This window comes from Schistocerca gregaria, chromosome 2 (assembly GCF_023897955.1).
Source record: "Schistocerca gregaria isolate iqSchGreg1 chromosome 2, iqSchGreg1.2, whole genome shotgun sequence".
In the NCBI taxonomy this organism is placed as follows: domain Eukaryota; kingdom Metazoa; phylum Arthropoda; class Insecta; order Orthoptera; family Acrididae; genus Schistocerca; species Schistocerca gregaria.
In genome coordinates, this window is record NC_064921.1 from 163,128,367 (window position 1) to 163,272,545 (window position 144,179).

Below are 144,179 nucleotides of genomic sequence, written 5' to 3' on the forward strand. Positions count from 1 at the left end.
ATATATATATATATATATATATATATATATATATATATATATATTAAAAACAAAGATTCCAAGACTTACCAAGCGGGAAAGCGCCGGCAGACAGGCACATGAACAAAACACACAAACACACACACAGAATTACGAGCTTTCGCAACTGGCAGTTGCTTCGTCAGGAAGGAAGGAAGGAAGGAGAGGGAAAAATGAAAGGATGTGGGTTTTAAGGGAGAGGGTAAGGAGTCATTCCAATCCCGGGAGCGGAAAGACTTCCCTTAGGGGAAAAAAAGGACAGGTGTACACTCGCGCGCCAGCGCACACACACACACACACACACACACACACACACACACACACACACACACACACACACACATCCATCTGCACATACACAGACACAAGCTTTCCCTATGTATTTGTGCTCAACCAGTTTGCCTTTAAATATGTCTGCTTGTGTCTGTGTATGTGCAGATGGATATATGTGTGTGTGTGTGTGTGTGTGTGTGTGTGTGTGTGTGTGTGTGTGTGTGTGTGTGTGTGTGTGTGCGCGAGTGTACACCTATCCTTTTTTTCCCCTAAGGGAAGTCTTTCCGCTCCCGGGATTGGAATTCCTTACCCTCTCCCTTAAAACCCACATCCTTTCATTTTTCCCTCTCCTTCCTTCCTTCCTTCCTGACGAAGCAACTGCCAGTTGCGAAAGCTCGTAATTCTGTGTGTGTGTTTGTGTGTTTTGTTCATGTGCCTGTCTGCCGGCGCTTTCCCGCTTGGTAAGTCTTGGAATCTTTGTTTTTAATATATTTTTCCCATGTGGAAGATTCTTTCTGTTTTATTTACATCATATATATATATATATATATATATATATATATATATATATATATATATATATATATATAAACTGAGTAGTCCATGCGCAATACAGGCAACATCAAGGAGAGTGTGAGCTCAGGAGCAGCCTGGTTCTGTGGTTAGCGTGAGCAGCTGCGGAACGAGTGAAAAGTTTAATTTTTTATTTTCAGACAATTATCAAAGTTCAGGCACTCACACATAATCAACTTTGCTCTCCAATATTCCAGGACAGGTTCAGATTTGCTTAGACATATGCAGGATTTGACAGTCTCCACACAGAAAAATTTGAAAACGTTAAAAACATATGTTTTGACAGAGCACAGGGAAAACTGTTCGACTGTGAAACTGTTGCATTCATTTGTTGCAGTTTATGTGACAAACTCTTATGTTTTCATCACTTTTTTGGGAGTGATTATCACATCCACAAGAAAACCTAAATCGGGCAAGTAAGACGAATCTTTTTACCCATTCAACAAGTGTACAAATTAGGTGGGTTGACAACATATTCCTGTCATGTGATGCACATGCCTTCACCAGTGTCGTATAGAATATATCAGACATGTTTTCCTGTGGAGGAATCGGTTGACCTATGACCTTGCGATCAAATGTTTTCGGTTCCCATTGGAGAGGCACGTCCTTTCGTCTACTGATTGCACGGTTTTGCGGTGCAGTCGCAAAACACAGACACTAAACTTATTACAGTGAACAGAGATGTCAATGAACGAACAGACAGATCATAGCTTTGCGAAAATAAAGAAAGTAAACTTTTCACTCGAGGGAAGACTTGAATCAAGGACCTCTCGTTCCGCAGCTGCTCATGCTAACAACAGGACCACAGCGCTCCTGAGCTCGTACTATCCTTGATGTTGCATATCTTGCACATGGACTACTCAGTTTGTATATTTCACTTTTTTTTTCATAGCTCCACACAACTTCTTCCTGTTATCTCGGTTGATCTGTGTTCAGTTTTTCAAGGCCTATCCACTGTGCCAACTTATAACTAAATCTGAGGGGGGTGCGATGGGGAGGTTCCCTTGTCAGCTTCTAATGCGACATTACTCCCTCCTTAAGAGTACAGCATCTCGGTGTTACATCCTCCTAGTCCGGGAATGTGTCATCAGTCGTACATACTCCAACTCCTAAGACTGATGCTCGCTCTGGTGGTGATCTTCTTAGAACTTCTTTTGCAGCTATGCTCCTTACCAGGATGGGATTTTCACTCTGCATTGGAGTGTGAGCTGATATGAAACTTCCTGGCAGATTAAAACTGTGTGCCAGACCAAGACTCTAACTCAGGATCTTTGCCTTTCGTGGGCAAGTGCTCTACCACTGGCAGAAGTAAAGCTGTGAGGACGGGGCGTGAGTGGTGCTTGGGTAGCTCAGTTGGTAGAGCACTTGCCCGTGAAAGGCAAAGGTCCCGAGTTTGAGTCCCAGCACAGCACACAGTTTTAATCTGCCAGGAAGTTTCACTATGCTCTTTGTCACCTTTCCACTTATTGCTGGTCCTGGAAGCTTCAAATTTACCCTATGTGGCAGGATCCTTGTAGGGCTTCATTCAAAGGAAATCAACCGTACCTCTAATCTTTCATCATCTTGCGTCGTGGTCGAAATCTTCAACTTAATAAGTAACATCAGACAACTGTCGAGCTAACTGCCAAGCTTCCTCAGTTCTGGTTAACACCTGGCCAATGTAATTATTGTCCACGTCATCAGGATGTAATGGAAACAGTGTCCATCGTCATAGTCACCTCATGTCCATGCACCAGGAAAAATGGCGTAAATCCTGTGGTGTCTTGTTTGGCGGTGTTGTAGACAAACATCACGAAAGGTAGCACCTCATTCCAGTTGCTCTGCTCAACACTGACGAACATTGACAGCATGTCGGCCAAGGTCTTGTTAAGGCATTCAGTAAGCCCATTGGTTTGTGGATGGTAGGCAGTCGTCATGTGATGTATAACATTGCACTGATGGATTATCACTGTCACAAGATTCAATTGAAAAACTTTCCCTCGATCCGCTTTTTAATACAATGTCTTCCACAATGCATTTAGCTACCTCGGGTGCTTCGACTGTTTTCACGGCTTTTGTAATGGCATAGCATGTCTGATAATCAGTGCAAACAATAATCCATCTATTGCCACCAGCAGATGTTGGAAATCATCCAAGGAGGTCAATCCCAACAAGTTGGAAAGACGTTTCAGCTGGTGGAATTGGTATGAGTCGGCCAGGTGGTTTCTGAGGAACTACATTTCTCCTCTGGCACACTCTACAGTGTGACACACAGTGACGGACACTCCTAAATAAAACTGGCCAGAAAAATCTCTTGCAGATTCTATCATAGGTCTTAATAGATCCTAAATGTTTGGTGTCAGGTTTGTCATGGAACTTCTGTAGAACATCTAAGTGCATGTGTTTAGGAATCACTGGTAGCCACCTCTTTCCAAATGGATCAAAGTTTTTCTTGCAAAGTAATTCATTAACTACGTTAAAATGTCCTTTCACATCCTCTGACCAATTTAAGGCAAGCATAATTTGAGATATCTTGGCGTCCTTCTGCTCAGCAGAGAGATCCTAGAGGGCAGCGAGAGTCACTATCTTCATCAAAGTCTTGATGGTCTTGAACAGGTTTTCTTGAGAGACAGTTGGCACCTTGGTGTTTTCTTTCCATTTTGTACACTATGGAAATGTCATACCCTTGAAGACGTAGTGCCCACCTGGCGAGTCATCCTGTTGGATCCTTAAGACCTGTCAGCCAACAAAGTGAATGATGGTCTGTAACAACTGTGAATGGCCTTCCATAGAGATACTGTCAAAATTTGTACATGGCCCAGATCACAGCAAGACATTCTCTTTCTGTAGTTGAGTAGCTTCTCTCGGCTTTTGTAAGTGTCCTAGAAGCATAGGCTATAATCTTCCCTTTTCCATACGAAATTTGCACCAGAACAGCACTGATCCCATACCCACTGGCATCTGTAGGTGCTCTTTCATCATACAGACCAAGTACAGGGTCAGTCATCAAAACTTTTCGCAGCACATCAAAAGAATCTTGTTGATCACCATCCCAGATAAATTTAGCATCAGCTTTGAACAACTCTTGAAGTGGCCCGGCTTTGACACAAAAGTCTTTGATAAAACGATGGTAATAAGAACATAGTCCAAGGAAGATTCTCACATCTCTAATACTTTTAGGAACAGGAAAGTTCATTATAGATTTCACCTTTTCCGGGTCTGGCAGCACACCTTCATTTGACACAAGGTGTCCAAGTATTTTGATTTCTTTTGCTCCAAAGATACACTTTCTTGGATTAAGTTTAAGTCCGCCTTGTTGGAGACACTTAAGAATGGCCCTCAGTCTTTTTATATGGTCATCAAATGTCTATGAGAACACTATAATGTCATCTAAATAACAGACACACATTGTCCACTTCAGGTGATGTAGAAGAGTACTCATCATACATTCAAAAGTTGCTGGTGCATTACAAAAACCAAATGGCATTACCTTAAACTCATACAGGTCCTCAGGGGTGGTAAATGCAGTTTTCTCACGATCAGCTTCATTTACTTTGATTTTCCAGTATCCCAAGTACATGTCCATGGTTGAAAAAAACTGAGCCCCCTTCAGACAATCTAGTGTATCGTCAGTTCGTGGAAAAGGGTAAATGTCCTTTTCAGTTATCTTACTAAGTTTCCTGTAATCAACACAAAAGCGTCAACTGCCATCCTGACAAGCACCACTGGTGACGACCATGAGCTCTATGAAGGCTCAATGATGTCAGTCTTCATCATTTTCTCTACCTCTTCATGAATTATTCAAGGTTCCGTTGCTGACACACGGTATGCTCTGTGGCTTATTGGTTGATGGTCTCCAGGGCTAATCCAGTGCTTCACTGCCAATTTGTCTAATTTACTTTTCACCTGTGGATTGAAGCATTCAGAGAACTCTTGAAAAATGGCAAGTAGCTTCTTCTGTTGTTCTTTAGTGAGATCTGGCGATAATCAAGCTAGAATATCTTGTCTCATAGTGGTTGAGCTAATTTCGCCCACAGACTCGGCATGGGAGATTTATATGACACTCAGCTGTTCTTCAATTAATGGCTCAGCATTTGACACGCCCATGCATCTTGGAAGGATCTGCGGTTCTCGGCGACAGTTAACTATCCACAATTCACCGAATCCATTCTTAAACGAGACGAGAGAGGCTGGGATGACCAAGTTATACTTCAATGATATGCTTCTCTTACATTCCACTACAAGATCCATGAGTTGATGCATGGCATGACATGTGACAGTTACCTTTCTAGTGGTGACTGCATGAATGATCACTTCATCCAGCACACAGTCTCCATACACTTGGTTGCGCATCTTCCTGTCAACAGCATCTCATCTTGTCTAGGATAATTTTCGAGCGACCACAATCTATAATTGCCTGAGAAGCTTTCAAAAAGTTCCATCCGAGAATGACGTCACGACTAACTCTTGTAAGGCAATGAATTGTAATGGCTGTGAAAAGCCACTTATACCCACACAAATGGTACATCTTCCTGTAGGTTTTACATTTCCCATTAGCCACCTTCAACACAGATGCTTTGTTGTCGACGAATACTGTTTTCTGCAACTGGCAATGGTACTTCTCCGAAATGACTGAATATGATGCTCAGGAGTCCACAAGAGCTTGTACTGGTTGGCCATTCACGAGGATATCAACGTAGTTTCCTATCATTTTTGTAGTGATTGACAGCAGAGGATTTTTCTCATCGGCAGCCTCACCTCCAAGGAAGGTTTTCCAGGTTGCGGTGACTAGGTGTTTGGCTGGAGCTTCTAAATGGTGATGGGGACCTTGATTGGAGTGTTGGGGAGCGTCCTCTCCAGCAACTAGCTTGGTGACCTATGTCGTCCTGCATCCACAGCATCCTGTTCATCTTCGTCGTCCTGGAGTTGGCTACGATTGGTCTGCTGTCTTCTGGCGCGAGCATCATAAAATATCCGCCGCCTTTCTCAACAATAGCACACCACATGTCCTGGTCGTCCACAGTGGAAACATACTGGTTGGTTATCCTGGGTCCTCCAGATGTCAGTCTTCCTTGGTGCCCAAACAGGTTCCTCATGCAGCATTGTAGGAATGTAACTGCTCCTGGGTCTCGACTTTTTCACCATTTTAATGGGAAATGAAGGACAAGAGATTGGGTTCAATGTCTATTCCACTTCCTCCCTTATGACCTCTTGAAGCGTTCCAGTTTTTTTGCTTGATGTGCAATCCAAGCACCTTCTGAACTTCCTCTCTCACTATTTGTTGAAGAACACTTGTGAAATCAGTTGCTTTCTCCACCACAGACATTGATACGATGTTTGAAAGCTGTTCAAACTTTGTGCGTGTAATTCTTTTTTCATGCATTGTCTCAATATACCGGCACCATTCTACGAAGTTGTCTGCTGTCGAAAACTCCTTCAGGAGTAGGGCTTGATACATGTCCTCAGCAACACCCTTCATGAGATATGCAACCTTATCTTCCTGCTTCATTCTAGGATCCACTATTTACACAGCTCCAAGATGTCTTGAATATAGGATGCTGTGGTTTCTCCTGGACACTGTGTCCTGCGCTCCAATTTATCTTCTTATCTTCAGCCTTGCACTTCTGTCGTCGTGTGTCGCCGAAATACTTGCAGTACCCTCCAAGTAGAAAAATATGTTAGCCAAATACACGGTATCATCCCATTTATTAAATTTGGCTATACGCTCGTATACCTTCAGCCACTTGTTTGGATCTTGGCCATCGTCACCAGAGAACCTGGAAGGACGTCTCATGTGGTGGCAGATAGTTGCTGTCATCACGTCGTCTTCTTCTGTCTCCGGTAGATTGTGATCTGTTGAATATGCCTCGAACTCGGGTTTCTTGCCACGTAAATGGCAGCTCTGTCAGAGTTGTCGATAATGTGCACTATCACAAGTTCCAATACTTGGCGCCTCTACCGAAATAATGTCCCGTAGAAGAAGGTGTAATTAGATGAATGACGAGCACTAACTCCACTTAACAAAGGTTTATTCAGCACTTGCACATACAAGATCACTGAGCGAGCTGCCTACGGCCAGAACACATACAGTATATATACAGCTACAGAACATTCCAGTACAATGATTCTTGACATTTGTGGATACTTCTAGAATGTACTCGAACCAAATATAGAAATTAAAATTGTACAGTCTAAGTGAGTTTTGAACTCACGGCTCTCCATGTAACAGTTTAGTATCATAACCACTACACCACAGTGCTACTCAGCTGCTTCTGTGACAATATTATACAACAACGGAAGTCAAGAACATTGGATGGTGATTTTGCAGATCACTTCTGCTACCATTCTTGTAGGTATGGGTGTGACCTGTGATTTCTTCCAACTATTGGCTATGGCTTTTTTGTTTGAAGGATCTATGGTAATTACGGCCAAAAGAGGGGCTAACTCAGTCACAAATTCAGTACAGAATCTGATATGTATTTGATTGGGCCCTGGAGCTTTATACAGTTTTAGCAATTTCTTTTATTTCTCAATGCCATTGAGATAATTTCTATATCAGTCATGTTTACAGCGTTACAAGAATGGATCATCCTAAGCAAAGAAACATTTGAAAACAGATTTCATCATTTGTTTTGAATTTTTGAGAGATTTGTTTGATAAGATTATGTTATGGTAGCACTAGACAGTCAGACATATTTCATTCACCATCTCTCCATCTATAGAGGAGCAGGAGGAGGAGGACAATAGTGTTTAACGTCACATTGACAATATGGTCATTAGCGATGGAACACAAGTTTGGATTAGGGAAGGACAGGGAAGGAAATCAGCCTTGCCCTTTTGGAGGAACCATACTGGCATTTGCCCAAAGCAATTTAGGGAAATCATGGAAAACCTAAATCAGGATGGCCAGACACATGTTTGAACTATCATCCTTCCAAAAGTGAATCCAGTGTTTTAATGACTGTGCCCCCTCACTCGGTCCCACCTTTAGCCCCGTACCTTGTTTTGCACCTATTATGCAGTAGTCTCTTGTTTCTTTACAGTGACTGAATACCATGGAGGGTCCCTCCCATCATAAGCTGTTCTACTAGGTACAGGTCTATTATCTGCATGGTTAAATATTCTTTTAAGTGTGAGCCACAGATCTTCTACATGCTCCCCTCCAGAGTTAAGCGTTTTGAGTTTCTTACTGAAATACAACACTATGGCTGCTTTAACTAGTTTGCAAAAACCATAAATCAATCTGTTTGTTTCAGTTGCCCTTTGCACTTTAGTAACCACTGTTGCTGTAACTGCTTCACAGTCATTGATATCAGCTTCAATGTGGACACCCTTGAACAGCTAAGGCCATTAGATCCAGTATTTTCCATCATGCATTGGCTTTCAAACTATTTGTTCAAGATAGTTCTCATAGAAGGCATTTAGTAGTCTTGGAGGATGTCTTGTCAGACCCACCACTTACAAAACTGTAATTTCTCAAATGACTGCTGAATGATTTAAGTCGCCTCTGATGATGACAGTCTGATTGAGAAACTTACATTTTCTCTCAAGTTAACGGTTAGATCTGGTCTGGTGGTTGACAAAAGTATCTAATTATAAGTTTTTGCCCACCTTTGATACTATGTCTTGCCAAACAATCTCACACGCAGCTTCAATTTCTATCTTGGTGGATTTGACTTCCCTGTCTAGTGTGACAAATAGAACACCAAGACTAAGATTAGTGGCAAATAATGGACTGAACAAGAATGGAAACAGACAACTTGGGAAAACAAGAATAAGCTTCAAATTTCAGACCAGACACTAATTTGGAATAATTTTTTCAAAGGAATATTAAAATGCGCAATAGGGAATAGTTAAAACTGAAGAAATTGGAAAAAAATGTATGAAATTGAGGAGATGGGACCTGTATACATTGAAACAACTAGAGGTTGTTGAGAGCTTCAGAGGGAGCATCAGGCAACAGTTGACTAGAACAGGAAAAAGGAATAGAGTAGAAGATGAATTGATACTTTAAAAGATGAAATAGTGATGGCATCAGAGGATCAAATAGATAAAAAGCCACGGCCTAGTAGGAATCCTTGGATAACATAAAAATGCAATAAATGAAGCAGGCAGAAGGGAATACAAATGTCCAAAAAAATGAGACTGACAGGAAGTGCAAAACTGGTAAGCAGGAATACCTAGAGGACAAATGTGAGGATTTAGAAGCATATTTCACTAGGGGAAAGATAAATACCATCTACAAGAAAATTAAAAAGACCTTTGGGGAAAAGAGAAGCAGCTGTATATCAAGAGCTCAGATGGTAAACCAGTCCTAAGCAAAGATGGGGAGGCTGAAAGGTGGAAAGAGAACATGGAGAATCTATACCAGTGAGATGAGCTTGAAAACAATATTATTGAAAGGGAAGTGGACGTAGATGGGATGGGAGATACGATACTGCGACAAGAATTTGACAAAGCTCTGAAAGATTTAAGTTGAAACAAGGGCCTGAAAGTAGACGACATTCTGTCAGAACAATTGATAGCCTTGGGAGAGCCAGCCATCTTCCATCTGGTGTGCAAGATGTATGAGACATGTGAAATACCCTCAGACTTCAAGAAGAATGTGGTAATTCCAATTCTAAAGAAAGCAGTAGCTGTCAGGTGTGAAAATTACCATACTGTCACTGTAATAAGTTATGGCTGCAAGGTACTAACACGAATTCTTTACAGAAGGATGGAAAAACTGCTAGTAGCAGGCCTTGGAGATGATCAGTTTGGATTCCAGAGAAATGTAGGAACATACGAGGCAATACTGAATCCTACAACTTAATCCTAGGAGATATGTTAAAGAAAGGCAAACCTGCATTTACAGCATTTGTAGATTTACACAAATATTTTGACAATGTTGAATGGAATACTCTCCTTGAAATTCTTAAGGTAGTATGGGTAAAATACAGGGAGCGATAGGCTATTTACAACTTGTACAGAAACGAAGCAGCAGTAATAAGAGTCGAAGGATATGAAAGGGAAGCAGTGGTTGAGAAGGGAGTGGGACAGGGTTGTAGCCTATCACCGATGCTATTCAATCTGTACATTGAACAAGCAGTAAAGGAAACAAAAAAATGTGGAGTAGGAATTAAACTTCAGGGAGAAGAAATAAGAACTTTGAGGTTTCCTGATGACATTGCAATTCTATCACAGACAGCAAACTGCTTGGAAGAGGAGTTGAACGGAATGACAGTGTTTTGAAAGGAAGATATAAGATGAACATCAACAAAAGCAAAGCAAGGATAATGGAATGTAGTCGAATTAAACTAGGTGATGCTAAGGGAATCGGATAAGGAACTGAGATATTTAAGGTAGTAGATGAGTTTGCTATTCAGGCAGCAAAATAACTGATAATAGTCAAAGTAAAGAGGGTATAAAATGTAAACTGGCAATGGCAAGAAAAGCATCTCTGAAGAAGAGAAATCTGTTAACATCAAATATAGATTTAAGTGTCAGGATGTCTTTTCTGAAGGTATTTGTCTGGGGTGTAGCCATGTATGGAAGTGAAACATGGACAATAAACAGTTTAGATAAAAACAGAATACAAGCTTTCAAAATGTAGTGTTACAGAAGAATGCTAAAGATTAGATGGGTCAATCACACAAGTAATGAGGAAGTACGGAATAGAATTGGGGAGACAAGAAATTTGTGGCACAACCTGACCAAAAGAAGCAATCAACTGATAGGACACATTCTGAGACATCAAGGGATCACCAGTCTATTATTTGAAGGAAATGTGTGTGTGTGTGTGTGTGTGTGTGTGTGTGTGAGTGTGGAGGGGGGGGTAAAAAGCATAGAGGGAGACCAAGAGATGAATACAGTATGCAGATTCAGAAGATGTAGGTTGCAGTAATTATTTGTAGATGAAGATGGTCACACAGGATAGAGTAGCAAGGAGAGCTGCATCAAACCAATCTTCAGACTGAAGACCACAACAACAAGGAATAGTAATCATAACAAATGCTACACAAAAATAGAATAAGCACGAGCAGAAAAGATGGAACATAGACAACAAGGAAGCTGATGTCAGACAAATGACATGTGTAAGCAGAGTCAGTAGTATACCGTTCTAGATTAAGACAGACATCTGATTAGGAAGTATCAGCCAAAGTCGCACGTGCATGAAAACTAACTGACTGCAAGAAAGAACTACAACAGATGCAAGATAAAAGTTTCAAGCAAATGGAATGTAGCAACAATGGATAACAAGGCAACAAATAAATAAGAAAATAATATGGAGTCTACGCTAAAATTATAGAAATTTTAGGATAAAAACAATTTATAAAAAATGGTGATGTTCTAAAGCACTCACTTTGATGAAAACTAGAAATAAATTCAAAATGAGTATATATTCTTAACTATGTTAAAAATGTTGTAAAATAGTGAACTAAGTGTATACTTCTTTTGTACCTTCTGAATTTCATCTTTTCTCCCAATAAACTACCTCTGTCTCTCAAATGATATTGACTGATTCATTCTGTCACAGACTTCTTCCTGATAACTATTTCTTCATGATCAGTCATTACCCTCTGAAGCATAAACAAGTCCATGACCACGTCCATCTTCATGTAATCAGTGCCTCAGTAAAGATATTTCTTCATATCATCAAACATATATTTACACAAAACACACTGTAGTCACATTAATAAGACCACCTGCCAACAACCTGAATAACCACCTTTTGCGAACTGCTGTGAGACATACAGGAAGCGTGTCAATGAGGTTCTGGAAGTTATTGACAGGGATGTGGAGCCATGCCATCGTGCAGATAGGTGCATACTTGTGTTGATCCATTGGACCTTCCAGAATGACACGATCACCCAGGGAATGCCCTCCGACTTGGCCCCTTCTGATAATTGGTTAAGGTGTTTGTTTTTAGATGTTTTATGCTGTACATGATAATGGCCATCTGTTTGCTGGAGCATAAAACATGATTCGTATATGTCCACTTGCAATACTGGCATGCAAATTCCAGCTTTCGTCACCGATGAACATCAGTCAGCATTGGTGTATGAACCAGGCACCTGCTATTGAGGCTCATATGCTGCAACATTCACTGAATGATTGTTGGCATATGCTGCTGGTAGCCCCTTGGTTCAGCTGGACAGTAAGATGCTCAATAGTTGCATGTCTATTCACTCATATGCCTCAACACAACCATTGTTCACCCATATTAATGGCCCAAGGTGCACCACAGTTACCTTAGCACTGGTTTTGGATAGCATCATTTTTCCATGCACAGTATACTTTAACCACAGTGGCAAATGAACAGTTTACAAGCTTAACCACTTCGAAAATGCTTCCACCCTCAGCCTGAAAACCAATGATCATGCCCTTTTTGACATCCTATAAATCACCCTATTTCTGCATTACAACAATGACTGCACTGTTTTCCTGTGTCCCAACATGCTTTATGCACCCTCCACTGCAAATGCTGCCACATGGAATCTGTGAGTGATTATTGCACACTGACATCAAACACAGGCAGTGGTCACAATGATGTGACTGAACCATGTATATGGTATGACATAAGATACAGTTACTCATTGATGTTGAAGGGAAAGATAAATGCTATCTTACCTATTTTTATATTTTATCACTTTTGGATCATTAGGCAATAGAAACTTACACACTCCAGTCACCCAGTGCAACCTCGGATATAATCACAGCTATGTCTTAAACATTGTACACACAACTCTCAACAATTTTACTTAAAATTTGGACTATTTATTTTTCACGGTATTTGTTTATTTGTTTTAAGTGTTTGGCATCTTCAAATCCCTTTATTATATGATTTAACATACCTCATTCAAATTTCTGTATGCAGGGTATGACTATTACTAGACATTTGCTGATTGAGCCCAACATATATCTACATAGTTACTGATAACTGGCTAAATCTAAATCTAGCCGGAAGGTGTGTCTTAAAGGACATTAGATGAACAAAGAAAGTTTGTGATTTACTCCTTTATCTTTCTCGTGCATTTGATGCTGTACACCAAAGCAACATAATGCCATAACTTAGTAACTATGGCATTGCGGTAAAGGTAGAAATATTATAAAATCATACTTGGAAAACAGAGTACAATGCATGAAGGTAAATTATAATAATGGTAATACTGACAAAAAAGATTCTTTCAGAGAACTAAACATCCTAACTGTTCCTGCACTGAACAGTCATGCATGTAAAAATAAATTATGCTTGTTTGTTAGAGAGAGACAGGGGTAAGCAAAATAATGTAAACCCCTGTAATTACTTGGGTAAGGTTTATTAATAAGGGATTGGACCCCCATTTGCCCATAATACAGCCGTGATTCTTCTTGGAGTATTGGTGTATGATTATTGTATAGTCTCCAGTGTAATGTTGTGCCACTCTTCGGTCAGAACCTCTTCTAATTCCTGTAGTGACGAGGGAGGCAGAAATCTGCTCTGGAGTCTACGCTCCAATACCGTCCACAAGGGTTCAATAATGTTCACGTTCATGGCCCATGCAGGGCAGGGAAGACGCTGCAGTTCAGTTACATGGTCCTCATACCATGATTGTAGGCCTGGCTGTGTGAGTGGGTGCAATATCGTCCTGAAATATGGCATCATTGTTGTGGAACATCAGAATCATGGTTTGTACCTTATCACCTGAAATCTTCATATAATAGTTGGCTGTAACATGGCCTGTGAGAGTAATGATGGGACCAGCAGAATACTATGATATGGCTGCCCACACCATCACACTTCCACCTCCATGCTTAACCATCAGTAATGTTTCAGATTTCGAGGTAGAATGGGATAGGAATGATGACAGAAATAGGATCACATTTGAGGAAGTGGAGAAAATGGTCAATAGATTGCAGTGCAATAAAGCAGCTGGGGTGGATGAAATTAAGCCGGAACTCATCAAATACAGTGGAATGTCAGGTCTTAAATGGCTACACAGGATAATTGAAATGGCCTGGGAGTCGGGACAGGTTCCATCAGACTGGACAAAAGCAGTAATCACACCAATCTTTAAACATGGAAACAGAAAAGATTGTAACAACTACAGAGATATCTCTTTAATCAGCGTTTTGGGTAAAATCTTCTCAGGTATTGTTGAAAGGAAAGTGCGAGTATTAGTTGAGGACCAATTGGATGAAAATCAGTGTGGGTTTAGGCCTCTTAGAGGTTGTCAGGACCAGATCTTTAGCTTACGGCAAATAATGGAGAAGTGTTATGAGTGGAACAGGGAATTGTATCTATGCTTTATAGATCTAGAAAAGGCATATGACCGGGTTCCTAGGAGGAAGTTATTGTCTGTTCTACGAGATTATGGAATAGGAGGCAAACTTTTGCAAGCAATTAAAGGTCTTTACATGGATAGGCAGGCAGCAGTTAGAGTTGACAGTAAATTGAGTTCATGGTTCAGAGTAGTTTCAGAGGTAAGACAAGGCTGCAACCTGTCGCCACTGTTGTTCATACTATTTATGGATCATATGTTGGAAACAATAGACTGGCTGGGTAAGATTAAAATATGTGAACACAAAATAAGCAGTCTTGCATATGCGGGTGATTTAGTTGTGATGGCAGAATCGATTGAAAGTTTGCAAAGTAATATTTCAGAGCTAGATCAGAAATGTAAGGAGTATGGTATGAAGATTAGCATCTCCAAAACTAAAGTAATGTCAGTGGGAAAGAAATATAAATGGATTGAGTGCCAAATAGGAGGAACAAAGTTAAAACAGGTGGACGGTTTCAAGTACTTAGGATGCATATTCTCACAGGATGACAACACAGTGAAAGAACTGGAAGCGAGGTGTAGCAAAGCTAATGCAGTGAGCACTCATCTATGATCTACTCTCTTCTGCAAGAAGGAAGTCAGTACCAAGACTAAGTTATCTGTGCACCGTTCAATCTTTCGACCAATTTTGTTGTATGGGAGCGAAAGCTGGGTGGGTTCAGGTTACCTTATCAACAAGGTTGAGGTTACGGATATGAAAGTAGCTAGGATGATTGCAGGTACTAGTAGATGGAAACAATGGCAGGGGAGTGTCCACAATGAAGAAATCAAAGAAAAACTGGGAATGAACTCTATAGATGTAGCAGTCAGGGCGAACAGGCTTAGATGGTGGGGTCATGATACACGCATGGAAGAAGCAAGGTTACCCAAGAGACTCATGGGTTCAGCAGTAGAGGGTAGGAGGAGTCGGGGCAGACCAAGGAGAAGGTACCTGGATTCGGTTAAGAATGATTTTGAAGTAATAGGTTTAACATCAGAAGAGGCACCAATGTTAGCACTGAATAGGGGATTGTGGAGGAATTTTATAAGGTGGCTATGCTCCAGACTAAACGCTGAAAGGCATAATCAGTCTTAAATGATGATGATGACATGAAATTTCATCATTTTTTCACTTGCTGTTGGCTGCATTTGTTGCTATAGGTACATTTTTCTTCACAAGTAAGAGAGATTATTTGATGAATTTTGCACAGCATACAAACCATACTTACAGGTGTATGCAACTCTAGAATTTTCCAAATCTATCAAAAACTGTGGTAAAAATTGAGATACTTAACTACAAAATTTGATTTTTTTCTAAACATTAAGTTTAAAACTTAACAGATCATTCAGTTTTTCATAAATTAAATAGATTCCACAGTTTCAGACACCTATAAGTATGGTTTGTATGCTTCATCGAACAGTCTCTCTTACTTACAAAGAAAAGTGTACGTATAGCAACAAATGCAGCCAATAGTAAGTGAAAAAATGATGAAATTTCACATGTAAAAAAAAATTATTTGTTATGTTTTTGAACTTCCGCTGCTATGAGTGTGAATCCTGAATCCTTCCTAGTCATGCTGACACAGTTTTATGAATTTACGTGTAAAAGTATAAACAGTGGAAATTAAAATGTCCTGTGGTGCCTCTCCTGCTCCGAGTTGGCCCGTTTGACGTCCTACCCCCATTTAAATGGGGAAAAAATTAGATAAATCCCACACAAACAGCAATGAGAAACCTGTAAATCACTCTTTGAAAAATTGAACATAATGCCTCTCCCTAATCAATACATAGTTGAACTGCTCTGTTTTGTTAAATGAAAACATCAGTGGAGTGTATAGGAACCTGGACAGTTACCACCATGTTGTTGTTGTTGTGGTCTTCAGTCCTCAGACTGGCCTGATGCAGCCCTCCACACTACTCTATCTTGTGCAAGCCTCTTCATCTCCCAGTACTTACTGCAACCTACATCCTTCTCAATCTGCTTAGTGTATTCATCTCTTGGTCTACGATTTTTACACTCCACGCTGCCCTCCAATGCTAAATTTGTGATCCCTTGATGCCTCAAAACATGTCCCACCATACGGTCCCTTCTTTTTGTCAAGTTGTGCCACAAACTCCTCTTCTTCCCAATTCTATTCAATACCTTCTCATTAGTTATGTGATCTACCCATCTAATCTTCAGCATTCTTCTGTAGCACCACATTTTGAAAGCTTCTATTCTCTTCTTGTCCAAACTATTTATCGTCCATGTTTCACTTCCATACATGGCTACACTCCATACAAATACTTTTAGAAACGACTTCCTGACATTCAAATCTATACTCGATGTTAACAAATTTCTCTTCTTCAGAAACGCTTTCCTTGCCATTGCCAGTCTACGTTTTATATCCTCTCTACTTCGACCATCATCAGTTATTTTACTTCCTAAATAGCAAAACTCCTTTACTACTTTAAGTGTCTCATTTCCTAATCTAATTCCCTCAGCATCACCCGATTTAATTGGACTACATTCCATTATCCTCGTTTTGCTTTTGTTGATGTTCATCTTATATCCTCCTTTCAAGACACTGTCCATTCCGTTCAACTGCTCTTTTAAGTCCTTTGCTGTCTCTGACAGAATTACAATGTCATCAGCGAACCTCAAAGTTTTTATTTCTTCTCCATGAATTTTAATACCTACTCCAAATTTTTCTTTTGTTTCCTTTACTGCTTGCTCAATATACAGATTGAAAAACATCGGGGAGAGGCTACAACCCTGTCTCACTCCCTTCCCAACCACTGCTTCCCTTTTATGCCCCTTGACTCTTATAACTGCCATCTGGTTTCTGTACAAATTGTAAATAGCCTTACACTCCCTGTATTTTACCCCTGCCATCTTTAGAATTTTAAAGAGAGTATTCCAGTCAACATTGTCAAAAGCTTTCTCTAAGTCTACAAATGCTAGAAACGTAGGTTTGCCTTTCCTTAATCTTTCTTCTAAGATAAGTCGTAAGGTTAGTATTGCCTCACGTGTTCCAACATTTCTGCGGAGTCCAAACTGATCTTCCCCAAGGTCCGCTTCTACCAGTTTTTCCATTTGTCTGTAAAGAATTCACATTAGTATTTTGCAGCTGTGACTTATTAAACTGTTAGTTCGTCACCACCATGACACCAGGTAATAAATAAATATATTAACATTAGTACCCCATTCAACTAAACTGTATAATAATAGTGTTAAGTTATGGGAATCAAACTGTACATTCATCTCCCTAAAGTAGTAGAAAATATTTAAAAAAAAACAACAAAAAAATTCTTAAAAAAATAATTTAAGAATACTTTTAACACAGCATTGCTTCTACAGTATACAAGAGTTCCTTGAATATGCTCTCTTGTAAATTATATTAAATGTATTTTGAAAAATCCTTCAAAACTAAACTGTTTTATCAGAAATAATTCCTATTGCCCTTTGATGAACTTTAGCTGTGAGATTATGACCAGCAATAATATTTGGACTTACTCTTACATTATTATTTATACTTCAATGTTATGTTACTACATGAAACAATGTTGTGTGTACACGCTACGTGATCTTAAATATCCGGACACCCCTAAAAACATACTTTTTTCATATTAGGTGTACTGCGCTGCCAGATACTCCACAACAGCAACCTCAGTAGTCATTAGACATCATGAGAGAGCAGGATGGGTCAATCTGTGGAACTAACGGACTTCAAACTTGGTCAGGTGATTGAGTGTCACTTGCGTCATATGTCTGTACACAAGATTTCCACACTCCTAAACATCCCTAGGTCCACTGTTTCTGATGTGATAATGAAGTGGAAATGTGAAGGGACACATACAGCACTAAAGTGTCCAAGCTGGCCTCATCTGTTGACTGGCAGAACACCGACAGTTGAAGAGGATCGTAATGAGTAATTGGCAGACATTTATCCAAACTGCATCAGGATCCACTGCAAGTATTATGACATTAGGCGGGAGGTGAGAAAACTTGGATTTCATGATTGAGCGGCTGCTCATAAGCCACACATCACACTGGTAAATGGCAAATGGTGCCTCGCTTGGTGTAAGGAGCGTAAACATTGGACAATTGAACAGTGGAAAAACGTTGTGTGGAGTGACGAATCACAGTACACAATGTGGCGATCCTATGGCAGGGTGTGGGCAGGGCAAATGCCTGGTGACCATCATCTGCCATCTTGTGTAGTGCCAACAGTAAAATTCAGAGGTGGTGGTGTCATGATGGGCCGAGTTTTTCATGGAGTGGGCTTGCACCCTTTGTTGTTTTGCATGGCACTATCACAGTGCAGGCCTACATTTATGTTTTAAGCCCCTTCTTGCTTCCCAATGTTGAAGAGCAATTCCGGGATGGCAACTGCATTTTTAACACAACTGAGCACCTGTTCATAATGCATGGCCTATGGTGGAGTGGTTACATAACAATAACATCCCTGTAATGGACTGGCCTGCGCAGAGTCCTGCCTTGAATCCTATAGTCCGTCCTCCTATGAGATCCCTAAATTCCCAACAAACTTCCGTGCACAAATAGAATCAATCCACAACAGTCCACTCATCTAGCCATGTTTCATGGATGATAAAAGGGACATTTGAATGCTACAAATTATCACTGCCACATGTAACCACAGGACTGTGTAGTTGCACATTTGCAAGACACAAGCTGTGACCAGAGATATGGCACCTGCAGTACTCCTCAACGACACTGAAGTTTTGTAAAAATGCAACAGTCAACTCCATATCAGCCATCTGTCATCACGATTTGGCTTGTAAACTTCACAATAGCATCCATTTCAAACAAACAAGCCAGGTCAACTACCTTGGACACTGTTCTCCACACAAGGCAGACTGAACTAATTTGGAAAGATACTTACACCACGCTACATAGGCTCAACTACACATGGCCGGGTCAGAGATTTTCTCCACCTGGGGACTGGGTGTTTATGTTGTCCTCATCATTTCATCATCATTTAGGTAAATGGCGAGACTGGACTGTGGAAAGACTAGGAGTTTGTACAGGTGCTGATATCTGCATTATTGAGTGCTCCACAAACCAATCACCACCATCATCTGCCCTCTACTAAAACTGCATAAACTACCACTGCAGATGACCTATACAAATCAAACAAACTTTCACATTCAAAACACGAGCCTAACATCACCCTCACATGACCCTGACCCATTAAATCAAACTAACTTTCACATTCAAAGCACAAGCCTATCATCATCCTCACGTGACCCTTATGTAAGATCTCAAAACAAATGTGCAGCACTCAAAGCCTCGAGTGACCCAAGTTAATGATGACCAGTTATTCGATGAGTAAACCTGATAATGTCTCCGCTGAGTAATGTTACCATAGTTAGATGATGTTATTTCTGACTACAAGGATACTAAAAGTTTCTGTGCATACAAGCTACAACAGGAGATGCCTTGTTCAGAAAGTAAATTTCATTATCCACACCCAATATGGGTGAGAGAGAGAAATAAGGGTTTAGGGTTAGTAGCTGGCAGCTTAGAAGGAGATAGTTTCCTGGCTCAGAAAGTGTGAGGGAGAGGTGGTAGGTGCAAAGGCTAAATATGTGATGCATGAGTGTTGGAGCTGGTAGAGAGCAGTGAATGATGAAGGTCACATAGAGAGGTGAATTAGGAGGGATGACAGGATCAGGAAAGGGAAAGCCATATGGTGCAGAGTGCGGGAACTGTTTGTTAATGGAGATTGACACCAAGATGGCTCCAGGAGTGGGGGATTTGTTGCAACAATAACTCCTATCTGCATAGTTCAGGTAATGATGAAGAGTTGGCTGACATTTAAGAGTTTTACGGAAGCATCAGTGTGGAAGAAGTGTAATACTGAAATACTGATGAATGATGAGACCCACTGGAGCTCACTTGAAGATGCGCGGATGAAATGGGAGACACACATGTTGAATGGACAAACGTAGGTAGAAGGAAAGTAATTAGTAATTGTGAAGAAGCCTTGGGTAACAGAAGTAACGATCAAAGAAAAATGAAAGCACAGAAATGGTCAGGTAAAGAAAGGAACACAACAATAAAATCACTTCTAGACATTTGGGAGATCAAAGGTGAAATGGCTAGGGAAAAAAAGTCAGGCCTGACTCAGCATACAGAAAAGTAAAAACAGTTTTCAATGAAAGAAAGAGTAAGGGTGGTAACAGTAACAATCCAATAGGAATTTCACTGTTAAGTGCAGAGAAGACAGCAGATTAGGGGACGTAGTACACTGAAGGCCTCTACGATAGGGAGGTCTCGTCTGATGACTCGACAGAAGAAGAAATCGGAGGCAATGTGGGAGACGTGGGGGATCCAGACTCAGAATTTAAAAAAGCTCTAGAAGACTTGCAATCAAATAAGGTAGAGGGGCTAGATAACATTCCATCGGAATTTCTAAATTCACTGAGGGAAGGGACAACCAAATGGCTATTGAAGTTTGTGTGGAGAATATATGGGACTGGCGATGTACCATCAGACTTTTGGCAAAATATCATCCACACAATCCAGAGGTAGCAAGGGTAGTTAAGTGCAAGAGCTATCACACAATCAGTTTATCAGCTCATGCAACCAAGATGCTGACAAGAATAACATACAGAATGGAAAAAATGGATAGTCTGTTAGCTGACAATCAGTTTGGCTTTAGGAAAGGTAAAAAAAACCAGAGAGGCAGTCCTGACATTGCGCTTGATAATGGAAGCAAAATTGAAGAAAAATCAGGACACGTTCACAGGACTCGTCAACCTAGAAAAAATATTTTGACAATGTAAAATGGTGTAAGATGTTTGAAACTCTGAGAAAAATAGGTGTACACTATGCAGAAAGATTGGATTAAAAAGGGTGCAAAACAGGGATGCAGTCTTTTTCCCCTACCATTCAATCTATACATCGAAGAACCAAGGACAGGAGTAAAAAAAAGCTCAAGAGTAAGATTAAAATTCAGGGTGAAAGGATACCAATGACAAGATCCTCTGATGAGATTACTATTCTCAGTGAAGGTGAAGAAGAATTACAAGATATGTTGAAGGGTTGATCAGTTGATTTTGGGGAGGGGACCAATCATCTTTTGAATGGAATGAACAGTCTAATGAGTATAAAATATGGACAGACAGTAAGCTAGAAAAAGTAATGAGAAGTAGCAGAAATGAGAACAGAGGAAAACTTATCAAAACTGGGGATCACAAACCAAAGGAATTCTGCTACCTTGAAGGCAAAGTAATATATGTATTAACAGAGCAAAGATGACATAAAAAGTGGACTAACAATGGCAAAGAAGAAATGTCGGAATGTACATTTGGAACACAGCATTGTGATAGTGAATTGTGGACAACGGGAAAACCAGAATAAAATAGCTCTGAAGCGTTTGAAATGTGGTGGTACAGAAGGATGCTGAAAATTAGGTGGACTGATATTAAACCAGGTGGTTCTCTGCAGAATTGGTGATCATAAGGAAAACAATGACAAGAAGGGACACGATGACAGGACACTCAGTGAATAACCTCCAAGATACTAGATGGTGCTGTAGAGGGTAAAAACTGAAGGGGAAGATCGATGCTGGAATACATCCAACAAATAACTAAGGATGTATGGTGCAAGTACTACTCTGAGATTAATAGGTTGAGATAGCACGGGAATTTGCAGCAGGTCACATCAAACCAAACTGATGAAGGAAAACAGACAATCAGTCCGAAGTCCATCAGAATGAATGGCCACTGCCAAGAACACAATAAACCACCTGTTGGCACAACATACAGTAGGATACAACATGCAGCTGGGTACAACATGTCAAATTCAATGGCTGCTTCATATCCCAGGTCATCTGCATCCTTACCTCCAACATCAGCTGTTCTTAAGTATGCAGATGGGAGTCATTCTTGTAACACACCCTCCAACCCCAAAACCATCCTCACAACAATCTCTGTTAACCAGCTGTTGCCACAACCTCCACCAGCTTCCTCTTCCCGTTTATTATCCCTCTCCATTCACCTCTTCACATCACCTTCATTGTGCACTGCTCACCACTTGCTCCCTCACCTATGTAACACATTGTAACACATATATCACACACGCAACTGCCACCGCTCCCTCCCACGTTCCTCACTGTGTGTGTGTGTGTGTGTGTGTGTGTGTGTGTACTGGTACGAGTTCTCTGTTATTCTTATAGTGTTCTCAGTAATTGTTTTGTGTGCAATAAGAGTCAGAGACAGGGGGGTGGGAGGGGGGCAGTCCTTAGGGATAGCATAAAAGAAATTCCTTGACTTCTGATTACTTTGCAATGAAATTACAAATAATTGTGGGAACAACAACATCTCTTTTACGAAGTCTTCTCTTAAATGAAAAGTTTCAAGAGTTATTCATTATTATTAAATGGGAAAGACCCACCGAATGCCACAATGAACAGATCGGCCACGTATTCATGGGACATTATTGCTAAAAGAGGAAATGGCAGTGTGAATTTCAACAAGCAATAAGATACAATTACCATACTTTTTACAGCAAGGATTACAAATTTCAACTCATCATTTAAAAATCTTCTGATAATAATGCTGAAATTAAGTTACCATGCTATAATGATGTTGGTTCAAATAAGAAGATGATAAACTGGTACAGTCAGGAACTATATCAAATAGTGACGATATAATCCAATTAATATTTTTGAGAAATCAGGGCAAAAAGGTGAACAGAGTTGCTTCTCTTGTTCATAATACTTACGAGCTTTTTCCGCGATAAATATTGACATAAATTGTATACGATTTGCACCATTGAAGAGATGATGTATGAAGATCTTTGCTCTTTCTTTTACATATGAAGTAGCCTATGGCTTAACATTTTTCTGAATGTACATGCTGTGGGGAAATAGTAAGAAAATATAATGTGAAATATGGAAGTTGGAATATAACTACAAAAACAAGAATAATAATAGGCTTGAATCAGGTGCTCGGTGACTCACAATGAGGCAGTTGATGCAGGACTTAACATTTTCCTTCTTCACCTCCTGAATAAATCAGTTTATTAGAATGTTTCTGACTACACAGACACAACAAAAATATTGAAACTAGGCCTACAACATCTGATATAGGGCTAAGATTTTGTAAGAGAAAAAACAGAATAAAATGGGTCTCTCTTACAAAGCACGTCATCTGCAGTCTAAAAGTTTATAACAGACAGAGAAATCTTCTTGGAACTGTTTTCTCAATCTTTGTTATCTGCATTGATACTTACAATATTCCAATTCAGTAAATGCAAATATTATTGCTCCACAATTTATGACAAACCAACACTGATTAATATGTCTACGCTTTTACACAATTTGTAGCATTGTATGCTGGATGGAGCATTAACATTTGTACAAAGAAACAATTTCAGTAATTAAAAAACTCGCAGCCATTGTAACATGCACATATTTTTATCTTTGAGGTTGAACAGAAACCAGCAACAACATTCAAACACAAATCCATACCACTGGAAAAAAAGGTTGGGACAAAACTGCAGTTCATGCTAGCAAGAAAATATAGCATATTATCTTCTTCACATTTCTTTATTTTTATAAATGTATATTGTAAACTGACATTTTATGCAAAAATGACCGTATAAAATGAATGTTATGTCATTTTAATTTATTGTTTCCAAAACACTTCAGCAACATTTAACCCTGCAATGTGGCAGTTAAGTAGACTATCTGCATAAAAACTGTGCAGCTGTAACAAAATATAGGAACATTACTTGCAGATATTCTGCAGCTCCAATGTGTAATGTTTTCTCACAGTACTAAAAATTTAATACTTCATTACCGTACATAACTCTGCAACTTGTCAATTCAGTAAGCTTCTTCAAAATATCTCCACAAATAAAGCTTATAACACATATAAACAATACATACAACTTATTTTGCAATATCCTGCGGCTCCTTCAATTTATAATGAGTTCTTTTCTGTGCTGGTCGTTGAAGCGGATGCGCAAGAAGCTTAGCCATATGGTCATGCAATTTCGTTGCATTTCTGAGGACATCATACACATAGGAGAGTTCCTGCTCATCTAATCCATCTAAAACACTAAATGCTTCTTCACATTTATTGTCCTCTGAAGGCTGTTCATGTATATACAGAATATCCAATGTAAAATACGGAGATGATGTAAGGACATTAAAAGACTCTCGTCCTTGTCTAAATTCTGGGACGCAGAATGACCGGCTATATAACAAAATTACTCTCACCGAGTATGGTGGGCAAAGTTCTGGATTATTGGCATGAGGTGCAGGAAGTTTTACATTTCGTTTTATAACGTCGAACAATGACGTAAGATTGAAAGTTTCATTTTGTGTGGTTTCACTCAAACCCTCCAGTATGGATATGATTTCCTTTGGATTACTACAAAAATCACTTAGCCACACCGCTTCATCAGTCTTTAACACAACTAACGCAAACTCGTGTTCAAGGCTTATGATGTTTTTACTATACAAAAATATTTCGGTCACCCTCTTGACCATATACAAGGGGGAAAACTTCGATCCTTGTCCTAGTTTAAACGGAGTATAGTCAGGATCTTCCGCTAAATCAACACACAACACTATTTTTTCTGGGCAGCTGACAGCTGGAAATTTTAATATCTCGCAGTCATCACCTGTTACACAGTTATTTACATCATCAACACACCGTCCGAGTTGGTTCATTTCGTTGCACGGTGGACCGGGGGAAGAATCGTCACTTGAAGAACCGCGAGAAGTCGATGTGTTATTAACTAAGGAAACACTAGAGTTCTCACTTCCACATGCGTGATCTCCATCCATTGTCACAAAATTTTACTTATCTACTTCCCTCGTTTTTCTAAGTCAAAACCACACGGCACACAAATTCATACAACCAACTCATTTTCATTCAAAGATTACAATCGACTTGCAGTGATCACCGATTTGAAATCAGTAGTTTAACATTACATGTTAGGTCCAAGCGGCAATAATATGTTTATCTCCGCACATAACGATATTTTTCTGTGCACATCCTATTTTTGAGTTCCCATCACAACTAATAAATTAATGGAAAAAAATTATATCTCGAGCTTGGAGTATGAGATCTTTGGAAGTAGCTGCAGTGAGGGATGTAGCTACTGTGCATGCAAAGATCATAAGATGCCAGAATCCAGATGTATGTTAGATGTTACTGTTGAGTGATGAACGGTGTGTTGTTTACAAATCTTAGTGTTTTGTATACAGAAGTGAACATATACGAAGACAAAAATAGAAATGCTAGAACTACTACAATATGGAAGCAGCGATGATGACGATGCGGGAACAAAGACGGCGAATGACGACGCAAACATTCACTTGAAACCTCTGGCTCCAGGGACATCCATTATGAGTTTACAGAACAAAATGCAAATTTGCGCTGCTCCCGATGTTGTTCCCATGGTGTGTATCTAATAAAAACTACTATTCTAAACTGATTTATGGAATATCTGCCAAGAAAAGTCGTTTTTGAAAAGAATGTAGTTCATTTACGTGCACGACATTACTAATTTAGGTTCTTCCTTGATTTACCTTGCTACTTACAGTAAATACTGGCTTTATTCCTTAATTCGTAATGCCATTTCTGCCCTCAATCCCAGCTAACAGCTTTTAATTTGTCGCGAACGACCTCTGTCTTGTTTGGAAATAAGTTTATTTGATAGGTCTTTCCTTTTACAACTTGTAAAATAAGTTTCTTATCGAAGTATTGTTGATTATGTTTGTGGCAGTTCATGGAACGAGTCATCTATTGATTTTAGTGTGTCGACTTTAGGAGCCAATTTCACTGATAGTGAAGTCTGGCTAAGTGGCTGTACATACAGTGTGTCCCACAAGACTATACTTTGAAGCAAATCTCATCTGTTGCAAGCTCTTTGCTAGCCATATTTTGGGAGGAGGTAGTATAGACGAAAACAAAACAAAAAAAATTCTGGTACATATGGGTTCTAAACTGCATATCTTAAACAGTTACGAGCACTTGTTCAGTAGAAGAATTATTTTTGCGTTAGCGAAAATGAAGTAGTGCTCATAGCTCTAAGGGCATTTTAGAGTCCATATTTACTAGACGTGTTTGCTCAAATGATTGTTCTTTTCATATCCCTGAATATTAAGCATTCCTCCTGGGACATCCTGTATAGTCTAAAAGTCGTCACTGAAGATGTGATACATACTGGTGTTCATTGAAAATGCAACAGGATTGTGTGTGTGTGTGTGTGAAGATTTCCATACTTTTCCACATACCATCTCGACATTATGTTAATTTTTATAATTTTATTCTTAAATCATTGACACATTGAAATTTCACTACCTTAGCACAAGTATTTAGCTTAGGTTGTTGTTGATTTTTTCCAGTAAGCAACTAATATTCCCAAGAGAAGGAAGAATTATGTGTCAGATAACTTCAGCAAATGTTCTCTTTGTATAACGAGATGATACCAAAGATTACAGTTGAGCACTGTGAGACAAACCTCCCAGATTGCCTCAGAAATACCAGAGAAGTGCCAGGTGTGATTAGGAGCTAACTCCAATGGAATGTCGTCCCCGCATTCTTCTGCAACTCCGAGGTACATACACTGTGATTAGATTCTAATGCTAATCGGATGGCATCTCTGTTTTTATTTTTTTATGAAGCTCCACAAGCATGACAAGTGTTATTCATAGCTAACACTAATAAAATGGCCTTCTTGCATTCATCACAAATTCCAATGAAGGTTCAGACCAATGCTGGTCCTATTGTCATTAAGCGAAAGTTACACTAGTTTTGTACAAGTGGAGCATGGAATGTAAGATTCCTTAGTCTTAATGCAAAAGGTAAATGGGTAGGTTGAAGTGAGACGTAGTATGAATTAGTGTATCAGACTAATGGGGAGAACAGGACTGCTGGTCAATTCAGTAGTGGATTATGAACACAAAACCAATGCAGTAGTGGGCTGAATAACGAATAAGAAAATAATAATGTGTCTAAGGTACTATCAACAACAACATAGTGAATACGTTATTATAAAAAAGATATACATGAAGGCCACACCGATCACGTTTAGCACAAAATGTTTATATGTCAACTAAATCTGCACATTATGGAAAGATTGTATAATGAGGTAAAGGTAATTGTTCAGGATAATGAAAAGTTTATTGTGATGGGTGACTGGAATTCAATAGTAGGAAAAGGAAGAGAAGGAAAAATAGTAGGAGAGCCTGGAGGGGGGGAAGAAATGAAGTTGGGGGGGGGGGGGGGCACCACTCGCTAGAATTTTGCACAGGGCAGAATTTAATAATCACTAACACTTGATTTAAGAATAATGAAAGGAGGTTGTGTACACGGAAGAGACCTAGGGACACTGGAAGTTTTCCAGATTGACTGTTTAAAGTTAAGACAGAGATTTGGAACCAGATTTTGAAGTGTAAGACAGATGTGGACTTTGACCATAATTTACTGGTTGTGAACTACAGATTAAATCTGAAAAAGCTGCAACAAGATTGGAAATTAAAACGATAAGAAAGAAACAGGTTTCTGAAACAGGAGAAAGGAATACTATAGAAGAAGAATGGATGGTTTTGAGAGATGAAATAGTGAAGGCACAGAGGATCAGGCAAGCGAAGGAGAGTATAGGTGTCTAAAAATGAGACTTGCAGAAAATACTACATGGCTAGAGAACAAATTCAAGGTTGTAGAAATGTGCATTGAACAGGGGAAAAGGTAACTTACAGAGACTTTTGGAGAAAACAGAAGCAGCTGTGTGAATATCAAGTGTTCAGATCGCAAGCCAGTACTACACATAGAAGGGAAAGGTGGAAGGAATATTTAGAAGGTCTGTATAATGGAAAATATGATATAAAGAGAAGAGGCAGTAGGGGAAAGTGAGATGAGAGATATTCTGCAAGAAGAATCTGATAGAGCACTGAAAGACATAAATAGAAACAAGATTCTTGGAGTAGACGACATTCTCACGGAATTATTTAGAGTCTTGTGAGAGAGCCAGCCATGACGAAACTGTTGTGCAAAACATGTGAAACAGGGGAAACACCTCAGACTTCAAAAAGAATGTAATAATTCCAATTTCGAAGAAGGCAGGTGTCAGCAGGTGTGAATACTACTGAACCATCAGTTCAGTAATACATAGTTGCAAAATATTCACAAAATTTATCTACAGAAGAGTGTAAAAAATGCTAAAGCAACATCAGGGAAGATCAACTTGGGTTCCAGAGGAATGTAGGAAAGTGTGCGGCTATACTGTGACCCTAAATCTTATCTTATAAGGTGGGTTGAAAAAAGGCAAACATAAATTTAAAATATTTGCAAATGTAGACTGTTGACTAGACTACACTGTTAGAAATTCTGAAGATAGCAGGGGTAAAATGCAGGGAGTGAAATGTTATTTACAACTTATGCAGAAAACAGTCTTCAGTTATTAGAGTCACAGTATGTGAAAGGGAAGCTGTAGTTGAAAAGGGGGTGAGGCAGGATTGTAGCCTATCCCAGGTGTTATTCAGTTGGTGCATTGTGCGGGGAGAAATTATGAAAGGGAATTTAAGAAATAAAAGCTTTGATATTTGCTGATTGCAATGTAGTTATGTCAAAGATGGCAATTGACTTGGAATAGCACTTGAACAGAAAGAATAGTGTCTTGAAAAGAGATTATAGAGTGAATATCAACAAAAGTGAAACAAAAGGTTATGGAAAAAAGTTGAATTAAATCAGGTGATATGAGAGAATTGTATTAGAAAGTGAGACACTAAAAGTAGTAGATTGGTTTTGCTATTTAGGCAGCTAAGTACCTAATGAAGGTTGAATAGGGAGGATATAAAATGCAGACTAGCTGTAACAAGAAAAGCATTTCAGAAAAATAGGAATTTGTTAACATATAAATTGAGGTGTTGAGAAGACTTTTCTGAATGTATTTGTTTTGAGAGCAGCCTTGTACAGAAGTGAAATGTGGATGAGAAGCAGTTCAGACAAGAAGGGAATAAAAGTTTTTGAAGTGTGGTGCTGTAGAAAAATGCTGAAGGCTAGATACTGATAGATCGAATAACTGATGAAGAGGTGCCAAATCAAATTGAGGCAAAAAGAAATGTATGGCACAACTTGGCTGAAAGAAAGGCTAGATTAAAAGGGCACATCCCAAGAGGGATAAAAATTGTAGAGAGGGATCAAGGCATAACTACGGTGAGTAGGTTCAAATGGACGTATGTTGCAGTAGTTATGTAGAGGTGAAGAGGGTGGACTAGCAAGGAGAATTGCATAAAACCAGTCTTCTAACTGAATACTTTCTGTCATACATCAATTTGAGACCTGTCTCCTATAGTGTCATTCAGAGATTGGTGTTCAAACTGACAGTTTGCCTTTCATATCAAAGTACAGTGAGATGCTCTGGGTTTAAGACACTGCACTCATGTTCTGGAGGACAGCAGTTTAAATCCTTGTCTTGTCATCCATACTGCTCAGTCTTTAATGACCTTGTGGACAGCAGAACATTGAACCCTTATTTTCCTTTCTTTTTCTTCACATTCAGATATTTTCAGATGCCAGTATAAGTAAGCAGGACATAGGCTCAGATACTTCAAGTGATTGGCCTCTATGTGTAGTTTTTTTTTATATGGGCAATTTTAAGTGATTTGTGCCTGAACATAAAGTGTAAACAGCACATAAATATGTTGTCAGGAGAGGAAGGATGTAAGTGTTGTATATGAATCTGTTTTGTAAAACATTTTCGATTATTTTATTCACATGAAAAATACTCTTTTTAAAAAGTATATTAAAAACAACGTACACATACTTCTTTCTGTTGGTGTACGGTTTATACTAAATATCATACAATTTACTTTTCAACCGTGTAATAGATAGGTAACACAATAGGTTCATTAAAAAAGGAGTGGTTATCCTGTTGTTATATGGTGCCTTTTCCCCTGAGTAGCTTAAATTCCACCTGGAATCTTTCTTTTTTTGTCATCCATTTGTAAGTTTTTGTGGCAGTTAGACACAGATCAGCATTCATGAATGTGTTTTAATGAATAATTTAATTATCATAAAAATGTTTTGGGTATGGTACCATATAATGTTGTAAAATAACTGTAACAGAATAAAAACCTATGTTTTGGCTGTAGCTACAGTGGCATTCCTTTGGGTCTACTGGTGTCCTATGTTGTCAAGAGTCATCTTGTGTTATATCATAACCTCTCTAATGGGCTTGACATTAAATCAATTTTTTTAAACCAGTGATATAATTAATTCGCTAATGGAAGGAGTGGGATACGTTTTATTGCATCTTATGGTTGGAGAAGTGGGTATCTGCTTTAGACTATTACATCATTCAATATGAGCCTTGCTTGGAAATTTTCAGCAAACGGGGAGGAAATCGCTGTAATCCTCATGTGAGACATTTGATTATGCTTCATGATTCAGTGTCTTGACCATTTTCATTTTTAATTTAGAAGACAGTTTAGGATCAAAGATAGCCAACGCAAGAGAAAAGGAAACAGATACTATAAAGAAGTTTTCAGTGTTTTTAAATCCACTTGAGAGGTAACGTATTACGTTTGACAACTTAACATTTGTAAAATTTTGTAAGAATACTGAAGTCTAAATATGGTGCTTTGTTTTCAGGAGGTTTGTTATACACAGTAATAAGAACTAAACAGATACCACAAGTTGCATTTACTTGTCTTAGCAATAAATGAAATTTATCGTGGAATAAAATCAGCAATAAGTAGACTTGCAAAACGGATACTGCTGGAGCACAAAAACATACCACGAGGTTGGTGCTTTTGCATGGGAGATCACATTCAATGAAAACTTAAATAGAATCCTTTGTAGGTTGCTGTTGTCGCAAAGTATCTCAAACAAAATTGAGAATTCAAGACATATTGAGTTGATCCAAGTGTTCATTGAATTTTCCATGCTAAATTCTGATTTGGGATTTATAGGATGGATTCTAAGCCAGATGTTTTGAAACTTTTTCAAGACTAATGTAGTATGTGAAAGTGATTATTCAGATGGTCAGGCTGTCATGCCTGTTCCCCATCCAGTCATTTTATGTTTAAACACTGGTTGTGGAGGTCAGGGTCCAGTTGACAAGATAGCGGCGGCTGTATCGGACATTTTTGTGCTAAAAACATGACAGCAGGACATGTTATTCAGTACATTGCCAGAGATGAATAGGTGGTGAGATCCTGCTTCTGTAGTCTTGTGTCACCTGAACGTTATGAGGAATGTTTCACTAGCACCATACCAGTAGCAATGAGATTGCAGCCAAACCCAGAGGGATGGGTGGGTAGTGCTGATGGTATCTTAAGCTGTCCTGTGACAGGATTCAGCTTGTGTTGTTTTGGTGTCCTCCCTTGTTAGCACCACTTCTTGGGGCTGTATGATGTTGCAGTCTGTGACTGCAGTGTTGGGGGAAGCAGTGAGCTGATGTAGTATGGGTGACGCTAAGTGCCAGACCTCAGCATACAAGCAGCAATTGTCGAATAGACAACTGCTGCCAAGCATATGGATTGAAAGCTGATGGGAGGACTGGTCGCATCACAGCTGAATGGATGGTTGCCGAACTGCTCAGTGTCCTGTTGCCTGACAAAACTGGTATAAGTAGTGTCTTCCAGCTACTGTCCCATTCAAAAAACAGCAACTTAACTGGACATGCTGAATATATATCAACACATTGTCATAGTCATTGGTAAAAAGACAGGTGTAATACTGTTTTACATGATAGCCTATCTTGAGCAAGTCCTCTCAAACCTATACAGCTAATGCATTGTAGATCTATTTGAGGTTCCTTACTAGTCTCAGTCCTTTCTTTGATTACCTCTACAATTTTTACCTGCCACACTTCCCTCTTATTACCAAGTGAACAGTTCTCGGATGCCTCAGAGTGTGTCTTGTCAAGTATCTCTTCATTAGTTACTCTCTCTACCCATTTACTTCCCAGAATTCTTCTGTAACAGCGCATTCCAAAAGCTTCATTTCTCTTCATATTGTTATTGACAGTGACATTACAAGAAATTTAAGTAAATAAAATTAACTAAATTCATTTAGTCAAAATAAATTAAGCACTACTCGTGTCAGCATAAAGTAAATAATTTACAAACAGATGCAGTATTGTTGCTGATGTGGGTAACATTAATGTCATTACTTATCATAACTGGAGGAATAAGGGCCAGTGGTGCAAATACAGCTGTTCTGTTACAGCACAGTTTGTCAACTTGATGAAGGCTTCTTCCAATACTAGATGTAAAGAAGTTTTCAGTTTACGTCATAGTGCCATGCTCATCTGGAAGTGCTGCAGTAAATAAGTCTCCACCTGTGAATGTATATGTAAGAATATAATCAGTTTTCTTAGAGTAGCTTTTTGGGATACATGGAAAATCAAACAGTGTACGAATAATGCTGAAAGGAATGTTTCATCCGTACTTGGAGGAACATTGTGACAATGTAGGCTTTCATGGCCGATATTGTTGTCACTTGAAACTTCCAGGCTGATACGCTGTGGTCGACGTATAATACTCTCCCCTGACATTTCGTCTCCGACTGCGGAAGACATCCTCCGAGGTAAAACGCCGAGCTGCAAAGAGAACTCGAGGAAGTGCAGATTATATAGGCAGTGCAGAGGGCGCCACTGTCCATCATGTGGCTTGGCTATGAGACTATCTCTGTAATAGCAACATTCTCGAATGAAAGTAATCGATCGTCACGCTTCTGGTGCAGTGCTGACATCCAAGTTTTATTCAGTTTAACACCTTTCTCTTTCCTTTCAAATCTTTATGGTGTTTATCAATCTCGATAGTCGTTCTATACATGCACACATAATAATGCGAGGTTTTACATATGATGCTCGTCTCACTGAATTTTATTTCATGATTACCTTCCTGGTAAACTTGTCCTGCTATGGTTGATTTATCCGTGTGACCCAGGCGGCAATTCCTCTTGTGTTCAACAAGACTTCTTTTTGTGATACTGATATAAACCTGTCCACAACTACGAGGAATTTTATATACCCCGGGTGTAGCCAAAGGATGTCTTGCATCTTTTGCCAGTCTTAAATATTCTTTTATTTTCCTTGTGGGTCTGAAAATAGTTTCCACCCCATACTTGTTTAACGCTTCCCAGTGCTGTCTGTGACCTTACTAATCAATGGAAGAAAAACCTTGCTAAGGGCGGCTGTTGCTCGTCATTGCTCGTGATTCTCTGCCTAGAGGACAGTACTCAATCTATCTTCTTGCTAGAATAGCCATTCTTCACGAAAGTCGAGCATAGATGTTCCATCTCATCTTTTAAATAAAGTTTGTACGCCCTGTCTACCAAGGTTTTTATTACATCTTCTATTTTGTCTACGGTGTGGTTAGACACTTTATGCAGATAATAATCAGTATGTGTGGCCTTTCTATACACATTATGGCCCAATGTTCCACCCTGTCATTTAATCACAGACAGATCCAGAAAATTCAGTTGCCCATTACTCTCTGTCTCCATAGTAAACTGAATTTTCAGATTAATGCTGTTTAGATGTGTCAGGGAGGCATACAACTCCTCTGCTCCATGTGTCCATACTACAAATGTGTCATCGACATAATGATACCATCTGGCTGGTATCTTATTGGTAGTCTGCAGTGTATGTTGTTCAAAAGTCTCCATAAACAAGTTAGCCACAGCAGGACAAAGAGGACTATCCATAGCAACTTCATCAATCTGTTCATAAAAGTCACTATTGTACTGAATGTAAATTCTGGTGAGGCAGTGTCCGAATAATGCCACAATAACGGTAGGAAAAATATCCACTCTGCATGAGATAGCTTTGTGTACTGGTATCACGGTAAATAACGATACAGTATGAAAACTAACGAGGATATCATATGGGCCCATGCTCATTTCCTTTAACATGTTAATGAAATGAGCTGAATTTTTAATATGACTCTCAGTCATTGACAAGTTGAGGAAAACGAGTGTTGGCCCGGATGATATCCTCGTTAGTTTTGATATAGTATCATTATTTGCCATGTTTCTGGTAAACGAAGCTATCTTATGCATATTGGACATTTTTCATACCGATATTGTGGCATTATTCATGCAATCTAATATTAATGTGCCCATCATTACTTTTCTGGAGCTCACAAATATCAATCTAAAGAACTTAAAATTAATTAATACATAAAATTATCACATTCTGGAGACTAGAATCTGCCTCATCTGAATGAAGCACGCAGGTCAGGGGAAAAAATGTTTCAGTAATAAACTAAGTGAAACAGGGTCATAACTTGGGAAACAGCGTAGATGACTGGCAGCCTTACTTGTCAAATATTTTTGAGCTATAATAGCATAAGTCCCCCACATAGCTGCTTGTTTTGACATCCGTGAGCAGCTGCCTGTACCATCCACAGGTGGTTTCTGAAGGCCATTCCTACAAACAAAAGACTTTAACATTAATTATTGAATAAAATGTTGGCAAATATAAAATATTGAAAGAGAAATTTGTGTGTGCAAATGTGTAGATTCTGAATGTGACATTACTGTATACATCGAAAAGTCACAGTACATATAAAAAAAAATAGTTAGGTCACTTCTCCCTCAAAATGTCTCACATTTTACCTGAAATTAAAAGTACACAAACTGACACAGAAAATGCAATGTTTCAATTTCTTTAATTTTATTTTAAACTCCAGTTATTTTTATGATAAAATATTGCGGCATGGTCCCCTCTGGGTGTCTAGCAATGAATAAATAAATAAATAAAAAGACAGTTGTATAAACAACTTAAGCTAGAGAGGCAGAAGTGACATAAATAGATTCACACTTCAAGCACATTTTGAGGACGTTCTTCAAGGTAATGCACATCTGTTCTGATTTTAGACACTTCTCTTCACAAACTTTTCTTTGCATCTTCAAAATGGTGTATTACCTCCTCTTGCACCAGTCATGGTATCCATCCTCCCAGGCATTCTCTTTATTAATGTTGCAGTTTCCATTTGAGAAATCATCTCCCATTATTTCAAGAGGACCACCCATAGGTCCAGTAGGGTCTCTGAGTAGTGCTGAGTCCCAGCTGGTCCCATACGGGCTCAATAAGATTCAAATCGGGGCTCTTGAGCAGGCCAAGCCATAGTGGGAGAATGTCTACTTCATCCAAGAACTCTTGCATTAGTGTAAAACTATCACCAATAAATGAAGCAAAAGACAAAACATTCTCCACGAAGGATTTCCTCCACATACTAATATGTCGCAAGGTTCCCGTGCTCCACAAAGAACAAGTATGTCCTTATAGTGATATTGATTCTTGCACCCACCATCAGACAACTACCCTGAAATGCTGACCTAGATGAGAATATGCATCTGGGAATAACTACCCCCAGCCCTTCTCCAGACCCTCTCTGTCAGGTGATGGTAAGCCAAATCAAGACTCATCAGTGAACAACACTTGCTCATATTGTTGTAATCTCCAATCATGATATTTCCTTGCTAAAAATAGTTGAACTGTGTGATGCACTCTAGTGAGTTCTGGTTGTATAGCAGGCCTTCTGGATGGGAGATTGGCTTCTTCCAGTCTTCTTCAGACAAGTGTCTCACTAACATTGACCCCTCAAACTCGGTGGAGTCGATTTTGTGCTCCAATGGTGATGGTGTGATGGTTGTGAAGAACTTGGAAGTTATAAGAAGTGCTCATTTCTTGGCAGTGTTTGCTCACCTGGAACCTGCTCCCCATTTTCTTGCATTGCCTCCTGTCTAGTTTCTCTGTACCTTCTTATAGTTCTGAAAATAGTGGAAGATGCAGTTCTCAACCTTCTGACACATAATTCTGTGACCACCTTCCACCAAAGCAGTGGCTTTTCCAGTATCTTCATTGCTTAATGACATGTTTGTTTGAGAAAGCTGATTACACTAATCACAGAGAAAGCCTAGAAACATGTGTTATTGAAAGGGCAACAATACTTGTATGAAAAAAAAAAAAAACATTTAAGGTTAGTACAGTAAACAATCAATGCTGTATTGTTTGGGTGCAAAACAATGCCAGTAACATACACTATCTAAAAATACATGACAAAGTGCTACACTTTAATTAAATAGATAATTACATATCATTTATTGCATGTTACAGTTTTCATGTTGGTAATTATTAGCATAAGAAGCAAGTGGTATTTCCACAATTATTGGAAAGATGTCAAGCTTTCATGTTTTTCTTTTCATTGTTGTTTTGGTGGCTGTCAATCTGAAGACTAATTTGATGCAGATCTCCATGCTGATCTATCACATGCAAGTGTCTTCATGCCTGCAGAACTACTGAAACCTACAGACATTTGAACATGCTTGTTGAAATCAATCCTTGGTGTCCCCCTACAATTTTCACCCCCCACCTTTTCCTCCATTACCACATTGGCAATTCCTTGAGGCTTCAGGAAGTGTCTTATCAATCAATCAATCAATCCTTTCTTTTAGTCAAGTTGTACCATAATTGTATCTTTCCAATTCAATTCAGTACTGCTTCATTAGTTATATAATCTGCCTATCTATTCTTCAGTGTTGTTTTGTAACATCACATTTCAAACACATTTATTCTCTTCATGTCTGTACTGTCTATGATACATATTTCACTCCAGTACAAGGCTATACTCCTGACAAATACTTTCTGAAATGATTTCCTTGCACTTAGATTTATATTTGAAGTTAACAAACTACTACTTTTCAAAAATACTTATGTTACTATTACCAGTGTGCATTTTATAGCATCTCTACTTTGGATTTTGTCAGTTATGTTGCTGTCTGAACAGCAATTGCATACTTTTTCTGTCTCAGTTCCTTATTTAATTCCCTCAGTATCTCATGATTTAATTTGATCACACTCCATTACCCTTGTTTTTCTTTTGTTGAAGTTCCTCTTACAACTTCTATTCAGGGTGCCATTCATTTCATTCATTTGATCTTCTGAGAACCTTTTTTGTCTGCCTAGTGGTCTTCTTCCATCAGGAGTAAAATCCATGGATTTCAAAGGCTGTCTGTGTTTATATATGAGTGAAATGCCCTGCTCGTACAAGCCATTGGTTCTCATCAGTCGTACAATGTTTGGTCTCTTGTAGATTTCACCCAGCTCACAATTATGCTGGATCCTCCATTTGCCAATGATCTCGTCTTGTAACAAACTGTAGATCTTTCTTAAGACTTTCAGCTTGAAAACGGGAAGGTTGTTTTAACCTTTGCTCTGGACGAACTCTCGAAGTTGTGCAGCCACATTGCCATATGTGTTGGATCAGTGTTTTGTGCAGCTGAAATTTGAAATTCCTTGAGAGGCTGTGTGCTTTAAAAAGCTGATGCAGACTGAAGTATGATTGATTATCAGCTTGGATCCCACTTGAACTTCTGCCTCACATAATGTATTTTCTGTAAAGATTTCTCTTAGGTATTTAAAGTTCTGAACTATGTTGTAGGATCAGGTTCTGACTATCAGAGACTGGAGTTGGTCTCTTGAATAGGCTTGAGTCCCATTCATCATCAGATACTCGGTCTTTCAATAATTCACTAGGAATCCAATTTTGCTTGCTGACACCTCCACACTGTCACTCACCTTCATTAGTTCTTAGATGTGAAACAACAGGGCCATGTTGTTAGAAAATGTGAGATTTGTGATTTTTTTCACCCTCTACCTCAATCCCTTCAAAATTCTTATGGAAAGCTCCTCTCATTATATTTTTGAGTGCCACATTGAACAATATCGGTGACACACAATCTCCTTGTCTCAATCTTGCGTTTACATTAAGGCTCTCCATAACTTTATTCCCAAGATTCACATTATGTTCTGAATTAGGAAGAAAAACTGCAAATAGGCTTGTGTTTTTTTTAGGTGTTCCAAATTTGGTTAGGCAATTCATCAGGTGCTCCCAGTGGATGCTATCGTATGCCTCCTTAAAATAAGTGAGGAGCACATAAAGGTCTTCGCCATATTCACACATCTTCTTGGTGAGCTGTTGTGGTGTCCATAGTCGAAAGCTTCTTCCTGAAGCCATCCTGATATTCACGAATCACTTCTACCAATGGCTGGGGCTTCTACCAATGGCTGGGTTCTAATCTGTATACAGTTGGACCTGATGTTGTAGAAGATTCAGGAGGGTGTTTTCTCTGTAGTTGTTGCAGTCCATTTTGTTTACCTTTCTTGTGTATAGGGCAGATTATTGCTGTCTTCCAATCTTGTGTGATCTCCTCCACAATTCAGATCCTCTTAACTAGTTGGTGAATTCTCTTGTGATGTCTCTTCTCTCCAACTTAAATAACTTCTGCCTCTATTCACATTTTCTCGTGGACTTTTGTTCTTCTTCAGTTTCATTATCTGATCCTTCATTTCCTTCAGTGTAGGAGCTGGATAACCAAAATTTACAATGTCAGGAGATTGAAATTTGAACAGATCTTTAGATTGATCAGAGTTGAGGAGCTCCTTGAAGTATTGTTTCCATCTCTCGGCAGTGCTGGACTCATTGGTGAGAATGGTCCAATTATTGTCCCTGATGAACTTTTGGCAGCTCTGTACCAGAGGTTAACTTGACACTATATCTTTTGCACATGTCTTCCAAAGAAATCTAGCTGAGCCTCCTCTGGTATTGCTTTGATGTACATCTCTTTGCTCCCCTCAGAGTTTCTGGGATAGTTCTAAGTAGGCCCACCTTTTCAAATTGTGCTTTGCCTTGGGCAAAATCTGTACCTGTCTCAATGCATATATCCTCATACCAAATCATCTTACCCCTGATCTGCTAACAAGATAGCATATTACTCCCTTAAGACTGTTTCTGACTCTGGCTTTGGGTTGTAGTCATAAACAGCTTTTTACAAGGAAATGGTCACTCATGTGTTCCGTACTGTCTTTACATCCATCATCCAGTTCTTTGCTTGGGTGTTAACTACAGTGTGACCTATCTGATTAATTGTTTTACCATCTAGTGACCCCTAGATTTTTGTGTGTATAAGCTTCTGTTGGAAATTTGTGCTATTGATAAGCATCCCTTTTGATGTTGTACAGGTTATGAAACTGATGCTATTGTTGTTTCAGAGTTCATACATAGTTTGTTTTCTGTTTATTGAATGGAATACATCTTCTTTTCCCACTTTAGCGTTCATATCAGCCATCAGGACCTTACAGTTGCTATTCGAAACGTCGCCCATCACTACTTCCAGTTCTGCATGGACTTGGTCCTTCGATTAGGATGTGCTTTCTCCTGTGGGTGCATGGTGGTTCCCCTAAATGACATTTTACATCCTTTTGTGTCTGTTACTAATAACTTTAATTACCTTTCCTAATTTTGCTTTAGTTTTCTTTATTAATTGTTCATTGTCGAAAGGAAATATTTCGTGTATACCAAATTCATTTTCCAGTTTATACTCTGGATGGCCCAAAGCCAAGAATTCAAGCCGCCCCCCTCCCTTCTATATCTGGAAAGGGACACAACATTTTTTCCATCTGCATGGTAAACTAAATTACAGGATGGAGTGACTTTAGATTTTGTATATGTAAATATAACCTATAAACTTACTGTGGCAAAACAATACTGGTAACATTCATCTGTTGAGAAGATAACTGCAAATCTACTAGATACAGAACTTTATCCTCAAAATTTATTGATAAAGAAGTTTGCTGCTATAGGTTAAGGCTACCAGTACCAGTGTCATCAGATTGTTGAAAGTATTGGTTAGTAAAAAGTAGGGGTAAGTAGGCCTCTATATGTTGAAAGCAGAGCACAATTGTCTTCCAGCTTTTTATAGTTGAAGTCAGGGGTAAAACTGCCTGTTTTTCTGCCAGCTGGGAGGAAAGAGTGTCTCAGAATGGAAGAACAAGATGAACTGGAAAGCATTTAAAAAATAGTTTTATAAAATAAAAGAATCTTTCCAAGTGCCTAGGACATCAGGAGTGCCAAAGTGGTACATAAAGTGAAGATAAGGAGAAAGAATAATGTCTGAACTTTAAAGAAGGCAGTGATGCAAGCTGTATAGAAACCCATCAGATCCAACATGGGTTCATCATTACACATTGCTAATTTGAATAGAGGGAAATATGTCATTCTATCTGGCTTTTAGCAAATTATTACAGAAACACTTTCCTTGTTCATTTTTGGAACACTAGCCACCCAATTTTTAAAGTTGATTTACCTGTACAATTAGACTACATTTTAAAATTTTTGTGCTAAAAAAAGTGTCACTGTGCCTTGGAACACAAAATTTTGTACAGCTGCTTATTTTTGTGGTCATGTATATATTTAGTTAAATTAGAACTAGTATCAGTTGTATGTTTGTATGAGAGACATGATTTATTTGCTTTAAATATCAGTTCAAATATCTATGTATTTTGAATATTACAATGCAGATTCTCATCATCTATATTCGTTAATAGTGCCAGAACAGAAAGGAAAAGAAATTTTTTTGCTGTGTGAGGACCAAGTTTAAACAGTGTTATCTGAGTATAACTTGAACTCTGCTGAATTTAATGCCCAGGAATAACGCTTGCACACTATGATTATTTGTAAGAGTGAGAGTTAACTATAAAAAATTAAATGCCATTGTCATAATAGTATGTGTTTTATAAATGTTTATATGGGTCTGTGGTGACTAAAACATCTTTTGAACTTAAGCCAGGGGAAAAAAGCCCTCGCACACACATTACTGCCACAGTTCAGCTTGTGAAACAGTAGTAGAATCAAATCTGTCCCATACAATACAAGAACTCCTAATATTCTTGTAATTATATTTGGCTTTGCAAATAAGAATATTTTGTTGCTTTTATTTCTTTCATTTGTAACATATTAGCACCATCATACGAGAAGTAGCATACTGCCTTTTGTCATTTGTTCCAGCTCAGTAGTTAGTCTGCATGCTGTACGATGTCCATCTTCAGTTATTAATCTTTGTTTGTAACAGAGAATTAAAGAAAGTCTATGGAAACATCTGGGAAGTATTGAAAAATACAATGAAACCCACCAAGTTTGACCATTGATACTGTCAGCAAGTTAACAGTTTGTCATAACTATGGTGACTATGATATCACACAATCATGTGTGTTTTAACTATCAATGAATTGGAACCTCCAAAGGAATATAAGGGCCTTGGGTGGGGAAATACTTGGTGTTTATGGCTACAGATATACTAAACACTTGAAAATTTCAGACTACAGTGGGGAAATAGGGACTTTCATTGGGATCATAAACTATAACTGCAAAACACAAAGTGTATGAAAATCTAGATTAATGTTATGTTGTAGATCTCTGGCTACACTACAAATTAGTCTGTAATTGCAATATTCGTTTAAGAAGTAGGTTGTTTTGCTGACACATTTGTTGTTTTAGAAACTCTCAACCAAATTTTCACCTTCCAACATAATTTAGACCTTGGGCAATGCTGCACATCACTCTGCCACCAAAGCCATCATTTCAAAAAATGGTGACGTTACTGGTCAAAACTGATTGGTAATATTTGTAACACTCAACTTCTAAATGCTGTATCTGCATCTAAAAGTCAGACCAGAAGCCCTGTACTTCTTGACTCTGAGAAAATATATTTCCTATTTCCAGGGAACAAACATTCTTGATTTATAAATCACATACTTACTGATTCTGTATCAGAAACACTCGTAAGGGACAAACATAAAAACTCCAATTATGCGGCAGTATCAGGAACGTATTTCAGTTGTTTGTGACAGTGTCATTGGTTGAATTGACTCCTGCATAGCAGCAAGCTGAGTACTAATATTGGTGGCATTTTGCGAAGTTTTGAAATCCATTTATCGATTTTACTTTTTTTCAGGGCACTGTTGACACCTTAAGGCATATTGACTCTACAACGAAAGAAGTATTGCATAATCCAAAATATGAAGAACTATTTGCCCCAGAAGTTGGACCGGAGAATCCATTCCAAACAAGACAACAGAAAGCTCATAAAAACATGCTGTCTGGATTTGTTGAACAAGCATACATTAGTGATTTCCAGTTTGAAAATCAGCGCCGAACCTTCAACAGCTATGGTAAACACGAATACATTTAACTCTCTGTAAAACTTATAAATGACAGGAAGAGGTGGCGCAGTGGTTAGCACACTGGACTCGCCTTCGGGAGGACGACGGTTCAATCCCATCTCCGGCCATCCTGATTTAGGTTTTCCGTGATTTCCCTAAACCGCTTCAGGCAAATGCTGGGATGGTTCCTTTGAAAGGGCATGGCCGATTTCCTTCCCCATCCTTCCCTCACCCAAGCCTGCGCTCCGTCTCCAATGACCTCGTTGTCGATGTGACGTTAAACACTAAGATCATCCTCCTCCTCCTCCTTTTGCTTCTCAATTCTTCCTGTTCCAGTCAAGGATTTCTGTTTCTTACATTTGTGTGTGTTTTTGCCCCTTCGCAGAGGAAGGAGATTAGATTATAAAAACTTCAAATTCCTTAAATTTGATGTGTCACTTCTGCTACAGTGTATTTTATCTTTGTAGTTCTCTCTCTCTCTCTCTCTCTCTCTCTCTCTCTCTCTCTCTCTCTCTCTCTCTCTCTCTCTCTCTCTCTCTCTCCTTCCCTACCCTCCCCCCCCCCCCCCCACTCTTGCCCCTTGCCCCTTATACTCCCTCCCTCCCTCCCTCTCCCTTACTCAACAGGAAGCTAATGAATAAATTGCTCATAAAGTAAATTGGGACATGAAACCCAACAGTGGAATGTAGAAAACTAAAAGTCAAATGCCAGAGTTACTTAATAATTGCAATAATTCAAGAAAGCTGTCATGAACCGGAAGGTTGGTTTGAACACTACAGCACTTTACTAGGCATGATCCTATTGGAGGTGGTATGCCATTGCCTTCCTCTGTCCATTGAGCTGACTTACACAGCCACTTATAGGGGGACCCACAGTTGAACAGGAATTCTGAACCACAGTGAATTCTTTTCACTTTAATAAACACATTGCCAGAAGTTAATGAAGTGGTACATGGGAGATAAAAATCCTATGACCCAAAGAAACAGCCTGAAAAAATAGTTGCAGCAAAAGTCAAATTTCTGCTGTAAAAATGATTAACAATTTGATTCCTTTTTGATGTGCGCTCCTACCTGGTGGTTAATACACTCCTGGAAATTGAAATAAGAACACCGTGAATTCATTGTCCCAGGAAGGGGAAACTTTATTGACACATTCCTGGGGAGAGATACATCACATGATCACACTGACAGAACCACAGGCACATAGACACAGGCAACAGAGCATGCACAATGTCGGTACTAGTACAGTGTATATCCACCTTTCGCAGCAATGCAGACTGCTATTCTCCCATGGAGACGATCGTAGAGATGCTGGATGTAGTCCTGTGGAACGGCTTGCCATGCCATTTCCACCTGCCGCCTCAGTTGGACCAGCGTTCGTGCTGGACGTGCAGACCACGTGAGACGACGCTTCATACAGTCCCAAACATGCTCAATGGGGGACAGATCCGGAGATCTTGCTGGCCAGGGTAGTTGACTTACACCTTCTAGAGCACGTTGGGTGGCACATGATACATGCGGACGTGCATTGTCCTGTTGGAACAGCAAGTTCCCTTGCCGGTCTAGGAATGGTAGAACGATGGGTTCGATGACGGTTGGATGTACCGTGCACTATTCAGTGTCCCCTCGACGATCACCAGAGGTGTACGGCCAGTGTAGGAGATAGCTCCCCACACCATGATGCCGGGTGTTGGCCCTGTGTGCCTCGGTCGTATGCAGTCCTGATTGTGGCGCTCACCTGCACGGCGCCAAACACGCATACGACCATCATTGGCACCAAGGCAGAAGCGACTCTCATCGCTGAAGACGACACGTTTCCATTCGTCCCTCCATTCACGCCTGTCGCGACAGGGCTGCGCAATGTTGGGGCGTGAGCGGAAGACGGCCTAACGGTGTGCGGGACCGTAGCCCAGCTTCATGGAGACGGTTGCGAATGGTCCTCGCCGATACCCCAGGAGCAACAGTGTCCCTAATTTGCTGGGAAGTGGCGGTGCGGTCCCCTACGGCACTGCGTAGGATCCTACGGTCTTGGCGTGCATCCGTGCGTCGCTGCGGTCCGGTCCCAGGTCGACGGGCACGTGTACCTTCCGCCGACCACTAGCGACAACATCAATGTACTGTGGAGACCTCACGCCCCACGTGTTGAGCAATTCGGCGGTACGTCCACCCGGCCTCCCGCATGCCCACTATACGCCCTCGCTCAAAGTCCGTCAAGTGCACATACGGTTCACGTCCACGCTGTCGTGGCATGCTACCAGTGTTAAAGACTGCGATGGAGCTCCGTATGCCACGGCAAACTGGCTGACACTGACGGCGGCGGTGCACCAATGCTGCGCAGCTAGCGCCATTCGACGGCCAACACCGCGGTTCCTGGTGTGTCCGCTGTGCCGTGCGTGTGATCATTGCTTGTACAGCCCTCTCGCAGTGTCCGGAGCAAGTATGGTGGGTCTGACACACCGGTGTCAATGTGTTCTTTTTTCCATTTCCAGGAGTGTATAAACGGAATGCTGGATTTGTTCCATTAACAGAACCATTGCTAGTTCCCTACCCTAATCTTGTACAGTTGGGCTAACGTTGTGTCCAAAAATCTCAATTTATGAGAATGCATTGGATTATGCATATTTAAATCTTTAAATTTTATTGCATTTCATTTTTGTCATGCTTTGCCTGTTGCACTGAGAATTCATATTGGTCATTCTCTTTGTATTTTGTTCTTATATGTTTTCTTCACTGTACTTTTTTCAAGATTCTTAGAACCTATGTTCCGTGCTTTTGATTTATGTTGTCTCCTCATGCCGTGCAACAATTTTTTCACACTTACTACAGTCTCCCTATACCCATTCTTCACAAATTTCCTTCTCCTTATTGTTCCTTTATGCTGTTGGTAGTTTTTAAAATTTTCATTTTGGTACTCAGCCGAATTTCACAGATGTTACCTTATTTATTGACTGAGCAAAATGGTGCAGTGTTTAAAGCATTTGATTTGTTATTGGGAAAATAAGGTTCAAATTCTTGTCAAACCATTGAGATTTAGATTTGGCTTGGTTTTTCTGGATTGATCAAGGTGAATGGCAGAGTGATTGCTTTCAAAAGATCCTGGATAATTCATTTAGGATCATTAGTTCTATTGGAGTTTGTCTCCATTGCAAATGATGTTATCATCAACAGAAGTTAAACCCCTAATTTTTCTTCTTATTGAATTTCAGCATATTAAAAGGGATAAATGCTAATGTATGTATCTTTGGATTATAGTTCTGTACAGCAGTAACTCTGTTCCAGTTATTGTCACAACTATTTGTATACAATAAGTATGCTTGTATTATCTAACACATTTTCCTAAATTAAAAGAGCTTGCAACCATCTGTCTATCTCTTAAGTGGTCCTTGTTAATTTTTTATTAATTTGGTTGCTCAGTTATTGAGTAAGCTGAGATGGTTGAATATCTGCTTTAACAGCCACCAATTGAAAATAAACATTCTGCGCATTGTAATATTCAGAACATATAAAATTAATTAAAGCCCACCAGTATTGCATTTGCTCATAATCAACCAAGTAGTATCATTCACAAATTTGTCATATTTACTCACATATTAAACCGATGAAAGTTCTCAGTAATGCAATCCACACAGTTCATAACATTTGAATAAAGAGTTTGTTGTTTATTATGACATAGATGAGTTGTATTCAGAAATTCTCAGAATTTTTAGATGCACAAAAAAAGATTGCGTTATGGAACACTTCAGAGTATAGTGTGTTGAGATAACATGGATACTGCACATTATATTAATATCAAATGGAATCAAGAGGACTCACATTTGGATGAAATTATGTTTGGTCAGATTGTTGACAGACTAGAAGCGAACCGCAGTCATTGCAATTTGGAGTCGGAGTAAATTGTCAGCAGTGCTACAGAGAAGGTTTCAGGGGTAAAGAAACATTCAGTGGCAGTGTGGACAAGGTGGACAAATTGCTACAATCCAATACCGCAAACCAAAGACATATGACCAGCACAAGACCAAACTGGCTAGGTTCATTGCAGCAAGCTTTGGATTACTCAGCTACTGTTACAGAACGTATTTTTGACCTCGAGTGGTAACTTTGTATGTTCAACTACATACTGCAACCATTCTGCTCACACTAAGGTGCCTTCTTGCTTGGCATACACGTGTGTTATGCATACATCTACATCTACATCCGTACTCCGCAAGCCACCTGACGGTGTGTGGCGGAGGGTACCCTGAGTACCTCTATCGGTTCTCCCTTCTATTCCAGTCTCGTATTGTACGTGGAAAGAAGGATTGTCGGTATGCTTCTGTGTGGGCTCTAATCTCTCTGATTTTATCCTCATGGTCTCTTCGCGAGATATACATAGGAGGGAGCAATATACTGCTTGACTCTTCGGTGAAGGTATGTTCTCGAAACTTTAACAAAAGCCCGTACCGAGCTACTGAGCATCTCTCCTGCAGAGTCTTCCACTGGAGTTTATCTATCATCTCCATAACGCTTTCGCAATTACTAAATGATCCTGTAACGAAGCGCGCTGCTCTCCGTTGGGTCTTCTCTATCTCTTCTATCAACCCTACCTGGTGCGGATCCCACACTGCTGAGCAGTATTCAAGCATTGGGCGAACAAGCGTACTGTAACCTACTTCCTTTGTTGTCAGATTGCATTTCCTTAGGATTCTTCCAATGAATCTCGGTCTGGCATCTGCTTTACCGACGATCAACTTTATCTAATCATTCCATTTTAAATCACTCCTAATGCCATGAGAGTAACTAGTGTTGGGAAACAGTTGGAATGTGAATTTTAAATGTCAAATACAGGTAACTTTAATTGCACAGTGTGTCTATATCACAGAGATTATATAAAATTTCTCTAAACAATGGAAAATCCAGGATGCAATAAAGACAGTAGTTCAAAAAGGACACATTACTACTCACTTTATAGAAGAGATGTTGTGTTGTAGGCAGGCGTAACAAAAAACTGCTATACATTTGAGCTGTCCACCATAAAGCCTTAGCCTTCTTCTAAAGTAGGAAAATGACAACAACAATAACAGCAGCAGCAACAACAAAATGGTTCAAATGGCTCTGAGCACTATGCGACTTAAATTCTCAGGTCATCAGTCGCCTAGAACTTAGAACTAATTAAACCTAACTAACCTAAAGACATCACACACATCCATACCCGAGGCAGGATTCGAACCTGCAACCGTTAAGGTCGCTCGGCTCCAGACTGTAGCGCCTAGAACCGCACGGCCACTCTGGCCGGCCCAGCAGCAACAACAAAAACAACACACAAAACACACACACACACACACACACACACACACAACCACTATCTCTGGTTAGTGAGACTAGACTGAGAGCAACTGCACCTGATGGGAGAGCCAGTCCTTGGGTTGTGGGGTTAAGGACGAGGCTGGGGTGGGGAGGGGAGGGATAGCATGGTAGATGTGGAGGATAGTGTGGTGCTGCTTGTGGGAGCATGCAGGATGTGGTGGGAACAGAGTAGGGCTGCTAAGAGTAGTCAGGTGGTTTGAGAGGGGGGAGGTGGGGGGAGCAGAAAAGGAGAGAAATATGGGGTAGGGAGGGGTGGTAGGGGGAGAGTAGCGGGTGTATTGGTTAGAACAGAAGGCTGTGATGTGCTTGAGTGGGAGTAGGGAAGGGGACAGGTGGGTGAAGGACAAGAACATATATGATATATTACAGGGAACATTTCCACCTGTGCAATTTAGAAAAGCTGTTGTGGGTAGGAAGGGTCCAGGTAGAGCAGGCTGTGAAACAGTCATTGAAGTGAAGCATGTTGTGGTGGGCAGCATGTTCAGCAACTGTGTGGTCCAACTGTCTTTTGGCCACACTTTGTTGGTGGCCATCATGCAAACAGACATCTTATTGGTTGCAGCTTAATTTTTAGATCACATAACTGCTTTCACGAGTAGCCTTGCCTTTGATGGGATAGGCGACGCCCATGACTGGACTGGAGTAGGTGGTGGTAGAAGGATGTATGGGACTGTTCTTGCATCTAGGCCTATTGCAGGGATATAAACCGTGAAGCAAGGTGATGCGAGTAGGGATGCACAAGGATACTGTGCAAGTTTGGTGGATGGCCGAATACACTGTGGGAGGGATGGGAAAGATAGAGGGCAGGATGTTCGTCACTTCAGATCACAAGAAGTAGTTGGAGAATATGATCAGTTGCTCCAGTCCTGGGTAGTACTGAGTCACTAGGGGAGTACCCATTTGTGGCTAAACAGTGACAAATTGAGAGGTAGTAGGTTGACTGGAGAGACAAGGCACAAGAGATCTGTTTCTATACAAGGTTGGGAGGATAATTTTGGTGTGTGAAGGCCTCGATATATTTGGAGAAGGACTGCTTGTCACTGTAGATGTGACAACCATTAGTGGCTAGGCTGTATGGAAGGAATTTCGTTGTGTGGAGTTGGTGGCAGCTGTCGAAGTGGAGGTGTTGCCAGTGGTTGGTAGCTGTGATATGGATGGAGGTACTGATGTAACCATCTTTGAGGTGGAGGTCAACATCCAGGAAGTTGGGTTGATTCCCCAAATACCTAAACACAGAAGCTAAGCTAATATCAAGAGACAGAATCAATTCACCAACTAAAAACTGATCCTGACCTTATATTACTACCTGCTGACAAAGGCTCTACCACTGTGGTTTTGAACCACAGGTATTTCTGGTGGAAGGACTCCACCAGCTGTAAGATTTGTTCACCTACTAATGCCTCAGTGACTTCATTCCAGAAATCCAAAAGAATGTCCAGTATCTCCTCAAATCCTTAGGCCCATCTCAGAACCTTTCCCGTGAGTCTGTCTCTCTTCTGACCCGTACCACTCCCTGCACTCCTATCTCCTACATGATCTTCTTCCTTTATCACATGGCACTCTGCTTGCCCATCACTGTTAATGTCATCTTCCTCTGCACTAACTTCCCCAATGCCCATGGCCTTTTGGTTATTGAACACTACCTTTCCCATTGACTGACTGGCTTCAAACCTGTAACTGTGGTACAAAAATAGGCACCTGCATGGCCCCATCCCATACCAAACTATTCATGCAAGACCTGTTCCATAAATCCTCCTGCTATCAAGTTGTGCTATATGTCTTCTGGTCATCAAACTTTTCACTGTTTAAACATAGATATCCACTGAGTGATAAAGTTACTCTTAATGGTGACCTTTGTGCTCTGCAGTAGAAGTAAGTTATGCACTGGAAATGATTCCACTCGCTCCTCTTTATTTTTAATGTCATATCTAACAACAGTGTAAACGTAACAACAGAGTGTGCATGTCATTGTGTAATGAGTTTTAAAACCAGATTTGTCCATCCATATCTAGAAATCCTGTGCTCAAGGCAGAATCTTTGGAAAAGGACACAGCTGATTTCCATTCCTGATCCGAGTTTGTTCTCATACCTAAATGACCTTATATCAAGGGAGTGTTAAACAATATTATTCCTTCCATCCTATAGGGTAGGTGGGGTCTAAAACAAATAACTTGTATATAAAACTTGCTGTATAGATAGTCCCACATTGACACAACTCTACTACTAAATAATGTGCATTGATTAGACTTAAATGTTCTGCCATGTGTAATTTTGTGATCATTTTGGTAGGTCCGTCTGCGATAACTCATTAGTGATGAATGTTTTCCTGCTCAAATATTTGAATAAACTTATTAGAATAGCAAAAATGTCCAATAAAGAATTCATACAAGTCTGATGTCAGCACTAACTACATGAATAATGTTTGTTCTTCAATGCCTTGAGTTTGTATAACAGATGTCAAAACTATTATGATGGTCATCAGTCTCGTAACTGCAAGTTTTGAATGACTGCTTTGACGGGAGCTGTTTAATCACAGGTTTAGAACACACGAACAGTGTACATAAGACCAGGTACATAACGTGGATTTAGCATTATTGTACAAAGAAAAAACAAAAAGATGTGCAAAACTGTGTTACTGGAAAACATTGGATTCCCCCCTCCCTTTTCTGGAAGTGTATGATACATTTACATTCATTGACTTAGTGGAATATTACAGGAAATTGAGCCTTAACCAAGTTAGTTTTCTTTTAAGTATGGCATGAACTGCAGTGTGAATAAAAATAAAACATTAAAATGAAACCATTAATGTGCCTTTGATCTATTACTTATTATTTTTGTGTAGGCTATGCATTGGATCCTACTGTTGATGGAGTTACTGGAAATGGAAATCAGATTGTTGGTGCCACTGAAGCAGCCAAAGAATCCGATGGTAAGACAGTCTTTGAAACCACCAAGGAACGCCCACTTGACAGAAGGAAAAGAAACAAGAATGACAACCCTTCTGACATTGAAGGATTTCTTGGGCCATGGGGAGGATATACTGATGAGCAGAGGGTAATGAGACCTAATGAGGTATGTAATTTAATATATCTCCACATCCACTCAATGCCACTAGAGTTTGGAATATAATAAATAATCTGATCGTGCTGGATGTAGTAATTATCTTTGGTGACCTTGCCTGGAACATGCAACAACAGGCATACGAGGTGTTGTAGTGGATACACAGAAACCAACAGTGAAAACATCAGATATGTTTGTCCTTCATTCTAGAACCGTATCCTTTGTTTGCAAATAATATTGTAAAACTTGTGAAGAGTGCCTGAAATGTCTCTCTTTGACTGTGGAAAATTGCAAATTTAAATACCTCAGTATTGTATTTCAGTATGAATTTACAAAGCCTGAAAGTACGTGTGTCAATGATTAGTTAGCACAGATGCAATAGTTTACATACCAGTTTACAAGTATGTATAATGTTATCACTCTTCCGGGACAGATGCTGTAACTAATTTGATATGATAAACTATTTTACGTTATTTCCAGCTTTAAGCAAATTCATTTATAATTAATGGGTTATTAAAAAAGTCATCACTTTTTAAACTGATGTTTTAATATCTGAGTTCATTACACATTGATAGTTCTGTTTATGCTTGGGTGTCCAGTCACATTAAATTTCTCAAGAGAAACCACTTTTCAGCACAGATGTTTTTTCTTTTTAATTTTAAACAAATACTTTATATTACAAAATCACGATTTTACACAAAAGGTGTATGTTACTTTATCAAAAATGATGTATCTACATTCATGATGCACATGATTTGAGATCATGCACCCATACAGTTGACAGGCCCACTTATAGAGGCCACCTGAATCGGTGGCCTGGCGCGGTTTGATGAGCCGCCAAGGAAACTATTATTTAAGCGATCAAAGATGAATGCTCAGCCTATTCTGTAACCTGTATCACTGCTGTCCATTCAATGTGTTCAGTGCTATGCGCAACCTGTACTTCAATTATCTTATGTTGGCTCTATGAAGTACTATGTTTCCTAAATCGTGTTTGTTCTTTCTGTAACAAACTTGGCGATGAGTGAGGCTACATTTGCGTGCCTGCTAGTGTCAGTGCTAAGTTACCCGACAGACCTCTTGATGGAAGAAATACTCCAACGTATCGTTGCCCAGCTGCAGGCTTTTACAGAACAACTGCAGGCTCTCACCACTACTCTCAGTCAGGTGACATCTACGTGTTTGCGGTTGTTAACTCTTCCATCAGTGCAGCCGTCAACCTTTCCGGCATATGAATGAATTGGCTGAAGATTGGGACTCCTATGAGACATGGTTACACCAACATTTTCAGGGCTTTCTTTCTTTCTTTCCTGGATTTCACCACGAATGTATCAGTTGGTGGGCCAATTTGCACCTCTACAAGAATCAGCCAACTTGTCATTTGATGAAGTGCTCAAGCTTATCTCACCCTATAACTGTGACAGAACACTTGTCGTTGTGAAGCATATTGAATTTTACCATTTCCAGGAATGCCCAAACTAACCTTATAAAGCCTGGGCTGCAGAACTTCAGGAGATGAGCCATCATTTTAAATTTGTCACTAGTATCCATCACATTGATCACATGGAGTGTGATGTTATTATTTGTCTGGCACTGGGTAGGGAAGTCCGTGAAAAAGCATTTCGGTGTGAGAATCCTATGCCTATGCATGTGCTCAATATAGCACAGTCCTTAGAAGTGTTACAAGGCACAGGCATTCAGATTGCTGCGTGGGGGGAGATACTGGAAATTGCTCAGTCAACCCCTGTTAGGCACGCTGCAAGTGTTCAGGATGATGGGGAAGTTTCGCCTCTGCGGTGACTTCAGTGTCGCGATTAATGCACATCCTTGAAAGATGCCTACCCTTTGCCATGCATTGACAAGTTGCTCCCAAAATTATCAGGCAGCCACTACAATTACCTCGATGATATCGTTGTTTTGTGGTCTGTGGGTCTCAAGTGCAATCATGGCAAATCTCAGTTTTTCAAGTGTCACTTGAGTACGTTGGTTTTGATGTTGTGTCACCATGTTGATGCAATTGCGGTTTTGCCACAGCTGACTTGCAGTAAGAAACTGCAAGTATTTCTAGGTAAAGCTGTGTGCTACTGTTTTTATAGGATGCATCCATTGCTGCTCAGTCCCTGCGTATGCTTTTTGAAACACCCCCGATTAAAATTCCTTCATTGGGTTTTGCGTAATTTATCGAAGTCACCAAACAGTTAATCATTGTGATTATATGACCATGTGCTTAATGGATGAAAGGCTATCGATTTTCCTGCTGTGGTTTTGGGGATATTTCAACCGAATGCCGCTATTCTAAGACTGAATAGTGGAATGATTTGAAAGTTTGTCTATTATTAAGGACCATGAAGGTTGCAATGTACAAACTGTATTGTATTTTCTATAATAACACACAAATCCTGAGGCAGTTGTTACCTTCACCTTACACATTTAATTATGGTTATGTCTTTTATTAGTTGTTGATTTTAGGAACTTCGTCACACGCAATGATGATGGTTAACATTCACAACAATCCTCACTGCAATCCATGGCTGTTGCTGGCCGACGCGGTTGACGCGAAACACGTAATTCAGCACTTGTCACTTTTGGTTTCATATCACTCGCGAATCGGTATCAATGAGGGTCCACCCCACGACGATCAGGGGGACACGCTCACTCGTCATACTCCAGTTAATTTACTCGACCACCATTCTTGCCCGTTTCTCCAACACTACTTGGCACTCGTCACTCTCCCATACTACGACGCACTCGACAATAGGTCTCACTGACTCCTGCAGCACTTGACAGTCGACCCCTGTCTACTATCGACCTGGGCGTTTGATACTAGCATCTGTGTGGGATCACGGATCCCTTACATTTTTCATAAAAGTGTGCCTTTTTTCTGGCCCCTAGCTTGGAGCCGAGTGTTCGCTTTGCTTAAATATAAGCTACAATCTGCCCCTTGTCTGGCCACTTTTTGGCCTAGGTCAGCATCTTGTGTTTGCTACAGATGCGTCTCAGCACTATTTTGGCTCTCAAATATGCAAATTGGTCTGAACGACCCATTGCTTACATTTCTAAGACTTGAACTCCCACTCAGCAGCAGTATTCTCAGATTGAAAAGGGGCTTTAGCAGTTGTGTTGAGTTCCATTTAATCGTGGATCACAAGCTGTTGGTTGCTATTTTCAACCCTTCAGCTTCCTTGTCAGACAAGGCAGTACATCGTATGCAGAGGTGGACACTCTTCCTCTCGCGATACCATTATCAAATCCATTATCGGCCGACAGCCAGCGCAGCACACCAACGCCAATGCCTTATCTTGGATTCTTATTGGGTTGGACCTGGTGATCGATGAGGATGAATTGCTTTGTTCATATTTAGATAGTGAGAATTAGACTGCAGTCAATGGTTTTTCCCATCACTAGTGCAATGGTTGTATCGGTTGTCACCGTGGATCCTGTACTTACTCAGTTCATGTCTTTTGTGCAGCACAGGTAGCCGTAAAATTACATGGGCTGTGCCTCAGATCCCTTGCATAATTACTTCTCCCTCCAGCACTGCCTTTCTGTGTTTGACAGGGTTCTTTTGTTAGCTCCCCAGGTTGTGATTCTTGCTTCCTTATGCCGTAATGTACTGTGACTTCTGCATGTTTGTACTTGGGAGACCTCCTGCACCTATTCTTCTGGCTATCAGCATGTGTGTTGGCTGAACATAGATGGGGATTTTACATGGCTTATTGCCACTCACACTCACTGTTATCAGCAGCAGGTGCCCGCACAGGTGTCTTTTCCCCAGGCTGATGCCGCAGTGCCCATGTGAGCGTTTACATGTCGATTTCGCTGGGCTCGTCGTAAATCAGTATTGGATCACTGTAGTGGGCACTTATTCCAAGTTTCCATATTTGGCACGTTGTCTGCCCACGTCCATGACTGCCACTATTTCTGATTTTTGCAATTTAGGGGACTTCCATGACCCGTGGTTACCAGTTTGTTTCTTGAGAATTTTCATCTTTTTGACAGGCACTTCCACAGCTGGAGGAGGAACAATATGGCTTCAGAAGTAACAGATCAACTATAGATCTAATTTTTAGCTCCCACATGTTGATGGAAAAGTATTGGGAGACAGGCAAGAACCTGGTCATTGTATTCCTGGATATAGAAAAAGCCTGTGATAGTGTTATAAGAGATAAGATCAGGGAATGCCTGAGGAGAAAGAATGTGCCTGAAGGACTATTAAGAAAAATTCAGATGTTGTACAAAGACTGTACTAGCTGCGTACAAATTGGGGCAGGAGATCATTTTGGTTTGAGACCAAGAGTGGAGTTCAGCAAGGAAGTGTACTGTCCCCACTACTATTCATCACTGTTATGGATACTATAATGAAGAATGTGAGGGAGAAGACAGGTGAACTGAATCCATTTTCCTTTGCTGATGACATCATGATATGGGGTGAAACTGAAGAGGAAGTACAAATCACACTCGATGAATGGAAATCTCCGTTCCAGAAATATAACCTCAACATCAGCAAGACCAAGACAATGGTGATGGCAGTCATCAGAGATGGACAACCAGCAAGTGTAAAACTAGGAGACCACCACATAGAGTTTGTGGACAGTTATCCTTACCTTGGAATTGTAAGCTCCAGTGATAATTTGCTTAGAAATGAAATCACCAGCAGAGTGAAAAAAGGATCTGAATTCTACCAACAAGTAAGATCACTTTTATGGGATGACTTGATTCCAAAACTGGCCAAACTGATGATGTTTAATAGCTATTTTATACCAATATTGACCTATGGTATTGAAACATGTACCCTCACAAAAAGAGAATCATCAAGGCTGCAAGCATCAGAGAGGAAATTTCTTAGATCCACCATCCAAAAGACCAAAATGGACAAGTTAAGGAATGAGGAGGTGAGGAAAGAAGTCAGAATGAAGACGTCCCTATAAGATCGAATTGACGCATCTAGAATTCGATGGTACAGGCATGTGATGAGAATGGAGCCAACTAGAACCGCCAAAATAAATTTGGAAAGACAGGCAGATGGAAAAAGACCTCAAGGGAGACATCGAACCGGATGGATGGACTTCATTAAGGCTGATCGAGTGACCAGAGGATGGACAGTGGATGATGTTCTTTGTGAACAGGTGTATTTGGACAGGACAAAATGAGAGAGGCTCGTTACGAGTACCTGGGAAACTGAAGCTGTTAAATGGTGATGGTGATGATGATGATGATGATTGACAGGCTAGTGGAGTTTGCCATCTCATAGCTTCCCTGTTTCATCCTCAATCTAATAGTGAGACCGAATACATGGTTTGGACATTTAAAACTCAGATCCGGAAGAATGGACCCAGCAGGTCCCCTGAAGCTGCTTTAGAACTTTTTCTGAGTTCACACCATTTCAATTCAGTGGGTGACAAGAGCCCGGCAGAGCTGCTGCATGGACGCCAATCACGACCCTCCATCACCTAATGCTGCATCTACTGACACTGCGACAGTTCTTGCTCGATGTGCCCACCTGGCTTGTAGTTTCAGCCACAGGCTGAACTGGGTTCTAGCCGCTGGGGCTGGCGTCTGCACATTGTCCACTCTCCTGATTGGCAGGCGTCCTGTCATTTCAATCAGCTGCGGCAGCACATGGCAGGGTGTGTTCCGGTGGGCTCACTGCCTCCCCCATCCCTGCCTCTGCCGATGCCTGTTCCTGTGTCGCAGATGGTCCGATTCGCAATGCAGGGGAAGGGGGGGGGGGGCACTGCCTGGTAGATCACTGACTGGCATCCCTGCCTCCATCCCCATTCGTCGACTGCCATCGCCAGTGCACCTGGTGCTGCAGCTGCTGCCGCCTCCCTTGCTGGGTCTTGTGGGGCCTTCATCTCTGATGCCCCCACTGTTGTTTCCAGAGCCGACTGCTAACTTCAGTGAGGGTGTTGTTATAGAGACACTTTCCCTGGTCCTGCCCTAAGGCCTCTGATGAGAGGGGGACAGTGTGCCAAACTGCCTCCTCATCACTTTCCTCTCTACTCGCTTATGCAGCAGCTGCCGTCATCAGGTGATGAAATAGGTCTCAGTGCCATCATTGGTGTTTTCTGTGACTAGTAATATCAGTGCCTTGTGAAATATGTGTTCGTTATCTCACTTACCTTTATCTCTTTCTTGGCACCATGAATTTTTTTGGTACTGTGTGTTTTTTTCTATACCAAGTTTTTTTTCTATGCCCAGTGTTTTTATGTATGTATGTGGTTTTCCCATCCCCTAGGAGGGAGGAGTGATGTAACTTCACTCATGATGTGTATGATTTGAGATCACATGTCCATACAGTTCGCAGACTCAATTATATAGGCCATCTGGGTTGGCCCTTTGTCACGCTCTAGTGAGCTGCCAAAGAAACAGTATTATTTAAGCAATCGCAAATGAGTGCTCATCCTATTCTGTAACATGTATTACTGTTGTCCGTTCACTGAGTTCAGTGCTATGAGTAACCTGTACTTCATTGTGTCGTACATTGGCTCTACAAAGTACTATATTCCGTAAATTGGGTTTGTTCTTGCTGTAACCAAACTACCAGTTTGACAGACTAACCAGATCTCAGCAGCAATGAAATTCTGAATTCTGACAAGTATGTATATTGCAAAGATATGTTGAACACTGCTGGTGGAGGCGTGTTTATATATCCATAATCCGTTCATCATAATAAACCTGATGTAAACAAACACAAACACGATGAAGCCATAGCACACGAACACTGGTGTTGTTACATTCTTGGAAGTAGGTCCTACTTATGTAATAGATATATTATTACTAAGTTATGTTAAATGAAGTTTTAAGACATTCAAATGTATTAACAGCCATCCACGTTTTTCTTAATCACACTTTAGCTACGAAGTTTTATTTCAAAAATCGTGTACAGTCACAGCCTCTGCAGCATTGTACTGTCATTGTCACACTGTTAATGCGCAGTATGAAAATGGCTGAGGCTGCTTTCTGTTCCGTAGTAAAACGCGCGTGGGACACAGTTAAAAAGTGCTGAGAAATAGGTTGCTGTTAATGTTTTCGTAAATTTATGGAGATAATCGGCTTTGAGGTTTTCCCAGTTTTGTATATACTGCAGTTGATAAACTAATCCACATTTAACGTGTAGCAATCCAAAGGTCTCCTAAGTGCTTTGTCTGCCTTTTCATTTAGCAACTGATTATTATTCTGCCAGTTATTAATACTTGTGAAATAATGGAACGATAGCACGCTATTGAGAGATACTTCAATATGAAATGGAAGTAAATAAGCTGTGTTGTATGTCTAATATTGATAACAGAAGATTATTGTTTTGACGTGCAACTTCTGAATGCAGCAGCCAGTCATGGAGGAGGACCGCAATTTAGACAGTCTTTCTCATGATACCCATACTGAATAAACCATTTGTCACCGGTACCTTACACCACATTACGTCATCTTGCCACTGCTACCTTCTCAGCTGTTCTAAGAAGAGCCGCTTGTAGCCGAATATGATGCTTATAAATCCAGAAATATGCATTTTCATTTTATCCTTTATCATATAATGCTGATACTAATTCTTTAATGAACGAAAAGCAGATTTTCCCCCAGTGTTTTCTGTGTGTTAACAATAGTGTCGTGGATAAATTGCATTATCTTACAAATTAAAACTATTTGCTGGACAGGATTCTGAACATAGTTTTAAATAATGGAACATCCAACATGGAAAATGACAATATTATTTCAAGAAGGGACGTCAAACAGATGTGCAGAACTATAGACCTATATCTCTAACGTCGATCAGTTGTAGAATTTTGGAACACGTATTATGTTCGAGTATAATGTCTTTTCTGGAGACTAGAAATCTACTCTGTAGGAATCAGCATGGGTTTCGAAAAAGACGGTCGTGTGAAACCCAGCTCTCGCTATTCGTCCACGAGACTCAGAGGGCCTTAGACACGGGTTCACAGGTAGATGCCATGTTTCTTGACTTCCGCAAGGCGTTTGACACAGTTCCCCACAGTCGTTTAATGAACAAAGTAAGAGCATACGGACTATCAGATCAATTGTGTGATTGGGTTGAGGAGTTCCTAGATAACAGAACGCAGCATGTCATTCTCAATGGAGAGAAGTCTTCCGAAGTAAGAGTGATTTCAGGTCTGCCGCAGGGGAGTGTCATAGGACCGTTGCTATTCACAATATACATAAATGACCTGGTGGATGACAAAGGAAGTTCACTGAGGCTTTTTGCAGATGATGCTGTGGTGTATCGAGTGGTTGCAACAATGGAAAATTGTACTGAAATGCAGGAGGATCTGCAGCGAATTGACGCATGGTGCACGGAATGGCAATTGAATCTCAATGTAGACAAGTGTAATGTGATGCGAGTACATAGAAAGATAGGTCCCTTATCATTTAGCTACAAAATAGCAGGTCAGCAACTGGAAGTAGTTAATTCCATAAATTATCTGGGACTACTCATTAGGAGTGATTTAAAATGGAATGATCATATAAAGTTGATCGTCGGTAAAGCAGATGCCAGACTGAGATTCATTGGAAGAATCTTAAGGAAATGCAATCCGACAACAAAGGAAGTAGGTTACAGTACGCTTGTTCGCCCAATGCTTGAATACTGCTCAGCAGTGTGGGATCCGCACCAGGTAGGGTTGATAGAAGAGATAGAGAAGATCCAACGGAGAGCAGCGCGCTTCGTTACAGGATCATTTAGTAATTGCGAAAGCGTTATGGAGATGATAGATAAACTCCAGTGGAAGACTCTGCAGGAGAGACGCTCAGTAGCTCGGTACGGGCTTTTGTTAAAGTTTCGAGAACATACCTTCACCGAAGAGTCAAGCAGTATATTGCTCCCTCCTATGTATATCTCGCGAAGAGACCATGAGGATAAAATCAGAGAGATTAGAGCCCACACAGAAGCATACCGACAATCCTTCTTTCCACGTACAATACGAGACTGGAATAGAAGGGAGAACCGATAGAGGTACTCAGGGTACCCTCCGCCACACACCGTCAGGTGGCTTGCGGAGTATGGATGTAGATGTAGATGTAGATATGGAAAGGATAGATTGCTACTCGCCATATAGTGGAAACTTTAAATCACAGACAGGCACAATGAAAAGACTGCTAAAGAAGTAAGCTTTCAGCCAAGAAGCTTTCTTCTGAATTAGGCCACCCCTCCCCCCCCCCCCCCCCCCCCCCCACACACACACACATTTTCATCTAATTCTTTTGGGGGGGGGGGGGGGACACAGGAAAAGGAAGGAGTTGAAAGCGGGGACTGGCAAAAGGGGGTGACAAGGAGATAGAGGACCATAGAACAAGCACCCTTGAAAACTGCCCGAATTGATATGCAGTATAATAAACTAAGACAACTAAGAGTCAATTAGTAATTAATGACAAAAGTTGCTCAGGATCCGCAGGAAGGGACAGCAAGGTACAATGAGAGAGAAATCACATCTTAACAAGGGAAAGTGAGGAAGGGGGCGGGGGGGGGGGGGGGGTGAGTGACATGTAAGGAAATGCTTGAAAACTGAAAGAAGACGAAACTGTAGAATAGCCTGACATTATACATTCTGTATCTTGTTATATGTAGTCAGTAATTTTTGTAACAGTTTATTGGATAAATTGTAATTTTAACTTCCTGTTTTGTGGGATGATTTGAAAATGTGTTCAAGTAACCGAAAACTAGTCAGCAATTAAATAAAAGTGAATTTTGCAACTTGGGCTATTTCTATATCAAACTATGTAATGCATGTCGACTGATGTAGAATATGGTCACAAAAAAGAATCTTCAATTAAATATATGTAAAAAGAAAAAGTGTTTCACAAGCCAAGCAAAGGCAAAAAAAGGTGCAACAGATAGTTGTGAAATTATTAGCTTTCAAAAGTTTAGGTCAAAATAGAAATAGGTATTGGAGAAAATAAGTTTCATTAGAAATAGTAGTAACAATCATGAGATAGAGTACCTAACATCTCAGATCGGGTCTGACACACCTCAAATGACAACCACAACCGTTGAGGATGGCCAAAACCGGCGCCGACGGCAGTCGGAACATCCGCGACTGGAGGGGTCCGTTGAAGCCGAGTCTGGCGGGCGCGGACCACAGATGGAACACTCGACTCGGCGCGGACCGATTAGGGAACGCCCAGCTCCTCCCAGGCATAAATACTGGACTCGATCGACCCAAGGACCAGTCTCAGGTAGCACCTGAAGAAGACAGCGAGGCACACTGTTGAAATATCACGCGAGAACGACGCGAACATCCGGCTGAATTCCCGAATATCCAAGATGTCAACAGATCGCCGGGAAAGCATGAAGAATTACATCAGAAGACTCTACGGGGAGGAGATATACCGTAACATCAAGAAGCTGGACAAGCTTCGACAAAGGAAAGGGAGGATGCTGTGTTCTCTCAGTTTCCTGCTGAGATGCCGAGAGGGCGAAGTAGTTCCAGTTTTCGCCAGGATCAAGCATCACATTAACTCGAGAGCGGCAAACAGGATCAAACACCAAGCTAGTCTCGCTCTGGTTAGAGAGAGAGTGCACGACCTACGCCACCGATTGGATGTGACATCTAGGGAACTGCTGTATCTTCACCTAACTATAGCAGCTTCCTTAACCACTCAAGACTGGGACCAGGTTGATGGTGCCTCCTGGTCTCTAGCAGAGTGCACCAGCAAGAAGTCAATGGCACGCCAGCTAGCCAAGTTTGAGCGCCTCAACAACAAGGTGCAACAGACTGTGGACACACGCACAGTGGTCAATCTAACTGACAAGAAGCTCGATGAGACCACCTTAAAAGTACTTAGCAAGAGCCTCAATTTCGCAGTGACCCCTAGAAACGTTCCTGTCACAGCCTTTGTCAGTGCAGTTGAGCAAGTGGCCATCACGCTTCCTTCTAGTGTGGCCGAAGAGAAACCTGCAGGGCGCTCACCAAGACCAAGCCACCCAAATCCAACATTTCAGGTGATGAAAGGGTGGCACTGAGGCGACTCCGGGAGGATGACAGCATTGTGGTGTTGCCTGCAGACAAGGGGAACTCCACAGTCATCTTACAAAAAACAGAATATGACAGAAAGGTGCAACAACTTCTGGAGGATCCTGCATACAGGTCAATAGCCAGCGACCCTACAGAGAAAGTGGACAAAAAGACCAGGGCTCTGTTGAAGGAGACAGGCCTGCCTGAACAAGTCATCAAGAAGCTGCGTCCCAAACCGCCAACACCCCCTAGACTTTATGGACTCCCCAAGATTCACAAGGATGGGCTTCCACTGCGACCTATTGTCAGCAATATTGGTGCAGCAACTTACCCTACTGCGAAATACCTGAAGAAGATGTTGACACCACATGTGGGTAAATGTGCACATCACATCCGGAAACCAGAGGATTTCCTACATCGACTGGGCCAGCAACACATCACAGACACAGACATCATGGTTAGTTTCGATGTGGTGTCTCTCTTTACACGTGTACCACTGAAGGAGTCACTTAAGCTTATTGGAGAGAAGTTCGATGGTGCTCTCCTTGACCTGTTCAGGCATGTACTGACATTGACGTACTTCCTATATGGGGGTCAATTTTATGAACAAACAGAAGGGGTGGCGATGGGCAGCCCTCTATCACCAGTGGTGGCCAACCTATTTATGGAAAGGTTTGAAGAGGAAGCACTCTCTTCAGCCAGATATCAACCCAAGTGCTTTTTTAGGTATGTGGATGATACCTTTGTCATCTGGCCCCATGGTAGAAGGAAGTTAGATGAGTTCCTGCTACATCTGAACTCTTGCCATCCGAACATTAAGTTCACAATGGAAATGGAGAAGGATGGAATACTTCCATTCTTGGATGTTCTGGTGAAGAGAAAGGGAGATGGCACATTTGGACACAGTGTGTACCGCAAACCTACGCACACTGACTTATACCTTCAAGCCAGCAGTTGCCACCATCCGGCACAGAAGAATGGAGTGCTCAAAACACTGGTCCACAGAGCACAAACTCTGTCAGATCCTGATAGTCTGGCCACAGAAATAGAACACTTACAATCAGTGTTCAGCAGGAATGGGTACTCCTCTAGAGATACCCAGAAGGCACTTCAACCTGCCAACTGGCCAAAGGATCCAGAAGAAGAACCAGAAGAGGCAAAGAAGATGGCATACTTGCCATATGCCGGACCTATCTCTACCAAGATCAGCAGGATTCTCCAGAAATATGACATCGAGAGCATATTTTGCCCACCCACAAAAATTGGGGCTATGCTGGGGACTGTAAAAGATGACCTGGGGCTACGCAAGCCAGGTATTTACAACATACCATGCCAGTGTGGGATGTCATACATTGGCCAGACCACCAGAACTGTGGACATCAGGTGTAAAGAACACCAGAGACATACCAGACTCAGGCAGGCAACTAAATCAGCCATAGCAGAGCATTGTCTGGAACTTGGTCATTCAATGGATTACAATGACACCAAGATTGTGACACAGACCTCAAGATTTTGGGACAGTGTCATTAAAGAAGCAATTGAGATTAAGGTCACAGACAATCTAATCAACCGTGACTCGGGATACCAAATCAGCACTGCCTGGAATCCTACGCTTGAGCTTGTGAAAACTCAACGCAGGACACTCCAGGATTCAGCCAGAAATCTAAGTGGAGACCGAGGGAACAGCCGTGAGACAAGGTGTTGAACATTAGAGACCAGATCTGACACACCCCAGGTCATGAACTCGACTTCAGAAGACGACCAGGCCGGGCGTGGACGGCGGAGGGAACACCGGCGACCAGAGAGGGACAATGCAGCTGCGTCTGGCGGGCGCGGACCTCAGATGGAACACACGACGCGGCGCGGACCAATTAGGGAGTGCCCAGCACGTAACAGAAGTGGAAACCATAGTAACAGTCATGAGATAGAGTACCTAATATCTCAGATCGGGTCGGACACACCTCAAATGACAACCACAACCGTTGAGGACGTCCAAAACCGGCGCCGACGGCAGTCGGAACATCCGCGACTGGAGGGGTCCGTTGAAGCCAAGTCTGGCGGGCCCGGACCACAGATGGAACACTCGACTCGGCGCGGACCAATTAGGGAACGCCCAGCTCCTCCCAGGCATAAATACTGGACTCGATCGACCCAAGGACCAGTCTCAGGTAGCACCTGAAGAAGACAGCGAGGCACGCTGTTGAAATATCGTGCGAGAACGACGCGAACATCCGGCTGAATTCCCGAAAATCCAAGATGTCAACAGATCGCTGGGAAAGCATGAAGAATTACTTCATTAGAAATTAATTAAGAAAGTTACTCAGGACCTACAGGAGACGATGACAAGACAGGATGAGAGAGAAATCACATTTCTTATCATAAGAAAGTGAGAAAGGGGAAACATTAGCAACATTGTAATAACTGATGTAAGTACTACACATGTTCGTGAAAAAGATAGTAAGTAGCCATGATATATGGGTAAATGAAATGAAAATGACAGATATGTCCCAAGAGTTATGATATTAATTATGACAGTGTCTTCAAACAAATACTTAGTGGTGCTGGTAGTAAGTTGGACGGTAAACTAAGATGATTATTGCTTGAGGTTTTTTTACTTATCAGAGTGCTGCAGATATGTATTTTTGATTTTTGTGTTGTTAATGTTGGATGTGTTTTTAATGCTAATTCTAATTTTTTTCCAAATTCTTATTAAGGTAAATCTACTAAACTAGTGGAAAAAAATGAATGCTTCAGGAGGTGTAACATGAAGTGCCATATTGCATGGAACCAAGATAAAGGACAATAAGGCTATGTTCTGATTGCTATACTAGGGACACAGTTGGAACCATGCACTAATTATGAAAATTGTGATGCCTTACACACCTGTATTTGCCAATCTGAAAAACTGGTTGGTTGTTAGAGTTTTATACAGCGTTGCTAAGCATTAAGAAAGCTGCCAGTACTGCATCGACGGCCAGGGTTCACGCTATATTGCACTCACTCACATATGACCACCAAGAAGCATTTTTTAGAGAATAATCTATAAGGAAGTGCACTGCATGCTAATTTTCCTCTCATCCTTACTTCCTTGCTACTAATCTCTGGTGGCATGATGAAAGATGCAACTGGAGTGTTGAAATGGCCAAGTACTTCCTAGGTCCCCTATCTTTTTAAAAGAATATTGAACAGTTTAGAATATATACAGTACATCACCCAACCCATTGCTGTTCTCTTTCTGCGAAGTCCTGGAGATCTGTTCTTCTAGGGAAACAGTTGTCACACTCACAGTTATCGTATTTCCCACTGCTCTCTTCAGGAAGTTCTCCCCGTCCTCCTTAGTGCAGTCTGTCTTCCATGAGCGATGTTCAGCAAATACTTGTGTTTGAAGACAGATGTCATTGCCAATGTAAGTTGGTGTGAACGTCTTGCTCTGCCATTGCTTAAATGACACCACTTCATAGATACGTTTGAATTTAAAAGCTTTGTCAGTAACTTGTAATATGTGGTTTTTGCTGAGATGGAAAATGTACAGTATTGTTCACTGATTTGCTTTTTGCTTTTAAATGGGAAAACATGGGGAGGGGGGATGGGGAATTGGATGCTGTTTATGGTGATCCTTTGCAGTCAGTGACAACAATTAGATATTGCTTCAGTGGATTTCACCATGTTTTTGATGAAGATCACCCAGGACAGCCCGCAGATATGATTACTGAAAAAGTAATTGATCATGACATGATTCTTGCTGATTGTCAAAAGCAATTACACAAAGTGCATTGATGGAAACGGCAAGTGATATTTTGTGTAATGAGTTGATGATAAAATTTTGTTGGCCCAGTGACGTAAGAATGAGGTGGCAGTGATTAGGAACTTCAGTAGGAACAAGAAGCAAATATTAGAAAAGGGGTAAGACAAGGATGTGCTCTCTCTCCTCTTATATTCAATGCTTACATCCAGGAAGCTGTAGACCAAGTTCGAGAAACTACTCAGGTGGGTATCAATATTATTGGACAGAAGATAGACATGCTACATTATGCAGATGGTATTACTATGGTACCAGAGACAAAAGAAGTTCTAGAAGAAGGCCTCAGAACAATGGAAAAAATTCTATGCAATCAGTATGGAATGAGAATAAACAAGAAAAAGGCTAGAGTGATGGTATGCCGGGCAGGAGCAGAATATGAACCTCTGAGAATGAGTATTGGAAGAGAGAAGTCGGAAGTGATAGAGGAATTTACTTACCTGGGAAGCAGAATCACAAGGGATGGTAGAAGCCAGAAAGAAATTGCAAGCAGAATACAAATGGCCAAAATTGCATTTAATTGGAGGAGGAACTTACTCACCAGCAAAAACATCTGTCTGAAAATAAGGAAACGTGTCATGAAAGGTTTCGTTTAGAGTGTGGCCCTATATGGATGTGAAACTTGGACAATTGGAAGAGAAGAGAGAAGACGTCTAGAGGCCCTGTAGATGTGGTGCTATAGAAGGATGATGATGGTCAGTTGGAGAAATAAAAGTAACAAATGAAGAGGTGCTTAGAAGAGTACAGGAAACCAGATCTCTGTGGAGGCACATCCAAACAAGAAGAAACAAACTTGTAGGGCACTCATACGACATGACAACATAATTGGAACAATAGCAGAAGCAGCTATTGAGGGAAGGAATTAGAGGGGGCGACCAAGGATATCATACATGCAACAGATCATAAATGACGTTGGATGTAACACATATGTGGAAATGAAGAGGAAGGCAGACAGAAGAGAGGAATGGCGCATTGCTGCAAACCAACCTCAGGGTTGAACACTAAAAGAAGAAGAAAGAAGTGACTGCCACAGTGGGTGGTCATGGTAGATAACAAATGTGGCTTTCAAATTGGATGCTGTGTATGAAGCAATGTAAATGAGCTCCACAGGATATTTTGCTTCGAGTTTACCACCATCCATCAGACTTGGATTCTGAGAAGGCAAAGACAATCCCATTGGTTGGAAAAGTCATGACAGTGATTTTCTGGATGTGAAGTGAGTCTATAAGAATGACTTCTTAGAAAAGAAGAAAACAATCACTGGACAGTACCACAGTGAAACATTAGACTGTTTCAATGATAAGTAGAAGGAAACATGACCCCATTTGGCAAAGAAGAAAGTGCTGTTTCACAACAACACATCAGGAAATTCTTGCTACAGAACTGCTTGAGCTGCTGCAACACACCTATTGGTGCCCTGAGATTTCTTCTAATTCCCAAGAAGAAAGGGCTTGTGGGCAAGATAGTCTGCGCAGATGAGATGGTCATTATTGAGATAGAGGCATATGTTAGAGAGTTTCACAGTACCCATTTTTTAAAAGAAGTTTAATCTTTTTGGGACATTGCATATATCCCTAAAATGGAACTATGTTCAAAAATTAATAATTTGTTTTAAGAAAGTGGTATCTTGATTCCTAAAACAGATACTTATTCAACCAGTGTCATATGATAATCTCTGTATTTGATTGTAGGACTGTTTTAGAGCTATATACGGCCAAAAAGATTCTAAAATTGTTCTCCAGATATTATGTCTGTATGTGTATTTGCTGTTATAATCCATCAATTTGTCTCCAACTCATAGTGGCTTGATGAGCGATGTCTCTCTATGCACTCCTGGACATTGTTTTGGTCCTCAGTTCTTCCAGGGCCATTTCAATGCTTTCTTTGGTGTCCTCTATCCACTTGCTCCTTGGTTTTCCTCTACATCTTTGATCTGTTCTTCCACACATTACAGTTTGTACTGGTAATTCTTCTGCTGTTGTGACATGCCCAAAGTACCTTAATTGCATCTGAAGAGTTTTGATCTCCAAAGATAGTTCAGGTTTTTTCTAGGATTAGTTTAATTTTTTGGTCTGTGAATTCGTCAGGATCCTTCTTCAAAGAATCAATTTTCTTGTGATACACTTTTTTTATTGTCAGTGACTCACATCCTTACATAACTGTGGGAAACATCAAAGTTTCAACCACTTTATCTTTTGCAGTAGTAACAGTTTCCTTTCCTTTAGCAACTTGTGTAATTGTAGTGACTTTTCCAAGGTTTACACTTCTTAATTTCTCAGTGTGGAGCTGGTTGTTGTTGTTATAGGTTCTAAAAGTATATACTGGTATTGATCGAATTCCTCCGTAATTTCTCTATCACCACATTATTCTCAATTCCTGTAGTCAAAATTGTTTTCTTCAAGTTTAGCCTAAGGCCAACATTTTCACGATTATTTTATATTCTTTCCAGTATACTTTCAATGTCCACTGCACTGTGTGATATAAGGGTTGTCTAAGCCGTATCTCTTAAGTTGTTACTCAAATACCCCCCAGTTTTAATTCCAGTTTCCATATGTGTTAGACCTTCAGTTCTCAGTAGGTGCTCATCATACAAATTGAAAAGAAATGGAGATAGTATACATCCTAACTGACTCCTTTCCTTATCCTGAAAGTTTATGATGTTCTTGATGCAATTATGATCATATGTATGTACAACCTACATAATAAGTGACTAACAACACTTCATTCATGTGGGACCATTGTTTAGGGTGTTCATATTTTTATTTACGCAGATCTGTATGTTGTTAACAGTAATGTATATCTTAGATTTATACCAGTTGACAATTGATTTTATGCTTGACAGGAAGAAGCAGCTGAATTGGAAGAAATACTTGCAAAACGGCAGAAGCGAGGGAAGCAAGCAGATGAGAAGCCCCTTGAGGAGAAAACTGTGTTGCATAGTGAGTATCCAATACCCTTCCAGACACTTTTTTGTGTAATTTTTATATTATAAAAAAAGATAATGGCATTTGAAAAATGTGTGTGGCATGTGATAAATGTATGTCACAATAATGTGATGTGTCTCATTTCAGTCAAGGATCCAGTTGACTATCAGGGCAGGTCATTCCTCCATGCTCCACAGGATGTTGGTGTTAATCTTAAATCAGATTCGCCTCCTGATCGTTGCTTCTTGCCAAAGACTCACATTCACACATGGCAAGGACATACCAAAGGAATTTCTGCAATACGTTGGTTTCCAAAAACAGCTCATCTTTTACTTTCATGCAGCATGGATTGCAGGGTCAAAGTAAGTTTATTTCAAGTAAATAGTTGTAAGTTCTAAACACAATGGGATTTTTGTGAAACAGGTTGTCCAGTGAACCTTGAAATCTGGAAAATTTGGAAAAAGGCAAGAATTTTCAAAATTGGGGAAAAAACGAGAAAATCTTAAATTTTATTTAAAAACCTTGATTTTTTCTGTACCATACTCATATTGATATGTTATCAGTGATATTTCAAATAGCATTCAAATATTCAAAGGGGACTCTACATGTTACACACATGATACCTGTTGGTGATTCAATGTTTTCACAATCATTGGTAACTGTTTTGTACATGTCAAGGTGTCGCATGAGGTGGGGATCCACGGAAGGTGATTAATGCTACTGCTGAGAGTTTGGGAGAGATGGGAGAATTCATTCCTTCGAAGTCTAGAACAGCTACTGTGGTAGAAATACTGAGATAAAGCAGTGAAAAACTATTCCTGAGTCACCAAGTTTCTGAAGCTGTCAATAACCAAGTGATAGCTCCAGAACTGACATTCTTCAGTTGAACAGCACACTTGTTGGAACCATTTTTACTCGATTTTCAGACTGATGTCCCAACGGCTTCATTTCTGTATGATTTACTATATTATCTCATGAACATTTTGATGCAGCGAGTTGTGGAACTGGACATCTTAAAAAGCAAATACTCAACTTTAATAAAAATCACCTTAAAGGATGTAAAGAATCTTATTAAAGCCAGACAATTCACTCTGCATTCTGCTACAAGATGTGAACTGAAAAAAATTTAGAATGCACCTGAGGAGGAAATATTGTTGCTAAAGGAAAATATACAAACATATTATTGGGATAGTAGAGAAATGGTGAGAAAAATCACAGCTCAAATAGAATTTAACGCACATGGTTTCCTGCTGAACAAAGTAAGAGCATACGGACTATCAGATCAATTGTGTGATTGGATTGAGGAGTTCCTAGATAACAGAACGCAGCATGTCATTCTCAATGGAGAGAAGTCTTCCGAAGTAAGAGTGATTTCAGGTGTGCCGCAGGGGAGTGTCATAGGACCGTTGCTATTCACAATATACATAAATGACCTGGTGGATGACATCGGAAGTTCACTGAGGCTTTTTGCAAATGATGCTGTGGTGTATCGAGAGGTTGCAACAATGGAAAATTGTACTGAAATGCAGGAGGATCTGCAGCGAATTGACGCATGGTGCACGGAATGGCAATTGAATCTCAATGTAGACAAGTGTAATGTGATGCGAATACATAGAAAGATAGGTCCCTTATCATTTAGCTACAAAATAGCAGGTCAGCAACTGGAAGCAGTTAATTCCATAAATTATCTGGGAGTACTAATTAGGAGTGATTTAAAATGGAATGATCATATAAAGTTGATCGTCGGTAAAGCAGATGCCAGACTGAGATTCATTGGAAGAATCCTAAGGAAATGCAATCCGACAACAAAGGAAGTAGGTAATGCTTGAATACTGCTCAGCAGTGTGGCATCCGCACCAGGTAGGGTTGATAGAAGAGATAGAGAAGATCCAACGGAGAGCAGCGCGCTTCGTTACAGGATCATTTAGTAATTGCGAAAGCGTTATGGAGATGATAGATAAACTCCAGTGGAAGACTCTGCAGGAGAGACGCTCAGTAGCTCGGTACGGGCTTTTGTTAAAGTTTCGAGAACATACCTTCACCGAAGAGTCAAGCAGTATATTGCTCCCTCCTATGTATATCTCGCGAAGAGACCATGAGGATAAAATCAGAGAGATTAGAGCCCACACAGAAGCATACCGACAATCCTTCTTTCCACGTACAATACGAGACTGGAATAGAAGGGAGAACCGATAGAGGTACTCAGGGTACCCTCCGCCACACACCGTCAGGTGGCTTGTGGAGTATGGATGTAGATGTAGATGTAGATCACATTAAACCAGGAAGCAGCGCGTCTTGAAATTTTGGTATCAAACGGAAGAATGTCAGGTTTAAAGGCAGACCTTGTCAAATTTGAATTTGTGGAGATCTACAGGAAAAAGAACTGAAAATGAGATGAAACGTTACAAGAGAAGTGAAAATTGTTGTGGTAAATTCTGGATTAATATAATCAGATTATCTTCAAAACCATGCCCAAATTTCCAAAATTTTATGCAAATTATTTTAATAATCTCATGGAAATGATACTGTTGAGTGAGGCTTTCCTGTAAACCTCAAAATTGTTGTTGTTTGGGGGGGGGGGGGGGGGGGGGTTGGAGCCTTATTCCTCAAAGATACACATATGACACAGTCCAGGATGCAAATGGAGTTGACAATTTCAACATTGACAAAAGTCTTATACACTGTTTTCACAGTACACATTCTTTGTATAAAGGCGATGTAAAACATAAGGTGAAGGAAGTTGAAAAAGAAAAGGAGGAACCATTGATTATTGAACAAATGAAAGCAGGCTGAAATCAAAGAATTGGAAACAAAAGGAGCACATAAGTTAATTGATGCCTCAAAGATTTCAGCAGAGACAGAAAATTTAAAGAAATGATTTATTCATTTTTATCATGGCGAATTTGTTTGGTTTGTTTCCTTTAATCAGCAAGTTACAGTGTATATATATTTATAAAAACAGAATTTGTAATTTTTTATTGTGTGTAAATCAGAATACAGTTTTTAATATTTTAAAAATATTTTAATTTGTATCTGTTACGTATGCTGCTTAAGAAATAACATGTAATTAGTTATGCACTTTCTAATAATTGTCAATGTAAAGTGTTGAAAAAAGGATGTTTTAGTCTCAAAATTAGTAAAAAAGCGACTTGGAAAAAATTTGCCTTGAAAAACTTAGAAAAAAAACCTTGAATTTGGAAATGATCAATGGCTGGACACCCAGTGAAAGTAGTAACAGCACTTATTTTATTTTCTGTTGTATGGTTGTTACTGGTGTTTTGATTGTTTGCATTGAATATTTCATTTGCAACTACTGCAACTATTGCTTTCATGGTATTCTTCTTTGTTTTTATTTCTTCCCCTTTTTTTGAAGTGTGTTTGTTTTTAAATTTTTGCAACACCATTCTCAATCTTTTTGCATCTGGTAATCTACAGGGACCCAATAAATGCTAGAAACTCTTGTAATGTAAGTTTTGTTCACAGCTGTTATTTTTCATTTTTTTTTTCAGAATAAAATTAGTCTTAAGCTGCATTATTGAAATATTTTATTGCACTTGACTGATTGTGACAGATTAATCTGTCATCTTTGTGGGAGTCGTCGTAATTTAGTTTGTATTAAGATATGTCTTTTGCTGTCACATTAGGCACCATCATGGGTGGAATCTTAATATAACTAATATTACGCTTTATTTAATTGTATGAATATAATAGAGGGAAACATTCCACGTGGGAAAAATATATCTAAAAACAAAGATGATGTAACTTACCAAATGAAAGTGTTGGCATGTTGATAGACACACACACAAAATTCAGCTTTTGCAACCGACGGTTGCTTCATCAGGAAAGAGGGAAGGAGAGGGAAAGATGAAAGGATGTGGGTTTTAAGGGAGAGGGTAAGGAGTCATTCCAATCCCAGGAGCTGAAAGACTTACCTTTGGGGGAAAAAAGGACAGGTATACACTCTCACACACACACATATCCATCAGCACATATACGGACACAAGCAGACATTTGTAAAGGCAAAGAGTTTGGGCAGAGATGTCAGTCGAGGCTGAAGTACAGAGACAAAGATGTTGTTGAATGACAGGTGAGGTATGAGCGGCGGCAACTTGAAATTAGCGGAGGTTGAGGCCTGGTGGGTAACGGGAAGAGAGGACATAGTGAAGGGCAAGTTTCCATCTCCGGAGTTCTGACAGGTTGGTGTTATCCAGATAACGCAGACGGTGTAACAATGTGCCAAGATGTGCTGGCCGTGCACCAAGGCATGTTTAGCCACAGGGTGATCCTCATTACCAACAAACACTGTCTGCCTGTGTCCATTCATGCGAATGTACACTTTGTTACTGGTCATTCCCACATAGAAGGCTTCACAGTGTAGGCAGGTCAGTTGATAAATCACGTGGGTGCTTTCACACGTGGATCTGCCTTTGATCGTGTACACCTTCCGGGTTACAGGACTGGAGTAGGTGGTAGTGGGACGGTGCATGGGACAGGTTTTACACCGGGGGCAGTTACAAGGGTAGGAGCCAGAGGGTAGGGTGGTGGTTTTGGGATTTCATAGGGATGAACCAAGAGGTTACGAAGGTTAGGTGGACGGCGTAAAGACACTCTTGGTGGAGTGGGGAGGATTTCATGAAGGATGGATCTCATTTCAGGGCAGGATTTGAGGAAGTCGTATCCCTGCTGGAGAGCCGCATTCAGAGTCTGATCCAGTCCCGGAAAGTATCCTGTCACAAGTGGGGCACTTTTGAAGTTCTTTTGTCGGAGGTTCTGGGTATGAGCGGATGAGGAAGTGGCTCTGGTAATTTGCTTCTGTACCAGGTTGGGAGGGTAGTTGCGGGATGCAAAAGCTGTTTTCAGTTTGTTAGTGTAATGGTTCAGGGATTCTGGACTGGAGCAGATTCGTTTGCCACGAAGACCTAGGCTGTAGGGAAAGGACCGATTGATGTGGAATGGGTGGCAGCTGTCATAATGGAGGTACTGTTGCTTGTTGGTGGGTTTGATGTGGATGGATTTGTGAAGCTGGCCATTTGTATGTGTGTTTGAGTTTGTTTGTGTGTCTATCAACTTGCCAGTGCTTTCCTTTGGTAAGTTACATAATTTTTGTTTTTAGATATACTTTATTTAATTGGATAAATAAAAAATCTCCTCACCAAGTGGCGGCAGAACACACACATAAAAGACTGTTGTGATTGACAAGCTTTCGGAGCCAGTGGCTTCTCCTTCGGGCAGAAGGAGATGGAAGAAGGGTGAAGGAAAAGGACTGGAGAGGTCTAAGAAACGGGGTAGATGTTGGGAAAGTCAGCCAGAACTGCAAGTCAGGTTAGACTTATCATACGGGATGAGAAGGAAAGACTGATTGTTGGGTACTGCATCGGACAAGATTTGAAAACCTGAGAGCTTAAAGGTGGGAGACAGGGTAATATGCTAGACAGAGATTACTACTAAAACATGGTGCATGAGTTAATAAAAGTGAGAAGCTAAGTGCTAGTTTGAAGTCACTTGTTTTCCACAAGGAGTAGATTAAAGTAGTGCAGGCTTTACAAACAGTCCAGCTTTTAGCTGTGTCACTAACCCAAAGCACCAAGTTGGTGCTGAGATAACTCAGTTGGTGTCCTGTAAGAATATTTATATTACAAAGAATGATATTCATAGATTTGTAGCCTGGGTCATTTTTAGAAACTGAACATATCAAACAAAAAGAAGATAAGATGCTTTTAGTGTGCAGTCCAAATAAATTCATTTGTTTGTAGAATATCTGCATAAACCAATGGTTTCACAGTTGGTTATTTGTTAATCATTTTAACAATAGTTTTGACCCTAAAACTCTTATAATATGAAACTAAAGAATCCTTGCATTGGTATGCATTCATAGGTAAAACACAGTACATTCAATCTGCTAAAACACAGTACATTCAATCTGCATTGCAAAAGGCTTCACCACTCTTCTAAAATTAGCACGAGAGACGGGGGGGGGGGGGGGGGGGGGGGGGGGAGAGAGAGAAACAATATATGAAACAGAATTCTTTAAATGTGTCAATGTTTATTTTGACAAGAAAGGGATTTGGAAATCACATGTTGTATATATTCTTAAATGTCATAGATCTGCAACCTTTGTAGTACAGGTAATAACAAATTATGAAGCCGGCTGCGGTGGCCGTGCGGTTCTAGGTGCTCTAGTCCGGAGAGCCGCTGCTGCTACGGTCACAGGTTCAAATCCTGTCTCGGGCATGGGTGTATGTGATGTAATTAGGTTAGTTAGGTTTAAGTAGTTCTAAGTTCTAGGGGACTGATGACCACAGCAGTTGAGTCCCTCAGTGCTCAGAGCCATTTTTGAACAAATTATGAAGATAAAAAATGTAATTTTTTTCTATTTTCACTCACTGTTGGCCTACAGCATCTGGACAGCACTTCACTTAGGAACAAAGTATTCACTGTGGAGAAGTGTGTAATAAGGATAGTGTGTGGTGTTCCTTTTAAAACATCTTTTAGGCAGCTCTTTAAATAGTTTGTTATATTGGTTGCAACTTTGCAATACATTTACTTATGAAAATTGTTATCAATGACCAGTCACAGCTTGAACTGACAGTAATGTTCATAAAGATAATAGCAGAAGCAGAAATGAATTATACTGTGATTGTAAGCAATAACTTATACTATAAATAATTAAACATTTACATGTACATAATAACTAACCATACTTTTTACTTACTTTCCAGTTGTGGGAAGTTTATCATGAGAGACGATGTGTTCGAACATATTATGGTCATCGACAGGCTGTGAGAGATGTTAGCTTCAATAATGATGGAACACAGTTTCTTTCGGCAGGTAAGAAAAATTGTTCAAATTAAACATTTGTTTGTGAGTGTCAAGAGTTGAAAATAGGTAACATAGAAAACTAACCTTCATAATTAAAAAAATTAGGCATCTTATAATAATTTCTTGTCTTGTACACTAAACAGAGTAGTCTAATGTTTCTTGTCTCTCAACACTGTCAGAAATATGCCCTGCTGACTCCATAGAAACATCCTCATTCTTTATACAATGAGAGACTATATCGTTATTCACAGCCACCTCTCCTTGAGGAGAAAATGTGCAAACAAATCCATAGCATGACTGTGGAAAGCTTCTTTTGCAGTGTTCGTGAAGTCAAATAAAAACACATTGGACTATCCCTCCTTGTCTTTGAGTGCCCATTTCTGTCCTTATCCATCCCATCACACACAACAATCTCATATCAGACAGTATCCAGTTGAGATTTTTACTAGTGCCTAGATGTCAGCTGGACACTCTGACTCTCTTAGAAGGTGGTCAGTCCTATGTAAAACACTGTGCAGTGAACAGATTTAAGTCTTTAAATGACATATTTGATTTCACATGTTGCTCTGGCTTTTACACTGTTGGATTTACCAATTGTGGGGTTGGAGTAAGTAGTAGTGGGTGGGTGGATGGATGGGACAGCTTTTATAGTGTGATTGATTGCAGATGTACGTGCCTTGAGGTAAGGATAATGGTCTAGGGACTGGGAATGTCATATTATTTGAGAAGGATGTTACGAGAGTTACAAGGGCAAAGGATGGCTTCAGTAGGTAGTGTGGGAAGGAAAAGTGATAAATAATTTCATTTGAGGGCTTAAGAAAGTCTTGCCTGTTGCTAGAGTATTATGATGGATTACCCACAAGGCCTGCCCTGTTGCCTCTCTTGCCCTGTAATCCTTTATAACTTTACTGTCTAATCCCTGATTAGTCTTGTCTTCTCAAATCCTTTCTTCTCTGTTGCCAGATGGAAAATATCTGGTTCCAAGAGCTACTGTTTGTGTGTCTTATTCTTTGTGCTTTTTTGTACCCTTGCTTCGTGGTTGTATAAATATGATTGAAATGTTAAAGCACAGTGTTATAGATGGCTTCAGCATTACAGAGGAAACACTCAGCTAGAATCAGTCAACTCATACAGGTATATGATTTTTGACAATTTGTAGAGACATGAAATGGAATGATCACATAGACTCAGTCATAATTAAAGCCAGTAGTGGACTTCTGTTGATTGGTAGGATATTGGAAAAATTCAGACTGTCTACAAAGGCTATTGCTTATAAAACACTCATGCTACCCACTGTAAAATATTGTTCAAGTGTGTAGAATCTAAACAAGGACTAACAGAGAATATTGAATGTATAAAAAGACTGGCAGCACAAATGATCACAGGTTTGCTTGACCTGTGAGGGGATATTGTGAAAATGCTGAAGAATCTGAACTTGTAGATGCTCAAAGGTCTCTAAGTTTCAAGAACTTGCCTTATGAGAGGAATCTTAGGGATATGCTACAGTTCCCTGCATTACTGCTCCTGTAGGGTCTGACTAGACTAACTACAGCACGATTAAGCAATATAACTAGGTGCCCTTCTCACACTCCATACACAAATGCAGTGGGAAGAAACTCCAATATGTAATTCATTGGGAAGTACCCTCTGTCGTGCACTTCACAATGGCGTCGTGTACTTCACAATGGCTTACAGAGTTTGGCTATAAGTGTAGAAATGACTGTTCTTTGCATGTTGGCAAAATTTTGTTCTTATGCTCATTATCATATTTATCACTTTGTGACTGTAATCTGTGTGATATGTCTGTTGTGATACTATACCTATGATAGTGAAACATTGCACTTGACAGTTTGCATTACATCAAGTTAGGTTGGCTATACTGCAATAGCGATGTTGCAACAGCAGCTTATATACACATAGCAGACAATACAGTTTTCTGTTGCATCTTGTAAATGTAAGCTATTGAGCAGTAACAGAACATATAATGATTTGTTTTTGACTTGCTACCACAATGACAGCAAATAAACAACTGCAAACAATGTATATGGCCCTCTGTAAAGTTTTACCATTTATATAATCATAATGAAGCAAACACTTTCTGTAATGATGCAAAGAAATACAGAAAATAAGTATTTGATGATGACTGATGTCTTGAAAACAATGTGGTACATAGTTTACAAAATAAATAATAACAGAGACTACAAATTCTCACTCTATGTCTTATAATAATAAATAACAGATATTCGTTGCTCTTCACTTACCATTTTACAGCGACAATGGCACAATTCCATGCAGCTCCCCATTGTCACCGTTGTTGGAATCAGCGCCAAAACCATTTTCATGGTCATCACCACAAACACAAATCAAATGAATTTCCTTGCTCACAATTTTGTGCAAGAATATGCTTTGAGCCATAACAATACGCACGTTTTCTAACAGGACTTTGCGTTCGTCTAGCAGTTTGAAACAGAAATTCCTTTTCAGCACAATTTACAGTGACATTTTCCAACCTCTGAAAAGTTCACTTTCTTTTAATGACACTAGTAACGTTGCTACCATAGGACGCTCTTTCTTGGTGTAGTAAGCATAAATATTCCTGCGAGTTGCATTAATCTTGAATGAATCTAAGTCGATGACAGGCTGAGGCTGCTTTTGCTTCTTTCCATGAGTCGCTAAAAATGTATTATCTGGTGCAGATGATGTGGAATTATTACGGTTCACATCTACATTGCTCATCTTTTGCACAGGAACTGATGGCTGTCTATGAATACTTGCATATTCTTTTTCTTGCTCATAAAACTTATATGAGTGCTCTGTAGTAACTTCAGTGCCTCGCTGCCTAGTGGCTCACCTTGACACATAAAGGATTGTCACTAGGCGAATTTTTTCGAGTATCAGAATTTTCTAAACCACAGTGAAGCGAAGAACAGTCCAATTCAAGCACACTGTAGAAACAATACACAATGCACATTGTTTATGTTCACACCAAACAAAGCCTGCAATGTAGAAGCTTTGACATCATGACCAGCAGCGATTACCTCACTGGGACTGGTTCACGCCCCATGCCTAGCACTGCGTGCTTCTCATTCTTCACTTGTTAACCTGTTACGCTGCCAACTTGAAATGCATATGTCACGTGCAAAGTTTTAGCTGCCTGGGTATAAATAAATTTAATTTCTCTTGCTTGTAAGTTAGGAACTAATTCTTATGTTGAGGGTTAACGTTACAATATTCTTGTTTGTTTATTGGGGAAATTTGGGGGCTGTACATAACTTTTTATGTTCAAATGATAGTGTTAATCAAGCAGTCTTTATTATGTCATTTTTATTGTTAAACTGAGAAGGTTAGGTGTTTGAAAAATTGCATACACTAAATTACACTGTTTTATCTTCCAGCATATGATCGCTACATTAAACTGTGGGATACGGAATCAGGAAAATGTATATCTCGTTTTACGAGTCGGAAAATTCCATATTGCGCAAAGTTCAACCCAGATGATGATAAACAACATCTCTTCGTTGCTGGCACTTCTGACAAGAAGATCATTTGTGTAAGATACTTTTATTTGAGATAAGTCTCTATTAACTGTTTTAATTATTTTCATATCCTGTCCCTATAATATATGTCAAAAGAAGGACTGTAATTGTATCCTGTGTGATCTCAACTTATCTTTCACACTTTTCAGTACATGTAACTTCCTGTCACACCATAATATTTATTGGCTTTCACTGAAAAGATTTCAGGGACTTGGCGATTGCAGGGACTTGGTAGAATTACTATTTAGGGAGTTCCAAAGAGAAGCACATCATTGCCTAAATATTATTGATCCATTTAAATTTCTACGTGCTTTGTGATAAATTATGTCACATGATCATTACAAATTCATTGATTATTTTATTCACTTAGTAATTTATGGTTTTCCGTTTTATTTCAGTGGGATATTCGTTCAGGTGAAATAGTTCAAGAATATGACAGGCATCTGGGTGCTGTAAATACTATAACATTTGTCGATGAGAATCGACGATTTGTTACGACATCTGATGACAAAAGTTTGAGAGTGTGGGAGTGGTAAGTTGCCAGAAAAAAAACCATTTTATAATTATTCTAGCGGTCAAAAGTTAACAATATTTATGAAATGAGAGCCTATTTCCTGAACAGGGCATCAGATGGTTTGCAATATGAGAGAAAGCTTAATCACAGGTGGTTTAGCATACAATAATGTCCAAAACATTGCATCAGAAGACCAAGGGTACACACTTAACAAAAAGTGGCAAACCTAGAAAGTCTTTTGCACAACTCCAAAACAGTTAATAGGTGATGAGCGTGCCTATAATAAATATGGTGTGTTCTTTGTGAAATGGTGCAAGAGCATCATTGGCATTCAATTTCATTGCTGAAAATGAGTGGCACTGTGGAGGTATGGAAGTAGTGGCAGTTCTTTCTCCTGATGTTGCACAGGATTCAGAGCCAAATCAAGAAAAACCATCAGCCAGTATATTTTGTGGCTTTTCTCCCTACCAAGAAATTCATCCACTGGAGCATCTCAGTGGGACTTTCATTATGTTCAAGAACAGTAAGTGTAAATCAGGTGCACCTCGAAAATGTAATACCTCATTCGAGTACAATATTCCTCTGACAACTAATGAAGGTGTAAAGTGCCATATACTGTATGTATCCAGCATGCACTGCACCACCGCTGAAGTGGTCTCATTCTATGATGTTCCAGAGATTGTACTTGAACTAATTAATGGAAAATCTCATATAAAGATGTGAAACAATTACTAACAAAGAGATAGAGGGGCTGACCAGTACTTACCTCAGCTCAGTAAAGCCGATAGAAACACAAAAAACCAACCGAAAATTTAAGTTCGTAGCTTTCGGAATAAATGTTCCTTCATCAGGGAGGAGAGAGGGGAAAGAAAGGGAAGAAGGGAAAGTGGATTTAGTTACTCACAACCCAGGTTATGAAGCAACAGTGACAGATGTAAGTGATAGCTAACAAAAGGGACAAAACAATGAAGAATGTGGACCATATAGGTGATCTAACTAATTAATGGAAAATCTCATATAAAGATGTGAAACAATTACTAACAAAGATGATGTAAATAAAATAGAAAGAAACTTCCACATGGGAAAAATATATTAAAAACAAAGATTCCAAGACTTAACAAGCGGGAAAGCGCCAGCAGACAGGCACATGAACAAAACACACACACAGAATTACTAGCTTTCGCAACCGATGGTTGCTTCTTCAGGAAGGAGAGGGAAAGATGAAAGGATGTGGGTTTTAAGGGAGAGGGTAAGGAGTCATTCCAATCCCGGGAGCGGAAAGACTTCCCTTAGGGGAAAAAAAGGACAAGTGTACACACACACACACACACACATATCCATCCGCACATACACAGACACAAGCAGACATATTTAAAGGCCTTTAAATATGTCTGCTTGTGTCTGTGTATGTGCGGATGGATATGTGTGTGTGTGTGTGTGTGTGTGTGTGTGTGTGTGTGTGTGTGTGCGAGTGTACACCTGTCCTTTTTTTCCCCTAAGGGAAGTCTTTCCGCTCCCGGGATTGGAATGACTCCTTACCCTCTCCCTTAAAACCCACATCCTTTCGTCTTTCTCTCTCCTTCCTGAAGAAGCAACCATCGGTTGCGAAAGCTAGTAATTCTGTGTGTGTGTTTGTGTGTTTTGTTCATGTGCCTGTCTGCCGGCGCTTTCCCGCTTGGTAAGTCTTGGAATCTTTGTTTTTAATATATTACTAACAAAGAGATAGAGAGGCTGGCCAGTACTTACCTCAGCTCAGTACAGCCGATAGAAACACAAAAAACAACCGAAAATTTAAGTTCCTAGCTTTCGGGATAAATGTTTCTTCATCAGGGAGGAGAGAGGGGAAAGAAAGGGAAGAAGGGAAAGTGGATGGAGCGCATGAACGGACACAGACGAACTGTCCGCCTAGGAGATGTCCAATACCCAGTAGCGGAGCATGCCCTCCAGCATAATTCTAGGGACCTAGGAACCTGCTACACCGTATGTGCCATTTGGCTTCTCCCACCCAACACCAGTCCCTCTGAACTGCGGAGATGGGAACTTACACTCCAGCACATCCTTTCATCCCGCCATCCCCCTGGACTGAACCTGTGTTAAACAACCTCACCCCCATTTACTTTTCAGTCTTCTCCTCTTTCCCTTTCCTCTTTAGCCATTCATGCATCTTTTCATCCTACATCTTTATACTATACACCTCTTTACTTCTGTATGCATCCTCTTTGGTTTGAAGCTGGCACAGTACCTACAGTAGAATATCTTTGGCTTTCCTCTGACAACCATGCCTCCATCCTTGCTACCTTCCCTGTTTTCCTTTCCCTGTTGCTTCATAACCTGGGTTGTGAGTAACTAAATCCACTTTCCCTTCTTCCCTTTCTTTCCCCTCTCTCCTCCCTGATGAAGGAACATTTATTCCGAAAGCTAGGAACTTAAATTTTCGGTTGTTTTTTGTGTTTATATCGGCTGTACTGAGCTGACGTAAGTACTGGCCAGCCCCTCTATCTCTTTGTTAGAGATTATACTTGCTATGATGTTCATTCCACTTTAATATATGATGAGATTCGTTTTTTTAAACTGAAAAATACATTCCTCCAGTGATTCGTGTTCCAATTTTAATGTTGCTGACTCCACAGTAAATGAGCTCATCTGTGCACTGTAGTGAATGGGGTACAGTTCAACCCCTCGTCTCTTTGTTCCTAGCTCTGCTGATAAGGCCATGTTATTTGAGATAAGTCTCTATTAATTATTTTTAACTTTGCCTGCCCATCATATCCTGTACTTATAATAGTATCCTGTACAATCTTAATTTAGCTTTTACACTTTTCAATACATATATATTCTTATCACACCATTTACTGGCTTTTACTTCAAACATTGCAGGAATGTACAGTACCAGTATTCAATAAACAAAAAGTTCCAAAGAAAAGAGCATCATTGCATAAATAATGTTGATCAATTTAAATGGTTACCTTCTTCACAATAAATTTTAGAACATGGTTACAAAAAAATCATTTATGCCTTTATTCAATTAGAAAATTATGGTTTTTCATTTTATTTCAGAAGGAGTTACAAGAAGTATACAGATAAATTGATCTCTTCTCAAGTTCTTGCCAGCTCAAGAACTCTTACTTAAGTATGCGAGTGTTGTGTCTATAATAAATTCAATCTTTATTCCTGTCAAATCTAATAGGTCCACTTTTTCAGGATTTGACCAATTTTATTTTATTATTAGCTACGTCCCCTTTCTGACATCACAGTCTTTAAGATAACCTAATGAAGGAGAGTCATGCTAACTATCTACGAAGCATATAAACTATGTTCTGTGTTCCTAAACATGCTTGATGAATTCATAAAAATCCTTACCCAGGCTGCTCGGTATACCAGGCCACATTCGTTGTGTGGATTTGATCTGGGTCTGGCTCACCTTACTGCTTCTCAACCTAGTGTGCTGCATGTTACATTATACAAGCAGGTTTCTACAATGAATTCAATAAACCAGTTATATTGTGACATTGATAAATGGAATCATACATAGCCCACATTTTTTCTTTGACTGTTTTAATGACTTCCGTCAAATTAACTGAAAGCAGCTTGTAACTACCACTTGGCTCATGCTGTCCTGATTCAGGGAATTGTCAATAATGTGAATCACTAACAGTATTCAAGTGTCATTGGCTGAGAACTAAATATTTGTTTGTTTCCACATCTGTATAGAAAACAGTTGCTTCAGGAGTTTTTACCTGTACAGTATATGTAGATTTTATCCTGTAAAATAGTTTCCAAAATTACCCAGAGATTACACTTTGCTTGAAATAGAAGTCAGTCACAGTCATTATGGCTTGAACGCACAAATTCTTATTACCTTTCAGTCACATGCCTATTTGAAGAAGGAAACTTTCCATTTTCCTCCCTCCTGTGTGTGCTTAATTTTTGGACACTGGTGTTATTTTCTTATTGCTGACCAGTATTTGTTATTTGTTATCATGCTTTTAATTTTTTAATGGATATTTGAACATTATTAGGGTCTAGGAAACGCTCTTATTGATACTCGTAATAAAATCAAGTTATCTTGACATTTAGTATTAGTGCATGCATTTTAAATGAAGTAAAACAGAAAAAATATCATTGTGTGTTGCCTTATTATTGTGATGAATGAAAGTATACTATGGCAAGCATAAAACTTTTGTGCTCTGTTACAGATTAATATTGATATCAATGAACTTATTCAGAGCAGTTTGATATATGCCACACAATAGCATACGCTAAGTGCCGACTTGGTCTGTGTAATAGTTTTGTTTGTACAGCTCTTAAGGATTTAGTCTCACGTGTGCTTCATTCAAATAGATAAACAGGAATACTCGGTCATCATAAAATTATTTGTTGTCATTGATTTATCAGCTGTAGAAATCAAAAGTTGGTGAAGGTCTAGGAGGAATCAGGTCCATCTTTTTCAACATTTAACCCTTTAACTACTCTGGATGTGTTAACATGCGCACCTTTGTACCTGGCCCCGTGTGCTCTGAACGTGTTTACGCGTGCCACCAGTCCTTCTACCTACGCGAGTACCAGGTAGAAGGACTGGTGGGGTGTGTAAACATGTTCAGAGCACACAGGGACAAGTACAAAGACTTTTGTGTTAACATGTCCAGAGCAGTTAAAGGGTTAAGAAATGGATGGGTGAATTCAAATGTAGCCATAAGCCTTTTGAATGAGGTCCAAGCGAAAAATGTCCCTTTATTACAGCTATAGGTCATCACATCAAGGAAGCACACAGTATAGTACGAACAATCAGTGACTAAAGCTGCATGAAACAGCTGATGCAAGCTTGCTTGACATACAAAAGATATTTTTCTTGTTGATTGACCAAACAGGGAAACCATAACTGATGAATAGTAAGCAAGTGTTCTTAACCAAATGGATGAAAAATGTAGGAGTAGAGGCCTGGATTGGGAGGCGGGAGGGTGGTGGAGGCAGAAAGAAAGTGTACTTAGTTCTGCCACCCCCTGATTTCAACCTAATTCAACATTTGTGGTTGTAAAATGTTTGAGTCAATTGAATACATCAAAGCAACCATAGAGGGAGAATTATGTAAACCATATAGAATGAGCCTTCAAAGCAGGAATCTACTCACTAGACAAAATTAACAGACCTAAGATGCAAATACATAAAGAAAATAACATTTTTATCTAAAAAAAATTTTTTTCACTGTCAGGTCGAGACATTTTCTTCTTGCTTTAGTACTGCTTAACCCTTTTGCTGCAACAGACATGCATCCCTTACTAAGGCAGCTTTTGTTATGACTGTACAGCTTGGTAAATGCTGGAGTCTGTGCTGAGATATGGCATTCCGGTCGATATGAAACACTTATTGCCTGATTTTCAGAAAACTATTAAGTGAAAACATTTTTCCTCATATTACAATCTGATATCTTCACTCCAAAGAACCAAATTTCTTTTCAATATCCATCATATTTTCCGCACTACATTAAATTAAGTAAAATATTACATGAAATTTCAAAGAATTTGCAAAGGTGAAAATGCATTGTGTAAACTTTTTGCTTACGGATGATTTTAGCCCATACATTGCGGTAAGTGAAAAGTAGATCAGATATAGCCATTTAATGTAAAACTGAGAGCAGAAGAATATCTCATTTCCTTCATGAGTTATTGGGTTTTATATCCAAAGGGTGGTCACGTGCAACAAGCACATTCGTGTCTTTGCACATTGCGAGTCATGGGGTCATAAAGGTCATCATATATCATAAATGATTCAAGATATCGAAATGAAGTTTTTTGCAAATGGTGGTGCACAATGAGGCAGATGTGCTGTATGATAAATACTCAAAACTTTTTTATTCACCGGGATATAGAAGTAACTTGTTCACAGCAGTGAGAGATTAGCAACTCGAGATGAAGTCAGATGTCCTTAGCACTGTTGGAAAATCCAAACAGAGTGTTTATACATCTCCACAACACCAGGGAGATGGTCTAGCAGGATGTATATAAATCCCCATAGCAGTGAAAGGGTTAAAGCTTCTAAATATCTTGTATGCTTTGACAGTTAGTTTTAGAAGGGAGAAATGGGTGTAATTGTGATGAAGAAATGGATGTAATTGTGACAGTGTCTCAAAGTTCATATTATTACAGAATAGTGATGTTGCCTGTTTCTGGTGAAAATTCTATTTGTCATACATTCATTTTCAATACTTTACATAATAGTTTGTCGTTATGTGTAATAGATTGTGCACAAATAAATGAATTTAATTGTAAATTGTGTCTTTGCATTTTTTCTAGGGATATCCCAGTTGACATGAAGTATATTGCTGATCCCACAATGCATTCCATGCCTGCTGTCACACCATCACCCAACCAAAAGTGGTTGGCCTGTCAGAGTATGGACAACAAAATTGTAATATTCTCATCACTGAACCGTTTCAAGATGAACAGGAAAAAGACATTCAGTGGTCATATGGTTGCTGGTTATGCATGCACTTTGGACTTCTCTCCAGATATGAGGTATGATAGAAGATGTGAAGCTTTTTGTAATGAACAGTGTGCACTGTAAATTATAGTGAGGAAGGTCAGTTTTTGGAGAAACAGAATGGGTATGTAAGTACTAAATTAAACATTGGAAGAAGATGGAGCTGTGTAATGTAATACTGTTTATTTTTCTGAAAATGGCTAAATCAGACACAAAACAGTGACTAGTAATGAATTCTATTAAAACTGTAGATTTTCTAGCAAAATGTCATAGCTAGCACTATTTGCTATTATCGAACAGGGCAAGAAGAATTCTTAAATCTGAATGATGAATTTCTAAGTATATTATTATGTGTACTACTATTACTCTGATTGCAGTAGCAGCAGCAATAAAAACAACAACAAATACTACTACTACTGCTCTTACTACTACTACTACGAGCAGAGCGGGGCATCAAGCCGTGCCTATGTCTGACTTGGCTGGTAGCTTACATCGATGTTCTGTGCTCCTGCAAAAGCAGAGCTGTCGTAATGGTCATAGGGATTGCTGATCACTTTTGGTGTTGTGACAGTCATACTCAAACCCCATCACAGACTACAAGTGATCTCTTCAATCATTTCAAAATAACCAAAGAAAACAACAAGCAATGTACAACACAAAGCAAAGTGGGACACACAAATTGCTCTGGCTTCAGTGCAATTGTTTGCTGAGGTTGACATTGTTGTAAACATGGTAATTTAGGCCTGACCTCTACTGGTATCTTATGCAATCATAGTTCAAAGCATGCCATCCCCTACATCAAAATCTAAAACTACTATGTTAAAGTCTCCGCATAATACTACTACTACTACTACTACTACTACTACTACTACAAGTACACTATTACTACTACCATCATTGAGATATTCTAGAGTACGTAACTATTAAAAACATTAAAAACATGTTATCATTATTACATTATCTAGGTGAATTATCATTGTTATATAGCACTTGCTGTGTGTTAATAGATGGTTTACCAGTGCAAATTTCAGGCAGTGGATAATTTTCATCAGCAAGTAATACATCAAATATTTGAGTTCATATGATGTGCACTTAAATTTTTAGTGAAGTAATAATGTTTCTAAATTTTAGATGTTTTAGTGGTTGTTTATTTTTGGCTGCTTAAAATTTTTGATTGCTGTATTGGGAACATAATGACTTGATTTTTTTCTGAGATCTCTCTCTGTCTTTTTGTCTGACTCTCTCTCGTTCCTCATTAAGAATTAACTTTTATGAATATATGCTCTCCGTAAATTATTATTTATTGTGCTTAATATGGATATTACAAGTTTATTCCTTGGTATGTTGCTCTGCTCTCATCACACGCTATTCTATATGGAAATGACAAGTTTATGGAAACTGTTGTAAATAAATCATTGATACCAACCTTCCTCCATAAGTAAATGTCTGTGATGATTGCTGTTGTTACATAGCCTTTCACATGGTGCTGTGGGGACTGTTGGAACTGAAATAAGTTTTAACACATTGACAATACTTTGATGAATTTCTCACTTCAGGTTATTATGCCTGTTAAACCAGGTGCCAAGCAGATTTATCAAGTTTTTTTGTGAACCAAATTGGGATTTTTTTTTTTTAATGAAACATAGACAAAACACACATAGGCCTAAAATTCAAAATACAATCTAACAAAGCACTGTATTTCACCATATTGATCTTCCTGCTCAGTTTTCAAGCTCCTTAGTAGGACCTTCCCCTCTTCCCCATCAAGAAGTTTTTGTTGTCCTTATCATTTCATCATCATTCATGCATGTGGCAAGATTGAGCTAAGAAAAGGTTGGGAATTTGTAGGGCGCTGATAACTGCGCAGTTGAGCGCCCCACAAACCGAATATTGAGAAATAATTCTATGAATTCCTCTTCAAAGTAAAACCATTTGTGAAGATAGTCTATAGCATTATGCATATAACTGGCTGCTTATCTTTAGAATGCTTTACACGGTCATCAGTTCTGGACTTCAAGAAGACAGAGAAAGCCAGAGACCCATAAAACTGACCTTCCTTTCTTTATTTCAGAGAAGCACTAAAGTTGTTCATAAGGTCATATAAATATGTTATAAGTGCATCATTAGACTGAAATTTTACGTTTAATGATGGAAAATAACCACCAATTTTAATTATAAAGCCCAGATCTGCCAAAGATAATTCATCTTCATAAAACTCTCTGTATATTTTTGGTGTATGCTGTACGAGGGGAAGTACAATTTGATAGGTTCAGAGTTTTTCACTATTCACTCTGTGGCCAGAATGAGAGTGCGTGGGTACGTTTTAAAACCTCCTGCCATTCATTGTCCATCCAAGCAAATGGAACTTGTTATATATCTTCATAAGAGTGGCTTCTACCTCAAATTGAAGTGCATTTGCTGTTTGCTTGGTGGCGTTATTCAAGAGATGAGTTACATGTCATTGCAGACAAATTTGGATTTTCTTTGCATAGCTCAACATGTACACTTTTCTTCTTTCCAAAATCAACAGATGCATTGTCAGCAGAAAAACTGTTATATAATTCAGTGATAAAGATGCTTTGATGAGCTCACTTTTGATTCTTGCTGCGATTGATTCAGATGTTTCTGTAATAACCAATACATGAAACCGATGCAAGTAAGACAATACGACTTTATTCATAAACCTCTGAACAATAACAGAAATAAGCCTCTCATGACTCCATACATGACAAGACAAAAGAATCATACTCACATGCACTAGTAGCAGGATATGGCAGTTTCACTATCACTGCTATAAAATGAGAGAATTTTTGTACATAAACTTTCTTTGCGAGAAAACTAAAGTACTGCCAGTGAAAATGTTTTAATGTGTTCTTCGTTGGATGCATCTGGAGATACAGAATAATAAACAGCTGACAAAATCATTTCCATTTCCTTTGTGCATCCACAAGAATACTTGTCAGATATTTTTGAATCAGGGGACAATTGTGGGGACAAATTGCTGCAGCAGTCCACAGAAATATAACAATGACTGTGTTTAACTGAGTGGAACACAAAGGATGCTTCTGCAGCTATTACTGTTTTTTGCTCTACACTTCTATGAGAGGTAAAAAAAAAAGAACTTACTTCCATCTGCACTTTTGAGGCCAACTGTTGAATATAAGTTCTGCGTGTTGCAATGTTTGCATGTTTTTTTAAGGTCGTTTTTGACTCCATGAGAAACGCTGCAATATGAGGGACATACAGTTCAGTGCCCGTTATGGTCATATTTACATTTTTAAGAAACAAGTCAACTTTACTCAATCCTCTATGGAGCTTAGTTTTCAACTTTTGTCTCTTTTTTGGCAATTACACTTCTGTAGTTTCACTGTCTGATGATGAATCCTTATTTGTAAAAGTGTTTCACAAAGGAAACTGCACAACACTATTTACAAGGTAAGCTCCCATCACACTGCCCCCAGATTTAGTGGTGAGATGGCCCAGTGGATAGCCTGTCAAAAACTGAACACAGATGAAGCACAAAAACGGGAAGAAGCAAAATAGAAACAACGAATAGTCCAAGCGCAAGACGAGCAACATCTAGTGAATTGGAAGAGCCATGGCATCGTGGTTATGTGGTCATGGTAGTGGGCTGCAAAGCAAGAGACCCATGTTCAAATCTCCCTCCTGCCTCCTCCTCCTCCTCCTCCTCTCTCTCTCTCTCTCTCTCTCTCTCTCTCTCTCTCTCTCTCTCCGTCCATCCGGTCATTGATGTTTTGGTTTGCTGTGTTCAAATTTATGCCTGTGTAAAAGTGTAACGCCTGTTTGCAACAGAGAGGTACAAGAAATGGATCTGTAATGAAAGTTTATTCCGAGATTTTGTATGTTTTCACTTGTACTCGACACTGGGATTCCATGATTACAAGGCGATGAGCCTCCAGACATACATACCTCCTATTTGTTCTCCACAAGTGCCACATGTTGTGACTCTTGAGTTCTATTTTGGAAATTTTGTCTCTCTAATTCCTTTGTTGTAACATAATTCACACATGTTTATTTGTTGTTTACATTTCTGTGAAAGGTCTGTGCAGCATCTCACATGCTCTCACTATTCATCCAATTACTTGCGACAGTAATATATTATTACCATATGACTCTTATTCTACAACCAGTTTATAGGATGACAGTTGCCAAGACTACAGAAAGAGAATGGAGATGTCAATGAATGGCCGGACAGTTCATAATTTTGTGGGGCTAAAGGAGGGAGGAGGGAGGGAGGGCATGAAGTAGATTTGAACATGGATCTTTCACTTCGCAGTTCAACACTGTGACAACATAACCACGACTTTGTGGCCCCTTCCAAATTGCTTAATTGGCACATCTTGAGCTTGGACCATTCACTGTTCCTATTTTGCTTCTTTTTTCATAGTTCAGTAGACCCTATTCCAGTTTCCATGATTGATCTGTGCTCAGTTTTTGCGGGGCTGTCCACTGGGTCATCTCACCATTAAATCTCGGGTGGGTAGGGGGTGGGGTATTTCCCTTGTTAGTTTGTTCTTGCAGAGAATGACTAAGCACTGTTATGTTTAACTTCTGGCTTGCTACACAAAAACAAAGGCTGTTGAGTCAGGTTTGCTCGCTTAGCGCTCTGACCAAAACTAAAAGCAGAATTTTAAATTTCAGTAAAATTTACAAGATTACCCCTCAATTGTAAACCTATAATGATATTCGGGACAGTACTACCAAAATCGGGATATCTGACATCCCGGTACCAAGGTATTTAAAGTGTTCCACCCTGGCTATGTCCCATATCCCATCCAAAATGAGTCATTATTAGGGGCTCCCTTGGATACTCTTTATCATTTCAGCGTTTTCCATATTAACCCTCAGCCCTGTCTTACAGGCATTCTTTGCTAAGTCTTCTATCATTTCTGCCATCTCTTCTTCTGCCTCCACTATGGCTGCAGTACCATAGCTGCCTATCTCAGTAACTTGTGTTCTTTCATTTAGCTTCACCTTTTTGCCTTATTTTTTCATTTTGTGAATTACTTTCTCAAGAACCAAATTTACAGTCAGTGGTGAAATGGCCTCACACTTGTTCTGTTACTGGATTCTTTTGATAGCTCCCTGTGGTACTTCACCTCGGCTTTTGTCTCTGCAGTACACACCTTCACCAAGTTAATTGACTTCCTTGGCGTGCAAAGATCCCTCAGGATGTTGTACATACGTAATATGTGTGCCTTTCAGAAATCTACGAATGTTACCAGGGCCCTAGTTTTTTAGGTAAGAGGATCTCAGGGAAACACGAAATGGGCTTCAGTCTCAAAGGGTGCAGGTCGAATATGGGAAGAACTTAGATTTAGGAACCATCGTTATAACAGTCATAAATTGTCATAGCTGTGTTGGGAAAGTACCAGAGCTCCAAACGCTAATAGAAAGTACTGATGCTCAAATTGTCGTAGACGCTGAAAGCTGGCTAAAGCCAGAGATAAGTTCAACTGAAATTTTTGCGAAGGACATAACGGTGCTCAGAAAGGATAGGTTGGATACAGTTGGCAGTAGCATGTTTGTTGCTGTTAGAAACATCATTCGAATATGTGCTTAATGCATTCTCTGAAAATTATTTTGAGCAATTAGTTCATGAGCCCACTTGTATAGCAAATGATTGTGAAGACACATTTGACCTCTTATCAGCAAATACAGATACTGAGCTAATAATGAGCATTAAAATAATTACAGGGATTAGTGAACACAGGGTTGTCCCAAATCCTCCAAGAATGAACGAAAAATGTATATGTTCAAAAAAGCAGACAAAAATTCACTTGACACCTTCCTGAGAGACAATCTCCATTCCTCCCATATTAGCAGTGTAAGTCTAGACCAGATGTGGCTTGAATTCAAAGAAATAGTATCAACAGCAATTAAGAGATTTAGATCAAGTAAATTAACAAACAACATAGCTGATCTGCCATGGTACACAAAACAAGTTAGAACACCGATTTTTCATAGAAGCTCGAAACTTAGTGTGGATTTCAGTGTGGGATACTAATAATAACGAAACTTTGTCTCGACACCTGGTAGAAAATCCAAAGAAATTCTGGTCATATTTAAATTATGCTAGTGGCAAGGCACAATCAGTGCCTTCTCTGTGCAATAGCGATGGGAATATATAGATGACAGTGCTGCTAAAGCAGAGTTACTGAACACAGCCTTCCGAAATTCCTTCACCAAAGAAGATGAAGTAAATATTTCAGAATTTGAATCAGGAGCAGCTGCCAACATGAGTAATTTAGAAGTAGATATCCTCAGAGTAGTGAAGCTACTTAAATTACTTAACAAAAGCAAGTCATCTGGTTCAAGCTGTATACCAGTTATAAGGGCATTCAAATGAAACCCGGTCACTAGTGTAAAGCAATGGTAATGATTTTAGTTACTCAAAAATGTAGTTATACACAAGACTCATACTCAAAAATAGTCGCCAAAACTGTTGGCACATTTATCCCATTGAGACACTAGCTGGTTGATTCCATCCTTGAAGAAGCCAGGCCATAAGGTTCTGGAAAGTGGCTTGATCACCCTTGGCATTGGTGGTGGTTAACCATTCCAGGAACTCGACAAGCAGTGGGTCCTTGTCGTCAAAACAGAAGGACATCATGACCTTACCAGAACTGGTGTGCATGGCTTTTGATTTCTTCGGAGGTGGTGAAATCGCATATTTCCACTGCTTTCTTTCCGGTTCAAAATGGTGACACCATGTTTCATCACCTGTGACAATATGCGACAGAAAACTATATTCCTCCTCATGGTAATGTTGTAGGTGACTCAAAGACGGCACCATTCGAGTATTGCACTGTTCAGCAGTCGGTTGGTGGGGAACCCACTATGCACAGGTTTTTGGAAAGATCAAGTGTTAATGCATTATGGTGCAGGCGGTGCCCACGTTAATACCCAGTAACTGATGGATCTCGTCCACGGTGATTATGTGGATGTCCAAGACTAAAGCATTCAGTTCTGCAACCATGTCTGACATGATGACTGTTTCCAGGACTAGCATTGTCTTCCAGTGACTCGCGCCCCTCAAGGAATCGTTTGTGCCATTCCACAACACTTGAACGACTCAGACTGTACTCACTGTACACAGCCTTCATCCGTCAATACATTTCATGGCCTCGAACTCCCTGCACCGCCAAAAATTGAAACGCTCCTAATTGTTCCTGCTTAATCGCCTGCATGTTCGGTAGTGGACGATAACTTGTGTGACCACCTTCTCTTCGGCGTAAAACCACACTGGCGCTATGCAACATCAAACAGTGTGCAAGCGTCAGTCTCTCTACTGATAGATGGCGCCACCATACCTGCAGTTACGTGGTACCACCTTACGTGTAAGGCAAAGGTAGATGCACTGACCAGATTTCATCCTTATCTATATAAACAATTTGGAAGACAATATGAGCAGCTGTCTTAGGTTGTTTGCAGATGATGTTGTCAGTTGTTATCTAGTAAAGTCATTAGAAGATCAAAACAAATTGCAAAATGATTTAGAAAATAAATATGTATGATGTGAAAATTGACATTTGACCCTAAATAATTAAAAGTGTGAGGTCATCCAGATGAGTTCTAAAAGGAATCTGTTAAAACTTCAGTTACACGATACATCAATCAAATCTAAAGGCCATAAATTCATCTAAATGTCTAGGAATTACAATTACAAGCAACTAAAATTTAAAGGAACACTTCGAAAATGTAGTGGGGAAGTTGAATCAAAGACTATATTTTATTGGCAGAATACTTTGAAAATGCAACAGATATACTAAAGAGACTACCTACATTACGCTTGTCCATTGTCTTTTTGGAGTACTGCTGCATGTAGTGGGATCCTTACCAGAAGAAGTATACTGAGAAAGTTCAGAGAGGGGCAGTAAGTTTTGGTTTATTGAGAAATGAGCAGAGAGTGTCATGGGCATGATACGGGATTTAGGGTGGACGTCATTAAACCTGACGCGGTTCTTGTTGCGGTGGAATATTCTCGTAAAATTTCAATCACCAACTTTCTACACCTAGTGCGAAAATATTTTATTTATGCTAACCTCCATAGGGAGAAATGCTCATAATAATAAAATAAGGGAAGTCAGAGCTTGCACAGACTTTTCGAGAGTGGAATAATAGAGAATTATTGCGAAGGTGGTTCAATGAATTCTCTGCCAGACACTTATGTGTGATTTGCAGAGTATCCATGTAATATAGATGTAGACAAACTGCCTCATAGTGAACATTTGATCCATGGTTGATCTTACTGTCAGAAAACCTGTCTGGTACTCTTCAACAATATCTGCAGCAAAAGGCTTCAGCTTTTCTAGAATTATTACTGATAACACTTTATATGACATGCTTAGCAGAGAAATACATCTGTAATTACTACAGTTCCTTTTACTGTTTTCTTTTTTGTGCTGTGGGATAGTGGTAAATGACTTCCACTCTTTTTCGAATCTCCTCCTTTCTCCATACTTCACATATCTCGTTCTGAAGTGTTCCACCTCTGCGTTTAACATCTCTGTCATTATCCTGGTGCCTTATTATTCTTCAGTTTCTTGATTGCTCTATGTATGACCTGTTGAGTTACTTCAGTTTCTTCTCCTTCTATACCCTCTACAATTCTTCCGTCAGGGAATACATATTCAGCATCTTGAGCATTCAGCAAATGCTCAAGATATTTCCTCCACCTGTCCAGAAAACTTTCCTGGTCCATTAGTGTTTTTCCATCCTTATAATTAATAACTATTGCCTCATTTCTTTGACCATTACTCATCTGTTTTATCATCTGAACAGTTCTGTTTAACATTCTTATTTATTCCCTGAGGACCTTCCAACTTTTTTGAATGATTATTCACTCACATTACATGCAACCAGTGAAACATTTGGCACTTTCATCACTTGCTCTCAATGGAAATAAAAGGTTTACTGATGTTTCAAAAAATATGTTTATCACACATTCTTTTCTAAACTAGACAAAACTTTGCTGGTAGTATTGTCAACTTTAATTTCACTATGTTAGCTTGGACATTTTAATCGCTATTACTAAACATTTTTCTATTAGTTAAAAGAGTGAATTCAGATGGATATTATATCATAGCTCTTTGTGTTGTGTATGTGAAGTTAAATGCATTGTTAACAACAAGTGTAATAGTTGAATAATTAAGCTATTCTATTTATACTCAGTAGGACTGATATTCAGTAGTGCGCCATACAATTATCCTGATGTAGGTGTTCCGCAGTTTTTTCAGTTCTGAATGCTGAAATTGTTCCTTCAGCACTGTGGCTGACTCCTTTCTCTGCCCTTCTCCGTCTATAATATGAATTGTAATAGTGGAGTCGTAAGACACTGAACTTGCCGTTAAGGGGAGGAGGTTTGAATACCCATCCAAACATTCAGATTTTGATTTTTTGCGGTTTCTTAACTTGCTTAAGACAAACTTTGTGGTGGAGGAAAAGGACAAAGTTAATTCTTATCTACTCTTCCAGTTTTTCCTATATCCCGGATGACCTTCTTGATGAAACCTTACACCCTAATCAACCTTTGAATCCTCAACTTGCATGTGGTGTTAAGCTGTAACCTTTTCTGCACATTTTTGGGTATTGACATTGATATTTCATTTCCTATTTTGTGAACTTTTTCGGATATGCCCTTCACACAACTGTCTTAAGCTTATGCTTTAACTCTGCAAAGGACACAACACCATTACATATATAATAATTTCATGAGACAGTCCTGCTTTTGACAGATTTTTTGTCAGTAAAGTGCTCTGTTGTTCCAAAGCTAATTAAAGTTAAAAGAACACAGTTTATTACAGTTAAGTGATTTAAGCCAATATGTGTTAGAATAATTGTTTTTAAAGTAATTGATGCAATTTAATCATTTTGTTTCAGTTATCTCATATCTGGCGATGCTGATGGTAAATGCTATGTATGGGACTGGAAAACAACTAAACTGTACAAGAAGTGGAAGGCTCATGACAATGTTTGCATTGGTGTTCTGTGGCACCCACATGAGGCAAGCAAAGTTGTGACTGCTGGCTGGGATGGACTTATGAAGTATTGGGACTAAACTGCCTCATATTATTTGTTGAGTGCAGCGTTAAATAATGTGATTCAAGAGAGGCAAAAAAAACTCAGCATGAGATACAGTTATCCCTTTTCTTTTCCTTTTTGAAAGACTTTTGTATAAGAGTGATCTGTGTCATATCATTGACACTGTAGTTGCCCATATCTGTCAAGTTGATGTTACATCAAGAAAAAAATACAAATAAGACTTAGACATAATGGTCTTTTGAAGCATTGCTATAATGTAAAACTTGCCAGATATAACACTCAATTAAATTTTATTCTTATCTGAACAACTGATGCTGTGCTGTATATCTGATAATGTTCAAGAATTTATTTAGTATTAATATTTTTGTAAATAAATACTGAAAATCTGTACAATTCTTCTACCAACTGTGAACAGTACAATAAATGTAAATATCACTCCTATGTAAAAACCCTTGTTGTGAGACAAACTACATGTATCAAAAGCAAGATTTCGTAGAGTTGTTTCTCAGGTGGCAAGACAATAGTATTGTGTGTGACTATCAAGCCATCTTAGACGTAGTCTCCTAGAATTGTGCCAGAGCATATAAATTGCCTTTTGGAACAAGATATGTTATGGTACTGAAGGTACACGTTTCGTGCACTCTGGGTCTTGTCATTGTAGCAGGAAATAGTATCTCATATTAATGGGAAAGCAACTGAGCAAAAGGAGATATCTCACATTAATTGGAAAGAAACTGAACAAAGGGAGAACATCAAATATGACAAGCAGATGCTCTTTGCTTATTCTTGACTACATTGGCTGTTCCAAAAACTTTAAAGGGGATTTAAAAAATACTGTTAATCACTCATATTGTGATCATAGTGATTAATAGTCAGCACATGATAGTACTGACCCCTGAAAACAATATGAATAAAACACTTCCTACTGTTCTGCAAAATTATATTTATTTGGTCATGAATTGGCTTTACTTCTTAGCCATCATCAGGTTACGACTGAATATTGCTAACACAAATAAAATGACATGCGACTTATACACAAATGTAACTTATATAGAAGATACAAAAACATGATAACATGTAGTATGTTTACATAGGATCATCTGTCTGCATTTTTAACAGAATGTAAAACTTCACATTCTGTATCATATAAGTGGTTTTTCAGTTAAAAAATGATTGTTGCATGTTGGCTCTTTCCTCAATTCAGTACATTGCAATTGAATGACTTTCAAGAATTAAACTCTCAACATTACAAAAACTTGTACTTTGCAACTACAAAGAATTCATAATGATTAGCTTCTCTAAGAGAAAACACATGGTGAAGGTTTAAGTAAAGATATGATAAAAAAAAAAAAGGTGCAGGAGCAACATGGATGAGTTTGCTGAAGACATTGCATCAGGATGTCTTCTTATTTCCTGGAACCCTGCAAAGATCATCTCTGGTGCATCTACCATTAATTCACCTGGCTTCATGTCAAAGGCACTTCCATTTCATTTTCATTATGGTCATTATTATGTCTTTCACTCTAATGTGTTTCCTGGTTTATTCATTTATTTTCCTGCCATTAGTAATTTACAGAGAGCATCCCTCCTTGGTTACTGAGGCAAACCTCAGCTTTTGATTGGTTGTCACATTCAAATCTGATGTGTCAGTGCCCCAAGTCCCTTGTAGAAGTGTACATTCGACTGTAAATTTTCTTGTTCACACACACTAGCAACCTGAGTTCTGAAACCCCTATTCAGTTAAATACTAAAAGTACTCCGTGCCACTTTTATATAGTTGCAATGGTATCTGCGAGACAGATTACACCACTGGGACTTCTGTAATGTTTGTATGTATTGTACTATAGTGCTATATGCTTGTATATTGTACTATAGTGCTTATTGTGTTAATTTTTATGTTTATTTCTTAGCTGTATATTCAGTTAAAACTTCAGCTACACTTGGGTTCAAATATACCCCAGTTACACATACGCCTTCTTATTCTGCTGTGTCCAGGATCTGACAAGATATGCTGCTGCAAAAGACAAACTCATTCAATCTTCTACTCTCTTGCAAACAAATATTTTGCTGTTAAATTCTTGCTGAAAAGTGTCTACTGCTTATTATGGAAAGTGGTCATCTTTTTTTCAGACCACTGCTTCATGTTGCTTTACTTCATATATAATCTAGAATTTTCTCCCTTTCGTTGCAAGTTACAACAAAATATTTTTTAAAAATACAGATGACACTTCTGTTTTTTGTATTGTGTATAAAATATCTGTTTCAGAAGGTGAAATTGATTGGAGAGTTTATAAAATATGGAAATCTGTCTGCTATTATGGAGGGTCAAAATTGAACAGCCAGTCGCCGTAATGGAATCAGTGTGGCCCAGACCACTCAAAAATCTTGATTCGAACTATCGAAATTTACTGGAGTATCAGGACCAGTTATAAATAACTGGCTGAAATATTTTTAGTGAAAAGAGGAATTCATAAAATGTGCAGCTGCTGTATGCTAACCCCACCTTTTCAATGAGGAACTTGGATTCCCTCGCAGTACCTCAGTATGCAGCCATATCATGAGCATCAGCTCCAAAAGCCTTTGTTTTTGCCGTGTGAAAACCCTTGGATGCAGTGAACTGGGTATGAAAATGAAGAATAACATCCTCCCTCAAACAGTGCAGATATATTCATATGTAACTGGCTTTTAGTTCTGAACAAAATTTCATTGATGTAATGAAGGAATATCTGTGTGTTGAAACCTTCATATAGCTATTTTAGACACACAAAACAAACTACTGCATAAGGAGTGCCTTTGAGAGTTTTGGATTGAGTTGTTACGAGTCATGCTCTTTTACCATTAAATGGAAAACTATTTTCTTGCTATGCATCTCTAGGTGTTATTAAGAAGTTAATCAGCTACTGATTTGCGGGAAGTGCAAGAAACAATGAGTGATCTTCAACATTACACATAAGGAATATTAGTGACTTAATTGCTGTGTTCTCTTTTTACCTATATAAGATATAAGAAACACAGTGTTTGGGCTTTCCCTCCTTTGAAAATGAGACAAGTTTTCACTGTAGAAATTTCTGGTGAAGTTGGGTATTGTGTGTAATTTAAATAATGCTGAGTCCATCCCTGCATTGTGACTGATTGAGACTACTACTTAACTAATAAATGTGGTAATATAACTAACAGTGTAGGTAGAGATAACAACAAAATTATAATTTGTAACTTTTTGTATTAAATTATGTTCATCATACTGGTGCACATCAGGTATTTACAGAATACTTGTTTAAAATAACAACTCATTCTTCTTCAATCTCATTTTAAAGCTCTCATTATTCACATAAAGCACCACTGACATATTTTGAAATCTGTAACAGTACATAAATTAAACATCACTATAATTTGACCTTTAATGGAACACTACTCATCTATAAATAAATTTCCATTCAGGCACTTTGTGTGTACAATACAGAAGCCAGCCTCAGAGAACTGTAAAATTGGAAGTATGAAATTCAGTCATTTAGGAACCTGTTTTTGCAGTAATAAAATGCAGTCTTGATACATAAGCTTTTGGACACAAGTTTTTGAAGACTGCAGTATAATTAATATTGCAATCAGATCTTTGGCACAGACCAGATGCTATATGCAAGTCATTTACTTTTCAAACACATTTTCTGTACTTATTTGACGATGCCACAATAAGTACATTGCAACTGTATTTCATGCTAACAATATAATAAATACTATATCTGTGAAAGACATCTTAGTAGTAAACTTTTTTAATAATATAACATCTTTTTCCTAGGACACAGAATCTCTGCATTATTGCAGATCTCTCTGCTTAAACAACAGACTAGATAATTAATTGTTCTCACTGCAGTTTCATGGAAATGGTTAGCAACACATTTTCATAAATATTTTCTATTCTGCAGTAAATCTGCATCTGCAGTGCCATTAATCTGACTAGCTCTGTACTAATGCAGAAATAACACACACTCACTGTATATCAGTACAGAAATGACATTAAGTTTTACAGATACTGCATCCAAACCAATTGTGCTCTGATAATTAATGACAATAGATTTTTTTTAGAATGATACTAAATGGTTTACACTCAACTGCAGCAGATTCAAGTTACCAACTTTGGATAAACAAGTGCCATAACTCATGGCTGCCCTCCTTAGGTGGTTTTTGCACAAACCCATGAATATTCGTAACATACATCAAATCTATCATTGGTATACTCTATAGTACGGTACTTATATTGCAAGTGATTCTGTAGTAATGACGTCTAATGATTGATTGACAACTGGAATTTGTAACCCAAGACACACAATTTGAGAGCATATTACAAAGTTTGTAAATTATGTAGTTAAATGACTACAAATAGCTTTTTGACAGGGTAGCAGCAACTAACAGAAGTTCCAAAAACAAAGAAGAAAGTGCATGAACTTTGTGTCAGGTACAGCTTGAATTGAATGTACATGACTACTTGTAGGGCACTGATCTCTACATACGAGATATTCTCCTACAATAAATGACAGTAGTACTGTATTAAAAGTTTTGTTCTTACACTTTTAAGGTACCATGTTTTCACACACATTTATATCATGTGTGCTCATGTTCAAGTAACGCTTTGAAATGGCACATCTTGAGGTATGTACGAGATTTCTTCGAAATCAGTTTTCCTTTCACATTTGGCAAGCACGTAAAAAAATGATCACAGCCATCAGATAATGTAAATACGTAAAATTAATAACTTTCGACGGCAATTAATCGTCACGTAGAACTCTCGGAGGTGCTTGGGCGCGCACTGGCATGTGCAGTCTTCACGTGTCCCAGCATTTTGTCACTGCGCCCGAATGTTTTTGGACAGTGAGGGCACGTGTAGGGCTTTTCTCCGGAGTGGATCTTGCGGTGGCGTAGCAAATTGCTAGTATGTGAGAAACGTTTGTTGCACACAGGGCAAGCATAAGGCCGTTCGCCCGTATGCGTACGCCGGTGTTTCTTGAGGTCACCGGCGTGGTTGAAGGACTTGCTGCAGAAGTCGCAGATGAGGCCCTTCTTGTGCGTCGTGCCCTGCAGCGGACTCGAGACTGGCACCTTCTGCTCGTCTTCGACAGTGGAGCTGGGTTGCGGGGGCGGCGTCTGCGCGGCCTGGCTCAAAGGGCTGCTCGATGGAGCACTATCGCTCTCCTCCAGCGTGTCTTCCAGGGGCAGGCCTCCGTAGCGACTCAGCGTGCATTTCACGCACTTGCAGAGTCTCAGGTGTCCCACATGTTTGTTATCCGCTCTCGAACTTATGTCCAGATTTGCGGGAAACCATGGCTTGCTCTTCTCTGGCCGCTCGTCCATAACCATTGGTTCCAATAGCTTCACGTCTGCTGTATCAGCGTAATACATGCCGTCCTGAAAGGAAACAAAATTCGAAAACTACAATTAGACGCTCAATTCCTTAGTAGCAACAAAAATGCGTGTGTACACACTCATGCGTGCATATGAGCGTTTGCGTACACATTCATATATAGTGTGTTTGTAGACGAATAATTTATCTTACAGTCTGGAATGATTTTTGGTTGAATAAATAAAAAAGTTTTTGAAGACGGCCACAATTCTCACTTGTTATTTTTTTATTTACCGATTTCGCTCTTCAAATGAAGAAGAGCATAATCGGAATATTCAGTTTAACATAGGTTTAATTACTATAGTACAGACAATTCAATGTTTAGTGCTCTCAGCCAACTTTAAACTGTGTATTTTGATGATGATTTTGTTCACGTGAAGAGCGAAGCTGGTAAATAAAAAATACTAAGCGCAACTTGTTACTGTTTTCAAAAACTTAGTTTTAACAGTCGCTTCCCCTGTAGGCAATCCCTACTCTTGCAGAATAAATGCACTATAATATTTATTTTTATAGGAACACGGATCATGAAACACTGCTGACACTATCGCTAAGACGACAAAATACTGACACATTTTACGTTCATTTAACTGACTGATATGGAAATTACATCAGTAGTTGGCAAACTAGTTCGATTACGAAACATTTACGAAAATTATGAACCTTTGTGTAATCTCAAATTTTTCGCGATCATTGCAATCCCAAGGTTGCTGAAGTATTTAAAAAATAAAAACGTGCTTTCTAATGTCTGATAAGTCTATTTATATTATTTTAGGCAGCTTCGTTAAATTTTTGTCTTTCAGTTTACTTTTTTCGCGGAATTCTGAGAATTTTTGAATTACAGCAGTTAGAATGTATCGGACATCAGAATAAGGCATATTAGCTTTATAAAAGTGGTTGTCTATCTTTGAGTTTACTATTGTTTGAATCATTTGTCGCTTATTACAAAGATGTTGTTTAGTGAGATGCTCTAATACGTTCACAAATTAAGCGCAACTGGAATTACAGTACATGAGGCTTCTCGTAGCCACAGGAAATGTAACTATAGTTCAGATGCTAGAAACGAATAGCCAACAATCAGGAAACAAAACAAACGGAGATATGTGCACTAAAAAAATTATACAGAATGTTGTTAAAACTGCATGACACATTTATGATCTCAATGAACGTAATGTCAGTTGTAAGTCTCGCGGTTGACGGAAAGTGATTGGAATCATTTGTGTGGACAAAGTTATGAAAACTTACGTTAAATAAATATGAACTGAAGTAACTAAGATATATGTATTTCAAAGGATCATACTCACTTCAGGGGTGGCACATGTTGTTGGGTTGACGCTGTATTGGATCCGCTGGTTTCGGAACTGGTTTTCTGCGATAAAATGGTCTTGCATAAACTCGTAACACACTTCCAATCTTGCTACACACTTCCAGCACAATGAAGTTGGTAGATCGTCACTGGTAGAAACCTAAGTAAGAAGAGAAGAGTTGATTTTGAAAACGAACTGACAATGCCACGAGGGTGCAAACAATAAGTTAGCAATATCTCAAAAACACTACAGAAACGCGTTGCTATCTCTACAGACATTTAAGTTTCCCCATGACACCAAAAATAATTATGAAACATCACTGAGACAGCTTTCTTGCAATACGTTAAAAAACTGTCACAATTTTATGCCAGCAAAGCGCACTTCGTTACTTCATTAATACAGATATTGGTGAAGCACAAGTAGCATATCTAGCACTGATCAAGATGCGATTCCGACTAAAACAAATTATTAGCGTAGCACTGCGTTTTATTCCACTTTTAAACGAGCGCCAAATACATCGCGGTACTTTCATTTGCCGCTGTGAAGCTACAGCAGTCAGACACACGAATACTTACTGTTATACGAAGGCAGAACTGTAGTTTAAGGATCAGCTGCCGGCATCTCCCTTCCTCACTGAAGATTGATATTAAATCGTCGTGCTTGCGAGCGCACACACGGCAACAGTTCACCGTCATCCAAGCCATGCTTTCCCTCGACTGAGCCAGCGAATAGAGGCGCTCCTTGTATAGGTGGAGGGGGACCCGCTGGTACCAACATTGAAACACACAAACGCCCTAGCGCGCCTTATCTACGCTTCGTTATCGAGCGGCATATCTACGCTTGTGTAATTCAAGATTAACAGATAAGCTGTTTGAAACACTCATTGCGCAAGTTAGACGAATTATGTGCATGTAATTATTAATGTTAATGACTTTGAAATAATGTGTACAATAGAGTTAAGATGGTACGAGGGAGGCGGGGCCAGCGTCGTATTTTTCCTGCAGAACCAGCGTAAGGAATTCCCCACTCGGGAGTCCCCTGCGGTATTCCCTTATCATTTCCGACCTCTTAGGAAGCGGTAATTACCTTCTGCATTTACGATGGATGTGTGGCATCACAGCAGGTTAGTTCCGGAAAGAAAAGTACCTTTCGTTCTAGAAAGATAGATCCGGTCGTAGCGATCTATTAAACGTGAGGGACAACAGTTACCTCGTCAGAACCTAATGAAAGGAAGGGAAATACAAGAAATAATAATAATAAAAAACGAATATTTCTCGAAAATCGCTGTTGCATGCTTTCATTTGGTCTGTCTTGTGAGATTTCAGAGATTTGTTCCCCCGGTTTGTGCTTAAAATAAACGCATCCTGGAAGAAACTTTGACAGCTGTTGTAATAACTACCCCATATAAAATGAGATCTTGGCTTTGCAAGGTATGTGTTTCAAACCCTATGAAATATGCATATTTGTGCCGAGGAAATTATTTTGGCCTCGTTTTCTTGCGCCTTTATTATTTTCTGTACCAGTATGATGTGTGCAATACACTACAGGTAGTAAATCTACCCTTACTGGCGACACAAGTGAATACGTTTTCGTGTAATACGACACTATTCGCAGTGTTGGTAAGCATTGCACTCTGAATACTTGACGATATCATTTAAAGTGAGGAAATTACGAATAATTTTACAAATTTTTCCTCGATCTTGATATCAAATAGGAGTCTAACAGTGGAAGGAGGGGGGTCTCAATTTTTTCTGTCGATTATTTTGTGTTGACGGATTGTTTAAATTCCTATCCTGTACATTGTACAGTCAAGAAGAACTTTGTTGTAGCTGGTAGCAAATTTAGTGGCGGGCTTAGTTATCTTTCGTAAGTGTATAATGTATTTAGAGTATTAACAATACAGAAATTAAAAACAAACGTTGTCTGCTAATTTCATTGGGATAAATGCAGAGGACACATATAAACATTTTCGTATGCTCGAGGCAAGAACTTAATCTGCAGCTACCGTATTTTACGAGACTAGATACAGTTAAGACGTTGTACATAGAAAAATATCGGTTGCCAGCATCAATATTTTCTCAGATTTTGTATCTCACTTTTATATTTTGAAGGTAGTAAAGATGTTCATTATGGTTCAAGTTCCGGAGATTTGTTTACAAGTCCCATTGTGAACGGTTTGTACTGAATGCTTGTATTTTTGTTTACTCAATTATTGATTTGAAGTAATCCAATTTGTAAGGGTATGATATGTCACGAAACAGAGTTACTGGAGAATTATGGTACTCCTGCAGGGTTTGCTTGAAGGGAATGATGGAAATTTTTGCTCAGTTTGTTGGCAAATGATCTCATCCGTAGGAGTTTAAGATACGGTCAACCGGACTTTACTCGCAATGTAATGTGTCATTGGGAAATCACGCCGTCGCAGAAGTCATCTGCAAACGAGACGCACTTTCGCGCAGGCCGTTTAGTCACGATTCGGCGCCTGGGACTCGGCTGACATGGAGTCCCTGCAGCAGGTGAGGGCTCCCCCACTCGGACACACGAGGCGCGCCTGATTCACTCCTGACGCAGTGGAATTGCTGTGACGTCTTCTGGCCGCTGGGGATTCCTGCCCGGCGCCAGGCTCGGCTGCGCGGTAGCATGGAACACTGAACTCTCCAGGGTCGCCGCGTTACAGTGCGCATGCGCGGGACTCGCTACGCCACCTGGCGTTAGCGGGCACACACTCACACGAGGTTGCGAGCGCCACAGGTGCGGCAGTCGGTGCTCGGCACTCGGTGGAGTGTGGGCTTTCGATTCTCGAGAACCTGAGGGAATCGAATGACTGTACGAGAATGATTGTAAGCACGGCCTAAAGGCGTTTGTCCAGTAACAATTTCTACAAGCACTTGCTGAGGTGTTTACATTAGAATAAAAACTGGCGCAAGTTTACTTCTGCAGGTTAATTTGAGGAACTTGCTTGCAAGTACTTGAGTTGCGTCCCGAGATAGGCTGAAAACGGAGCAGCTGCCTCCGTTGTTGCATTTAGTATTAAAGGATAAAAACTCACCAGATTCGAGCAGGACTCGCGCTTTGAGGGTTCCGTACGAACTTAATTACGTATATAGACAGTCCATCCATTCTGCAAATCGAGAATCTCACCCATTTTTGCCTAATCGACATTTATACTGGCAAGATCTCAGTCCCACGGATTCCAAGATTTTAGATAATATTTTAATTCCAATTACATAAATGTGGCGTAAATTTATGCAACAAGCAGACGACGTTTATCATTATATTCAGCAGTTCTGCATTCAGGCTGACTGAGTCGCAATCGCAAAACTCAATCAAATGGCACGTTTCGGAATTTATGCATCATCAGATATCCGGGAGCGATTAGTGCGCCTAGATATGGTGTTTTAGGTTGTATGTGAAAAAAGATTCGCACACGTTCAAATAACTTGCTTTATATTTGACTTTTACCATTGCGATGCCTTAATGCAGTATTACTGATGGTTTTACTTTCCAGTCTGACGTCACATAACAAATGACAAAAGAATTTTTTTACGTCTAATGTAATTGCAAATTAATGGTTCTCGAATTTATTTTTTTCGTTTACTTGTACTGTGAAACCTTGCTTCTTGACATATTTCATGATTCTAAGCCAACTGTAGGCTTTGATGACTGAGTTTACGAGTGCCAAAATATGTGAACTAAATGGCCATAGCTTTTGGATTAGAAACTTACTTTTATTACACAGCCAAGGGCCTACAGACCTTGACATGTGACATAAATTTCAACTTGATGCGTTCTAAGCGTTCCTGAGAAAAAGGGGTCTTAACAGAACGGACGAACAGTCGGATAAGAAGTGACAAAAAAAAAAAAAATTCTCATGCGATATAATTAAAGATTTACAGTTTTCGGTCTTATTTCTTTGGTTGTCCAATGAAATCTTCCTTTTTGCCAAATTTCGTGGTTCTAGGCCAACGGGAAGAACTCTATAGGTTTTGATGGGTGAGTTTGCGAGTAAAACAGCTGACACAAATGACGATATCTCTTGATTGCATTAACTTAGAGGTTAAGAAGTCGAAATTTTTACACATCCAAGGTACTATAGACCTCGGTACGTGACATAAATTTCAAATTGACACGTCAACCCGTTCCAGAGAAAAGTGGTTTTTAACAGTCGGGCAGACAAATAGACAGCGAAGCGATCCTATTTTACCGATAGAGGCACGGAACCCTAAAAATCGTTGCGAAGAACAAAATTAAGAAGAAAAAATAGGTGCAGAGACATAGATATTTTACTTATCAAGAAAAACTTTTAAGTGAAATACAGAGGATTTCGCTCAGATTAAAAACTTTCTGAGAACGTCGCATGCTAGTTTCGAACATCTCTTATTACAGTACAACCAAATATTCGAAAAGGGGACACAAAAATGCGGCATCTACACTGCCAAGAGATGGCGTTTTAATTGTGGTGTGTGGTGGTGTGTTGGGGCTTATGGGCGCTCAACATCGAGGTCATCAGCGCCCGGCGTTTTAATTATTCTTCGAGTTTTCTAAAGGGTGTTTATTACTTTTGTTACAAATGTAATGCATTTATGTTTATGCTAACATTAAAAAACCAACTATAATTTGAAGACGTCTGTACTGACATTCTACTTCTCCTATGGGCAAAACAAAGTAATCTGTAAATTAATTTCGCACTTCGTTAGCTGTGGTGGCCGGTTATACATGTTTAGTGGTTCCAGGGATACATTTCTTTGTACCGTTCTCCGTTTGTAAAATGGAAACTTTCACGACTGCAAATGTCACAATTAATAAAATGTTCCTGGCTGTTATGCCGTATTTCACATTTAAACCCAAAGTTTCATCCCTATCTGCGGACGATATTTTCAAGAGCGATCGTAGCTTCTTTGAATGTCCGATTCACGCCCTGGCTAGCTACTGACTGCAGCAAAATTCCGTTTCCGCGCAATGGCGTGACGTCACATGTTTTGAATACCCGAGCACAGTTGGCCGTTGTCAGTTGCCTTTGTCGATTGCCGACGTCCGCTGAAGATATGTACCAACCTTCCACCAAGGGGATGATAGTAACAGCGGACAACGGCATAATAGCCCGGAACATTTTATTTACTGTGACTCTCCTGTTTTTCTCTGACATTTTCGTACCGCTGCTGAACACGCAAAACTTCTACAGGTTTCAGAAAGACTTCCAGTAACTGGCACGTCCGGCAAGTTCTTGCAGCAAGGTGCAAGAAACTATTTCCGCTAGCCTGTGGAAGATGCCTTTGCAAGTCGATGAAACTCGCGGAATTCGACTTGCTGGGGGTGTTTCCGCGTCAAATAATTTTCGCGGAAGTTTATTTGCTAGCTATGGGCACCATTAGGGTGGTTCTTCTTCTTCGAATTTGATTTCTTTTCTTTCTGCTACCTTCTTCTTTAGTTCCATTGAACAAAGCTCTGTACTAGGCTATTGGATTGGGAAAAAAGGAAAAAAAGATCACATAAAATTATCATTTACTTTTCATCTCAAAACCATTAAGTTATACTGAAGCAGCTGTGCTCAACATAATTATTAAATTTGTTGTATTGATTTTAATGAAATCAATCGATAACACTACTACATAAAATGTTTGTGAAGAAAAATATCGTGAGGAATCAAATATTTTTTTACTAATCCTTATTCTTTGATGTATTCTCTTTTTTATGCTTGGATATAAACTGAATGCAGCGCATGCAGCTTGCGTTTCTCGTTTTTTTTTTTTCATGTAACTTATTTTTGTAGTGTTCCTTGAGCTAGATACCTCTTTCTGCTGGATCATTTACAACTTTCGGTTTATTAATTAGATGCCGAGTGTTGACGAAATCTTCATTTTCATATTACTGCGGAGGAGCTATCTTAAAGAATTCGACACTGAAGTCAAATCATGTTAAAAATAGTTTCATCAGGAACAAATTCTTCTTCATCTTCTTCTTCACTTCAAGGAGAAGGCTTATAGCCTGTCCCGTCTTCACAAAAGCCGCCTTTTCCTTGGTCTTCGTGCGTCTCTCTTTCCTTTGGGTTGTAGTCTGTTACATGTCTGAATATTCTTTCCTCCCCAGTTCTTTCAGTATGCTTCTTCCATTTTATTATCCCATATTCTGTTCTTTCATTTAATCATTATATATGTAATTCTTTCCTTATTTCAGATTTCTTTATTTGATGTCTCCGTGTACATCCTTTTACCGTCGTTAAAAATTTCATTTCAGCTGACTGTATCCTTTTAGGATCTTTCTTATTTATTTTTCTGGTCTCACTTCCATACGTGAGCGTAGGTGTTACCACGACGTTGGAGAATTTCGTCTTTGTAACTTTCCTCGTTTTACTGGCTAATGTTCTATGCTGTGGTTCTTCCCTCGCGATTCCATTTCACAATCACATACTTGGGCAGCTTTAGAAACGTTGAAATATTCCCGAGAGATATGTTAATCAGGTGACAGTCGATTATCTTCTGATAGCTCAACACTCCCTGTCTTCTTTTAAATTGGTGGATCCTCCTCTCGTAACATCTAGTGTTCAATCCCGCATTACGTTGGGGTGTCCGGATACCTTTGATCAAATAGTGTACGTCAAGATGAAAACGTTAGCTCAAAATAGTAAGAGATGGAAGTTGGAATTCAACTAGACGGAAGAGTGACGACCTAAATCGGTTTGTAGAGCCATTAGTGTGAGCAGTCGTTTTCATGCAGCCGTCGAGGAAAACGATGGCAGATGTTTCACTCAGATCTTTCTCAACAAGCATTTCGCTGTTGGCGGTCATTACTCTCTCACGCTGGCAGCCACATCTATACACAGCTACGCCGCCATACTATCTCCGGGGCCTCTCTGTGACGTAAAACGAGTACCATTGTTTCAGAGTCTCATTCATGACGATTGACGTATCTTATTGATAACACCACTTTCCGCTTTCGCAACAAATCAAAAAGATACCCCTTTCGGTTAATTCTGGTCTAGCCTTATTAACGGTTTCCCTGAATCATTACAGGATAACTTAGATGTGATAGCCGCGTGGGATTAGCTGAGCGGTCTAAGGCCCTGCAGCCACGGACTGTGCGGTTGGTCCCGGCGGAGGTTCGAGACCTCCCTCGGGCATGGGTGTGTGTGTTTGTCCTTAGGATAATTTAGGTTAAGTGGTGTGTAAGCTTAGGGACTGATGACCTTAGCAGTTAAGTCACATGAGATTTCACAAACATTTGATTTTTTTAGATGCGGTATACAAGGTGAACATTAATAAAACCTGTAACACCCCACCCGTCACTTATCTGGTTTTGTTGTGTGTTCACCTCAGCTAATTGATCAACAGAGAGTGCAGAACTGCCGCAATATCGGATAACGCAAAGAAAAAAATAAGGCACTGTAACCGCTGATTGAACAGCGGTCACTTTTGATCACTTTTAACTAAAAAGGGATGCACATTGATGTTATATTCAGCTATTGAAAACCAGATGCAAATGTTGAACATAAAATTAAATAAGAAAGTGACTTGGGATTTCCACTACTTGATTGAAAACAGATGAAGTCGGTTAGCACAAATTTATTTTAACTCCCGACCTTGAATCATCACATTACATGACTCTCCTATCAGGCAGTGGCAATAAATTACGTTTACGTGGAGTAAAGCGCGATAAATCAAAACTAATTCCTATCGACTCACCCAGGCGTAATGCGAAGTGCGAGAAGAATTCCCCAATGCACGGCCCATGAAACCCTCGTGGAAACTTTGCCGTCGTGATCCAAGGGAGACCAAGAGATGAATACACTAAACAGATTCAGAAGGATGTAGGTTGCAGTAGGTACTGGGAGATGAAGAGGCTTGCACAGGATAGAGTAGCGTGGAGAGCTGCGTCAAACCAGTCTCTGGACTGAAGACCACAACAACAATACTTTCTTAGCTAAAAATCAGTCACGTCGGCCAGACTAGGGCTTATGAAGATAAGATGAGACTAATTACAGTGTGCACGAAGACACTCCCGTGCTCCATACACGTTTGGTACAGGAAAAAACCTTGACATGTCGTACGATGCTAAGTACCCCCTATGATGCGCTTCACAATAGTTTACAGAGTATGTATGTACAGTTATACCGAGGCGTCAAAAGTGACGGGATAGCGATATACACACATACAGATGGCGGTAGTATCGCATACACAAAGTATGAAAGAGTAGTGCATTGACGGAGCTGTCATCTGTACTTTGCTGATTCATGTGAAAAAGTTCGCGATGTGATTATTGCCGCACGACGGGAATTAACAGACTTTGAACGTGGAACGGTTGCTCAAGCCAGACGCGTGGGACATTCCATTTCGGCAATCATTAGGGAATTCAATATTCCGAGATTCACAGTTTCAAGAGTTCAAGAGTGTGCCAAAGTACAGTCATCACCTCTTACAAGGGACAACGAAGAGGCCGACGGCCTTTACCTGACGACCGCGTTTGCATAGAGTTGTCAGTGTTAACAGACAGGCAACACGGCGTGAAATAAGCGCAAAAATCAATGCGGGGCGTGCGATGAACGTATTCTCTTGGAGAGTGCGGCGAAAGTTGGCGTTAATGGACTATGGCAGCAGACGACCGACGCTACTGCCTTTGCTAACAGCACGACATCGCCTGCAACGCCTCTCCTGGGCTCGTGACCGTATCGCTTGGACGAGAGACGACTGGAAAACTGTCAGATGAGTCCTCATTTCAGTTGGTAAGAGCTGATGGAAGCGTTCGAGTGTGGCGCAGACCCACAAAGCCCTGGACCAAAGTTGTTAACAAGGCACTGCGTAAGTTGGTGGTAGCTCCATAATCTATCTACATCTACATGGATACTATGCAAATCACATTCAAGTGCCTGGCAGAGGGTTCATCGAACCACCTTCACAATTCTCTATTATTCCAATCTCGTATAGCGCGCGGGAAGAATGAACACCTACATCTTTCCGTAAGAGCTCTGATTTCCCTTATTTTATCGTGGTGATCGTTCCTCCCTAAGTCGATGTCAACAAAATATATTCACATTCGGAGGAGAAAGTTGGTGATTGGAATTTCGTGAGAAGATTTCGTCTCAACGAGAAACGTCTTTCATTTAATGATGTCCATCCTAAATCCTGTATCATTTCTGTGATACTGTCTACCACAGGTACGAGCTCTGATTTCCCTTATTTTATCGTGGTGATCTCTGGAAACATCCCCCAGGCTGTGGCTAAGCCATGTCTCCGCAATATCCTTTCTTTCAGGAGTGCTAGTTCTGCAAGGTTCGCAGGAGAGCTACTGTAAAGTTTGGGAGGTAGGAGACGAGGTACTGGCAGAAGTTAAGCTGTGAGGACGGGGCGTGAGTCGTGCTTGGGGAGCTCAGTTGGTAGTGCACTTCTTAGGCAAACGTCCCGAGTTCGAATCGCGGTCCGGCACACAGTTTTAACCTGCCAGGAAATTTCATATCAGCGCACACTCCGCTGCGGAGTGAAAATCTCATTCTAGAGTGTATGAGATACACTATCTGATCAAATGTATCCGGACGCCATCTAGTGGACATTAATATGGCGTGTGCCCACTCTCCGCCTATATGATGGCTTGACTTCTTCATGGGACACTTTCAATGAGGCATCTGACTGTCTGGCAATGGGTGGCAGACCAGTTTTCCTAAAGAACCGAAACCAGGGAAGGCAGTGGTGTTGAACGCATGTTCTAACTCTTCCCAAAGACGTTCCATCTGGTTCCGATTGGTAATCTGAGCAGGTCAGTTCAGTTCAGGAATGTTGTTATCCACAAACCAATGCTTCACGGGTGTTACTTTAGGCCAGAGTGCATTTTAATGCTAATACAAACAATCATCGCCTCCGAACTTTCTGTCTACTACACAAAGTGCTGTAACATGTGTTATTTCCTTTTCCCTCAAGCGTTTTCTTAGGCACAACATGGGGGCCACATTGTGACCACAAAAAACACTCCCCTATCGTAACACAACCTTCTCCTTACTTCACTGTTTCCAACACAGTGATGATGGTAGATAACGTTCTGCAGGCATACACCAAACCCAAGCTCTTCATCCAGAATGACACTGGGTACAGTGCACGCTTTATCACTTCGAATCAACCGTTTCCAGTCATCACCTGTCCAGCGACGTCGCTTAGCTCCGACTGTAGGAACGTGTGGCTTATGAGGAGCTGATCAACCACTGTAACCCATTCTCTTTGACTCCCGGCGCACAATTAATTGCGCAAACTGGACTGATGCTAGCGCTTTGGAACCCACAATTGATCCCTTCCACTGATTTCATGCGTGTTTTTTTTCTTTTGTTTTGTTTAGCTGCTCTCAGTCATTAAGCGAAGGCCAACGGCCATTGTGTGGGCCACGGTGAGAGGAAATGCCTGAAATTTAGTATTCTCGGCACTCTCTTGACACTGTCGATCTCAGAATATTAAATCCCCTAACGATTTCTGAAATGGAATGTCCCAAGCATCGATCTCAAACTACCATTCTGCATTAAGAGTCTGTTAATTCCCGCCGTGCAGCTGTAGTCACCTCTCAAGCCTTTTCATATGAATCACCCGAGTAGAAATGACAGCTCCATTTTTTTTTCTTTATTCTGATTTTATTCCTCTGCCTCATATGGGCAGGGGAGGGCTGTCAGTGGCACAATCCGCCGCTCTTCAGCCGAGTGACACGACAGCTAATAGAAGAAGAAAATGTTACATATAAAGGCGATAAAAAGGGGGGACATAAAACAAAGTAAGGGGAGAAAATGGAGGTAAAAATACACTGACATGGAGACGTTCATGAGGGACAATTAAAAAAGTCGACATAAAGTTAAAAAAACACAGTTGGCGATTCGTGCAATACAAAAAAGACACTGAACTCACACCCACAGGTTAAAAGTTGGCCACAGTATTAAAAACACTCCGGAACAACACACTTTAAACCCACTTGGAGCACACACGATGAAGAATAAAACCGCCAGGTGGAACATGCCGAGGGAGAGGATGGAAAGGGAGGGGAGAGAAAGGTGCAGCAGCGGGGGGGGGGGGGGGAGGAAAAGAGTAGGGGCAGCAGCAGGTGCACCAAGAGGCAGGAGACAGGTGGGGCAGGAGATGGAGAGGGAAGTCAAGGCAGGAGGAAGTGCAGAAACACAGATGGGGAGCACAAGAGAGGGAGGGGGAGTATGAGGGGAAACCTGGAGAAGGGAGGAGAGGGAGCTCTGAGGAGGAGGCAGGAGGAAGGTGGGGTTAGAGCTGGTAGGAAGGGCAGATGATGTCAGGGCGAAGCTCATCATCTGGGAGGGGTAGATGTTGGAAGTTATGTTGGGAAAGGTGGCGGAGGGTATGGAGATGGGGAGAGGGTGGGACACTACGGTAAAGGCTGGGGGTGTAGAAGAAGGGAGACTCTAGGGGGTGAGGGGGATTGAGGTGGCGGAAAATATACAGGGTGTTACAAAAGGAAACATTCCTCACACGCAAAGAAAGAAAATATGTTATGTAGACATGTGTCCGGAAACGCTTACTTTCCATGTTAGAGCTCATTTTATTACTTCTCTTCAAATCACATTAATCATGGAATGGAAACACGCAGCAACAGATCGTACCAGCGTGACTTCACCACTTTGTTACAGGTAATGTACAAAATGTCCTCCGTTAGCGAGGATACATGCATCCACCCTCCATCGCATGGAATCTCTGATGCGCTGATGCAACCCTGGAGAATGGCGTATTGTATCACAGCCATCCACAATATGAGCACGAAGAGTCTCTACATGTGGTACCGGGGGTTGAGGTCTGGAGAGCGTGGAGGCCATGGAATTGGTCCAATCCATTGGTCACCGAATCTGTTGTTGAGAAGTGTACGAACACTTTGACTGAAATATGCAGGAGATCCATCGTGCATGAACCACACGTTGTGTCGTACTTGTAAAGGCACATGTTCTAGCAGCACAGGTAGAATATCCCGTATGAAATCATGATAACGTGCTCCATTGAGCTTAGGTGGAAGAACATGGGGCCCAATCAAGACATCACCAACAATGCCTGCCCAAACGTTCAAAGAAAATTTGTGTTGATGACGTGATTGCACAATTGCGTGCGGATTCTCGTAGCCCACACATGTTGATTGTGAAAATTCACAATTTGATCTCGTTCGAATGAAGCCTCATCCGTAAAGAGAACATTTGCACTGAAATGAGGATTGACACATTGATGGATGAACCATTTGCAGAAGTGTACCCGTGGAAGCCAGTCAGCTGCTGATAGTGCCTGCACACGCTGTACGTGGCACGGAAACAATTGGTTCTCCCGTAGCACTCTCCATACAGTGACGTGTTCAACGTTACCTTGTACAGCAGCAACTTCTCTGACGCTGACATTAGGGTTATCGTCAACTGCACGAAGAATTGCCTCGTCCATTGCAGGTGTCCTCGTCGTTTTAGGTCTTCCTCAGTCGCGAGTCATAGGCTGGAATATTCCGTGCTCCCTAAGACGCCGATCAATAGCTTCGAACGTCTTCCTGTCGGGACACCTTCTTGATACAAACGTACCGCGCCACGGCTATTGCCCCGTGCTAATCCATACATCAAATGGGCATCTGCCAACTCCGCATTTGTAAACATTGCACAGACTGCAAAACCACGTTCGTGACGAGCACAAACCTGTTGATGCTACATACTGGTGTGATTTATGCCAGTACTGTAGAGCAATGAGTCGCATGTCAACACAAGCACCGATGTCACCATTACCTTCCTTCAATTGGGCCAACTGGCGGTGAATCGAGGAAGTACAGTACAGACTGACGATACTAAAGTGAGCTCTAACATGGAAATTAAGCGTTTCCGGACACATGTCCACATAACATCTTTTCTTTATTTGTGTGTGAGGAATGTTTTCTGAAAGTCTGGCCGTACCTTTTTGTAACACCCTGTATAGGGTGCGGATGTGTTCAAGGAAAAGGAGAATGTGGAGGAAGGGGATGAGGTCGTAGAGGAGGCACGTGGGGGAGAGAAGGTGGATGAGGAAAGCGAGGCAGAGTGCATGTCGTTCGAGGATTAGGAGGACTTTATAGAACCTGCTGGGGCAGAAATCCAAGCAATGCTGGAATAACAAAGGATGGGGCAGGTCAAGGATTTGCTGGTGTGAAGGATGGTGGAAGGATGGACAGCTCCGTCAATGCACTGCCCTTTTGTACCTTGTGTATGCGATACTACCGCCATCTGTATATGTGCATATCACTATCCTGAGACTTCTGTCACCTCAGTGTGTACAGACTACTCAGAGAACCATGTGGGAACAGGATAGGCTTTTCAGGATTCTCGCGTGCAAGTAGGACTTGCACACAAGCTGTCAAAGTAAGATAACAATAATGATGACAGAGCTTACGGCGATCTTGGAAGCCCTTCAGCACTGTCGCACCGCACCGGAGGGAACTATTATCACATTCTCGAGCTAAATCTGTACTCACTCACCTCAAATATTTTCATCGAAGGTACAAAACTGTCCCATAGTCTACAAGATAATAGCATATCTAAACCAACTGGAAAGAAATGGTTGCAGTGTTCCCTCGGGCATGGATGTGTGTGACGTCCTTAGGTTAGTTAGGTTTAAGTAGTTCTAAGTTCTAGGGGACTGATGACCACAGACGTTAAGTCCCATAGTGCTCAGAGCCATTTGAACCATTTGTTCCCAAATATTCGAGTAAGGTGCACAACATCGTACGTGGGAGAAGTGATCGATGATTTCTTTTGCTAAGGATGCGATGGTCTCATGTATAGAAGACTGTACACACTTTCCTGCGGAGGACTCTAAATGAGTGGGACAAGCTTATAAGACAACTAAATCGGAACACTACGCGCGAATAACACCAATATTACCAACGAAACCGTGGTACTATAGGTTTCCGCGTACAAGGAAACTTGTATCTACGATAGCGCTGCTGAAACTGAAGCACTGCCGCTTTGCCCAGAATGCATAGCATCTCCGCTATATGACAGCGACGATGTGGAGGACAAAATCACATATGTTTTGGATGCATCATCTAGTGAGGCCTCCCGCAAAATCACTAAAGAATGTTGTGAGAAAGAAATATCAGTTACCAACATATGTGCCCATTTACGTAGAAGAATGTACGGAATATTCTTAAACGCCACATTATTAGTAACCACAGACTTTGCAGAGTGTAAATAACTTAACTCCTTCATAAACGAAACGAAATGAGTGATATGATCTGATTGACACAAACTAAATAATTTAGTGTAATCTCAGTTTCAAGTTATTTTAGCCTTTTTATTTGTATCACCATCATTATTGTTTATTTTACCCATTTAGTCTGTTATCTATAGGCCTACCATTTGTGTGTAATTCTGATTTATTTACGTAGAAGAAAGTACGGAATATTCTTAAACGCCAATTAAAAAAAATGTAGCTCCTCTTCAAAAGAGCCCAAAAATTTAGAAAAGTAAAAGAAATATTCTCAGACACTAAAATCACATCTAAAGCATCTATTGACATTCTTTCATTTTAAAGCAAATGGCAAAAGGAACCAGCCGTAAAAAGGGAGAAGGAGTTACAAGAATTTTGAAAGGTTTTCGGTCTTTTGATCACTGTGTGTTCTATATGTTCACAGTGATTCTGTTATGATGTCACAAACTTTCAGGGATGATGGAGAAGCGTAAACGTATCAGTATGAGGTAACAAACCTTGGTCCGAAAACTACCAAGTCGAAAGTTCTATGCGAAAATCGTTGTGATAGCTTTGACAGTCGAGTACATGTACCGGTACTATTGTTGTTAAGATTCCAGGGTAGGCAACTTTCAGATGTGGTAGAATGGACAAAAAAAGTCCAGTAAACATGGGTTCTAAAATGCGTACATTAAGAATTATGAGCACTTTTTCATCTTCGATGCTGTGAAGCACATCTCTTCTACTGCAAGCTCTTTGGTTTCCATATTTTGGAGGAGGCAGTACTGTATGCGCAAACTAAGTTGACGCTCGGTTCGGGGGGTAGTGCGAGCCACTGTAAAGGCATTTCCCATTTACAGCCGCTCCCATCAGTCACGGCGCTGAGTGTCAATTTAATTTGCGCGTATAATACGGGCCAAAACAAAAAGGGCCACTAAAGATGGGTTCTAAAATACACACCTTAAGAGCTTTAGGTACTAGTTCAGTAGAACAGACGTGTTTCACAGTAGCGAAGACGAGCAAGTGCTTACAGCTCTTAAGTATTCATTTTAGAGTCAATATTTACTGATTATTTTTTCTTGCTTTTGTCCATTCTAGCTCCTTCAAGAATATGGAAACCAAAGGGATGTGTTTCACAGTATCGAAGTTCAGAGCTATTTAAGCACGCATTTTAGAGCCCATCTGTACTAGAAATTTTTTCTTCTTTTGGTCCATACCACCCTCTTTGAAGGTTGCCCAGCCAGAAATCGTAGCAACAACAGTACTGATACATGTACTCCATTGTCAGAGGATATTATTATTATTGTTATTATTATTACAAGTAGCAAGGGCCTTACCGACCAAACGACTGCTCTACAGGCCTCTTCCATTTCCTTCTGTTGAATGCACTGTTTGTCGATTCGTGTTCATCGTAGTTGTGCTCTCCCGGATGTTATCTCTCCACCTGCTCCTGTGTCAGAGGTACCAGAACTATTTTCTTCTGTAACTTTCGACTGGTCGTTTGCGGGCTAGGATCACTCATTTCGAATTGATACATTTACACTTTTCCATCATCTCTCAAAGATTGTAACGGCATTGCGGAATCACCCTGTACATCTACATACATACTGTGCATGCTCTTATGAAGTGTGTGGCAGAGGGTAGTTTGCATTGTACCAGTCACTGGGGCTTCTTCTCGCACCATTCACATACGAAGCACGAAAAGAATGTCTGCTTAAACCCTTCTGTGCGACTTGTGTCTACGTGAGCGATATGTAGGAGTTGTAATATATTCTTAAATTCATAAGAAGCTTGTTCGTGAAACTTACTAAGTAGTCATCCACAGGATAGCTTGCGTCTACCTTACAGCATTTCCCAGTTCAGTTCTTCCAGCATCTATGTGATTCACTTGCGTCGGACAAACACATCACGATTCGTGCTGCTCTTCTTTGTATACGCTCAGTATACCCTGTTAGTCCTATATGGTACGTGTCCCACGCACTTGAGCAATATTTTGAGATGGGTTGCACGAGTGCTTTGTAAGTAGTCTCCTGTGAAGATTGGTTTCATTTCGCTAGTATTATACCAAGGTACCGAAGTCTACCATCAGCTTTACCTGGATTGAGTCTACGTGATCGTTCCATTTCATATCCCTACAAATTGTTATGCCCAGGTATTTGTGTGAGGTGACTGATTCCAAATGTGATACATGATATTGTAGTTACTGAATATTTGTGCTGATTTTTTTCAGACGGTACCTATTTGTAGATAACAGCAGGTACTACGAAAAGTCTGAGGTTACTATTAATACTGCCTACAAGGCTATTAGCACACAACATGAACAGCAGTGGTCCCAAAGCACTTCCCTGTAGTACACCTGGACTGTCCTCCAGATTTGTCGATGACACTCCATCTTAGATTCTTTGCTGCGCCCCTGTACTGTCTTGAATTATCTACCCTTCACAGCAGGAATAAATCTGACGCAATCTGAAATTTCCATATTGTGTGTTTGTTAGCAAAGTGACGCATCGTCTGGCAAGTTTCAAAGTCGAAAGATCTAGACGCAGATATTTTGAACAGTGATAGCACGCAGTGATGCGAGGAAGATCGAGGGTGTGGCCTTCCTTTGTCCAAATTCAACTGTTAAGCCCAGCTCTTGGAGCAATTCGTCTCACTATACACCCCCCCTACCACCAAAAAAAATTAAATAAAAAAAGGTTCAAATGGCCCTGAGCACTATGGGACTTAACATCTGTGGTCATCAGTCCCCTAGAACTTAGAACTACTTAAACCTAACTAACCTAAGGACATCACACACATCCATGTCCGAGGCAGGAGTCGAACCTGCGACTGTAGCGGTCACGCGGTTCCAGAATGAAGCGCCTAGAACCGCACGGCCACACCGCCCCCCTCCCCCCCAATCCTACCTTTCCCTAACACATATATCGCACCTCTATCTGAGAGTAGATAACAGTGCCCTTATTTCGCGCTGAGAAACGTATAGTCACGGTGACAAGCTTTGATGGTTATCGCTGTTTCATCATGCTGTATACCTATTTATGCACTGACTCCCCATGTTATCACAGTCGTATGTTGTCGTTCCAGTTCCATATTTCATAGTGAGATTCAGAATTAGTCCTGACGTTTAGTTGATAGACAATGTCTCACACTCGTCGAACGGCTCGGCACGCAGAATGTGATTTCGCATTTTGTTACAAAATTATTTAACAAGCTACCGGCAGAGGGGAAGTGGTTGAAGCCTCTGTAGACTCAGTAGAAAATTAAACTTAAACAGAAAATATTTAAACAAAGTATACTACGATCTCGATCCACGAGTCGCAAAATGCTTGTTGTGCACATGTAGATAACTGTTAATCTTCAGGAAGTTTCGTTATAGTCATATAAATATTAAATTAGTTAGTGGATAACCGCCAGAATTCGAATTCAAAGGTCTGGGAGACAAATCCCAATTCGTTGTAAGATTCTTTCTCCCAGTTGTCACTTGGTCCACCTTGTAATGCGGCAAAACAAAAGACACTATAATGAAGTGACTGATATCATACACATTAAACAACCTCATTCACATTCCAGTTCATTATAATAACATTCTGACTCCTCTATTTATTTATTTGTAACTGTCGTTAGATATAAAAAGACTCGAGTAATCAGTCACGTAAATATTATTGTGTTTACAGTTCATACGTAATTTCTAGTAAAGACATATACTCTGAAAATGTTAGCTTATCTAAAAACGAATTAATTAATGGATTAATTAAGATGTAATTAAGATTAAATGACTACATACTGTTGAAAGTGCTCATTTTATGCATTTCATATACACTGAAGCGCCAAAGAAACTGATTCAAGCATGCGTATTCAAATACAGAGATATGTAAACAGACAGAATACGGCGCTGCGGTCGGCGACACTTATATAAGACAAGTGTCTGGCGCAGTTGTTAGTTCGATTACTACTGCTACAATGGCAGGATATCAAGATTTAAGTGAGTTTGAATGTGGTGTTATAGTATGCGCACGAGCGATGGGACACACTCCGAGGTAGCGATGAAGTGGGGATTTTCCCGTACGACCATTTCACGAGTGTACCGTGAATATCAGGAATCCCGTAAAAAGTCAAATCTCCGACATGAATGCGGCCGGAAAAAGATCCTGCAAGAACGTGACCAACGACGACGGAAGAGAATTGTTAAACGTGCAACCCTTCCGCAAACTGCAACAGATTTCAGTGCTGGGCCATCAACAAGTGTCAGCGTGCGAACCATTCAACGAAACATCATTGATATGGGCTTTCGGAGCCGAAAGCCCACTCTTGTACCCATCATGACTGCACGACACGAAGCTTTAAGCCTCGCCTGGGCCTCTCAACACCCACGTTGGACTGTTGATGACTGGAAATATGTTGCCTGGTCGGACGAGTTTCGTTTCAAATTGTATCGAGCACGTGCACAGGTATGGAAACAACCTCATGAATCCATGGACCCTGTACGTCAGCAACTGTTCAAACTGGTGAAGGCTCTGTAAAGGTGTGGGGCGTGTGCAGTTGGAGTGATATAGGACTTGCCACCAAACTCCCCAGACATGAACATTATTGAGCATATCTGGGATCCTTGCAACGTGCTGTTCAGAAGATATCTCCACCCCCTGTACTCTTATAGATTTATGGACATCCCTGTAGGTTTCATGACTTCGGTTCCCTCCAACACTACTTCAGACATTAGTCGAATTCATGCCACGTCGTGTTGCAGCACTTTGTGCGCTCACGTGGCAGCTGTACCAGTTGCTTTGAATCTTCACTGTATAATCATTGAATACTATGTTATTCTGAGCAGTCATCATGTACTAATGCTTTATCACCTAGAACAAAGTGCGATATACTTAAACTGAAATTAAATTTTTAATTGCAAAATTGTTAGTGTTGTAACTTCAAGAATACTATACTAATTTTCATTGTCAAGATTTTATAAACAGTCGGGAGTCAGAGCCTACATTGCTCGATTTTCCTCCTTTATTAGTTGTAGTCAGGGTAAGGTTGCCATTTCCAGCTGGAATCTCGTCGGGACACTCTGAGGTAGGTGTGTAGAAATGAAATAAAAAATTTATCTGATATAATTATTTTTCAGAATACAATTACATGACATTTGTTGCGTCAGAAGGGGTTGGTACAAGATATTTCTCAGAAGACTTCACCTTTTTCAGCAGGTCTTTTTATCTTTTTACATATTTATAAATCTCCATGCAGGTTAGCTTGTAATTAAACTGGCGCTGTAAGACTGATTCCACAGTCTGTGGCAGCAGTTGATTTCTTTTACCGGTCCACTTGTCTGACATCAGCAAAACTACTCTTTCCACAGTGGCGTTGTGTGTGCGAATAGAAAACAATTACCTATATAATCTTAGAAGTTGGCATTTGCGTTCAGTATTTTCGTTTCTTTAAGAAAGTAAATCCCCTTTTTTTTCCTTTATTGTTTTTTCATGTCCCATATGGGTACCAGAGGACTGTCAGAGGCACAGTCCGCCGCTCTTCAGGCGAGTGGCTTTACAAAAATATAAAATGGGAGAACACATGCATAAAAGAGTGGAAAAAGGGGAATATAAAAACCCAGAAATAGAGATAATGGATGTTAAAATATACACTAACACAGGGACATTCGCTGGGGAACAGTTAACAAGTCCACATAAAGTTAAAAGAAAGCTGGCAATTGTGGGGCACTTAAAATACACTGGATTCAAACACAAGTTAGAAGTCAGACACAATATAAAACACAAAGAGCGAGAGACACTTAAAAAACCACTGTAAACGATGGAGTACATATGAAGAATAAAAACTGCCTGTAAGAACCTGCCGAGTGACTGGAGGCCAGAGAGGAGGGAAAACGAGGGGAGGAAGATGTGGTGGGCAGGGTGGGTTGGGGGGGGGGGGGGAAAGAGGAAAAGAGGGGGCAGGGGGCTCACCAAGAGGCGGAAGACGGGTGGTGTGGGAGATGATGAGGGAAGACAAGGCAGGACAGAAAGCAGAGACACAGAAGTGGGACACAGGAAAGGGAGGGGGTGTAGGAGGGAGGAAAACCAGTCAAAGGAAGGGGAGGAGAGAGGAGCCCTGAAGAGCAGGGGAGGGAGAAGTGGGATTAGAGTTGGTAGGAGTGGTAGATGTCAGGGCAAAGCTCACCATCCTGGAGGGGCAGGTGCTGAAAATTGCATTGGGAAATGAGGTGGAGGGTGTGGGGAGAAGGGAGGGTAGGACACAATGGTAAAGGCACAAAAATAGGGTGGGATGATGAGGAAGGGGGAGGGAGTGGGGAGGATCGAGTCAGAAAATGATATACAGGGTGTAGATGTGTTCAAGGAAAAGAAGAAGGTGGGGGAAGGGGATGAGGTCGTAGGGGATGCACATGGGGGATGGAAGGTGGATACGGAACATGAGGCAGAGCATATGGCATTCTAGGATTTGGGGGGCTTTATAGAATCTGGGAGGGGTGGAAACCCAAGTGACACAGGCATAACAAAGGATGGGGCAGAGCAAGGATTTGTAGGTGCGAAGGATAATGGAAGGATGCAGCCCCAGTGTCCGGCTGGACAGGAGTTTCAAGAGGCGGAGTCTGTTGTGGGCTTTGTGTTGGATTGTGAGGAGATGGGGATTCCAGCTGAGGTGACGGTCAAGGGTAAGACCAAGTTATTTTAGGGTAGGAGTGAGGTCGATAAGATGACTATAAATGGTGAGATATAAATCATGTAGATGGAAGGAGCAGGTGGTATGGCCTATGATGATTGCCTGGGTCTTGGAGGGGTTGATACAGAGGAAATGCTGTTTGCACCAAGTGGTGAACTGCTCAAGGTGGGTTTGGAGGGTACATTGGGACAGTTGAAGGGTAGGATAAAGGGCCAGGAAGTGGAGAAGATAAAGAGGTGGGGGAGGTTTGGGCATATCGGCAGTATGCAGAAGATAGAGGGTAGGGGAAAGGATGGAGCCTTGGGGCACACCGGCGGTGGGATAGGAAGTATGGGAGTTGGAACTGTGGATAGTGACATAGGAGAGGAAGGAAGCAACAAGATGGATGAAACAGATGGAGAGAGCATAGGTCTGGAGTTTGAAGAGGAGCCCAGGATGCCAGACACTTGTAGGCATTCTGGATGTCGAGGGAAACACAGATAGCGGAGTGATGGAGTTGAATTGGTGGAAAGAAGATGGGTAAGGTTAAGGAGCTGGTCATCAGCTGAGAGGGAGGGCCAGAAGCCACATTGGGTAAAGGGAAGGAGGTGATGTTGGTTAAGGTGGTGATGAATACGATGGGAGAGAATGGACTTGAAGACTTTACTGAACACAGAGTTGAGTCAGATGGCATGATAGGATGAGGTGTCAGAGGGGGTTTGTTGGGTTTAGGGAACAGCAGGACACGGGAAGTCTTCCACAAGTCAGGACAAGAACCAGTGGAGAGGAGGATGTTGTACAGGGTAGTAAGGGCAGCCAGGAAGGACAGCAGGATTCCTTAAGGTGGTAGGTGACACCCTCATGATCGGGGGCAGTGCTGCATTTGGAGTGAACTACGAGTGTGATGTCATGTACGGTGATGGAAATATTTATGTCTGAGGGGAGTAAGTGATCCAGGTACCGAAAACTAGGGGCGAGTGGTGTGACAGAGGTATCAGTGCATTCAAGGACCTTGGGGAAAAGGGATTAATCAAAATGGGGACCATCGGGAATGGAGAAGACCTCGGATAGGTGGGAAGCAAAATGGTTACCCTTCTTGAGGTTGTCAGGGAAGGGGAAGTTGTCATAGAGAAGAGAGTAATGTGGGGTGGGATGGCTACCAGTAAGGCAGTGGAAGGCTGACCAGTACTTGAAGGAGTTGACAGGGAGGGTGGAATTGAGGCATGTACATGTCTGCTGACAGTACTGGCATTTCTTTGCTGTTAGGAGGTTCTGGATGTGTCACTGTAATTGCTGGTGACAGAAGAGTGTATTCCGGTCTTGGGTGTGGATGAAGGAGCAGCAGAGCTTGCAGGATTCATGAAGGAGGAGGATAGCCTGTGGAGGAAGCATAGGGCAATGAGTGTGGATGAGTTTGGTAGGAACATGGGCCTCCATAGCGTCAGTGATGGTCTTCTGGAGGAAGGAGGAGGCATAGGTGATGTCAGTGGGATGGTGAAAAGTAGGGGTATACTAGTTGGCACAGCAGTAGTCGTGGACGAGCTTTGGGGGGCTGGAGGGGGGCCACAGGTGGAGGAGATGGTGAAGACCAATGGGATCGAGGATGCCTGCGGCAATATGATCAAGAAGGTTGGGAAGCGAGGATAACATCTGGGAGGGAGTTACTTTCAGGATGGGTGTGTTGTGGGAGAGGAACAAGGTCACCATGGAGGGTGGAAGGAACTGATGCCACCGCCGAAAGGTGGCAGGGTCATGGCTGTGGACGTTGAGGTTGGTGGCAGTCACATAGATGGAGAAGGTACGGTCCACACAGGAAATGATGTTATAGGGAAGAGGATCAGCAGTACGGTTATAGATAGTGGCACAGGTGATGGTGAGAGAGGGAAAAAAAATGCTGGGAAGAAGATGTTCAGTCGGGTCATTGGTTAGGGATTGTGGCCAGACAGCGAGATGCCTGAGGTGGCCAATAGCGACCCCACCTCGGGCGAGGGGAAAAGGTGCGGACAACATGGTGAGGTTGGAGGAAGATTTCATTAATGCTGAAGGAGTCAGTAAATCCTCCTTTGTACCATGGAGTGTTTAAACTTTCATTCTTCAAGCTCAGTTTTTAAAAAGGCTCTTCATACACATATAGTTCTGAGAAACAATTGTCGCCTTAAACCTTAACACCATTTTTAGTTTCAGATCTAATCAAAGTTTGATATTTATTAACAGAAATAGCCGATTTAATATGCAATTCCATCTGTGAGACGACCTTGTCAACATAAACTTGTTGGCATAAATAAAACTAAATGAGACTGCATTTACAAGTTGCTCTAACAGATGGCGTTAGATCAGTACTTGAGCCAAGCTCAAAACAATGTTTTGCAAAATCTGGACAAAACTGGATCTTGCCAGGATGTCGGGACAAGAAGGTCCATGACATAATGGTCCCGATACATCGGGGCGGGTGGCAGCCCTAAGTCAGGGTCAGTTTCTGAATTTCTAAATTTTCATTACCATGCAAGTGAAAACTGAACTGCATTTAAACAATTTCATTAGTTTGTCACAAAAATGTGTCATATATTAAAATCCAGCAAAAAATGTTAATTTATAGCAAAACAGTTATACTTCTCGGTTGAAAATGGAAATGTCGTGTGGCTAGGGCCTTCGATCGGGTAGACCGTTCGCCTGGTGCAAGTCTTTCGACACCACTTCAGCGACTTGCATGTCGATGGGGGTGAAATGATAATGATGGGGACAACACAACACCCAGTCCCTGAACGGAGAAAATCTCCGACCCAGCAGGGAATCGGACCCGGGTTATAAAGTATGACATTCCGTCTCATTGACAACTCAGCTACCAGGGGTGGACACTTCTCGATCGATGCCTATTGAACAAGATGAAATTTAACAAGTATTGGGAGTTAACGTTGTAATTTTTGCTGCTAACATGAAAAATTTAAGTGCTATATGGTTCGGAAATGGTTATACAAAAGAAGCGCAAGACTGAGTCATCGTTATTTGGTTTCATAAATGAACTGGTAGCTGGTTAAAATATTAAAACTTCACCTTGTTAAACTATAGGTCCTCAGTAACCTCAAAGGTAAAAGGAGGGCAAGAACTGCAACCTCCAATCGAACCACATCTAGCGTAACACTGTGGTATGAAAACTTACCTTTAGGTTACGGGCAACTTGACTGTTTTTAGTAGATGAGCATCGACAACTTACAGGAGAAGTACTACAGCTCGAACGGCTATAATTGAATGAAACCGAATTTTAAATACGGAGATGCGTCTGTTCCACCACCCATCACGATCACTTATCTGTGCAACTATGCATTTAAGTCCAGTGTCAGCCAGGAATTCAGTATCTCAGTGGAAAGGTACCCACTAAAGTCACCGAGTGCATGACTTTATTTAAACGTGCAGCTAAGAAATACTGAGCTCGTCTTAATTACTGTAGTAACTCACTCCCCTCCAGAGATTATCGCTGCTACTCGCGAAGATACTTGCTGTGACCTCCGGTGCCAACGATTAGAGACAATGACATGGTGGCAGGGGTAGGGAAGAATTGCGCTGGCCCATCATGTCAAAGCGTTCTTTACTTTTAGAATGACTCTCCTAGTTTCCATTTAGTGTCTCTCCAATCAAGTCCATGAAATGAAAGTTAGCATACTTGGGTTTCTCAGCGGTGGAATCAGCAGGTAATCATTCAGCGCTAAGAATTACACTAGTAACAAAAATCAACTTGTTAGTAAGTATAATATTATTATATTTATTTCCTAAATGATTCATCGTTAATCGTGTAAAAGGACAGCACAGTTAAAGTCTTCTCATATTCCTCAAAATTATATTTTATTACTAGCGATCTGAGCAATGCTACGCAATTGCAAAATACGTGAACGAATGGGTATGTTGTGTCCTCCTAATCTTATTGTCCCCCCTCTCCTAATGTGTCCTAACAGACACGTATGGCACCACTAGCTCAGAATAGATAACAGTGCCCTTGGTTCGCGCTGAGAAACGTATAGTCACGGTGACAAGCTTTGATGGTTATCTCTGTTTAATCATGTGGTAATACTTATTTATGCACTGACTCCTCATGTTATCACAGTCGTTTGTTGTCATTCCAGTACCATTTTTCATAGCGAGATTCAGAACAAGTGCCTGACGTTTAATTGGTAGGTAATGTGTCAAACTCGTTGAACGACTTGGCGCGCAGAGCGTGGTTTCGCATTTTGTTACGAAATTATTTAACAAGCTGCCGACAGACATAAAAAAGGGGGACTGGTTGGAGTCTCTGCAGACGCTGCAGAAAATTAATCAGAAAATATTTCAACAACGTATACTACGATCTACGAGTCGGAAAATGCTTATTGTGAACATGTAGATAACTGTTAATCTTCAGAAACTTCCGGTATAGTCATGTAAATATTAAATTAGTTAGTAGATAAGCGCCAGAATATGAACTGAAAAGTCGGGGAGGCAAACTCCAATTTTTTAGGATCCTATCACTTGGTTCACCTTGTAATGTGGCATACCAAAATATAATGAAGTGACTGATACCATACACACTAAACAACCTGATCCACATTCCAGTTCATTACATAAACATTCAGACTCCTATATTTATCCACTTGTAAATTTCGTTTCTTTCGTTAGATATATAAAGACTCGAGTAATCAGTCACCTACACATTACTGTGTTTACAGTTCATACGTAATTTGTAGTAAGGCATATGCACTGAAGATATTAGTATATCTAAAAATGAATTAATTATTGGATTAATTAAGATGTAATAGGTACATACGGTTGAAAGTGCTCATTTTGTTATTTCGAGCAGTCAGTGTGTATTTAAGCTTTATCACGAAGGCCACAGCACAATATAATTAAACTGAAACTAACTTTTTTAGTTGCAAAATTGTTCAAGTTGCAACTTCAGCAATATGTTTCCTAATTTTGACTATCAAGATTTTATAAATATTCGGGCGTCAGAGCCCACGTTGCTCGGTTTTCCTCCTTCATTAGGTTTAAGAAGGGTGAGGGTGCCATATCTAGATGTGACCTCGTTGGGACACTCAGAGATAGGGGTGTAAAAATGATGAAAAGAATTTAATTAATATAAATATTTTTTATTGAGAGCACAATTTCATGGCACTTTTTGCGACAGAAGGATTTGGTAAACAATATAGTTTGGGTGGTTTCACGTTTTTCAGAAGGTATTTGTTCCCTTTTACATGTTTGTAAATCTCCATGCAAGTCAGCTTGTAGTTAAACTGGTACTGTGAGATTGATTCCACAGTCCCTGGCAGAAGTCGATTTCTTTCATCGGTCCACTGGGCGACATCAGCTAAGATATTCTTCCCACAGTGGCGTTGAGAAAACAATTATTCGAATAATTTTAGCAGTTGGCATTTGGGTTCAGTATTTTTGGTTTCCTGAAGAAAGTAAATCCACGTTTCTGCCATGAAGTGTTCAGAATTCCATTTATCCGAGACACGCTTAATTTCTAAAAAGCTCTTCAGATACATGTATTTCTGTAGACAATTGTCACCTGAAATCTTTGCACCATTTTTAGTCAGGTAAATAATAGTGTTCCATCACCCAGTATGAGGTTTCAGGCAGCGTCATCCAGTCAAATACTTGATAGTTACTAAAAGAAACAGCCCATTTAAGATGCAGCGCCATCTGCGAGACGACCTTGTCAACATAAACTTGCTGATATAAATAAAACTAACTGATGCTTCATTTACATGTCCCGCGAGCTGGTGGCGTTAATCCAGCACTTGAGAAAAGCTCCTAACAGTATTTTGCAAAAACTGGACAAAACTGGCTCTTGGCGGAATTTCGGGACAAGAAGATCCATAACACTAATGGTCGAGATATATCGGGATGGATGGCAAACCTACGTCATAGTCATCTTCTGTGTATTCTGTGCTTGGAAGAATTTCTAAATTTTCATCAAAACGCAAGTGAAAACTGAACTGCGTTTCAATCATTTCATTAGTTTGTCTTATATATTAAAATCCAGAAAAAAATGTTAGTTTACAGCAAAAAAGTTACGCTTCTATATTGATGCCTATTGAACAAGATGAAATTTAACTAGTACTATAATTTAACGTTGTAATTTTTACTGCTACCGTGAGAAATTTAAGTGCTATATGTTTCGGAAATGGTTATACAAAAGAAGCGCAAGAATGAGTCATCGTTATTCGGTAAGAACACCGACCTCCAATAGAACCACGCCTAGCGTAACACTGTGGCGTGAAAGCCTACCTTTAGGTTAAGGACGACTTGACTTTTTTTAGTAGTCAAGCAGCGACAGCTTACAAGGGAAGTACCACAACTCGAACGGCTATAATTGAATGAAAATAAATTTTAAATACGGAGATGTGTCTGTTCTACTACCCATCACGATCATTTATTTGTGAAACTATGGATTTGTGCGCAATCTGCCATTGAAGGTTAATGACTATAAAGACAGTGAGCACAAGGCATTAATGAAACAATAGTATCTAAGGGAAAAAAAGAGTCACACTAGTTGCTTTTCCCGACATATATCGCGAACGCTCGGCTAACTCCGGGGCTATCCGAGAAATCAGTATCTCAGTGGAGATACTAATGTCCTTGGCGTTGCCGTATGTTATCGAGTGCATGACTGTCCTTTCGTTTTAAATTCTGTAGTAACTCACTCCCCACCAGAGATGGTCGCTGCTACTCGTTAAGACCTATAGTGTTACGTGCTGTGACGTGTTGGTCCCGGGTGCCAACGATTAAACACAACGATATGGCGGCAGGATTAAGAGAGAATTGGGCCGGCTCGGCATATCGAAGCATTCTTTACTTTTAGAATTACCCTCCTAGTTTCCATTTAGTGTCTCTCGAATCAAGTCCATGATATGAAAGTTAGCATACTTAATATTTTGGGTCTCTCAGTCCCTTAATATAAGTTCTCTTAGCGGTGGTATCAGCGTGTAATCACTCAATTCTAAGGATCATAAGAATGATACTATTATACTTATCTCCTAAATGACACATCGTTAATCATATAAAAAGGCAGCACAGTTAATGTCTTCGCTTAATCTCCAATATTATTGTTCCAATATTTTAATACTAGCGAACCGGGCAATGCTACACAGTTGCTAAATATGTGCGCGAATAGTATTTGTTATGTTCTAGTCTTCCTGTCCCCCCCCCCCCCCCCCTCTGGTCCCACACCTCCTCCTCTCGCTCCTCCTGACCCGCTCTCTGATCTTAAGCCTTGTTCATCATTATTACAAATTCAGATTCCGTAGTAGTACTCTAATCATAAGGCGATACCCCATAAACATAACTTAACAGTTTTCTGTGAAAACTGACTGCAAGGAGGAAAATAAAACAATACATTTTTGTGGATACAATTTAGAAATATACACTACCGCCCAAAAAAATTGCTACACCAAGAACAAATGCAGATGATAAACAGGTATTCATTGGAGAAATATATTATATTAGAACTTACATGTGATTACATTTTCACGCAATTTGGGTGCATAGATCCTGAGAAATCAGTACCCAGAACAACCACCGCTGGCCGTAATAACGGCCCTTATACACCTGGGCATTGAGTCAAACAGAGCTTGAATGGCGTGTAAATGTACAGCTGGCCATGCAGCTTCAACACGATACCACAGTTCATCAAGAGTAGTGACTGGCGTATTGTGACGAGGCAGTTGCTCGGCCAACGTGTTCAATTGGTGAGAGATCTGGAGAATGTGCTGGCCAGGGCAGCAGTCGAACATCTTCTGTATCCAGAAAGGCCCGTACAGGACGTGCAACTGGCGGCCGTGCATTTTCCTGTTGAAATGTAGGGTTTCGGAGGGATCGAATGAAGGGTAGAGCCACGGGTCGAAACACATCTGAAATGTAACGTCCACTGTTCAAAGTGCCGTCAATGCGAACGAGAGATGACCGAGACGTGTAACCAATGGAACCCCATACCATCACGCCAGTATGGCAACGACGAATACACGCTTCCAATGTGCGTTCACCGCGATGTCGCTAAACACGGATGCGACCATCATGAGCTGTAAACAAAACCTGGATTCATCTGAAAAAGTGACGTTTTGCCATTCGTGTACCCAGGTTCGTCGTTGAGTACACCATCTCAAGCAGTCTGTGATGCAGCGTCAAGGATAACCGCATTCATGGTCTCCGAGCTGATAGTCCACGCTGATGCAAACGTCGTCGAACTGTTCGTGCAGATGGTTGTAGTCTTGCAAACGTCCCCGTCTGTTGACTAAGGGATCGAGACGTTGCTGCACGATCCGTCACAGCCATTCCAGCGGATAAGATGCCTGTCATCTCCACTGCTAGTGATACGAGGCCGTCGGGATCCAGCACAGCGTTCCGTATTACAGTCATTGGATCTCGACCAACGCGGGCAGCCATGTCGCGATACGATAAACCGCAATCGCGATAGGCTACATTACTACCTTTATCAAAGTTATCCGACCTTTATAATAACTCGGAAACGTGATGGTACGCATTTCTCCTCCTTACAGGAGGCTTCACAACAACGTTTCACCAGGAGACGCCGGTCAACTGCTGTTTGTGTATGAGAAATCGGTTGGAAACTTTCCTCGTGTCAGCATGTTGTAGGTGCGCCACCGGCGCCAACCTTGTGTGAATGCTCTCATAAGCTAATCATTTGCACATCACAGCATCCTCTTGCTGTCGTGGTCCACCACGATTTCCTCTCCTGTACCATCTCAGAGTAGCAACTGCAGCCCACGTCCTCAATTATTTGCTGGACGTATTCCGTATCGACAGGAAGTGCAAAATGGTTAAGCAGGGATGGCTAGAGGACAAACGTAAGGATGTAGAGGCTTATCTCACTAGGGGTAAGATAGATACTGCCTACAGGAAAATTAAAGAGACCTTTGGAGATAGGAGAACCACTTGCATGCTTTGATGGAAACCCAGTTCTAAGCAAAGAAGGGAAAGCAGAAAGGTGGAAGGAGTATATAGAGGGTCTATACAAGGGCGATGTACTTGAGGACAATATTATGGAAATGGAAGAGGTTGTAGATGAAGATGAAATGGGAGATATGATGCTGCGTGAAGAGTTTGCCAGAGCACTGAAAGACCTGACTCGAAACAAGGCCCCCGGAGTACACAACATTCAATTAGAACTACTGACAGCCTTGGGAGAGCCAGTCCTAACAAAACTCTACCATTTGGCGAGCAAGATGTATGAGACAGGCGAAATACCCTCAGACTTCAAAAAGAATATAATAATTCCAATCCCAAAGAAAGCAGGTATTGACAGATGTGAAAATTACCGAACTATCAGTTTAATAAGTCACAGCTGTAAAGTACTAATGCGAATTCTTTACAGACGAATGGAAAAACTGGTAGAAGCCGACCTCGGGGAAGATCAGTTTGGATCCCGTAGAAATGCTGGAACATGTGAGGCAATACTGACCCTACGACTTACGACTTTCTAGCATTTGAAGACTTAGAGAAAGCTTTTGACAATGTTGACTGGAATACTCTCTTTCAAATTCTAAAGGTGGCAGGGGTAAAATACAGGGAGTATAAGGCTATTTACAATTTGTACAGAAACCAGATGGCAGCTGTAAGAGTCAAGGGGCATAAAAGGGAAGCAGTGGTTGGGAAGGGAGTGAGACAGGGTTGTAGCCTATCCCCGATGTTATTCAGTCTGTATATTGAGCAATCAATAAAGGAAACAAAAGAAAAGTTCGGAGTAGGTGTTAAAATACATGGAGAAGAAATAAAAACTTTGAGGTGCGCCGATGACATTGTAATTCTGTCAGAGACAGCAAATAACTTGGAAGAGCAGTTGAACAGAATGGATAGTGTCTTGAAAGGAGGGTATAAGATAAACGCAACAAAGCAAAACGAGGATAATGGAATGTAGTCGAATTAAATCTGGTGTTGCTGAGAGAATTAGATTAGGAAATAAGACGCTTAAAGAAGTAAAGGGGTTTTGCTATTTGGGGAGCAAAATAACTTATGGTGGTCGAAGTAGAGAGGATATAAAATGTAGGCTGGCAATGGCAAGGAAAGCGTTTCTGACGAAGAGGAATTTGTTAACATCGAGTATAGATTTAAGTGTCAGGAAGTCGTTTCTGAAAGCATTTGTATGGAGTGTAGCCATGTATGGAAGTGAAACGTGGACGATAAATAGTTTGGACAAGCAGAGAATAAAAGCTGTCGAAATGTGGTGCTACAGAAGAATCCTGAAGGTTAGATGGGTAGATTACATAACTAATGAGGAGGTGTTGAATAAAATTGGGGAGAAGAGAAATTTGTGGCACAACTTGACTAGAAGAAGGGATCGGTTGGTAGGGCATATTCTGAGGCATCAAGGGATCACCAATTTAGTATTGGAGGACAACGTGGAGAGTGAAAATCGTAGAGGGAGACCAAGAGATGAATACACTAAACAGATTCAGAAGGATGTAGGTTGCAGTAGGTACTGGGAGATGAAGAATCTTGCACGGGATTGAGCAGCATGTACAGCTGCATCAAACCAGTCTCTGGACTGAAGACCATAACAAACAAACAACCATATCATAGTAGCAACTGCAACCTACGTCCTCAATTATTTGCTAGACGTATTCCAATCTCCGTCTTCCTGTATCGGTGTTACACTCAACAACCCACTCTAATACCGTGGGACTTATATCCCAATATGTTAACAGGTATCCTACCATCCCGTCCCTTCTTGCAAATGTTTTCCATACATTCCATTCCACGTCGATTCTCCGGAGAACCTCCTCATTCCTCACCTTATCAGTCCACCTAATTTTCAGCGTTCTTCTGCAGCATCACATCTCAAATTCTTAGGTTCCCTTCTATTTTGGTTTTGCCACTGTCCACGTTTCAATACCGTACAATGCTGCACAGCAAATGTACATCTCGGAAATTTCTTCCTGAAATTGTGGCCTTTGTTTGATACTAGTAGACTTCTCTTGATCAGGAATGCAGTTTTCGCCAATGCTAGTTTGCTTTTTCTGTCTTCCTTGTTCCGTTCATCATGGTAGCTTATGTAGCAGAATTCCTTATCTTCATCTATTTCGTGATCACCAATTCTGATGTTAAGTTTCTCATTTCTGCTGCCTCTCATTACTTTCATCTCTCTTCGATTTATTCTCAATCCATATTCTTTGTTCATTAGACTGTTCATTCCATTCAACAGAGCCTGTAATTCTTCTTCGCTTGCGCTGAGGATGCCAATGTCATCAGCAAATCTTCACGTTGATATCTTTCGCTTTGAATTTTAGTCCCAGTCTTTAACCTTTTTTTAAAATTCCGTCATTGCTTCTTCGATGTAACAGGGGCGGAAGACTACAACCATTTTAATCCTAGCACATCATTCTTGGTCTTCCAGTCTTATTGTTTCATTTTGGTTGTTGTACATATTACATATGACCTGCCTCTTCCTATAGGTTACCCCCATTTTTTTTGAATTTCAAATATCTTGCTCCATTTTGCACTGTCAAACTCTTTTTCTAGGTCTACAAATACTATGGGCGTGTCTTGATTTTTCTTCAATCTTGCTTCCGTTATGAACCGCACCGTCAGAAGTGCCTCTCTGGGGTCTTTACTTTTCCCTTCTTGTCAGCAACTGGGATGCATGAGCTGTTAAGCTGACTGTGCGATAATTCTGGCATTTGTCGGCTCTTGCTATCTGCAGAATTATATGAATGATGTATTTCCGAAAGACTGATGGTATCACCAGCCTGATTCATTCTACACACCAGCGTGACTAATCGTTTTGTTGCCACTTGCCCTAATGGTTTTAGAAATTCTAACGGAATGTTATCGCTTCAGCCTTATTTAATTTTAAGCCTTCCAAAGCTCTTTTAAATTCTAATACTGGATCCATCATCTCTTTCCTGACGACTCCTCTCTGTTCTTCTATAACGTCATCAGACAAGACCTTTCCTCATAGTGGCCGTCAATGTACTCTTTCCACCTATCCACTCTCTCCTCTGCATTTAACAGTTAAATTCCCATTGCAATTTTAATGTTACCACTCTTGCTTTTAATTTCATCAAAGGCTGTTTTGACTTCTGTATATTGTGAGTCAGTCCTTCTGATAAAGCATTTTCTTTTCCATTTCTTCGCCTTTTTTCATGCAGCCATTTCGCCTTAGCTTCGGTACTTTCTATTTATTCAGCTCCTAAGTGTTTCTGAATTTCTCTGCGCGTTTTTGTACTTCCTTCCTTCGTCTAGCAACTGAGTTATTTCTTCTGTTTCCCATGGTTTCTTCACAGTTACCTTCATTGTACCTACGTTTTTCTTCCCAGCTTCTACAACTGCACTTTTTAGTGAGCCCTCTTCAACTGTACTGAACTATCCATTATCGCAGTATCTGTATACTCAGAGAAGTTCAAGCGTATATTGTCATTGCATATTACTTCAGTATGCCATTCCTGATTCTCCTGAACCAGTGTCTTAAATTTCAACCTGCTCTTCATTATAACTAAAGTGTGAGCTAAATCTGTATCTGCTCCTGGGTAGGCCTTACAAATCCAGTATCTGATTTCGGAATCTCTTCCTGACCGCAATGTAACCCAAATGAAATCGTCCCGTATCTTCCGATATTTTCTGAGTATACCGCCTCCTCTTGTGATTCTTGAACAGAGTATTCGCTATAACTAATATTTACTGCAGTACTCAGTTGGTCTTTCTCTCCCTCGTTACAGCTACCAAGCCCACATTTTCCTGTAAGTTTTTTCTTCTACTCCCTCCCCTACAACCGCATTCTAATCCCCCAAGACTATTAGATGTTCATCTCCCTCTACGCACTGCCCTACCCATTCCATATCCTCGCATACTTTTTCTGTCTCTTCGTCCCCTACCAATTACACATTAGAGAAACGAAATCAAATATCTGCTGAAAAGCCAGAGGAAATGCACTTGACGACTTTTAGGAGAGACGCACTGTATGTGATGAGAAAGGATATTTATGGGCGAAGCAAATGTTCTAATGGTTTTAATGCCCTTCTGTCGTAGTTAAAACTGATTGCAAGGAAAGACCGCACACAGCCCAGCAAAGCACAGCATTTCCCACAGTCGTTTTCAGTGGGAAACCTTTGCTATGTTGTTTATAAAACTACACAGCCTGTGTCCGTCCGAATGTTCTTCATAGTATCGAGTCAAAATTTGAATTAAGTGAGTCCATTACTTTCCGAGACTTATTGTAACAACTTTTCCCTTTTCTACATTAATTATATATTTATATATTATGAGATGGCGTTCCAGTAGGTGTATCAAAATACCCGCGTATTCGAATGCAACGCCGTGACAAAAGTTTCAAAGCAATCGGTGCGGAACTTTCGGAGATTTATGTTTTTGAACAAACGAACATTTACATTTATTGATTTTCAAGCACACAACTGTATTTTGAAGCGACAAAACACGGCAAGCCACTAGCATAAAACGAGGTACAAGTGATAAATACTCGTACATTTGCGCTCTCAGACTAACCCGTGCGGCAACTCGACTGTAGCTGCGATCTCACTCAGCTAACATCTTCAGAGTCCGATGGTGGCGTGCAAGCCACGGTATCCTCCTCCGACGATAACTCCATAGCTTTCGCGTCCGGTCCATCGTTCCCTTTCACATTAACAGTAGGGTAACGATTAATACTACGATTGCCGCGCAGGGTAGCGCGGGGTCTTCGGCACGTTGCCACGGTTCGCGCGGCTGCCCCCTTCGGAGGTTCGAGTCCTCTCTCGGGCATCGGTGTCTGTGTTGTCCCTAGCGCAAGTTAGTTTAAGTTTGACTAAGTAGTGCGTAAGCCTAGGAACATATGACCTCAGCACTTTGGTCCTATCGGAACTTACCAAAAAAATACGATGATTAGCTTCTGTACTAAGCGGAGAAGCAATACTATGAAATAATCTTCACGGTAAATGATGACAGCCAAAACAGCTGCAGGATAAAGATTTATTAAAATTCTTGACCACGGTTTCGGTATATCTAAATATGTCTTCATCAGAAGTAAAACACACTTAAATCACACCCTGCAATCGAGATTCATAAAACAATAGTGCCAAAGGCGTCGTCAGTAGTTAAAACATTATCTCCATTTATAAAACATAATTACGGACAGAGGGTCGATGCGAACACAGCTTAGCATCAGTACTTCGCCTTTGAAAACTACTGACGGCACCTTTGGCACAATTGTTTTATGAATCTCCATTGCAGGGTGCGATTTTTGTGTATTTTACTTCTGATTTAGATATACCGAAACCGTGGTCAAGAATTTTAATAAATCTTTATCCTGCAACTGTTTTGGCTGTCATCATTTACCGTGAAGAATTTCAACAGTTGCTGTTTCAGCCATGTTTAAAATCATGAAACAATAGAATAAGGAACAGAGACCCTCTAGGCACACCACGCCACAGGAAGTTGCAAAACGCTCCGCTGTCCTTCCAAGCACAAACTTCGCTTGATGATGATGATGAGGTCGCATACTCCGAGGAGCGCAGGGGACGATGTGGGAGACCCGCACCGCCGTACTAGGCAAGGTCCTAGTGGAGGTGGTTTGCCATTGTCTTCCTCCGACCGTAATAGGGATGAATGATGATGATGAAGACTACGCAACAACAGCCAGTCATCTCGAGGCAGGAAAAATCCCAGATCCCGCCGGGAATCGAACCCGGGACCCCGTGCGCGGGAAGCGAGAACGCTACAGCAAGAACACGAGCTGCGGACAACTTCGCTTGCCCCTTGCTTTATCTAGACACTGTTTTGGCCGTAAATTGTTGCTCTGATACATAAATTTTTCTTCTAGAACGAATGTATCATTCTGCAGACGAGTGTGCGCTCGTCTGAAAGTCCGTGGGAGATTAAAACTGTGCATAGGACGGAGACTCGAACGCGAAACCTTGCCTGTGGCAGGGAACGTCTTAACGACTGAACTACCCATGCACGATTGATGACGACCTGCTCTTACAGCTCCGCTTCTGCCATTACCTTTCTCCTACTCTCCGAACACAGCAATTTGCAACATACCTTGTGGAACTAGTACTGATGGAAAATAGACACTCCTGGAATAGGCAAGGGGAACAGGTTCCAGTCAGAATCCAGCGTTCTATTATGCTAAGCAGTTTACAGCCCTTGTTGTAAACTTGAGTGTGATGTGACTTACGGAAATTACGTAAACGAGAAATAAAATACAGTTATTATTACACTACTGGCCTTTAAAATTGCTACACCAAGAAGAAATGCAGATGATAAACCGCTACTCATTCGACAAATATATTATACCAGGACTGACATGTGATTACATTTTCACGAAATTTGGGTGCATAGATCCTGAGAAATCAGTACCCAGAACAACCACCTCTGGCCGTAATACCGGCCTGGATACGCCTAGGCATTCAGTCATACAGAGCTTGGATGGCGTGAAAAGCTACAGCTACCCATGCAGCTTCAACACGATACCACAGTTCATCAAGAGTAGTGACCGGCGTATTGCGACGAGCCAGTTGCTCGGCCACCATTGACCAGACGTTTTCAGTTGGTGAGACATCTGGAGAATATGCTGGCCAGGGCAGCAGTCAAACATTTTCTCTATCCAGAAAGGCCCGTACAGGACCTGCAACATGCGGTCGTGCATTATCCCGCTGAAATGTAGGGTTTCGCAGGGATCGAGTGAAGTGTAGAACCACGGGTCGTAACACATCTGAAATATGACGTCCAATCTTCAAAGTGCCGTCAATGCGAACAAGAGGTGACCGAGACGTGTAACCAATGGCACCCCATACCATCACGCCGAGTGATACACCAGTATGGCGATGACGAATACGCGCTTCCTTATGTGCGTTCACCGCGATGTCGCCAAACACGGATGCGACCATCATGATGCTGTAAGCCGGCCAGTGTGGCCGACCGGTTCTAGGCGCTTCACTCTGGAACCGCGCTACCGCTACGGTCGCAGGCTCGAATCCTGCCTCAGGCATGGATGTGTGTGATGTCCTTAGGTTAGTTAGGTTTAAGTAGTTCTGAGTTCTAGAGGACTGATGACCTTAGATGTTAAGTCCCATAGTGCCCAGAGCCATTTGAACCATTTTTTTTTTTTTTTTGATGCTGTAAACAGAACCTGGATTCATCTGAAAAAATGTCGTTTTGCCATTCGTGCACCCAGGTTCGTCGTTGAGTACACCACGCAGGCGCTCCTGTCTGCGATGCAGCGTCAAGGGTAACCGCAGCCATGGTCTCCGAGCTGATAGTCCATGCTGCTGCAGACGTCGTCGAACTGCTCGTGCAGATGGTTGTTGCCTTGCAAACGTCCCCATCTGTTGACTCAGGGATCGATACATGGCTGCATGATCTGTTACGGCCATGCGGATAAGATGCCTGTTATCTCCACTGCTAGTGATACGAGGCCGTCGGGATCCAGCACAGCGTTCCGTATTACAGTCATTGGATCTCGACCAACGCGAGCAGCCATGTCGCGATACGATAAACCGCAATCGCGATAGGCAACAATCCGACCTTTATAATAAGTCGGAAACGTGATGGTACGCATTTCTCCTCCTTACACGAGGCTTCACAACAATGCCGGTCAACTGCTGTTTGTGTATGAGAAATCGGTTGGAAACTTCCCTCGTGTCAGCATGTTGTAGGTGCGCCACCGGCGCCAACCTTGTGTGAATGCTCTGATAAGCTAATCATTTGCAGATCACAGCATCTTCTTCCTGTCTGTTAAATTTCGCGTCTGTAGCACGTCATCTTCGTGGTGTAGCTATTTTAATGGCCAGTAGTGTATTTAATTTTGCTAAAAGGAGGGAAATTGCAGGAAACATTCCCTGACAGTATAAGAGTTAAAAAATGGTCATTTGAACTATGACCAGAAATACTTTCCAGGGGAAGAACACTCACTTGAAGATGGAGGTGAAAACTGCTTGACAGTACAGATTTCAATGACTGAAAGCACACGCGGGAACACACTAGCCCAAGTCGCAATGTTCTGTCTGCACTAATGACTGCCGTTGCCAACTCACTGCTGTGGACGCCTGTCGTGTAGTGCAACGCTGAGAGACGATGTCTCGGTATGCCAACCAGGGAAAGGCAGGCGTGATCTTCACAAACGGGTAGGCAGGCAACAACACGACTGTACACGGAAAACTATCCCCACCGACAGCAACTACGCCGTATTTATTCACAACAGAATTCCTTCGTTGGTGTGAGACTGGTGTGTTTACGGGAATGGATAACCATGAAAGGCGAGTGCGTCAAGTACGTACACAGGCCTTGGAGGAACAGGAATTGGACATTACAGAAAACACTGAGGTGTCGAAAGTCATTGGATAGCGATATGCACATAAATAACTATGGCGGCAATATCGCTTACGCAAGGTATAGATGGACAGTGCATTTCTGCTCAAGTGATTCATGTGAAAAGGTCTGTGGCGTGATTATGGCCGCACGACGGAAATTAAAACACTTTGAGCGCGGAGTGGTAGTTGGAGCTAGACGCATGGCACATTCCATTTCGGAAATCATTAGGGAATTCAATATTCCGAGATGCATAGTCTCAAGAGCGTGCCAAAAATATCAAATTTCAGGCATTATCTCTGACTACGGACAATGTAGCGGTCGGTTGTTTCTACATAACGACAGAGAGCGGCGGCGTTTGTGTAGAGTTTTCGGTGTTAAGAGATGAACAACACTGCGTGAAATAACCCAAGAAATCAATGTGGCACGTACGGCTAACTTATCCGTCAGGACAGGGCGGCGAAATTTGGGGTTAATGGCTCATGACAGCAGACGACTGACGCGAGTGCCTATATTGACAGCACGACATCAAAAAATGGCTCTGAGCACTATGGGACTTAACTTCTGAGGTCATCAGTTCCCTAGAAATTAGAACTACTTAAACCTAACTAACCTAAGGACATCATTCACATACATGCCCGAGGCTGGATTCGAAACTGCGACCGTAGAGGTCTCGCGGTTTCAGACTGTAGCGCCTAGCACGACATCGCCTGCAGCGCCTCTCCTGAGGTGACGATATCTGTTGGACCCTAGGCGACTGGAAAACTGTCACCCGGTCAGATGAGTCCCGATTTCATTTGACAAGAACTGATGATAGGGTTCGAGTGTGGCGCAGACCCCACGAAGCCAAGGACCCAAGTTGTCAAGAAGGCACTGTGCAAACTGGTGGTGGCTTCATAATGGTGTCGGCTGCGTTTACATACAATGGACTGGGTCTTCTGGTGCAACTGAAACGATGATTGACTGGAAATGGTTATGTGCGGTTAGCTGGAGACCATTTGCAGCCATTCGTGGATTTCATGGTCCGAAACAACGATGGAATTTTTATGGATGATAATACGCCATGTCACCGGGCCACAGTTATTCGCGACTGGTTTGAATAACAATCTGGACAACTAGAGCGAATGATACGGCCATGCAGATCGCCCGACATGTATCCCATCGAACAGTTATGGGACATAATCGAGGGGTCAGTTCGTCCACAAAAATCCAGCACCGATAACATTTTCGCATTTCTGGACGGCTAGTCTATAGAGGATCTATACAAGGGCGAGGTCCTTGAGGACAATGTTATGGAAATGGAAGAGGATGTAGATGAAGATGAAATGGAAGATACGATACTGCGTGAAGAGTTTGACAGAGCGCTGGAAGACCTGAGTCGAAACAAGGCTCTGGGAGTAGATAACATTCCATTAGAACTACTCCATAGCCTTGGGAGAGCCAGCGCTGACAAAACTTACCATCTGGTGAGCAAGATGCATGAGACAGGCAAAATACCCTCAGACTTCAAAAAGAATATAATAATTCCAATCCCAAAGAAAGCAGGTGTTGACAGGTGTAAAAATTACCGAACTATCAGTTTAATAAGCGACGGCTGCAAAATACTAATACGAATTCTTTACAGACGAATGGAAAAACTGGTAGAAACCGACCTCGGGGAAAATCAGTTTGGATTCCGTAGAAATGATGGAACACGTGAGGCAGTACTGACCCTACGACTTATCTTAGAAAATAGATTAAGGAAAGGCAAACCTACGTTTCTAGCATTTGTAGATTTAGAGAAAGCTTTTGACAATGTTGACTGGAATACTCTCTTTCAAATTCTAAAGGTGGCAGGGGTAAAATACAGGGAGCGAAAGGCTATTTACAATTTATACAGAAACAAGATGGCAGTCCGCCACGATGCTGCGATTTCTGTCATTCATTTTATTCACCTATGAGAGGCTATAAACTTCACAACACCCCTCTGCGGGCTACGGAGAATCCACACAGTGGCAACAGCTCCGGTTGTAATGGTACTTCAATTACGTAACCATTACAGCTCCTCACCGCAACCTCTCGATACCAGCAATATTCTACTGTGTTTCTGTAAAATAGTTCACATATTTCTGTGACAACATTCAGATTTGATTTCATTAATGTAGAGTTACTTCGATACATCGATATGTATATACTGCAATGATATTATTCTTATGTGTATTTTTTATTTTGTCACTATGATCTTTGACGTACTTGTAACTCTGATTTTTGGGCGCGTAAGCGGTTATTAGAGAGTCAAACTATGGTCGTCATGTTAAAAAGACGCAGATTGTTGTCAGTTTATGAAATGTGAACTTTAACAGTGAGGAAGATATTTTCAAGTATGTTTTATATTGTGAAGTGATGATTTGGAACGAGTTACATGATATTGCAACAAAAGTAATAAAAAAGAAGTGTAACGTAAATTCGGAGTGCTGACTACTTTTTTACATCACCATTGTCCTAACTTGCAAAAGTTTAACCTTCAAGAATGGTTTATGAAACACATCTATAAAACTTTTGAATATCACAGAATAACACCTAGGCCTCTTTGCATCGGAGCTTGGAATTACCTAGATTTTCGACGATTGAGCCATGAGGTCACAACGAGACCAGCGTGGGAAACACGAAAAGATGAGTGCCTAGTTTATCCATTATTTCATGAAATGGCTTTATTAATTGTGCTCTAATGACACCTGCCATATAATATAACTTTGTTGTTGCCCGAAAATGCAATATTTAGCAGCGTGAGCAACACTACAATCATAATCAATTTTTGACCTTTGTTGTGGTAGGGTTGTTAGACGGTTCAGCCTCAATGTGTGGGCGGGATTATAGGCGATCATCTTTTGGGACCCGATGTCCTTTCACAAAGCCTCATCAGGCGAGACATATCTGCACTTTCATTGGGGGACCCTTCCTTCAGCCTGCCTCGGTGGCCGAGCGGTTCTAGGCGCTTCAGTCCGGAACCGCGCGACCGCTATGGTCGGAGCTTCGAATCCTGCCTCGGGAATGGATGTGTGTGATGTCCTTAGGTTAGTTAGGTTTAAGTAGTTCTAAGTTGTAGGGGTCTGATGACCTCCGCTGTTAAGTCCCGTAGTGCTCAGAGTCGTTTGAACCACCCTTCCTTCCCTGCTGGAAGACATGCCTTTGGTGAAATGAAGGGTAATGTGGCTACTACACGACGGTGCTCCCGCTCGCGTTCGCATTTCCGTGCGGAGGCATTTCGACATCTGCGAGGTGGTCCAGTTGCATGGCCTGCGTGTTCGCCGGATCTCGGCCCTTTCAATTTCTACCTGTGGGGGCACCTGAAAGAAGTCGGGTGTTTGGAGTCCATCCCCGACGTGCACACTTTGGAACAACGTAGTCATGCTGACTGTGACGCCATTCCGTTGCAGGACGGCACGTTTCAACGTGTGCGTAAGAAGTTGCTTTGTCCTATTCGCGCATGCTTAGAGGCCTCTGGGTGCCATTTCGAACACCTTGTTTAACGGTGGTCTCATCACAGGATGTCGTGTGCTGCATGTACTGCATTCTACCACAGAGGCATGATGAATTCTTAAATATCCCGAAGCTTTTTCAGCCGTACATCCACACGAACGTTTTGGTTCCTTATTCCCTCAGGGATCTTCTTCTGCAATTTGTTCTTAATTAACAATATTACTCTGTACGCAAACACACACACTCTCATTCACACACACATATACATACACACACACACACACACTCACACACACGCACACACACATGCAGGGGGG

The 144,179-nt window shown here is 40.6% G+C and overlaps 3 protein-coding genes across 5 annotated transcripts; 1 reads left to right on the plus strand and 2 right to left on the minus strand.

Annotated features, from left to right (window-relative positions):
• Nucleotides 1-23,075: 23,075 nt before the first annotated feature.
• LOC126336591 (BRISC and BRCA1-A complex member 1-like) lies at nt 23,076-25,197 on the minus strand. The gene has a single exon (XM_050000452.1). The coding sequence runs from the start codon at nt 24,929-24,931 to the stop codon at nt 24,029-24,031; it is 903 nt and encodes a 300-aa protein (XP_049856409.1). The 5' UTR covers nt 24,932-25,197; the 3' UTR covers nt 23,076-24,028.
• A 46-nt stretch (nt 25,198-25,243) lies between these two features.
• LOC126336592 (pre-mRNA-processing factor 17) lies at nt 25,244-96,006 on the plus strand. 3 transcript variants are annotated; one of them, XM_050000453.1, is made up of 10 exons: nt 25,244-25,549; nt 41,901-42,117; nt 50,293-50,522; nt 68,119-68,215; nt 68,348-68,562; nt 74,920-75,028; nt 78,415-78,569; nt 78,954-79,087; nt 85,360-85,581; nt 95,450-96,006. In XM_050000453.1, the coding sequence occupies exons 1-10, from the start codon at nt 25,385-25,387 to the stop codon at nt 95,625-95,627; spliced, it is 1,722 nt and encodes a 573-aa protein (XP_049856410.1). In that variant the 5' UTR covers nt 25,244-25,384; the 3' UTR covers nt 95,628-96,006. The 3 variants fall into 3 exon arrangements, with proteins under 3 accessions (XP_049856410.1, XP_049856411.1, XP_049856412.1); XM_050000454.1 differs by lacking the exon at nt 25,244-25,549 and adding an exon at nt 26,503-26,709; XM_050000455.1 differs by lacking the exon at nt 25,244-25,549 and adding an exon at nt 30,812-30,897.
• Nucleotides 96,007-98,812: 2,806 nt separating this feature from the next.
• Nucleotides 98,813-103,024, minus strand: LOC126336593 (zinc finger protein 479-like). The gene is made up of 3 exons (XM_050000456.1): nt 102,883-103,024; nt 102,305-102,466; nt 98,813-101,008 (listed from the first exon to the last, which is right to left on the minus strand). The coding sequence occupies exons 1-3, from the start codon at nt 103,009-103,011 to the stop codon at nt 100,379-100,381; spliced, it is 921 nt and encodes a 306-aa protein (XP_049856413.1). The 5' UTR covers nt 103,012-103,024; the 3' UTR covers nt 98,813-100,378.
• Nucleotides 103,025-144,179: the final 41,155 nt, after the last annotated feature.

What these genes read in the sequence shown, in the direction of transcription:
- LOC126336592 (XM_050000453.1), top strand. Translation starts at nt 25,385, where the DNA reads ATGCTAGAACTACTACAATATGGAAGCAGCGATGATGACGATGCGGGA. An exon ending in CTCCCGATGTTGTTCCCATG is followed by an intron (nt 25,550 to 41,900) that starts GTGTGTATCTAA and finishes ACTTTTTTTCAG; the next exon opens with GGCACTGTTGACACCTTAAG. An exon ending in GGGTAATGAGACCTAATGAG is followed by an intron (nt 50,523 to 68,118) that starts GTATGTAATTTA and finishes TATGCTTGACAG; the next exon opens with GAAGAAGCAGCTGAATTGGA.
- LOC126336591 (XM_050000452.1), bottom strand. Translation starts at nt 24,931, where the DNA reads ATGGATGGAGATCACGCATGTGGAAGTGAGAACTCTAGTGTTTCCTTA.
- LOC126336593 (XM_050000456.1), bottom strand. Translation starts at nt 103,011, where the DNA reads ATGGCTTGGATGACGGTGAACTGTTGCCGTGTGTGCGCTCGCAAGCAC. An exon ending in AGTTCTGCCTTCGTATAACA is followed by an intron (nt 102,467 to 102,882) that starts GTAAGTATTCGT and finishes CTTCTTACTTAG; the next exon opens with GTTTCTACCAGTGACGATCT. An exon ending in CAACATGTGCCACCCCTGAA is followed by an intron (nt 101,009 to 102,304) that starts GTGAGTATGATC and finishes GTTTCCTTTCAG; the next exon opens with GACGGCATGTATTACGCTGA.